Below are 121,292 nucleotides of genomic sequence, written 5' to 3' on the forward strand. Positions count from 1 at the left end.
CTGAAAAATATTCTGTGAAGTTACAGAATATTGATAGCATTGCATACTTTATATTATTAAAAAAAGAAAACTACAACTCTTTACATAAGATAACAATGGGGGGAAAAAAAGGCTCAATCTAAGCTCAATCTCTACTAGATGATGACTTCTCATTGAGAGGTACGAATTGATTCTAGTGTTAGATGACTTTGTGTTGACATTAAGTCTAAAAAGCGTCTTGGCTGTGTTGTAGGCTATACTCTCAAATAAAGGTCACAACAACCTGGGTGCTTTCATGTCACCATGTTTCATTAAGGTGTGTTGGGTGTGATGAAAATAGAGAGAGAGACAGAGAGTGTGTGTGTGTGTGTGTGTGTGTCAGTTGGTAGAGCATGACGCTTGGGGTTGTGGGTTCGATTCCCATAGGGGACCAGTACAAAGAAAGTATGAAAATGTATGCACTCACTACTGTAAGTCGCTCTCTATAAAAGCGTCTGCTAAATGACTAAAATGTTTAAAACATTGTGTGTGTGTGTGTGTGTGTGTGCCTGCATGCGTCCATGACTGTGTGTGTTCGCTACGTGAAAAAGAGAGAGGATGCTGGATGCTGTGATAAATTATAATCCATCAAGTGAGAGTTTTGTCAATATTTAAAGCCTAAATTCCATAAATCATAGTCGGACACCATGTTTCTTAAAGCTAGTTTTATATGCCAGTAAGCACAGTTCTTCTGTCTCTGGCTTTACATATGTCCTTTGGATGAATGGACTTGATTACTGTGCCTTCTTTCCATTTCAAGAGTCCCATTAGTGTCAGTAATCTTCAGGGTTTTAGCCATCTTTATAGTATAAAACATGCAGGGCCCATCTGAGTCTAAAAACTGTTTTGCACTCAGCTGGTTTTCTGACATGCAGAGGGGAAATATTAGTGGTGGAAAAAGTAGAAAAACTAAATCTTATGAAATATGAGATGAGAAATTTCAGACACATCCGTTTAAAGCCCAACTGAAGCATTCTCCAATGGCAAGACCCCCACCCTGTGGTTCTACTATGTCATTACACTTTGTAGGGTTATTCTCAGCCAGATGGCCTTTTCAAAAACACCCGAGGTCCATCAGGCCTACATCAAAAACATAAAAAACGAACCGTAAAATAGTACACTAAAATGTCATGTTCAATAGTAAAAAAACAGTATTATTATTCATCCATGTAGTCTATTGGGGGAAAAAAATTGAAAATTAGGAGAGGCACTTTTTAAAGGGTTCAGTATAACGTGGAAATGTATTGCTGTGTTAGTGCTCCCCACGAATTGGAAAGAGGCGCCCCGGGGTGCAATCCTCCATCCCCGCTGGAAGTGGGCGTCAGTGGCAACGACGGACTGTGAGATGTGATCAATGTCTGCTCTCGGTGGTGGCTGAAAGTTTGTGGAGTATCTGGACTGAAACAATTCTTTCTTAGAGGCCTACCGGATTAGTAGCCCACCTGGCTAACTTGTAGACAAACACCTGTTCAGGACGGATGTGCTTCTAAAGCCGCGTTAGTGTCATGTCAGAGCGATCGGAGGAATGACTTGTTTAGTTCGGAGGAACGACTTGGAGCGTTCACATGCTCGGGGCTCGGAAGGAACGCAAGAACCAGTCTCGCGATTGACAGCAGAAATCGCGGCCATGTTTGTTGCAATTTTTTGTGGTGCATGACGTCAGAGTTCAGCATGTGGGAAAGATCGCAGTCCAGACATCATACCATCATAAACCTGCATTTTTACCAGTTAGAATAATATTTTTACGAGTTCCCGACATGATTTGAACGCAGCATAACTAACCCATTGTCTTATGTCAGATGGCGTCACTCCAATGCAACGCTTGTCCCTCAACCGATAACATGCTGCATTCAAGACAACTCAGAACCCGGAAGTTCAGAGTTTCCGAGTTGTCTTGAAAGCACCATTTGTGCAGGTGAACTCAACACTTTATCTGATGTAAAACAATACTTCTAACCTTCTTGTCGCATTCAAGACAACTCGCCTCGGAACTCGGAAATAGGAAGTACTACACTGCGCACATTTTTACTAGTAGGTTACGAGTTTCCAAGTTGTCTTGAACTCTGCATCTGTTTCATTGCTCTAATATCTGCAGTGTTTTGTTCACATGTCATGATATGTAAAATCCTCCAAATTAGCTAAGCACCCTGACCTACTGCGTTAACAGGATTGGTGACAGATAAGCCCGTGCTTGGACATGTACAATTGCCATCGGCTCCTTAGTAAAGGATCGAAAGGTTTTAACTGTATTATAGAGTCCTGCCATGCCAAAGAGGTGCCATCCATTCATCTATTTTCCTAAGAAAAGTCCCACACAGCATTATACTGCCTCTAACCCCAATACCTAAATCAGGACCATGGACAGTGCCACAGCCTTCCGAAAGAGCCTGTGACCTAACAACAGCAGGTCATGCCAATCTAGCTCTGTTACCCCTCTCTCTGGGGCCAAGGCCTATACTAACTTACCTCCCATTATTGTATTAATGGGATTGCCTCTATACTGTCTACTGTGTCTCTAAACAACCAACAGTGACATTATTGGACTTTCTGTCTACAACAGAGCATATTTTTTAATGTTTTACATTTCAGTCATTTAGCAGACGCTCTTATCCAGAGCGACTTACAGTTAGTGAGTGCATACATTTTCTTTCATACTGGCCCCCCATGGGAATCGAACCCACAACCCTGGTGTTGCAAGCGCCATGCTCTACCAACTTAGCTACACGGGGCCATATCATATGGTTACATGGATGAAGTTTGTTTTCAATATTTTTCTTAATCTGTATAAACGAGAGGGGGAGAGTAAGGCTTTTTCATTTCTTCTTTTGGCATCCATCCAGCCTATGACTTGGCTGGGGGAGGCGGTAGACATTTTACGCTATCCAAGAGGATATTTTTTCATTTCCATTCCGTGACAGACAGGCTCAGAGAAAGATGGAGCGATAAACAGCGAGAAATAATCAATGAGTAATGATCAGATTTGATTTTGACAGAGGTGCACTGCACACACACACACACACACACACACACACACACACACACACTCGCTCTCTCTCTCTCTCTCTCTCTCTCTCTCTATTTTCATCACAACCAACACACCTTAATGCTTACAGAAACGTGGTGACATTTAAGCACCCAGAGTGTTGTGACCTTTATTTGAGACTGAGAGTATAGCTCCAGATGAAGGGGAGGACACAGGTTAAAGAAGGATTTTAAAACCTTGAGACAATTGAGACATGGATTGTGTTTGTGTGCCATTCAGAGGGTCAATGGGCAAGACAAAATAATGATGTGCCTTTGAACGGGGTATAGTAGTAGGTGCCAGGCACAACGGTTTGAGTGTTTCAAGAACTGCAACGCTGCTGGGTTTTTCACGCTCAACAGTTTCCTGTGTGTATCTAGAATGGTCCAACACCCAAAGGACATCCAGCTAACTTGACACAACTGTGGGAAGCATTGGAGTCAACATGAGCCAGCATCCCTGTGGAATGATTTCGACAGCTTGTAGAGTCCGTGCCCCGACGAATTGAGGCTGTGGGAGTGCAACTCAACAGTAGGAAGGTGTTCCTAATGTTTTGTATACTCAGTGTAGATTGCATGAGACACTATGCAGACAGATTCATGTTTGTATTACAAGCAGTCTCCGCACTCCGTCTCGTCTCCTGTAGATGGATGGGAGGGGAGCGTCCTCTCGTAAGGCCCTGTTTGCCCCATAACTCTACCTTTACAATGACACCTCAGAGGGAACAGATCAATACACCGCACTGACCTCCCCCTCTCTGTTCTCTCTGCAGCGCGACCAGCCGTATGCATGCTGATCACACTTTGTTTTGGCATTCATCATCATTCACTGTTGAAGATGAGGGGTGTGCTGTAACCACTGTTAGTTTTGCTTTCTAATTAAATTAGTGGAACCGGAAAAAACCTAGCCCAACAGAAACCTGAGAAAGACTTCTTGGGATGGAATACCCATGTGGCCTATGTTCAGTGGGTCAGTGGGGCATTACCACTTTAAGCCTGTTACTGAAGCGGTATACTGTTTTAGCTGTTTACTGTTTTTCTCACGCCCACACATGCTCTCAAACAGATTCACACACGACCCTCTGCTTCTATTTAATAGGCTTAGCTGGACAGGAACAGTGTGAGTGTAAAGCCTACATGTATGTGTGTGAGTGTGACAGGAGGTGTCCAGGGAGACTTTAACTCCAGCTGTCTCTGTGGTCATCAAATCAACAGAGGAGTAGTAGATCCTATATACTCACATGCTGTGCATCACATCCATTCTGATCCCCATTTTTCTCTCACACTCACAGTGCCTGCAGAGCCACTTGGCAATAGTGCTAAACATTGTTTTCTACTCCACAGCGACACACACACACACACACACACACACACACACAAAGGCTGCACTAAGACTTTCATCCATTTCAACTTGCTCTCTGAAAGCACTTTCCTCTAATAAGCTTTGCTGTGTCTGTCTTTGTTGTTGCCTTTTATCTTTGGTCTATTGTGTACTGCTATGAATTATACATGAAAAATCGTTTTTCTTTAGAAGTTGGCTTAAAAGAGTGACAGGAAGTCCCATTGAGTTGAAAAAAAAATAAAGATTATAAGACCCCAACTTGACCAGGGCAAATCCTGCCTTGAAATACCCTGTCAGTCGCGAACATGGACTAATTTACCTGGAGCTCTAATACAGTTGTCTGGACCATATGGGTTTACAGTTACCGTCTGCTGTTGTTTCTCACAGTTACAGTAAAAAGAGGGACTCTGATCCAGGAGAATATCTAGGTGCCCAAAAGAAAGGAGCCATGCCATGGTCATTAGGGCAGGCTGTTCCCTCAGTCCCTGGCTGGTTGGTTGTGAGCCATTTGAGATGTGTGTGTGTGTGTGTGTGTCTGTGTGTGTGTTTGTGTGTGTGTGTGTTTGACCATGTGTGTGTGTGTGTATGTGTGTGTGTGTGTTTGACCAATCCTCTTAGAGTGGCTGTCCCTAACAGTGGGTGATGACTGCGGTGCTGAATTCAGAGCTTAATGGCATCCTGCTGGGCTCATCCATTGGTTTAGCAGAGGGGAATCAGCTCCTGACTCAGACACAGACACGCTGACCACACGGATTACCCACCATGCCTTCTGCCATCGTCTAGTAATGACGTCATCTTGTTAGTTCTTGGGTGGGGGTTGGGGGGATATTGTTATGCTTGAGTGGGGGGGGGGGGGGGGGGGGGGGGGGGGGCATGTGCGTGTGAGAGAGAGAAAGAGACAGAGAGAGAGAGAGAGAGAGAGAGAGAGAGAGAGAGAGAGAGAGAGAGAGAGAGAACAAGTGTTAGACAGACAGACAGACATACATCTAGACAGAGAACAGATAGGATACTGTCTGTTGTGATGTCTAACACTGTGACTTTGATATGTTATTGACTCTATGATGGGGGCAGTGCCATCTGCAATTGCGTAATACAAAGCAGGCCAATCCAGATCTGACTGTACCTCCATGAACAATAACTGAAAGACTGCCTAAAGACTGGTTTACATTAAACTGCCTGCTCCTTTTATTGCCTCATGGATTTCCTATGTAAAATATATTGTCAGTCGCTGATGCAAAACCTTGTTGTCAGGGCAGAAAGGACCATGGTGACTTTGTCACATGAGTAAAAGCTGCTGAAGTGTGCTAAAGTAAACAAATAAGCAAATAGTGGTAGGGGCGATCGGGAATTCAACACCATTGTAGTTGACAGCGGCGGAATTGGATTTGTGAAATTCAGCAACCCCTAAGGTGCAGATACTCCTCACTGGGAGAAGGCCAGCATGGGTCCACTCAATGCCGTTCAAATAGGCGCGACAACGTTGCTGCACTGTCACATGTCACCACAGGGTGGCAGTGGCACACTTGGGATTTATTACAGTGAACCTTGTCTTATTTACCAGACTCATGGCCCTCCACAGCAGCTGTGTGATGAAGCTATAGTTCACCACCTCTTCAAAATGTAATACAATGAGACTACACATTAAGAATAATCGGATTGAGTTAGAACAGTCTGGTCTAAAATGACAGTGGTCTGGGAAAGGCAAGGAAAATAGAAACAAAGAAACAGGTTCCCATGGCAATGGATGGTTCAGAGAGGAAGAGGGAAAAATAACTGGCAACATCAGTTGTGTTTTTTATCTCTGTCTGTTCTCCTCTCCTCCCTCTCATCCCATTGTTTATGTGATTTTTACACTCCTCATGCCTTGGCATTGGAACAAGCCTCCTGTGTGTTTGAATGTGTTCTCTGAAGCCAAGAGCCATGTCTGTTTCCTCTTAATGATGATCCTCTGGGGAGTCTCTTTCCACGCAGGCAGTCTGTGTGTGTGTGTGTGTGTGTGTGTGTGTGCTTGACCCACTTCTTTACTAGGAGAGTGGGAGAGGGATACATTATGGTTAACATTATAATAATGAAAACAGATATTTAGACAAGCTAGAGCTTTTTTCTCACACACACACACACACACACACACACACACACACACACACACACACACACACACACACACATACACACTTAGAAGGGCTATGTCATCTTAGGTCAAAGGCATTTGATAGGGTGAAGATCATCTCAGTCGGTAATGCTTCTTTACACAGCGGTTTGTGTGGTATTGTCCTTGCATTTCATAAAATTGTATGCCATAAAACTGTCTGTTACGGTAATACCCTAGATTTTAGAGCACCAAGAAGAGAGCACTCTGGAGCACTGAATGACAGCTTTATGGTTGTCTTTGGTAATGGATGGTTTGTCTTCTGGCTGAGTGGGAAGGGGAAAGGACTTTGAACCGGAATGTATCTCTCATTTTCCATCTGTGCTCCCCTATCGGTGTGTGTGTGTGTGTGTGTGTGTGTGTGTGTGTGTGTGTGCGGGCGTGTGTGTATGTGTGCTTGTACAAGCGTGCGTGTGTATGACATGACAGGTGTCTTAGGATGTGCACTGCTTCTGTTTGTTACATCACACCAGGCTGAGGTTGCCTCTCCTCACCCCTGACCTAATCAACCACCAATCCATGTGTTTTGTAGTCAGTGCCCCTTGCTAGTGGGCATAGGGGCGTGAACATCCCTTGATAATCTACACAGTGTGTATGCTTTCCCAGAACTGTGCTTTAGTAAAAACCTCTGGTCTCCATCCAATCTCTCAATTAAACATTTATGCCATTTTGCCATCATACCACCACATTCAGATACACTTTTAAAAGGAGAAAAATGGGTATTTGGGTGAGCTGTGGAGTGTGAATAGTAGGTGCTGAGGATGAGCCGAGGAGAAGGAATGACAATGATCAGACCGTTTACTGTACCTGGACTACTTCCCCCTGAAAATAAACCCTCTCCTCTGCTGACCATGTGGGGTCTAGTTCAGCGCTAACCTTCGCACAGAAGAAGTAGAAAAATCCAAAGGAATACAAAACTTTTTTTTCCTACAGTGCATTCGGAAAGTATTCAGACTCCTTCACTTTTTCCACATTTTGTTACGTTACAGCCTTATTCTAAAATGTATTAAATAGTTTTTTCCCCTCATCAATCTACACACAATACCCTATAATGACAAAGCAAAAACAAGATTTCAGAAATGTACATATCGTAAAAAAAAATATATTTCCCTTTATTACTTTCCAACCCCACCCCCCCTTCCCTAATTGGAGTAAACTAGTGAACAACAATGCTTAGGCCTCTACTTCCAGCTTATACATACTATATATATTTTACGGACACAGTCAATTTTACAATAATTATATTTTGTTTGTTTTTACTCCTGAACTTCCTCTACCCTCAACCTCTCCGATCATTTTCATGATGTCCTTCCGGTTTGCTTCTATATGCCATATCTTTCTAACTTTCACAAAAGCTCTCAACCTATAACCTATATACTTATTATGGACACATTATGCTTTACATTATTAGTTATCTTGTTGTTATTAGTTGTTGTTAGTTGTTATTAGTCCCATCCTTCAACTTCATTCAACACCACCCATCTATCTCTTAACACCATCCATATTGGATTAATATTTGCCATATATTTTTTCAACTGTACTGTGATGTTTTACAAAAGTTCTGAACCTTTCTATTCTCATTGTTTCTACAGTTTGTGAATTCAAAATAAACATCTTTGCTAAAAGTATTATTATATTATTGACTATGACTTTTCAGATCACCCAGTAATGCTATCTGCAGGGTTAGCTCCAGGTAAATATTGCAATCCTTTAGTCATTCCTGGACCTGTGTCCAAAAACAAGCTACAAATGGACAGTACCAAAACAAAATATCTAATGATTCTGTCTCTTCGCAGCAAAATCTGCAGAGCTGGGAAGATTGTATCCCCCATATAAATAACATTATATTGGTAGAAATAATTTTATATAATAATTTAAATTGAAAAATTATAAGTTTTGAATCCGGCGTCGTTTTGCGCATTAGTTCATAAACACTATGCCATGGAATCGGTACGTCAACCAATTATGTTCTTTAATGCAAGGCCGACAAACAAGTTCCTTACTTTTTCCCCCTTCCACTTTCCTCCTTAGCCAAATGCATTTAAACTCAGTTTTTCACAATTCCTGACATTTAATCCTAGTAAAAGTTCCCTGTCTTAGGTCAGATAGGATCATCACTTTATTTTAAGAATGTGAAATGTCAGAATAATAGTAGAGAGAATGATATATTTCAGCTTTTATTTCTTTCATCACATTCCCAGTGGGTCAGAAGTTTACATACACTCAATTAGTATTTGGTAGCATTGCCTTTAAATTGTTTAACTTGGGTCAAACGTTTCGGGTAGCCTTCCACAAGCTTCCCACAATAAGTTGGGTGAATTTTGGCCCATTCCTCCTGACAGAGCTGGTGTAACGGAGTCAGGTTTGTAGGCCTCCTTGGCAAATGTTCTATAGGATTGAGGTCAGGGCTTTGTGATGGCCACTCCAATACCTTGACATTGTTGTCCTTAAGCCATTTTGCCACAACTTTGGAAGTATGCTTGGGGTCATTGTCCATTTGGAAGACCCATTTGCGACCCAGCTTTAACTTCCTGACTGATGTCTTGAGATGTTGCTTCAATATATCCACATAATTTTCCTTCCTCGTGATGCCATCTATTATGTGAAGTGCACCAGTCCCTCCTGCAGCAAAACACCCCACAGCATGATGCTGCCACCCCCGTGCTTCACAGTTGGGATGGTGTTCTTCGGCTTGCAAGCAGCCCCCTTTTTTCTCCAAACATAATGATGATCATTATGGCCAAATAGTTCTATTTTTGTTTCATCAGACCAGAGGACATTTCTCCAAAAAGTACGATCTTTGTCCCCATGTGCAGTTGCAAACCGTAGTCTGGCATTTTTATGGCGGTTTTGGAGAAGTGGCTTCTTCCTTGCTGAGTGGCCTTTCAGGTTATATCGGTATAGGACTTGTTTTACTGTGGATATAGATACTTTTGTACCTGAATCCTCCAGCATCTTCACAAGGTCCTTTGCTGTTGTACTGGGATTGATTTGCACTTTTCACACCAAAGTACGTTCATCTCTAGGAGACATAACGCGTCTCCTTCCTGAGCGGTATGATGGCTGCGTGGTCCCATGGTGTTTATACTTGCGTACTATTGTTTGTACAGAGGAACGTGGTACCTTCAGGCGTTTGGAAATTGCTCCCAAGGATGAACCAGACTTGTGGAGGTCTACAAAAACAATTCTGATTCATTTTGATTTTCCCATGATGCCAAGCAAAGAGGCACTGAGTTTGAAGGTAGGCCTTGAGATACATCCACAGGTACACCTCCAATATACTCAAATGATGATCAGAAGCTTCTAAAGCCATAACATCATTTTCTGGAATTTTCCAAGCTGTTTAAAGGCACAGTCAATTTGTAAACAATTGTTGGAAAAATTACAAAGTAGATATCCTAACCGACTTGCCAAAACTATAGTTTGTTAACAAGAAATTTGTGGAGTGGTTGAAAAACGAGTTTTAATGATTCCAACCTAAGTGTATGTAAACTTCCGACTTCAACTATATATATTGTCAAAGAAGTGTGGATCATCATAATTTGGTCCGTAAAGGTTAATGAGCCATATCTGTTTATGGTCCAATAACATATTAAAAATAATCCATCTACTTTGCGCTGTTTGGACAATTTGCAAATTCGGATCGAAATTACTGTAATTTATATCAGCACCCCTTTTGAGTTTCTTTGCCCATGGGAGAAGTATATTTCGCACCCCCCCCCCCCCCCCCCCCCCCATTTCCACACAACTTCATTCATCTAGAATTGTTGAATGAGTTTCCTGTAAACAATAGATATTATATTCCTTCTCTTTGAGCCATGTAAACATTGTTCTTCTTTTGTTATTATCTGCAAAGCCATTACAATTATAACTGGCTATATTTATTTCACCCCATACCATAATGAGATACAAGTTTCAAATCTATTTATCATTATATATGTTTGTAAATTTACCAATAAAAAATACAATAGTGATTGAGTGTCCATACAGTGAGGGAAAAAAGTATATGATCCCCTGCTGATTTTGTATGTTTGCCCACTGACAAAGACATGATCAGTCTATAATTTTAATGGTAGGTTTATTTGAACAGTGAGAGACAGAATAACAACAACAAAAATCCAGAAAAACGCATGTCAAAAATGTTATAAATTGATTTGCATTTTAATGAGGGAAATAAGTATTTGACCCTTATTCAAAACATTACTTAGTACTTGGTGGCAAAACCCTTGTTGGCAATCACAGAGGTCAGACGTTTCTTGTAGTTGGCCACCAGGTTTACACACATCTCAGGAGGGATTTTGTCCCACTCCTCTTTGCAGATCTTCTCCAAGTCATTAAGGTTTCGAGGCTGACGTTTGGCAAATCGAACCTTCAGCTCCCTCCACAGATTTTCTATGGGATTAAGGTCTGGAGTCTGGCTAGGCCACTCCAGGACCTTAATGTGCTTCTTCTTGAGCCACTCCTTTGTTGCCTTGGCCGTGTGTTTTGGGTCATTGTCATGCTGGAATACCCATCCACAACCCATTTTCAATGCCCTGGCTGAGGGAAGGATGTCTCACCCAAGATTTGACGGTAAATGGCCCCATCCATCGTCCCTTTGATGCGGTGAAGTTGTCCTGTCCCCTTAGCAGAAAAACACCCCCAAAGCATAATGTTTCCACCTCCATGTTTGACGGTGGGGATGGTGTTCTTGGGGTCATAGGCAGCATTCCTCCTCCTCCAAACACAGCGAGTTGAGTTGATGCCAAAGAGCTCCATTTTGGTCTCATCTGACCACAACACCTTCACCCAGTTCTCCTCTGAATCATTCAGATGTTCATTGGCAAACTTCAGACGGGCATGTATATGTGCTTTCTTGAGCAGGGGGACCTTGCGGGCGCTGCAGGATTTCAGTCCTTTACGGCGTAGTGTGTGTTTCTTCCATTTGCGAATAATTGCACCAACTGTTGTCACCTTCTCACCAAGCGGCTTGGCGATGGTCTTGTAGCCCATTCCAGCCTTGTGTAGGTCTACAATCTTGTCCCTGACATCCTTGGAGAGCTCTTTGGTCTTGGCCATGGTGGAGAGTTTGGAATCTGATTGAGTGATTGCTTCTGTGGACAGGTGTCTTTTATACAGGTAACAAGCTGAGATTAGGAGCACTCCCTTTAAGAGTGTGCTCCTAATCTCAGCTCGTTACCTGCATAAAAGACACCTGGGAGCCAGAAATCTTTCTGATTGAGAGGGGGTCAAATACTTATTTCCCTCATTAAAATGCAAATCAATTTATAACATTTTTGACATGCATATTTCTGGATTTTTTTGTTGTTATTCTGTCTCTGACTGTTCAAATAAACCTACCATTAAAATTATAGACTGATCATTTCTTTGTCAGTGGGCAAACGTACAAAATCAGCAGGGGATCAAATACTTTTTTCCCTCACTGTATAGCTGTACCATGATATTTGCATTGTATTCAGACCCTTTACTCAGTACTTTGTCGAAGCACCTTTGGCAGGGATTACATCCTTGAGTGTTCTTGGGTATGACGCTACAAGCTTGGCGCACCTGTATTTGGGGAGTTTCTCCCATTAATCTCTGCAGATCCTCTCAAGCTCTGTCAGGTTGGATGGGGAGCGTCGCTCCAGAGGTGTTCGATCGGGTTCAAGTCCGGGCTCTGGCTGGGCCACTCAAGGACATTCAGAGACTTGTCCCGAAGCCACTCCTGCGTTGTCTTGGCTGTGTGCTTAGGGTCGTTGTCCTGTTGAAAGGTGAACCTTCGGCCCAGTCTGAGGTCCTGAGCGCTCGGGAGCAGGTTTTCATCAAGGATCTCTCTGTACTTTGCTCCGTTCATCTTTCCCTCAACCCTGACTAGTCTCTCAGTCCCTATCGCTAAAAACATCCCCACAGCATGATCCTGCCACCACCATGCTTCACCATAGGGATGGTGCCAGGTTTCCTCCAGACGTGATGCTGGGCATTCAGGCCAAAGAGTTCAATCTTGGTTTCATCAGACCAGAGAATCTTGTTTCTCATGGTCTGAGAGTCTTTAGGTGCCTTTTGGCAAACTCCAAGCGGGCTTTCATGTGCCTTTTACTAAGGAGTGGCTTCCGTCTGGCCACTCGACCATAAAGGCCTGATTGGTGGAGTGCTGCAGAGATGGTTGTCCTTCTGGACGGTTCTCCCATCTCCACAGAAGGCAAATAAAATTGGTGGAGTGCTGCAGAGATGGTTGTCCTTCTGGACGGTTCTCCCATCTCCACAGAAGAACTCTGGAGCTCTATCAGAGTGACCATCGGGTTCTTCGTCACCTCCCTGACCAAGGCCCTTCTCTCCCAATTGCTCAGTTTGGCCGGGAGGCCAGCTCTAGGAAGAGTCTTGGTGGTTCCAAGCTTCTTCCATTTAAGAATGATGGAGGCCACTGTGTTCTTGGGGACCTTCAATACTGCAGAAATGTGTTGGTAACCTTCCCCAGATCTGTGCCTCGACACAATCCTGTCTCGGAGCTCTACAGATAATTCCTTCGACCTCATGGCTTGGTTTTTGATCTGACATGCATTGTCAAATGTGGGACCTTATATAGACAGGTGTGTGCCTTTCCAAATCGTGTCCAATCAATTTTATTTGCCACAGGTGGACTCCAATCAAGTTGTAGAAACATCTGTAGGATGATCAATGGAAACAGGATGCACCGGAGCTCAATTACGAGTCTCATAGCAAAGGGTCTGAAGACTTCTGTAAATAAGGTATTTCTGTTTTTTATTTTTAATACATTTGCAAAAATGTCTAAAAACCTGTTTTTGCTTTGTCATTATGGGGTATTGTGTGTAGATTGATGAGGTAAAACATAAATTTTAGAATAGGGCTGTAATGTAAGAAAATGTGGAAAAAGTCAAGGGGTCTGAATACTTTCTGAATGCACTGCATGCCCACCAGGCTTTAACCTGCCATGCAGGGCATCATGCAGGTTCTATCAGTCAGACGAGTTAAAGCAAGGAGCAAAAATCAATACAGTGCCTGCAGTATGTCTAAAGGCACCACAGCAGTAGAGATGACTGAGTGGAGTGGATGAGGTGTTAAAGGGTTTGGGTGAGGGAATCTAATGGCTGGCTGATTGGGTTGTGAGTGTTTGTCTCTGTGAGGTGGTTGTTGGCTACATAGAAATGGAACATAAAGAGGAGCCATCAGCATTAGGAAAGTGTGCCAGCCAGCCAGCCAGAAAGCCCTGATGGAGGCTATTTAATTAAATGAATCAAAGCCTGCTTACTGCAGCTTTTTCCATGATTTGTGCATTATGAGCACAATGTACTAATTCAAGTGGCATTACAATTCTATGTGGAGTAGTAATCTGTTGAATTCATTTCAATTGGTTACAGTATATTTGTTTGGACTGGATGGTCTAGCTGGACTGTGTGTGTGTGTGTTGTTGTGTGTGTACATGCTGCAGTGTTGCTCTGTGGGCTGACTGTGTCCTGGCTGAGGATGAGGTCATCATTGCATGCACTTGGACCGACCATATGTTACATAAAAACAGTGTGAAAGTCCTAATCCTCGACTGCAAAGCATTACGCAACCCCTCTCTTCCAAAGGGCAACCCATCTGTCCATCATCATCATCACAGGCAAACAAATATGATGAGAGGAACCCATTATAGTAGATCTGTAGATCTGTCGAATGGCCAACTGTCCAAGGGCAAACACCAGCCACTGTTTGTTCTCCTTCCTTTCACTCAGGTCATGCATTGTCTGACTGTCTGTTTCAGTTTGTTCACAAATGTTGAGGGCACCAAACCACGAGTAAAATATTCTCTATACTCAAGCCTTTTTCTGATGGAGAGAGACGTCAAAAGTTTCAGCTCCCTGCCCTCTAATCGTTCATGGTAATTTATTATGCAACAAGTGGATGACAACTGTTTGAGATCTAACCTGTTTGCTGCACATAGGCCTATTTCATCAAACTCCAGGACATAAAGATATTGGATATGGGCCAGGAATGATCGGTCATCCCTAGGGGGGTTAAATCCTGGATATGTCATGCATGATAAAGCTGATCCATGCTTGATCAACATCAGGTTAGTAGACTTACTGGATTCCATTTGCAAGGTCTCCTGATATGAGCTTTTGAGACCAACATACACTATGAAGAGATATTGCAAAAGGAAAAATATATATGTACAACATTTTGATTGTAGTGCTGGTTAAAAAAAAGAATGACAATGCAATGGCGCGAAGTAAAACTATCTAAAAGCCAAGGCACTCATTCGTAGGCTACGTGGCGCTGTCCATGGTCCTGAAGGACCAGTATGCACGTCCACACGCATGCGGTTCTCATCATTGCCCAACAATGTAGTAGTTCACCCATATTAGCCTAGTTATCTCATTATTCAGAACATGCGGTTCTCATCATTGCCCAACAATGTAGTAGTTCACCCATATTAGCCTAGTTATCCCCCCCCATTTGCCTGTGGCGAGAGAAGAGGGATGCTTAGTTCATCACACTGGCCCAGTTGCTGATTGCGCGTGGAGGAGGGGCGAGAGGGAATCCCGGGCGCGGAAGGGTTACAGATATCGCGTTATTGTCGTCGGTTATCAAAGGAAGTGAAGGTAGAAGAATGAATGGACTGCGGTATGCAGCCAGGGAGAAGAACATTCTCTCGAATTTTTAAAGGTTGAGCGTAAGGACGATGTGTTTTGTTATGTCATGGACTGTTATTGCCTTGGGAGTCCAAAGAAGTAGATAGATTCATGGGCGAATCAGCGGCAATGTCAACTGGACTGACTGAGCTCGAGGAAGCAGCTTTGCACGTCTCGAACCGTTGCTCAAGCAGCATCAACCGCGAAATGAAATTTCTGGTATATTGTGAACATTTAATGCTGTAGGTGTAACTTATTTTAGATACCGCCAAAGAATTGGTGCAGTAGACTATATTGCAAGTGAAGTCTCTAAAGAAATGTTGGTGGTCCACAAAGATGCTCTAAAAACAACCTGAAGAAGTGAAGGTGACAGTCGACTATCAACATGGGGCAATTATGAATCATTGACTTAAACATTTAATTAACCTATAGGCTACAGTGGAATAACTTTATTTTAAAGACGTAAAAGCCCGAAGACCCTGCTTGTTTCAGATGCTACGGGACATCTTAGCATTTGGTGGTTTTCAAGCGGTTCCTCAACGTGACACTGCACGCGCTTTGGCTCAAAGTGAGCAGCGCCGCCGTCTCGGCTGTGTTATTTGAGTGAGAACCGGACAGCCAGTGGATGCCGCAGAGTTGTTTGGGTTGAAACCGAAACAAGTGAAGGGTCAGGGGGCTGTTTTGGGGAAATCCCCATCCGACTGCGCCTTATTACGCCATGGATGACTCGGGGATAATTCGGCGTCGGAGGCTGCAGGTGAGGTTCGGGCGTAATGTGTTTGATAGTATCTCTCATTTGACAGTTAGTTATAGGTAGGCTACACTCATGTCAATAGAAATCGTACAGAATGTGCCATTGAGTTGAGATTATGTTCAATACAATCCTTTGGCTAATATGTTAATAACCAACTACCCATACACGACATCCTTTTTAGAGCATGTGTTATAACAACTGTGTTATGCATTTACGACTTAATATGCTCAGCTGCAGAAATCTTGATTTAATGTATCTCAGCAGAGGTCATATTCATAAGATACTTGGCGACTCTATGTCTATAATGCCACTCAAGGTAATAGCTCCATAATGAAAATGTACCGCCATGCATATTGATATGGCATGTTCATATTACTGAAGCCTACGTGTTCATCCATTATGAAGTAGCCTGGTTAAGTACGGGTCACCCCTCCCCCTTGGAGCGTGATTCAGTCAAGTGAACTGAGCTGAGTGGTCAGCCAGCCAGCCAGGCAGGCAAGCAGAGTGCCTTAGGGCCTCGTTAGGGCTGGGCAGTATAGTGATGAAGAGGAGGGAGGGATAGAGAGCTGGGGATGGAGAGACTGGGGTTGACCATTACACAGTTTCTTTACTGTGGTGGGACAATTCACTTCATGGCATTGTCAACACTCTCAATTCCAGTGTGTGTGAGTGTGTGTGGTCTGTGTCTGTGCACATATGCTTGACTTCACAGTATTTTATGTTTTATTTAACCTTTATTTAACCAGGAAATTCAATTAAGAACACATAATTAATTACAATGATGGCCTGGCAAGAGGCAAAAGGCAATGTAAGACAAAATGGACAACACAGACAGAAGACACTGGCAAACACAACAGCAAACAAATAGTGGATGTGTGTGTGTGTGTGTGTAGGCATGTGTGTGAAATAAAACATAAGGCAAAGCAAACTAGTGACATCGGGTGACATCTTGAAACATCTACATGTCTCAACAACAAGCATGAGTCATGAATGTGCATAAAGAAGATGTGTGTGTGTGCCAGTGTGCTTCTGTGTGTTTATGAGGATGGATAGTGTCTGGATGACCATCCAACAGCTCATCTCTCTGGAGTCTCATCATCCCAGCCAACACACACTCTCACAACCGTTAGTGTCTGTTTAAAATCCCCCTTCTGGTGCATCTCTCTGGAGTCTCATCATCCCAGCCAACACACACTCTCACAACTGTTAATGTCTGTTTAAAATCCCCCTTCTGGCGCATCTCTCTGCGCCATATGGTGACACACCCCACTCCCACAGAGAGCAGGTCAAGGGTCAGCCCCATGATGCACTGCTTCAACATGACTAACATGAAACAAACATCTTTGTATCCGCTCCAGACACTATCCCTCCAGCCTCCACCTACACATTTATAAACATGTACAGTATGTACAGTAGGATACAGGGGAAGGACCGATCTGAATAATGTGTGGGGTATTGAGGATGGTGTGCCTGCCAGTGGGGATGACATGACACTCCCATACTACAGCATCACCCTCTTCCCCAGCCCCTCTCCATCTGTCAGACATGGGACGGTAAGCCAATCACTGACACTGACTGAGGTGATGAGCAGGCCCCTGTCTAGGTCTGTCTAAGCCCCCAGACTCACTTTCTCACCATTGTCCTTTGTGTGTCCACGAAATGATGGGGCCAGCGGCGGTGTAGCTGTGGTGAGGGAGCCCATCCAGTACTAATTAGTTACAGCCAGGGCCATTTCTCCTCCGGCCCAGACATGAGGAGCTGAAGGGCATGACGTCAGACGACCATTTATAGTGCTGTTGTTTCTCATATCTCAGGGGAAACATGGCAGGGTCCGGCGGTAGCATTACTCTCTGCCTGCCTCTGTCTGATCCTCCTGGCTGGCTGGTGGGAGTCTTAGCAAGCCCATCTCATTATCAGAGAGCCTCACAGAGATTACTGCCAGGAAGTAGTCTGGAGGAAGATAATTAAAGTTGCACCATATTGCTGATATTGAGGTGTTGTGCAAAAGCTGAAGAACATACACACATCCAGGTGCTGGAGTTGTAGGTGAATTATTGAAAAATAAAAAGGAAAACGCTGCACACTGCTGCTCATGCTCCCAGGTGATATTTATTTATAACAACGTTTCGATCCTTAGGTCTTCATCAGGCATCCATATCCCAGGTGGGGTTGGAAGGTCCTATATATATGGGCAGTACTCAGTGACATCACTTCCTGAAACAGGAGGTAAAATATATACAATATCAACATTCAATGTATCAAAATATATGACCATACAAAAGGAATGTGATCAATATTTACGGTAATATAAATACTGTATACAGTTGAAGTGGGAAGTTTACGCACACCTTAGCCAAATACATTTCAACTCAGTTTTTCACAATTCCTGACATTTAATCCTAGTAAAAATTCCCTGTCTTAGGTCAGTGTCACGATCGCCAATAAAGTAGGACCAAAGCGCAGCGTTGGGAGTGAACATGACTTTAATGTTGAAATAACGACAAAACAAAACACGATCCGTAACGTCCTCAGTACACCGACTGAACATAGAACAAAAACCCACAAACACAAGGTGAAAACACACACTTTAAATATGGCTCCCAATCAGAGATAACGAGCCGACAGCTGACACTCGTTACCTCCGATTGGGAGTCACAAGACCAATTACCCCAAAAACACAAACAAATGAAACGCACCCATACCCAACACCACCAAATGAAATACACCCTGACTCTAACTACACAGTCCCAGAGCCAGAGTGTGACAGTACCCCCCCCCAAAGGCGCGGACTGCGACCGTGCCTAACTACAAGCAAACAGGGGAGGGCTGGGTGGGCATTCCTCCTCGGCGGCGGCTCCGGCTCCGGGCTTCCTCCCCACTTCCTCTCCAACCCCCCAAAGTACCCCTGGGCCTGTCTAGCCCCGCTGGCCGGAACCGGACTGACGTCACGCGCCCCTGGCTTGGTGCGAGGATCCTGGCTGGACGGCTCTGGCAGATCCCGGCTGGACGGCTCTGGCGGATCCCGGCTGGACGGCTCTGGTGGATCCCGGCTGGACGGCTCTGGCGGATCCCGGCTGGACGGCTCTGGCGGATCCTGGCTGGACGGCTCTGGCGGATCCCGGCTGGACGGCTCTGGCGGATCCCGGCTGGAAGGCTCTGGCGGATCCCGGCTGGACGGCTCTGGCGGATCCCGGCTGGACGGCTCTGGCGGATCCCGGCTGGACGGCTCTGGCGGATCCTGGCTGGACGGCTCTGGCGGATCCTGGCTGGACGGCTCTGGCGGATCCTGGCTGGACGGCTCATGGCTGGCTGACGGATCTGGCTGCTCATGGCTGGCTGACGGATCTGGCCGCTCATGGATGGCTGACGGATCTGGCTGCTCATGGCTGGCTGACGGATCTGGCTGCTCATGGCTGGCGGAAGGATCTGGCTGCTCATGGCTGGCGGAAGGATCTGGCTGCTCATGGCTGGCGGAAGGCTCTGGCTGATCCTGTCTGGCGGACGGCTCTGGCTGATCCTGTCTGGCGGACGGCTCTGGCTGGACAGGGCTGACGACGCACCCCGTAGGCTCGGTGCGTTGAGCAGGGACAGGCCGGGCTGGGCTGGCGAAACGCACCACAGACTTGGTGCGGGGCGCAGGAACAGGCCGAGCTGGGCTGGCGACGCACCCCGTAGGCTTGGTGCGTTGAGCAGGAACAGACAGAACCGCACTGGGGACACACACCCCTGGCCCTACACGGGGATCAGGAACGGGCCGGACCGGACTGGAAACACCCCCCAGTACCTCTCGCCGTGCCTCCACACTTTCCATCCCCTTCGTAACCAGTGGCCCCCTTAAACTGGCGGCCATCTCTGCCAACCTCTTGCACTCCTCCGGGCCGTACACCTTCTGCCCCGACGTCGTGAGCCCCCCCCTAAAAATTTTCTGGGGGTCTCTCCTCTCGGTGGACCAGGCCTCCATAGTCCTCTCCCAACCTTCGCTCTTCTGGCTCCACCACTCGTATTCCAACTGCTGCTTGGTCTCGTTGTGGTGGGTTTTTCTGTCACGATCGCCAATAAAGTAGGACCAAAGCGCAGCGTTGGGAGTGAACATGACTTTAATGTTGAAATAACGACAAAACAAAACACGATCCGTAACGTCCTCAGTACACCGACTGAACATAGAACAAAAACCCACAAACACAAGGTGAAAACACACACTTTAAATATGGCTCCCAATCAGAGATAACGAGCCGACAGCTGACACTCGTTACCTCCGATTGGGAGTCACAAGACCAATTACCCCAAAAACACAAACAAATGAAACGCACCCATACCCAACACCACCAAATGAAATACACCCTGACTCTAACTACACAGTCCCAGAGCCAGAGTGTGACAGTCAGTTAGGATCACCACTTTATTTTTAGAATGTGAAATGTCAGAATAATAGTAGAGAGAATGATTTATTTCAGATGTTATTTCTTTCATCACATTCCCAGTGGGTCAGAAGTTTACATACACTCAATTAGTATTTGGTAGCATTGCCTTTAAATTGTTTAACTTGGGTCAAACGTTTCGGGTAGCCTTCCACAAGCTTCCCACAATAAATTGGGTGAATTTTGGACCATTCCTCCTGACAGAGCTGGTGTAACGGAGTCAGGTTTGTAGGCCTCCTTGCTCGCACACGCTTTTTCAGTTCTGCCCACAAATGTTCTATAGGATTGAGGTCAGGGCTTTGTGATGGCCACTCCAATACCTTGACTTTGTTGTCCTTAAGCCATTTTGCCACAACTTTGGAAGTATGCTTGGGGTCATTGTACATTTGGAAGACCCATTTGCGACCCAGCTTTAACTTCCTGACTGATGTCTTGAGGTGTTGCTTCAATATATCCACATAATTTTCCTTCCTCGTGATGCCATCTATTATGTGAAGTGCACCAGTCCCTCCTGCAGCAAAACACCCCCACAGCATGATGCTGCCACCCCCGTGCTTCACGGTTGGGATGGTGTTCTTCGGCTTGCAAGCAGCCCCCTTTTTTCTCCAAACATAATGATGGTCATTATGGCCAAATAGTTCTATTTTTGTTTCATCAGACCAGAGGACATTTCTCCAAAAAGTACGATCTTTTTCCCCATGTGCAGTTGCAAACCGTAGTCTGGCATTTTTATGGCGGTTTTGGAGCAGTGGCTTCTTCCTTGCTGAGTGGCCTTTCAGGTTATATCGATATAGGACTTGTTTTACTGTGGATATAGATACTTTTGTACCTGTTTCCTCCAGCATCTTCACAAGGTCCTTTGCTGTTGTTCTGGGATTGATTTGCACATTTCGCACCAAAGTACGTTCATCTCTAGGAGACAGAACGCATCTCCTTCCTGAGTGGTATGACGGCTGCGTGGTCCCATGGTGTTTATACTTGTGTACTATTGTTTGTACAGATGAACGTGGTACCTTCAGGCGTTTGGAAATTGCTCCCAAGGATGAACCAGAATTGTGGAGGTCTACAAAAAAAATTTCTGAGGTCTTGGCTGATTTCTTTTGATTTTCCCATTATGTCAAGCAAAGAGGCACTGGGTTTGAAGGTAGGCCTTGAAATACATCCACAGGTACACCTCCAATATACTCAAATGATGTCAGTTAGCCTATCAGAAGCTTCTAAAACCATGACATCATTTTCTGGAATTTTCCAAGCTGTTTAAAGGCACCGCCATCTTAACGTATGTAAACTTCTGACCCACTGGAATTGTGATACAGTGAATTATAAGTGAAATAATCTGTCTGTAAACAATTGTTGGAAAAATTACTTGTGTCATGCACAAAGTAGATGTCCTAACCGACTTGCCAAAACGATAGATTGTTAACAAGAAATTTGTGGAGTGGTTGAAAAACTAGTTTTAATTACTCCAACCTAAGTGTATGTAAACTTCCGACTTCAACTGTATACAGTTGAAGTCGGAAGTTTACATACACCTTAGCCAAATACATTTAAACTCAGTTCTAAAACATTTGACCAGTAGTGTATATTCAGTTAGGATGAAAAAAAGCACACAATAATTCAGACATTTTGAAACTGTTTTAAGTCGAACTCCTTGTTAAGGCCTGATATTGAGGTGTTTCCATAATTCTAGAGCTGATACCTCTTTCTGCATTAGTGACATCTCATCATACATCACAATCACTTGTATTCTATTAATTAGGTATTCTTATTGAAAGGATAAAACCCCTTGAGACGCACCATCTCGTGTTGAAACGGTCATCAGCGCAGCACTTTCTGCTCTGGGCTGAATACACAAGCATGTTGTGGAGCATCCGGTGGAACACAGACTCGTAACTGGGAGATCAACCTCCCCCCTGGGCCACAGCAGAGTATACTGTACTGTACACAGCATTACAATCAGGCAATAGAAACATGAACCTGAACTGTATTTGTAATGCTGCCAACCACAGCAATCACAGGACAATAGAGTCTATTTGAATATTCATAGACATTTGACATACGTTTTGTCATTTTGTCATGAACATCCCAATGTGGATGCGACTCAGAGGGACCATTTAGACTCTATAGGAGCCCACTCCTCAACCCACAGTGTAGAACCTTCTGGAAGAGCAGTCATCCTCGTCAGAAAGATGGGGTAAATATAGAGTATAATTGTTTTGCTTTCAAATCTGTGATTAGTCAGTGGGAACATTAACGTTGTGACAGAGCTCCATCTGTCGTCATTCCGCTCCAGATCCATCAGATTCAGAGCACCAACCTCCACCGTCAGCCAGTCGCTGTGCTTTTAGTGTGTTTAACGCTCGGAGAGCGGAAACTCAATTACAATCCCTTTCATTAGTGTCAGCTTCCTGGATTGACTGAGTCAATGGCCGACAGAGGAACAAAATGACACAATGGCTGGCCATTGATTAAGTCTAGATTTCAGTGGGACATGAGATCTCCCAATCTGGCCCTGACAAAGTGAGAGAGCATTAGAATGTTGGTTCAACAATGAAAATCATGTTGTTCGTAGGGCAGATTGAGTTGATAGGATACATTGGCTCTTGAGCAGCTAATCTCCTCTCCTGATCTCATTTGGTATTTTTGAACCTACACACTTCCCTGAATCTCTTTACTATATATCTTCTATATCCCACTACTGAGTTGGCTCTTTGGAGTGACCTCCTCCTAAGTATCCCCGGTCCATGGTTCTGATTCCTTCCTCCAAGGTAGGACCAGAGACATTAGTGAAAGCGAGACACCCCACTCCCTCACTCTGGTCTACTTATTGCCCCCGCCTCGCAGATGGGGTGCCCAAGAAGCATCTCACTGGCAAATGTTTTGGGGGCGGGGCAGGTGGGGAGAGCAGGGAACTGACGATAAGTGGACCATAGCCATTGGTCTCACACAGAAAAGTATGCTCGTGCGAGAGAGGGAACACCAATTTACACAGACAGGAACCTTGACCATTGTTTCCAATGGTAAACTGCCTGTAAGACATATTAATTTATCTACCATCTGTCCATGGTCCAGATTCCTTCTGTTAAGGTAGAGCCCTGTCCATGGTGCTGATAACTTCCTCCAAGGTAGAGCCCTGTCCATGGTGCTGATAATTTCCTCCAAGGTAGAGCCCTGTCCATGGTGCTGAGTCCTTCCTCCAAGGTAGAGCCCTGTCCATGGTGCTGATTCCTTCCTCCAAGGTAGAGCCCTGTCCATGGTGCTGAGTCCTTCCTCCAAGATAGAGCCCTGTCAATGGTGCGGATTCCTTTCTCCAAGGTAGAACCCTGTGCATGGTTCTAATTCCTTCCTGCAGTGCAGGACATTTAAAACTTGTAGTGTATTTTAAGTTTAAAAAGGCTTCTGAAGTTTGTAATTTACACTTAGACATGTCAGTGTTGATTTTCCCTTGCGTAAAATGTATCAACCCCGACAAACATTTCCATTAATTATAATCAACATAATAAGTCACATTTCCTGTTGCTGCTGGATTATTTTCCTGAGGTAGCAAACTGGCTCAAATTAAGATCCTACACCTGTAGGGTCCTGTGCATGGTTCTGATTCCTTCCTCCCAGACAAAATAGAAGGACGCAATCTCTTTGATGCACCACATTGTTCTCTTTGTTGTCTAGACATGCTTCAGACATGCCACAGCAGTAAAGGGCCCCACTGAGGACATCAGACAATGAGCAGACTCATTTTGATTCAATGCCGTAGTCGGTGTAGTGCATTCTGCTTTGTTCCTTTGGTTTTAAACCTCTAAATTCTGAAGGTTTCTCTTCATTCGTTCTTACTCTTACTAGTCTGCACTTGTAGCATAAAAATATCTCCACTCCTTGTGTGTCAAAGCGAACTAGATATTCTCTTCATAATCATGTTGTGAGAGGTTACATTGACTTTGATTAGTCCTGGATGAAAAAGTATGCGCAATGCAGAGTATCTATTGAAAGTGCATTTCAGTGCAGGCATAGACTCAATATGGATCTATGCAACAGCCCTTAAAGTGGCAATTATAAAGTGAATTACTGGTATTTACAGTATGACGGGTATAAGCCAGATAGCTTTATGATGTGGTGTCTGAGATATGTTCATACACTCTCCCCCATCACTAGTCTCTCTGCACTGTCTTCCCTCCATCCACCCTTTCAAGTCATGTTGTACAGAGCTCTGATGGCTCAGGGTCAATTAGTCTGATCAATGGAGGACGAGTGAGGAGGAATCAATAGGTTGAATATTCGGTCGTCCTTGTAAAGAGGGATTTGTGTCTATTAACACGTAAACCCATGAGAGGAGCTTAATATACACCAACAACTATCGATAACCTTCGGTTTGTGCTGGGTGTAAAACACATGTGAGAATCTGACTTTACAATGGTGAGGTTACTTCTCTTTTGATCCAAAATGGTTTCTTTCATATTCACTCATCAATCAAGGCCCTACTGCCTTCTCTCCCAAGCATTCCTAGCTTTTACCAGCTCTCTCTGGGGTAAGACTAAATCTGTGGAGTGTTCCGTTTGACCCTTCAAGGTAACTGAATGTTGAAAGTATTCTGCTATGTGGGAGGTTTGTCCCTTGGATACAAAGACATTCCTCTAGACAAGCACTCACTGTGGAGAGGGTTTCTCTAGTTGTTCAAGAGGGAGAACCTTATGAAGAGGATCACACACACGCACACACATTATACAGTCTATAGCCTATAGTGATGGGGAAAAAAACGATACAGTTAGATATCGCAACATAATTTTTGGATGATATTAAGTATTGATTTGTAATAATAAATAATAAAAATTGTTTTAGAGCTAGTCTGCTGTACCTGCACCAAAACTCTGGTATTTTGCATCCTATAGCTTGTTCTCCATCTTCCTTTTAAATAGTGAGCCAACATGTTTTCAGAAGTTTTATTTCCATGACTGATCAAAACTCATTTTCTTATTCTCTCTCTAGTCTCTCTGCAGCAGACATATAGTGAGCAATATGTTTGGAACACCAAATCGCAATATATATAGAATCATGACAATCGCAGTACATATCGTATTGTCTCCTAAGTATTGTGATAATATCGTAGTACCTGGAAATTCACAGCCCTAATAGCTTATAGTATACATGTAAGCACACACACACACACTCACAAACAAACATACACTTTAGCTCAAGATTAACCTAATTGTATTGATTGTCACTGGTTGCCTGTCAGTCAATGCTAATGGCATCTTGACTGAGTCACCCCTCTTTGACAGGAGTGGATGTGGAGTGGCTAATGCATTAATTAGCGCTCTACACAACACACACCTGGGAAACGGGCTCAATGTTAGTCACCAAAATAATGCCTGTGAGCGTTTGGACTTTCTGGATCCGCGTTTCTCTCCATTATCTCTCTATTCACCTCTTCTTGGCCTTCTCTCTTGGCCCCTCTTTCCCCCAATTTATTTTGCATTACCTCTTGGTCAATTTGCAATTTCTCTGTCTCTTTCATGTTCTACATGTATGTCTGGAAAGAGTGGGAGTCTGTTGCAGTGAATGTGTGTGTGTTAGAAGTAAGCAGTCAGGGACACAGACAGAGGCAGAATCAGGCTCAGGTGGAGGCTGAAGCTCTAGCCACCACAGAGCTTAAAGGGATAGTTCACCCAAATTACAAAATGACACATTGGTTTCCTTACCCCAAAAGCAGTCTATAGACAAGGTATGACAGCAATCCATGCATTAGTTTTATTTTCCTGCCATTGTTTTCAAATGCTAATGTTTTAGCATTTGGGGCACAAATCCCATTCAAGTCATGGTACCAATATTAGCATTTGTCGCGCACCAAATCCTCCGAAAGTATCTAAAATTGATTGTGAATCTCAACAAAGTCACTGTCACGCCCTGGCTCTGGGGACAATGTTATGTTGAGCCAGGGTGTGTAATTCTATGTTTGATTTTTCTATGTTGGTCTGAGTGACTCCCAATCAGAGGCAACGAGTGTCAGCTGGGTGTCTCTGATTGGGAGCCATATTTAACTGTCTGTCTTTCACGTTGTGTTTGTGGTTTCTTGTTCGTGTTGGTGTGTGTTTACCATAGACGTCACGTTTTTCGTTGGTTGTTTTGATCGTGTGATCATTTAATAAATATATAATATGTTCACCCGCAACGCTGCGCCTTGGTCTCTCCATGACGATCGTGACAGAAGAAACCACCTAAACCAGACCAAGCAGCGTGTCCAGGAGCCATCGCTGGCAGATCTCCGTGGCAGCCTCGACTGGGTCAAGCCTAGTGAGGAGCAGAGAGGGTGGACTTGGGACCAGTTGAGGAGGAGCTTCGACTGGGTCAAGCCCATTGAGGAGCTGAATGGCGAGAGTTGGAGACAGAGGAGCGAGAGTTGGGCGAGAACGATGGAGGCCTGGCCCACGGGGAGGAGAGACCCCCAGAATTTTTTTAGGGGGGGGCTAACAACGTCGGGGCAGCAGGAGGCCGCGATAGAGCGGTCCAGCGGGTTGGCAGAGGAGGCCGCCAGGTTACGGGAGTCACTGGTCACCAGGGGGAAGGAGGTTGTAGAGGCACGGCGAGAGGTACTGGCGTGTGTTGCCAGTCCGGTCCGGCCTGTTCCTGATCCCCAAGTAGGGCCAGTGGTGTGTGTTCCCAGTACGGTCCGGCCTGTTCCTGCCACTCCCACCAAGTCAGTGGTGCGTTTCGTCAGCCCGGCGCGGCCCGTTCCTGCTCCCCGCCCCAAGTCAGTGGTGTGCGTCGTCAGCCCGGTCCGGCCCATTCCTGCTCCCCGCACCAAGTCAGTGGTGCGCGTCGTCAGCCCGGTCTGGCCCATTCTTGCTCCCCGCACCAAGTCAGTGGTGCGCGTCGTCAGCCCGGTCCAGCCCATTCCTGCTCCCTGCACCAAGTCAGTGGTGCGCGTCGTCAGCCCGGTCCGGCCCATTCCTGCTCCCCGCACCAAGTCAGTGGTGCGCGTCGTCAGCCCGGTCCGGCCCATTCCTGCTCCCCGCACCAAGTCAGTGGTGTGCGTCGTCAGCCCGGTCCGGCCCATTCCTGCTCCCCGCACCAAGTCAGGGGTGCGCTTCGTCAGCCCGGTCCGGCCCATTCCTGCTCCCCGCACCAAGGCAGTGGTGCGCTTCGTCAGCCCGGCTCGGCCCGTTCCTGCTCCCCGCACCAAGTCAGTGGTGTGCTTCGTCAGCCCAGTCCGGCCTGTCCCTGCTCCACGCACCAAGCCTACGGTGTGCGTCGTCAGCCTGGTAAGGCCCGTTCCTCCTCCACGCACAAAGCCAGGGGTGCGCGTCGTCAGTCCAGCACAACCCGTGCCTGGGTCATGTCCGGAGCCGGATCCGCCGCCTAGGCGGAGTGCCCACCCGGTCCCTCCCCTGTGGGATTTAGTTGGCGCGGTCGGAGTCCGCGCCTTTAGGGGGGGTACTGTCACGCCCTGGCTCTGGGGACAATGTTATGTTGAGCCAGGGTGTGTAATTATATGTTTGATTTTTCTATGTTGGTCTGAGTGACTCCCAATCAGAGGCAACGAGTGTCAGCTGGGTGTCTCTGATTGGGAGCCATATTTAACTGTCTGTCTTTCACGTTGTGTTTGTGGTTTCTTGTTCGTGTTGGTGTGTGTTTACCATAGACGTCACGTTTTTCGTTGGTTGTTTTGATCGTGTGATCATTTAATAAATATATAATATGTTCACCCGCAACGCTGCGCCTTGGTCTCTCCATGACGATCGTGACAGTCACTTATAGATGATTTGAACATGATGCGTGAAAAATGCTAATATCAGTACCATGACTTGAATGGGATTTGTGCCACAAATGCTAAAACGCTAGCATTTGAAAACTGCCAGGGAAACTAAACCAGTGCCTCAGTGAGAAGCATTTCAAAGAGCCAGGCTGGGCTGGCGTAGGATCTGGCACTTCTCAATCCGCTTTTCATTCAGGGTACACAGCGTTTGCTGCTGTTGCAGCCCAGTGTTCTGGGTCCATCTGGGACCCAGGGGAGAGATAGGAGGATGGACACACTGTTCTGCTCTGCTCAGGGAACACAGAGACAGACAGAGAGCGAGAGAAACAGAGAGAATTCAAGGGAATTCACAAACAAAGACACACAGAATACCATGTACTGTATATAATAAGAATGACAGTCTTCATAGCAGAGGCGAGGTCCAAGTGGACTAAGAGATTGAAGGGAGGTGTCATATCATAACATTCCATTGCTTAGCTTATGTACTAATGTGGTGAGGTGACGTACAGGGTATCTGTTTCTCTCCTTTTAACCACCTTGTAACCTGTGAATCCCTCTAATGTTACCAGTACCTGATCTCTGTTGTCCTCTCTTTTTCTGCCTTTCTTCCAGAAGGATCTGCCACTGCCCCGCAAGAACAGCAGGTTAGTACAGTCCCTCCCTCCTGGCCAACTGGGCACTCCATATGGAACACACCCCTAGCCAGGGGAAGTGGGTGTTTGGAAACAACAACTATTTTATCAGCCGAGGGCTCTACTGTCCTGGTTGGAAGATTTCATCTGTGTTGAATCCCTTTTGAGACATGATTAGCATTTCAACACCCTATTGAGGGGTTGAGGATACTCTAGAGGTACTGAGAAGGGAATTAGAATGAATGGAGGAGGCAATCCTGCAGTCTGTCTGGGTAGACAGCGCTCTGAGTCTGATCGCTGTCCATGGTGCTGAAACAGTTCCTCCTCTTTCTTTGTCTGTCTCTCTCTCTCACTCTGTCTCTCCCTCACAATGTCTCTCTCTCTCTCACTCTCTCTCCCTCACAATGTCTCTCTCTCTCTCTCTCTCTCTCCCTCACAATGTCTCTCTCTCTCTCACTCTCTCTCCCTCACAATGTCTCTCTCTCTCTCTCTCTCTCTCCCTCACAATGTCTCTCTCTCTCTCTCTCTCTCTCTCTCTCTCTCTCTCTCTCTCTCTCTCTCTCTCTCTCTCTCTCTCTCTCTCTCTCTCTCTCTCACACACCCTCCTTTTCTCATGCCCTAGCTTGTGTGTGGTAGGGAAACAGCTCCAAATCAAATCAAATCAAATCAAATTGTATTTGCCACATGTGCCGAATACAACAGGTGTAGACCTTACAGTGAAATGCTTACCTACAAGCCCTTAACCAACAATGCAGAGTCAATGTGCGGGGGCAACGGTTAGTCAAGGTAATTGAGGTAATATGTACATGTGGGTAGAGTTAAAGTGACTATGTATTGATAATAAACAGTGAGTAGCAGCAGCGGGGCAAACGACAATGCAAATAGTCCAGGTAGCCATGATTAGCTGTTCAGGAGTCTTATGGCTTGTGTTATGGTCTGTGTCAGCAGGACAAAGATATGGCTGACATGATTTATTGTGTTAATTAAATGTTATAATATGTTAATAATGTGGTAGATGGAGCTTTCATCATCCTATCATTGTGACTTTGTGTGTGTGTGTGTGCGCGCACACTTGTGTGTGTTTATAATCACAGCATACAGAACACAGACCCAAGCAGTCTCTCTGTGTAGTCTCTTCTCCCTACTTCCATCCAGTCCCTCTCTCTGCCTCTCTCTGTAACCCGTCTGTTCCCCCTGCCCATATCACCCACACCACACCCCTGGGAAATAAACCAGGAAATGAACCTGGGGACCGTGCTGACATCTGACCTCAGTGACCACTGGTCATCTCCTCTATTTTCCACTCACAGTTGTATTCAGCTTTCATTTTGTCCCCCATTTTGTCATCAACTCTATGCTCTCCTCCAGAGATGTACCATCTGGGTTCATTCTGTCTCAGTCTGGTTCCCATTTTAGGCCTCCCTCCCAATAGACCAGTATCATCCATATCATCCATTATAGATATGCTCACTGGAGTAGGCCTCACATTAATATACTGTCTTGATCTATTCATCTGGAAGGGCTGTCTCCTCTATTGTTCTCAGCAGGCTTGTATTTATCAGCACTGTTTTGGTTTTACACTTGCTTGGATGAATTATGAAATGGATATGTTCATATCTAATCTAAAATATCTGTTTTTTGTTATGTAGGACACATCCAATTGTATACACACATATTGTAGATAAACACACACACCTCTACCACCTCCTAGCATCAGCTTCAATTAACAAGCTCTGGACTATCTTCTCCTCCTCCCTGGAATAATGAATTCATCATCCCTTCCTCCCTCGCTCTCTTTTCTCTTATTCATATTTACAGTAGCCTCCAGTAAAAAGCTTTTCACACAGATTTACCTCTCAAGCGCACACACACGTGCACACACACACACAGACACGGAGAGTGAGCACTCTTATGACATTTCCCCCACCACCCCCCTAACCTCCTTTCTGGCTCAAATGAGTCATTTTTGAAGTTTTTCTTGGTAACCCCTTCCCTTGCCATGGCCCTTACCCTTGAGAAACGATCCACAATTCCCTGTCTGCTTTTTTGTTCCTATCTGAAATCAAAGACAGCCTCAGCCTCAGCCTCAGCCTCAGCCCCTCCCTAACTCCCTCCCTCCCTCCCTCCCTCTGTCCCTCTCTCGCTCTCTCTCTCTCTCTCCCTCACTCTCCTTTACTGTCGTTTGTCCACCGCCACATCACTCAGACACCGGTGCACATCTAAAGGTTGAGGAAGCGTTGCGATGACATTTTCAAGGGACCCTGCTGCTTCCTGACTCTCTCTCAGTTCTCAACTGCTCTCGTTGCTTAGCATTACGCAAAGCTACCCTCACTACGCAAGCAACATGTTCCGACGCACCAAAAGGTACAATATAAAACAAAGGGCACTGTTAAATAGGTCTGTGTGTCCTGAGGGGTGGGGGGATTCTGTCTTTGTAATACGTGATGTTGTTCCCTGTCTTACCTTCTCTTATCCCTCCCTCCCTCCATCACCTCATCTATCTGTGTTTCACTCCCTCTCTTTGTTTGTGTAGCAGCTAAGTGTACATTAGGAGGTGGTTAGCATTGACAGTGCGACTGATGTGTTTGTGCTTGTAAGGTCACCGAGTGTGTGTGTGTGTGTGAGTGGGTGCATGCGTGTGTGTGTCCATCTGGTTTTGTATTTCTGCCCAGTTCTGCTGAGTGAGGCTGTCGAGTGGCTCAGAGTAGTGTTTATGAAGATTGCCGTGTCAGTGTTTCTACGGACAGCCTCTATGTACCAGCTAAGACAAGACTGTAGCATTGGCATTGACAAACCCTCATACTCATGAATCATCAAATGAGGCTTATTTGAGGCTTACTATAGTCTTTACTAATCAGTGACTCAAATGAAAGGTGACTGTTTGATTACATCCATGACTCTGTTTGAATCAATTTGACTCAGTGATGCTGAGATAAACTCTTTGTTGAGCAATGACTGTAAGGGCATACGTAGCTCTCTTACACATAGAATATTATAAAATGGTTAGTTCTAGCCATGATCAAGATAATTTTGCTTTTTTCTCAGATAAGTTCTCCTACTGTGCCCCAGTCCCTCTGAATCCCAATGACTTCATTCTCTCCTGCTGATTGGCCAGGAATTAGGCTGCCTCCTCTGGCCTGTTATTACTGCAGTTTTAACGCACACACCAACACACACAAACACCCACCAGACAGAACATTCTCGTCTTAGTCAGCATGCTGATTTACAAGAAGACTGTTGCGCTGATGGTAGTAGTTTCATATGAATTTGTGTGTTCAATCATCTCATAGTGCCCCTAAATAATTACTTTCAAACAAATGTCTATCTTCTCATTACACTGCATTGCAATAGATCTATCAGCCTGTGTTGCCATTTTAAGTTATCTGGTGCTCTGCTGCAGTAGGTTCATCAACGTCATTCCCTGTTTGTTTTGAATGGACATGCCATTATCACACTGAGGACACTACATTATCTTCCAAGTCAAAGTGGCTTAGCAAGTGTAGGAGAGAGAGTGAGGGAGAAAGAGAGGGGTAGAGAACATGAGAGAGGGAGAGACAGGGAGTGATTGAGTAAGAGCACAGGGCCCAGGGGTAATATCTCTATCTCAGCCTCCATTAGGGACCATCACACTGGGGTTACGTGAGCAGTGAAGACAAGCACAGGCCTCTCTTACTCCCTCTCTCTTTCTCTCTCCCTCTTTCTTTCTGTCTGTATCCACCTCTTTACAGATTAAACATGAAAGAGAGGATGACAGAGAGAAAGAGAGCTAGTGAGCGAGAGAACGTCCTGGGATGAGTGTCCATTTAGCTGTAGTCAAGCACACGTATCTCTCCTCTTTTTATGTGGGGGGGTGTGTGTTTCCATGTGTGTGTGAGCTAAATACAGATGTAGTGGGTGGGTGTCTGTGTTCAGGATGGAAGGAGTGAGGTAAAGAAGATAAGGAGGGAAGGAGAGATAAATGAGAGATAATGAGTGTTGATAATCAGACGGTGTATGTCCCTCAGGTGCTGGGCTCAGGTGTACCTCATCACAAAAAAGATCAGAGCGAAAACAACACTGCTCCATCCCCAACCCCTCCCCAAAACACACACACACACACACACACACACACACACACACACACACACACATACACACACACACACACTCACACACACACCTACACACACCTCTCTCTCTCATGGCCACACCTTAACCCTTACAAACAAACAAGGCCATCAGACCACTATTACACAGTACTTAAAGGTAGACTCAGTGATATGACGTAGATGCAGAAAGTAAAGAGCGTAGTGGGTCAATTTCCACAACAAATAAGAGCATTGAAGCGCAAGGCTCAACTTCTCCACTGTTTTGGTGCCCTGGCTACCACGTTGTACACAGTGTGAAGTGAACCCGTGTACATACGCAGAAACTGTGTGTGACTGTGAGAGCGAAGTCTTGCATCTTGTTTATCTCAATGTATCTCCGGTGCTGCTCATGGCAATGTCATTTCGCTGAATCTTCCTTTAACCAATACCACACAAATCACACATCGGAGGAGGTAAGTGGGGTGTCAAGATACCTGGGCCAGACCAAATAATCTGTCCTTCATCTGAGTGCTCTCCTGTCTCTCAGGGATGTTAGGATTCAATAGCAGTACCTTTGGTGGTAGCATTACTCCTCTCTTAGAGTAAAAATCCATTATGTGGAGGAATGGGGCTTTTATTTTCTTTGATCCTCTCTAGTCCCGTCGGAGCCTGACTTCAGTTCCAGGAAAAGTCTACACCCTCAATACTGAATCTGAAGAATGCCACTCTTGACACTGTCTGCTTTTCCTCTGTCAGCCTCTATGTTTATGACAAAATAAGGGATCTTTGTTTGTCAAAGACAATAACAAGAAGCTAATGTTTTGTCTCTGAGACTGCAACATCAAAAGCTGTTCTAGCTCTGAAGTAAGCCTCTAGACCAGTGGTATTCAAAGTTGGGGTCGTAATAAAAAAAAAAAAATAAGAGTCAAGATTATTGTATGGGACAATATACAAACGTTTTTGAGAAAGATAATTAAAAATTGTTAATTTATTGAATACATTTATTTATTGGTTTCTTTTTTTATTGGAGATGAAAATGCAATGAATTGAAGGTTATTTGTTGATGAAAAAAATCTAAATTTACTGATTTTAAGGTTGTGTCGTTAGAAAAAATGGGGTACCCAGAAACTCTTGGTGAAAAAATGGGGTCTCTGCTGAAAAAGTTTGAATACCACTGCCCTAGACACTGATCTATGGTCAGTTGTGATTTCCCTTAACTGGTGATAGCCCCCACAATATTAGGGCATTGGTTAAAGCTCAATGTTACATTCAAATCTCCCTACCATCATATCTAAGCCAATATGACACCAATGTCAATGAAAATTCACAAATCAACTTGATTGGAGGTACACAACACACTCCCCACCTCTCGTCATGAGCTGTCCGGGTTGTTATAATTAGGAAAACAATCAAATGTCTTGCCCCGACTTAGCTCAATATCTAGGTGTCGGATAAGAACAAGACTACAGCGTCCATAAAGTGACCATTAGACTTGCCACCTTTCGGACTGAATTCGTTTGTAGGGGCAACAGTTTTGATTAAATGTATAATCTGTCAATCTCACATGCTCATTTCTGTCCATTAAGAACCAACGATGTGCTACCTTTTTGTTGCATTTCTCACAACGCTAACATCTTTTCAGCCGAATCTCAAGAGTTCTAAAACCAGACCAAAGCACTTGGGTTGTGTTAGTAGTTAGCTGACACAAGTTGGATGAGAGGCAAGCTACAAGCAAAGGAAGCTAGCTATATTTTGCTATGGAAGGTTTTTCACATGGCTGAAGTCATCTGTGTAAACTGTTGACCTTGACACTTGCGTGTAATCAGAGCACAAACAAATAAGCGCAAATAAGATAGCGAACGTCCTTGGCTGCTATTGCCAGTTAGCTAGCCAACTAATGTTAGCCAGTAATGTTAGCTAGCTAGCTATCTACAAGCCAACAAGGCTTTAACATTAGCTGTATGGACAGATCGTGCACCGGCACAACTCAATGTTGACAATATCTCCCATATTCTTCAACAAAGCACAGCTAGCTAGCTAAGTAAAGTTCATAGTCAACACCAAACCTTAGAAAACTGCCACGCTGCTAATGTATAATACATGCAATGGGAGTTGCTCATCTAACGTTAACATTAGCTAACGTTACTCCATACACTAGTCAACCTGGCTTGCTTAGCAATATAGCTAGCTAACGTTACAGCCCTTACCTTATGCATTGATTCAGTACGCTCCCTCCCCTGTCAATGATTTTCTTTTATTTATTATAATACACATTTGCGCTGACTGATTAACACAAGTCAAGTTACTTTTCAATGTATTCCCGAAAATCTAAAGTCGCCATCCAAGTAAAGAGTAGGCAGGGGTGTGCGGGTGCACCCAGGTTAAACTACACCAAAATCATTATTTGCTTGCGCAACCTTTGCACAGTCAGAAGAAAAAGCCATGCTTGCTAACTTGGTTACCTATGTGACTGTTTTCAACACATCAACCGTTTTAGACAAAAAAAAATTACCAAGCAAGAGAAATGAACGTTCAATCAGTACTGAGTGAATGAACAACAGCAATACCTTCCTGTCATCATTTGGTGGCTCTGCGTTTTGCTACTACGGAGGAGACTGGAGAGACCAACTCTAAACTCTCAAGGAATACGTTGTTGCCCTCATCCATCAAATGCACTCCACCCCTACGGTACATCCCAGGGACACACTGCTTAACAGCAGGGTGGCGGATTGTGTTCCCTGAAATGCATACACCAGATGATTGACGGAGTGCCAGGCCCTCTCTATGCACTTGTTTATCCTCTGGCCCCCCTCCGCTGCACGATATCAGAGACGACCACCGTTGTCCCAGGAAAAATGTGGCTTACCACCTCTAAATCCATGCATCTGCTGCACCAGTGCCATCCCCTTGGTATATCCCAAGTTGTTTCCACCGAAGGTGAAAGACTAGGATGCCAGGGGGAGAAGTAGGATGTCGGGGGGAGCTGACGCAGAACACAGAGCAGTTTGTGCCACTTCATGCCTTGCTCTCCGAGCCACCTAATGTGACAGTCAAGAATGTATGTGAATAGTTAATTGGTAGGCTACATGTTGATTATTTGTGTATTTTCCAGTAGCTTGCTTGATTGTCTTGTTAAATGAGATCAGGGATATTTTTCCAGTTTACTCCATATTGGCTTAAATGGGTTTCTGGTTTTTCACTTCCCTCTCAGCTGTTAATATTAAATAAATACTAATAACTACATTATTTCTGTTGCCATTTGTCATTGTGTATTTTTACTTTACTTGTATTGCTGTGTTATGGTGTAAAAACTATAATGTCTATATACACTGAGTGTACAAAACATTAAGGACACCTTCCTAATATTGAGTTACTGTGGCTGTTTGATAAGGTTTAAATTCTAAGCAACCTGCATACACATTGTTTGAAGTACAATAGACCAACATATCTACTGTAGTAGGTCAAAGCTGTGTGCTGGAAAACCTTTGTAGAGCATGGGTGGAGTAGGAATTGTGGAGCTCATGAATTTCCTTTCTTTTTCGGCTTCAGACCAATGCCTATGTCATGGAAATTCGTACACAGGGACACTCAAAGTCAATCTTTAATGAATCATTGTTTATTGTCAGCGCGCTGGAGAGGTTCCAACAAACGTAATGCACCATAGTGAACGTCTGTCAGAAGCTCTGCTGGGGCAGTCCCATCAGTTGTCTTATATACGGCTATACACAGACAAGTTATATTTGCATGATTTAGCATAATTAATTAATCATTACCGTTTTGTTCCATTCATGTGACCGACCAATACTGGTTCATAACATGTGTCAGACCAATACCTCACGAGGCTTCTTCTCTTTAAGCTTAGATCTTGAAACCGAGATATATTTTGTTGTCAAAACAAGGTCTGGGCGTACTGCCAATTTTATTTTTTATTTTTATTTTATTTAACCTTTATTTAAGTAGGCAAGTCAGTTAAGAACAAATTCTTATTTACAATGACGGCCTACCCCGGCCAATTGTGCGCCGCCCTATGGGACTCTCAATCACGGCCGATACTGCAGATTGTAATGAATACTCGGACAGAGTGGTAAGATCCAATCGCAGAATTGCGATGCTTTATTAGAGTACAGACAAGGGAATAGCTTAATCGTAGTCGGGCGGGCTGTGGTCAAAACCGGGCCAGGCAGAGACAGGCAGAGGTACCAAGGGAGCGGGCGTAGTCGTAGTCGAGGGCACAGGCACAGGGTCAGAGTACGGTAATCACTGGGATAAACAAGCAGAGGATTAAGCAATTCGGGAAGTCAAACAACAAGGCACAGGTCGGATACACGGGTAATCAAAAACAACAAACTCTCTCTCTCGGAACAAAACGCTTAGCAAGTCACAATGGAACAATACCTCGCACCGACTGAGCTTCTGAGCACACCTTATATCCTACACTAATTACTGACAGGTGTGCTCAGAACTCAGGTGAACCAGATCGAGTCTGATGACTCCCCCTCTCTGTAGATCGGGGAAGTGTCAGACTCTGTCTAGACCCAGCCAACCCCCGATCCCTTACAGTATCCCCCTCCCCAGGGCCGGCTCCTGACAGCCTTCTACCTCTACCGGGTGGTCTTCCTCTGGGTCGGGGTCCTGGATGATCTGGGTGTTCAGCGTGGAAGGTGGCCTTGAGAGCGGGGTCCAGTATGTCCTTAGCAGGGATCCAGGACCGTTCCTCAGGTCCATGTCCCTCCCAGTCCACGAGATATTCGATGCCCCCTCGTCTCCGTCTTGACTCCAGTATCTCGTGGACTGTATAGGTGGTGTCCTGTTCATCATCCAAAGGTGGTGTAGTAGGTTGTTGAGCAATTGGGGGGTACATCGGGCTATAGTGGACAGGTTTCAATAGGGAGACGTGGAACGTAGGGTTTATCCTGTAGTGTCGAGGGAGTAACAGACGGTAGGTGACAGGGTTAATACGTCTCTGTACCTTGAAAGGACCGATGTACCTGGGTTGGAGCTTCTTGCAGCTCCGTCGGAACCGCAGGTCTCGGGTAGACAGCCACACTCGTTGCCCGGGTTGATAAGTGGGAGTAGGTCTCCGGCGTCGGTCGGCGTAGGTCTTTTGCTGTTGTGAGGCTTGACTGAGATGTTGATGGGCCGTCTCCCAGACCTGCGCACTCCGACGGAACCACTCGTCCACAGCCGGTACCATCCCTGATGCGGTATCCCACGGGAACAGGGGTGGTTGATACCCTAGAACACACTGGAAGGGCGTTAGGCGTAGGGAGGTGTGAATGAGTGAGTTCTGAGCATACTCTACCCAAGGAAGGAATCGGCTCCACTCTTGCGGCTGCCGCGAACATTGTTGCCGTAGATATTTCCCAATTTCCTGGTTAAGTCGTTCTGTCTGCCCATTGGCCTGGGGATGATATCCGGAGGTTAGGCTAACCGAGATGCCCAAGCGTTCGCAGAAGGCCTTCCATACCCGGTATACAAACTGGGGTCCCCGGTCGGAAACAATATCCTCCGGGACACCAAACTGCCGGAACACCTGGGTAAACATAGTCTCAGCCATCTGAGTGGCGTTAGGCAAACGGGTCATGGGTACTAACCGGCACATCTTGGAGAAACGATCGATGACCACGAGAATTACAGTATGGCCCTCTGATTCTGGTAGGTCGGTAACAAAGTCCATAGCAATGTGCGACCAGGGTTGTTGAGGAGTTGGCAATGGCATCAGCTTACCCTCCGGTAGTGCACGAGGTACCTTGGACTGAGCACATACTGGACAGGATAACACATAGTCTCTGACGTCATCTGTGAGGGAATCCCACCAGTATTTTCGGCTGATGAGTCGTGTAGTTCGAGTGATTCCGGGATGACCAGATCCCAGCGACGTGTGGCACCATTCCATCAGTTGAGGTCGAAGCGGAGCTGGTACAAACACCTTAGACACCGGGGTTTCTGGAGGGGTTGGTTCCGCTTGTAAGCTCTCCTGAATAGTGTCATCAATAGCCCACCTCACAGGACCAGCACGGCAACTCATGGGGAGAATAGGTTCTGGCTCCACGGGTCTTTCCGCGCGCTCGAACCGTCGGGAAAGCGCGTCCGCCTTACCATTCTTGGACCCGGGGATATAGGAGACAGTGAATCGGAAACGGTTGAAGAATAAAGACCACCTTGCCTGTCGGGAGTTCAGTCGTTTGGCACTGTGAAGATACTCCAGGTTGCGGTGGTCCGTGAGCACTTGGAACGGATGCTCTGCTCCCTCCAACCAATGTCTCCACTCCTCCAGTGCTAACTTCACCGCCAGTAATTCCCGATTACCCACGTCATAGTTCTGCTCGGCAGAATTCAGTTTCCTTGAAAAGAAAGCACAGGGTCGTGATTTAGGCGGCTCACCTTGGCGTTGGGATAACACGGCTCCAACTCCAACCTCCGAAGCGTCCACTTCCACGATAAACGGTAAGGTAGGGTCCGGCTGACATTGAATAGGAGCGGTGGTAAAGCGTTGCTTCAACGTCTCAAACGCACGCACTGCCCCCTCCGTCCAGTTCAGACCGCGACCCTTGTAGCTGGTCATCGCCGACAGGGGCGCTGCGGTTGTGCTGAAATTACGCACGAACCGTCTATAGTAATTGGCAAACCCTAAGAATCTCTGGAGCTCTTTCACCGTCTGGGGTTGAGGCCAGTCTTGTACCGCTTGCACCTTGGATTCATCCAGTTTAACCCCGTCGGGAGTGAGTATGGCCCCAAGGAAGGAAATCGTAGTGACATGGAATTCACTCTTTTCTGCCTTCACGAACAGAGAATGTTGTAGGAGCCGATCCAGAACCTGTCGTACATGGGACACATGTTCACTCAGAGAGTTAGAATATATTAGGATGTCATCAATGTACACTATAACAAAGCGATCAATCATGTCCCTGAAAATGTCATTCATGAACGCCTGGAATACTGAGGGCGCGTTGGTAAGTCCATAGGGCATGACACAATATTCGTAGTGTCCTCGATGTGTGATGAAGGCGGTCTTCCATTCATCCCCTTCTCTAATACGCACCAGATTGTACGCACTCCTGAGGTCCAGTTTACTGTACATGGAGGCCTGTCCCACCTGTTCGAGGGCTGCTGGAATCAAAGGAAGAGGGTAACGATTTTTGATGGTAATATCGTTCAACCCTCGATAGTCTATACAAGGACGCAGGAGGTGTAGCCCCGGATAGCATTTCAATCGCGCAGTCCCAGGCCCGATGAGGATGGTAACACGGTAGCCCTCTCCTTGGAGAACACCTGCGCGTAATCCTGGTATTCTGTAGGGACAACAGTAGACACCGCACCCTGCGCATCCTCCACAGTAGACATTTTGCACGGTAAATTGAGGCACTCTGCCCTACATACCTCACTCCAAGCCGTGATATCGCCAGATTTCCAGGAGATGACCGGATCATGGGTGACGAGCCAGGGGTGGCCGAGAACTAGCGGCTCCCGTGGAGCGGAGATGACGAAAAAAATGATGTTCTCATGGTGTATGGAGCCCACTTGTAACTTGATTACCTCTGTACGGTGCGTAATGAACCCAGTGCCCATGGGCTCACCGTCTAGCGCGTTGACTCGCAGGGGAGGCTGAATTGGGATAAGTTGAACTCCCAACTCCTCAGCAAGACCCATATCCAGAAAACTGGCAGCCGCTCCGGAATCAATAAGTCCTTCCAACCTGCGCACTTTCTCTCCGACAGATAAGGTAACTGGCACATACATTTGTTTAGAGGTAATGTTCAAAACTTGAGTCTCACTCACCGGTTTGGCAGTTCCGAGGCGATATCCTGGGGTACGGTTTGGTCGTACCGGACATTGACGAACGAAATGACCCGACTGACCACAATACAGGCATAGTCCGTCTTGCCGACGTTGTTGTCTCACCGAACCTTGTAGAGGTGACCGTCCCAGTTGCATAGGTTCCTCCTCAGATTCTCTCCTCCGCTCTGTCGATTGCTTAGGACCAGTGATCGAGGGCTCCCGGACTGTGGATACCTTGTGTTGCACTATCAGATTATCAATAGAGATGGCTATTTTGATAAACTCATGTAGCGCAGTGATATCTCCTCGACAAGCCAACTCAGTCTGTACGTCTTTGCGCAGCCCTCTTCGGAAAACGGTGAGCAAAGCAGTCTCGCTCCATCCGCTACCGGCTGCTATAGTACGGAACTCTAAAGCGTAGTCGGCTACTGTGCGACGGCCCTGCTGAAGTTCGCATAGTTGGTCTCCCACACTACGCCCATATACTGGGTGGTCGAACACCTCTTGGAACAGTCTTTTGAACTGAACTTCCGCATTCAACTCGGGGACCTCAGCTGCCCAAAGCGCAGTAGCCCAATCCAGTGCTCTTCCCGTTAGCAGAGAAATCATGAAATCCACCCTGCTACGGTCATCGGGAAACATAGTACGATTATACGACATATACAGGGACGTCTGGAGTAGAAACCCCTGACATTTGCCAGGTTCCCCGTCGTACCTTGTCGGTAGAGAAATCGGAGGTGCATGACGAGGACTGACCGTGCTCGGGGTGGTGCCTTCAGCCGCATCAGCGTTGAGTAGTTGCAGGAATTCATCCATCCGTTTCTCCTGTATCTCCCATCGCCTCTGTAATTCCGCTGGATCCATGGTATTGGCGAGGTATTCTGTAATGAATACTCGGACAGAGTGGTAAGATCCAATCGCAGAATTGCGATGCTTTATTAGAGTACAGACAAGGGAATAGCTTAATCGTAGTCGGGCGGGCTGTGGTCAAAACCGGGCCAGGCAGAGACAGGCAGAGGTACCAAGGGAGCGGGCGTAGTCGTAGTCGAGGGCACAGGCACAGGGTCAGAGTACGGTAATCACTGGGATAAACAAGCAGAGGATTAAGCAATTCGGGAAGTCATACAACAAGGCACAGGTCGGATACACGGGTAATCAAAAACAACAATCTCTCTCTCTCTCTCTCTCTCTCTCTCTCTCTCTCTCTCTCTCTCTCTCTCTCTCTCTCTCTCTCTCTCTCTCTCTCTCTCTCTCTCTCTCTCTCTCTCTCTCTCTCTCTCTCTCTCTCTCTCTCTCTCTCTCTCTCTCTCTCTCTCTCTCTCTCTCTCTCTCTCTCTCTCTCTCTCTCTCTCTCTCTCTCTCTCTCTCTCTCTCTCTCTCTCTCTCTCTCTCTCTCTCTCTCTCTCTCTCTCTCTCTCTCTCGGAACAAAACGCTTAGCAAGTCACAATGGAACAATACCTCGCACCGACTGAGCTTCTGAGCACACCTTATATCCTACACTAATTACTGACAGGTGTGCTCAGAACTCAGGTGAACCAGATCGAGTCTGATGACTCCCCCTCTCTGTAGATCGGGGAAGTGTCAGACTCTGTCTAGACCCAGCCAACCCCCGATCCCTTACACAGATACTGATAGTGAGGATTTGTTCAGTCAGTCACTTGCATGAACACAGAAATTGCTTTATAGAAAAGCACAAACATAGAACATAGAAATTGGTAAATAGAAATGCACCAACATTCAAATTTCCATCACACCTACTTCTCACTTAAAACGTTTGTTTTTGTTTTTAACAGTTATAAGGATCTGGGGAAGGCGAGCTGATCCTAGATCTGTGCCTCAGGGCATCTTGTACCAGGATCTGGAGCTTGTGTCTCAGACAGCTGTAAGAGGGTCAGTAGAAGGTGACTAGGCTCTGTTTGACTTCTCTGGCGGCGGTAATTAAATTTGGCCACACAATTTGACATTCAACACACAGCATCCTTATGTGGTCCAGTGCAGATGTGACAAAGTTGTGTTAGCCAGAGCTCTGCTTGAGGGCTGCCAAGTCAATTTCAACATCTGTCAGTGTTTAAACTCTCAGGGACAATCAAGCCACATCCATCATCTGTATATAAAGTGTAGACATACAGTAGGCTGGGACAAAGGTTCCCTCATATATAAAATATACTGTACATTTTAGGATCTTTATCTCTATGTGTGGTTCTAGGAACTCTCAGCTCCATATATCAATTTCAGTAGCAGTATTTCAGCAGTAGTGTAGACAGTTTGCCAGGCTGGGGTGGCATCGCCTCTCCTCGGGTGTCTGTCCAGATTGGGTTGCTGTGATGTGCTGACGCTGGCGACTTTGTCCCAGCCTTGGAGGTCAGGAGGAGGAGAGGATGCTGGGAGATGGAAGGAATGTGTGACTTTGGATTGACTGAGAAGATTCTTGATGGCTCTAGAGGGGTTTAGGTGTTGAGTGTCAGGATAGAGGACAAGGCAAGGCACTCTCTTTTTCACTGTAATGTTTTTCCCTCTACCCTGGTTTGCTTTGCTTGGTATATCATCGATTGTGGTCACATAGTGTAGCCTATACAGTACTATCACAGATAGAACAATGAGCTAGATGTTTCACCGGATGTATAAATCTGAAGCATCTGGTTGGAATTTCCACTCACACCAAATATGGTGATGAGAGGAAGCCCAGTGGCCGGCAGTGGGAGAAGATGGAGCTAGATGGATTTTGGCCGACATTCTGCACATTTTCTCATAGATGAAAACTCAATACAGTTTTCTGTTCCCAAAACTAGAATCTGTTACGAACAGAGTGGACTACGTTTTGTAGACTTTACCCTTTGCCAAAGTTGAGAAACATTTGAATTGTTTAGGGAGTGGTCGAAATTTACACAATTGTTACCTGGAGGCAAATTGGGGAGGGTCATGCTTTTACAATTTCAGTCAGGGGGAGGGTTTAGTTGTTGTTTTTTTGTCCAGGGGAGGGTCATGTAATTTGTACTCAATTAACAAACCTATTGCAATGGTAAATCTAAGTGCTGGCGGTAGACCTTTAGATTCGGGGGTGTGCCAGAAATATGTTTGCTATTTTCACAGCCAAAAATGATCGGCACAGTGCTGGCGGTAGCACACAAGTGGCTGGGTTTTGATGAATAAACCAGTTGTGTGTGTGTGTGTGTCGAGGCTTGGCCCCTCACTGGCCAATCAGAACAGGGTTTCCCAAAATCAGGTGCACGTTTTGTTTTTTTCCCTAGCACTACACAGCTGATTCAAATAACCAACTCATCATCAAGCTTTGATTATTTGAATCAGCTGTGTAGTGCTAGGGCAAAAACCAAACCGTGCACAAGGGGGCAGGACCGAGTGTGGGAAACCCTGAAACAGAACGTGCTCCATGGCTAAATTCAAGAAATAAGATGTAGGCCTACCTGTTTGACAGACTAAATTATATTCTACTATCCATAGATTTTGTCAGCAGTTTTGAGCCCCACCTGTTTAGCAAAAAAAAAAAGATATATATTCTGTTACTTTGCCATTAATACGTGTCACATATCAGTTTGCAAACAATGTAAAAAAAAGAACCTAAAAAAAACATTGAGTTAATAAAGCCGCATGCAAACATGGTCTCTTTTTTTGCATTCTTGGGTAAGGCAGCTCCAAAATGCAGGTGTTTCAGCCTAGCTCGGGGCTTTCTGTGGTGGGGCAGCCAGCAGAAAATACGGAGTGTAGGGGTTGGTAATGTTTTCTAGTTGCGCCGTGATTGGCTCAGTGTTCTGTCACTCATGGGGACACTACGTCACCTTAAAATCTATGGGTAGAGCTCGAAAATTCAAGCCCCTTGTGTGCTGCCATATAGTTACATTAGAAGTGCCCAACCAAGAAGGCTCAAGGTCATTGGCCACAGATAAAATGGCATCAAATCACATTATATCTACCGTAGCTTTGATTGAACTGATCATGTCAACATCATACTTTCAAAATCTTAGCTAGCAAGCTAGCAGTCATCATCAGGAATCAAGTCGACAGTCTACTGGCAAATACTTTTCAATCCTTGTCACATGAAGAGAAATTATGAAGAGAAATTATAGATAAAACATACGTTTTACGTATCGGTGTTCATTGGCCATTGGACATAAACATTATACAACCAGTTGGATATCAAATATTCAACAATGAGTGGTTTGGAAGGAATCAGTGGCTAACTGCAAGCATTGCAAAGCAATCACTAGCCTGCTATTCAGTGGAGTGGGTGTGTGGTCTGGGTTTAAGCGTATATTTTCCAAGCTTAAAAGGATAAACATTTAACACGATGGGCCAGAAAAGGTTGAATACATTGGCCATGCTGTCAATCCAGCATGACTTCTGCCGTGTTCAAAACAACTGGAAACTCTGAACTGGGAAATCTCAGACTTCAGTGCATTCAAGACAACTGGGAACCCGGGGAAAAAATCAAGCTCCGACTGGGAAAATACGTTTTGAACGGTCATCCAACTCAGAATTCTAGAGCTCCGACATGAAGATCACTGATGTCATGATTCGACTTTGTTTTTTCTCTCGAGTTTTCAGTTGTCTTGAAAGCACCATAAATCCAGAGAATGCCATAAATCCTGCGCCACCTTCCTGTTCAAGTGAGCACAGCACAACAAGGTGAGTCCAAAAATGTATTGTATGCTGCTGCATAAATTATGTAATATGCCAGGGAGATATGTATACTGTAGCTAAGAAAGTAATACTAAGTGTATGTTGTGTAGTAAGCTGTTATTAGCCCATGTGCCTCACCCTAATAATTTGGTCCCTTTTCCCCTCATAATTTAGCCATTTGTTCTGACTTAGTGGTGCACATGTAGCCTATAGCCTGTTTTAGAGAAATGTCATCATCGAATATTGTAAGAGCTTTCATTGTCTGCTTATATGCCCCCTTTATTTATCCTACGGTTCTGACTTGGTGTACAGGGAGAATACTGTAAGAACGGCCCATGTTCTGAATTCTGTCGCTGTACATTTCAAAAGTGCTGAACAAATAGTTATGTTGACTACGTCCGTCCTAGCTCGCTCATTAATGTCTTAATCGAAATTACGGATGGCCTCTTATCCACTTGTCGTCCCCTTATGCCATAGTTTGTACATCTCAATTGTCAGTAGAAACCACATTTGTTTAAGCAAGTCAGCCATATCAGCTATGTTTTTTAGGCTGAATTAACTGTTTCGCAGCCAGACAAGGCTCCGCTGATAGCCAGGTGTAGCAGTGGTAAGGATTCACTCCATGGTGCTGAAAAGAAAGCTCTGCTGTTTATGTAGGCCCTAACAGTTTGTAGGCACTGTTTGTCACAGTTATGGTTCAATTAATGTATTGTTTAGTGATGTGTTGTGACTTTGTTGGCATGCATACAAAATTTAAAAAATGTGTTTGGCCCACCAAGATGCCACTGGGCCTACATTAGGTTTAGATAAATGTTTAAATGATTATATAAAGTGATCTATGTCTACGCCTTAGTCCACAGTGCTTTATGCTAGAAGCAAGTTATAAAATGCAGGGGAAAGACGTGACTCCGATGTTAAAGGGATATCTTTGATTTGATTCAGAGGCTGCGCTACATCATTCTATAGCCGAGGAGACAAAATATGGACTTTGCTTGGGAAGTAATGTGTGATTCTGTCACTAATTGACGTTCAACATTTCAACAGGCTACTAAACAACATACCAGTGGTGAAAAAGGTACCAAATAGTCATACTTGAGTCAAAGTAAAATAACTTAATAGAAAATGACTCAAATAAAAGTGAAAGTCACACAGCAAAATACTATTTGAGTAAAAGTCTAAAAGTATTTGGTTTTAAATATACTTAGGTATCAAAAGTAAATGTAATTGCTAAAATATACTTAAGTATCAAAAGTAAGAGTATAAATCATTTCAAATTCCTTATATTAAGCAAACCAGACAGCACCACTTTATAGTTTTTTATTTTATTTTACGGATAGCCAGGGGCACACACCAACACTTAGACATAATTTACAAACAAAGCATGTGTGTTTAGTGAGTCCGCCAGATCCGAGGCACTAGGGATGACCAGGGATGTTCTCTTAATAAGTGCATGAATTGACCTTTTTCTTGTCCTGCTAAGCATAAAAAAATGTATGAGTACTTTTGGGTGTCAGGGAAAATGTATGGAGTAAAAAGTATATTATTTTCTTTAGGAATGTAGTGAAGTAAAAGTAAAAGTAGTCAAAAATATAAATAGTAAAGTACAGATACCCAAAAAACTACTTAAGTAGTACTTTAAAGTATTTTTACTTAAGTACTTTACACCACTGTAACAAACTAACTCTAAATCAGTCAGGAGCAAGCCAGGTAGTATAAGAAGGAATGAAAATGAATTATTTAGGCTATATTATTATTATTTCAAGGCTATAGCCTGCCATTTAAGAAATATACTGAACAAAAATATAAATGCAACATGCAACATTTTCAAAGATTTTACTGAGTTACAGTTCATAGAAGGAAATCAGTCAATTGAAATAAATAAATTAGGCCCTAATTTATGCATTTCACATGACTGGGCAGGGCCGCAGCCATGGGTGGGCCACCCATTTAGGAGCCAGGCCGACCCACTGGGGAGCCATGCCCAGCCAATCAGAATTAGTTTTTCCCCACAAAAGGGCTTTATTACAGGCAGAAATACTCCTCGGCAGTTAAATATATTTTACTGAAGGGAGGGCCATCCATTTTCATTTCAGAGGGGGCCGATTTTCTTCAGGTATCCCTCACTATAAATAATGTACAGTCCCTTAGAAGGAGTGCAAGGGCACACGCGTTATTGCACACGCGTTCTTCACAGAGTAGGCGTTCCCTAACGGAAAAATGCAAATACATGCTAGAACGCGCCAATAGGATCTCGCTAGCTCGTGCTTGGGTCTGCCCACCTCTTTGCTTGTTCTGCCCACTATGCTTAATTTGCTCACAATGGAAACGACAGGCTGTGGTCTATCTTAGGTTAGTTACAAACATCTTTGGTACTATTGTAGCAATTGTTTACACCATTTTTTAAAATTATTTTTGCACCCACATCATACATTCACCGTATTTTGTTCTTTCTCTCTTTCACATTATCGCTTTTCCTTTGTCATTTTCTTTTCATCTCACACGGTCTGTGAACTGTCCCCAGTCACCCGTTCTCAAATCTTATCTGTGTCTCCCCTGCTGCACATTGCGTAGCAACAAGCCACCATGTGATCTGAGCCCACCGCTCAGTGCTCTCTCCTCTCAACTAACTCTCTCCTCTCCCTCCTTCCCACCTCTCCTGTACCCAGTAGTCTCCTCTTCTACCTATATCTCTCTCCCCTCCTTTCCTCTACTAATATCTCTCCTTCTCCACCCATTGGTCCCGATACCCTCTATTCATCTTTCCCCTCCTCTCCTCTACCAATCTCAGCTCTTCTCCACCCATCACTTTCCTCCCGCCCTCTATCCAGCTCTCCTGTGCCAGATGTAAACACCTGCTGTACCCCAACTCAACCTCAGCTTCTCTCTTTCTTGCTCTGTCTCTCTCTCTTTTCCTTCCTCCCTCCACTGCAGCTCTGTGTGTCTCTCTTTCTTGCACTCTTTCACTTCCTTGCAATCTCTTTGCCTTCAGAATATAATCAGTTTCAAATTTGTCATCACATCCATCTAAATGTAACGTTGCACCTGCCTGTTTGTTAGCATGGCGGGAGACATAGTTTGGTTTGATCAGTATTAATGAGGTCTGTTCCCTCTGCTGTGAATGGAGGAATAGAGAGGGGGAATAGATGAAAAGACAGAGGAGGAGGATAAGCATAAATAAGGTGATGAGGGCTCCTATTTGTCTGGTATTTTGTTCGAGCAGGAGGGCCTGTGTTTTTTTGTGAATGTGTGTGTGTTCGCTATGTTTCCATGTGTTTACACTATAGTGTGTGTGTGTGTGTGTGTTTGTGTGTGTGTGTGTGTGTGTGTACAGCACTGTGAAAGAACTGGGGCATGTTTACCTTACGCCTGTGTAACAGTGTTGCTTCCGTCCTTCTCCTCGCCTCAACCTGGGATTGAACCAGGGACCCTCTGAACACATTGACAACAAGGGAAACAACTACTTAAAGGTCTCAGAGCGAGTGACGTCACCAATTGAAACGCTACTAGCACGCACCGCTAACTAGCTTGCCATTTCACACCGGTTACACCTGCAAGGATGATGAGCACCACTGGGAGAACATCCCCCCTTTCCCTCCCTCATTTGTTGTTGTCTCTCTCTCTTTCCTCCCCCATTAATTTGTCTTTGTCTCTCTCGCTCTTTCCTCCCTTGTTTTTTCTCTTCCACTTGATTTCGTTTTTTATTTCCATCCCTTTCTTCCCTTGCCCTTGTTCTTTTCTATGTATTCTCCCCACCTTTCTTTCTCCATCTCTCCCTTCCTTTCCTTCCCTCCTAATTTATTCCCTCCTCTCAATCTCTCTCCTTCTCCACCTGCCTCCCTCCCTCCCTCCCTCCCCTTCAGTGAAAGGACCCAGGCAGTGAGCAGCCTGTCAGCTGGGAGGTTGTGTGGAGTCAGCCGGTTCAGTCCAGCCTTAGTCACTGTGGTTGAAACAAACAGCCACATCTACCCAATGTCCTGTCTGCCCTGTGACCCTAAATGAGCAACCAGAGAATGGGCCTGGGCCCAGGGACCGTGGGGGACTGGTCCTAAATTATAAAGCCATTACACCAACACTAATTTCCCTTTAAAATAATGGATAAGGGAGTGTACTGACTGGCTGTTGCGAGCAGAGTACACACACTGTGCATGGGTATTAATGTACCAAAAGTATGTGGACACCTGCTCGTAGAGCATATCATTCCAAAATCATGGGCATCAATATGGAGTTGGTCCCCCATTTGCTGCTATAACAGCCTCTACTCTTCTGGGAAGGCTTTCCACTAGATGTTGGAACATTGCTGCAGGGACTTCCATTCAGCCACAAGAGCATTAGTGAGGTCGAGCACTGATGTTGGGCGATTAGACCTGGCTTGCAGTCGGCGTTCCAATTCATCCCAAAGGTGTTTGATGGGGTTGAGGTCAGGGCTCTGTGCAGGCCAATCAAGTTCTTCCACACCAGTGGCGGTCAGTGCCATTTCTTTCATGAACATGGCCTTATGAAAAATGTATGTGCTCACTAACTGTAAGTCGCTCTGGATAAAATCTAAATCTTATTTCTATAACAGGATATTGGATGACTGTCATTCATATTCCATTCACCCAGTTAAATGTAACAGCGATAGGTTTAGGCTACTACATGATACTACAAATTTCCCTATACCCATCATGAGGTTGCTACAACCTAGCCTATGAATGAAAGTTTACAACGTAGGTGCACACAGGTCAAGAGACACATTTTATGTGACAGACAGTGACACATGGACAGACAGTGACATTCAATACTGCCTTGCACACTCTTGACTGCATCTAGCTGATAGTGGGTGTAATCATTAGTCCAACAGTTGCAAACGAGAGTTTCTATTGGACGAATTCAGATATTTTTATCCCTGTTTTGTTCCGTTTGCTTCTGTTTAAGAAACATTTCACAGATCACGCGTAAACACAGTTCACAGTTTCATAGCAGCCACGTTGTATTCCTTCTCGCATCTACGTTATGCGCTCTCCTCCTTTCACCTCTTCCCTTCGCTTGTGGACTTCAATGCACAACACATCAGCTGTATGTGACCAGACGAAAAAAACTTTCCAAGCCAAACCGCTACACACAGCCTACATCGTTGTCACCATATTAGCTAAAGTAACGTCATAGTCAGCATAGCTAATAGAACTAATGTGTTAGTAAACCCGCTACAATCATGCAGTAACGTTTCAGTAAGCAGTTACACCGGCAGGCCCTGGTGGCAATAAATTAGTATAACCAAAAGCTTACCTTGACTTGGAAGAGTTCCAGTGTTGTGTTGGATAGTCATAGCCAGCTAGCTAACATAGCATCCCTCTGTTTGAGCAGGGTGTTTAAGTAGGCTAAATTAGCTAGCTGCATTTGCTAGCTAAGTAAGTGAAACTGAAAGTGAAAAAAAATGTACAGTGGCTTGCAAAAGTATTCACCCCCCTTGGCATTTTTCCTATTTTGTTGCCTTACAACCTGGAATTAAAAATGGATTTTTTTTGGCGTTTATATCATTTGATTTACACAACATGCCTACCACTTTGAAGATGCAACATTTTTTTATTGTGAAACAAACAAGAAATAAGACAGAAAAACAGAAAACTTGAGCGTGCATAACTATTCACCCCCCCCAAAGTCAATACTTTGTAGAGCCACCTTTTGCAGCAATTACAGCTGCAAGTCTCTTGGGGTATGTCTCTATAAGCTTGGCACATCTAGCCACTGAGATTTTTGCCCATTCTTCAAGGCAAAACTGCTCCAGTTCCTTCAACTTGGATGGGTTCAGCTGGTGTACAGCAATCTTTAAGTCATACCACAGATTCTCAATTGGATTGAGGTCTGGTCTTTGACTAGGCCATTCCAAGACATTTAAATGTTTCCCCTTAAACCACTCAAGTGTTGCTTTAGCAGTATGCTTAGGGTCATTGTCCTGCTGGAAGGTGAACCACCATCCCAGTCTCAAATCTCTGGAAGACTGAAACAGGATTCCCTCAAGGATTTCCCTGTATTTAGCGCCATCCATCATTCCTTCAATTCTGACCAGTTTCCCAGTCCCTGCCGATGAAAAACATCCCACAGCATGATGCTGCCACCACCATGCTTCACTGTGGGGATAGTGTTCTCGGTGTGATGAGAGGTGTTGGGTTTGCGCCAGACATAGCGTTTTCCTTGATGGCCAAAAGCTACATTTTAGTCTCATCTGACCAGAGTACCTTCTTCCATATGTTTGGGGAGTCTCCCACATGCCTTTTGGCGAACACCAAACGTGTTTGCTTATTCTTTTCTTTAAGCAATGGCTTTTTTTCTGGCCACTCTTCCGTAAAGCCCTGCTCTGTGGAGTGTACGGCTTAAAGGGGTCCTATGGACAGATACTCCAATCTCCGGTGTGGAGCTTTGCAGCTCCTTCAGGGTTATCTTTGGTCTCTTTGTTGCCTCTCTGATTAATGCCCTCTCTGATTAATGCCTGGTCCGTGAGTTTTGGTGGGCGGCCCTCTCTTGGCAGGTTTGTTGTGGTGCCATATTCTTGAAATTTTTTAATAATGGATTTTAATGGTGCTCCGTGGGATGTTCAAAGTTTCTGATATTTTTTTATAACCCAACCCTGATCTGTACTTCTCCACAACTTTGTCCCTGACCTGTTTGGAGAGGTCCTTGGTCTTCATGGTGTCACTTGCTTGGTGGTGCCCCTTGCTTAGTGGTGTTGCAGACTCTGGGGCCTTTCAGAACAGGTGTATGTATACTGAGATCATGTGACAGATCATGTGACACTTAGATTGCACACAGGTGGACTTTATTTAACTAATTATGTGACTTCTGAAGGTAATTGGTTGCACCAGATCTTATTTAGGGGCTTCATAGCAAAGGGGGTGAAAACATATGCACACACCATTTTTCCGTTATTTATTTTGTATAATGTTTTGAAACAAGTTATTTTTTAATTTCACTTCACCAATTTGGACTATTTTGTGTATGTCCATTACATGAATTCCAAATAAAAATCAATTTAAATTACATGTTGTAATGCAACAAAATAGGAAAAACGCCAAGTGGGATGAATACTTTTGCAAGGCACTGTAAATCTCTCGCTCTATTTCTGTGACGTATACTGAGTATACGAAGAGGCAGGACGCAGACGCAGGAATTAACAAGGTAAAGGTTTACTTAACAATAAGAAAGAGAATAACAAAGAGCGAGTAAACGACACGACGCTAACAATTACACCGAACAATGAACGAACAGTCCAGGGCTATATAATGGTGGTGATGAGATGATGAGGTGCAGGTGCGTAAGAGGTGTTTAGGGTGCGTTGGGTTTCCATTCCTGTGTTTGCAGAGGTGGTGCGCTCAGACCGGTGGCTCAGTAGACTGGCGAATCAGAGCGCTGGAGGGGAGCAACGGGCGGAGTCGTGACAATTTCTCTCTTCCTTCTCCTTCATTTAGGAATAAATTAATTTGTTGAAAACTGTTCAACTATTGTCTTTCTCGCTCTTTGAGTCAACTACTCACCACATTTTATGCACTGCAGTGCTAGCTAGCTGTAGCTTCTGCTTTCAGTACTAGATTATTTCTCTGATCCTTTGATTGGGTGGATAACATGTCAGTTCATGCTGCAAGAGCTCTGATAGGTTGGAGGACATCCTCCTGAAGTTGTCATAATTACTGTGTAAGTCTATGGAAGGGGGTGAGAACCACGAGCCTCCTAGGTTTTGTATTGAAGTCAATGTACTCAGAGGAGGATAGACGCTAGCTGTACTCCGGCTAGATAACTGACTTGTTGGAAAGGTGGCATCCTATGACGGTGCGACGTTGAAAGTCACTGTGCTCTTCAGAATGGGCCATTCTACTGCCAATGTTTGTCTATTTTATTTTATTTCACCTTTATTTAACCAGGTAAGCCAGTTGAGAACAAGTTCTCATTTACAACTGCGACCTGGCCAAGATAAAGCAAAGCAGTGCGATAAAAACAACAACACAGAGTTACATATGGGGTAAACAAAACATAAAGTCAAAAATACAAATAGAAAATATATATACAGTGTGTGCGAATGTAGTAAGTTATGGAGGTAAGGCAATAAATAGGCCATAGCGCAAAATAGTTACAATTTTGTATTAACACTGGAATGATTGATGTGCAAAAGATGATGTGCAAATAGAGATACTGGGGTGCAAATTAGCTAAATAAATAACAATATGGGGATGAGGTAGTTGGGTGGGCTAATTTCAGAATGGCTGTGTACAGGTGCAGTGATCGGTAAGCTGCTCTGACAACTGACGCTTAAATTTAGTGATGGAGATAAGAGTCTCCAGCTTCAGAGATTTTTGCAGTTCGTTCCAGTCATTGGCAGCAGAGAACTGGAAGGAATGGCGGCCAAAGGAGGTGTTGGCTTTGGGGATGACCAGTGAGATATACCTGCTGGAGCGCAGACTACGGGTGAGTGTTGCTATGGTGACCAGTGAGCTAAGGTAAGACGGGAATTTGCCTAGCAGTGATTTATAGATGACCTGGAGCCAGTGGGTTTGGCGACGAATATGTAGTGAGGGCCAGCCAACAAGAGCGTACAGGTCACAATGGTGGGTAGTATATGGGGCTTTGGTGACAAAACGGATGGCACTGTGATAGACTACATCCAATTTGCTGAGTAGAGTGTTGGAGGCTATTTTGTAAATTACATCGCCGAAGTCAAGGATAGTCAGTTTTACGAGGGCATGTTTGGCAGCATGAGTGAAGGAGGCTTTGTTGCGAAATAGGAAGCCAATTCTAGATCTAACTTTTGATTGGAGATGCTTAATGTGAGTCTGGAAGGAGAGTTTACAGTCTAACCAGACATCTAGGTATTTGTAGTTGTCCACATACTCTAGGTCAGACCCGCCGAGAGTAGTGATTCTAGTCGGGTGGGCGGGTGCAAGCAGCGTTGGGTTGAAGAGCATGCATTTAGTTTTACTAGTGTTTAAGAGCAGATGGAGGCTACGGAAGGAGTGTTGTATGGCGTTGAAGCTCGTTTGGAGGTTTGTTAACACAGTGTCCAATGAAGGGCCAGATATATACAAAATGGTGTCGTCTGCATAGAGGTGGATCCGAGCTTCACCAGCAGCAAGAGCAACATCATTGATATACACAGAGAATAGAGTCGGCCCGAGAATTGAACCCTGTGGCACCACCATAGAGATGGCCAGAGGTCCAGACAACAGGCCCTCCGATTTGACACATTGAACTCTATCTGAAAAGTAGTTGGTGAACCAGGCGAGGCAGTCATTAGAGAAAGCAAGGCTATTTAGTCTGCCAATAAGAATGCAGTGGTTGACAGAGTCGAAAGCCTTGGCCAGGTCGATGAAGACGGCTGCGCAGTACTGTCTTTTATCGATCGCGGTTATAATATCGTTTAGGACCTTGAGCGTGGCTGAGGTGCACCCATGACCAGCTCGGAAACCGGATTGCATAGCGGAGAAGGTACGGTGGGATTCGAAATGGTCGGTGATCTTTCAAATACTTTCGAAAGGCAGGGCAGGATGGATATAGGTCTGTAACAGTTTGGATCTAGAGTGTCAACCCCTTTTGAAGAGGGGGATGACCGCGGCAGCTTTCCAATCTCTGGGGATCTCAGACGTTACGAAAGAGAGGTTGAACAGGCTAGAAATAGGGGTTGCGACAATTTCGGCTGCTAATTTTAGAAAGAAAGGGTCCAGATTTTCTAGCCCAGCTGATTTGTAGGGGTCCAGATTTTGCAGCTCTTTCAGAACATCAGCTGTCTGAATTTGTGTGAAGGAGAAGTGGGGGGGGCATGGGCAAGTTGCAGCAGAGGGTGCAGAGCTGGTGGCCGGGGTAGTGGTAGCCAGGTGGAAAGCATGGCCAGCCGTAGCAAAATGCTTGTTGAAATTCTTGATTATTGTAGATTTATCGGTGGTGACAGTGTTTCCTAGCCTCAGTGCAGTGGGCAGTTGGGAGGAAGTGCTCTTATTTTCCATGGACTTTACAGTGTCCCAAAACTTTTTGGAGTTAGTGCTACAGGATGCACATTTCTGTTTGAACAAAGCTAGCCTTTGCTTTCCTAACTGATTGTGTATATTGGTTCCTGACTTCCCTGAAAAGTTGCATATCGCGGGGGCTGTTCGATGCTAATGCAGTACGCCACAGGATGTTTTTGTGCTGGTCAAGGGCAGTCAAGTCAGAGGAGAACCAGGGGCTGTATCTGTTTTAGTTCTGAATTTTTTGAATGGGGCATGCTATTTAAGATTGAGAGGAAAGCACTTTTAAAGAACAACCAGGCATCCTCTACTGACGGAATGAGGTAAATATCCATCCAGGATACCCGGGCCAGGTCAATTAGAAAGGCCTGCTCGCTAAAGTGTTTTAGGGTGCGTTTGACAGTGATGAGGGGTGGTCGTTTGACCGCGGACCCATTACGGACGCAGGCAATAAGGCAGTGATCGCTGAGATCCTGGTTGAAGACAGCGGAGGTTTATTTAGAGGGTATATTTGTCAGGATGATATCTATGAGGGTGCCCATGTTTACAGATTTAGGGTTGTACCTGGTAGGTTCATTGATTATTTGTGTGAGATTGAGGGCATCTAGTTTAGATTGTAGGTTGGCCGGGGTGTTAAGCATATCCCAATTTAGGGCACCAAGCAGTACGAACTCTGAGGATAGATGGGGTGTCAAGAATGCTGTAGGTGGGTGTAGTGGTGGAATCAAGCGCAGGACACCGAAGTATAGTCCAAAAGACTTTAGTTCAAATTCCAACAAGGAAAATACGAACAAAACTTGCCCGAAGGTGAAACTACGCACGAAGGCGACACAAACAAAAGGCGCACTAAACATGTGCGTAAACGCTCCAACACAGTGGAGTGAAGCTCAACCGAGCGAAAATACAAGCACAACACACGACAGAAAATAATCACACACAAACACAGACACACCCAACGAGACTTAAATAGAACACTAATGAGGACTAACTAGACACAGGTGTACAACATCAAGACCAAACCAAACGAACATGAAACATAGATCGGTGGCAGCTAGTACTCCGGGGACGACGACCGCCGATGCCTGCCCGAACCAGGAGGAGGAGCAGCCTCGGCCGAAACCGTGACAGTACCCCCCCCTTGACGCGCGGCTCCAGCCGTGCGCCGACCCCGGCCTCGGGGACGACCAGGAGGACGCGGAGCAGGGCGCGCGGGATGGTCCCGGTGGAACTCCGACAGGAGAGATGGGTCTAGGATGTCCCTCCGCGGCACCCAGCACCGCTCCTCCGGGCCGTACCCCTCCCACTCCACGAGATACTGGAGACCCCCCATCCGGCGTCTGGAGTCCAAGATGGACCGAACGGTGTACGCCGGAGCCCCCTCGATGTCCAATGGGGGCGGAGGAGTCTCTCCTATCTCATTGTCCTGGAGTGGACCAGCTACCACCGGCCTGAGAAGAGACACATGGAACGAGGGGTTAATATTCTTATATTCAACAGGTAGATGTAACCTATAACACACCTCGTTCAATCTTCTCAGGACTTTAAAGGGCCCCACAAACCGCCGACCCAGCTTCCGGCAGGGCAGGCGGAGGGGCAGGTTTCTGGTAGAGAGCCAGACTCGATCTCCGGGTGCGTACACCGGCCCCTCACTGCGGTGGAGATCGGCGCTCGCCTTGTGACGAAGGACGGCCCGCTGCAGGTGGACGTGGGCAGCGTTCCACGTCTCTTCCGAGCGCCTCATCCAATCATCCACCACAGGGGCCTCGATCTGGCTTTGCTGCCATGGTGCCAGAACCGGCTGGTAACCCAATACACATTGGAAAGGGGTTAGGTTAGTAGAGGAGTGGCGGAGAGAGTTCTGGGCCATCTCGGCCCAGGGAATGTAACGCGCCCACTCCTCAGGCCGGTCCTGGCAATACGACCTCAGAAACCTACCCACATCCTGGTTAACACGTTCTACCTGCCCGTTACTCTCCGGGTGGTACCCCGAGGTAAGGCTAACCGAGACCCCCAGACGCTCCATAAACGCTCTCCACACACGGGAGGTAAACTGAGGGCCTCGATCAGACACTATATCCTCGGGGACCCCGTAATGCCGGAAGACGTGGGTAAATAGGGCCTCCGCGGTCTGTAGGGCAGTAGGAAGACCCGACATAGGGAGAAGACGACAGGCCTTAGAGAACCGGTCCACAACGACCAGGATGGTGGAATTCCCCTGAGAGAGGGGAAGGTCTGTTACAAAATCCACCGAGAGGTGGGACCATGGTCGTTGTGGAACGGGTAGGGGCTGTAACTTACCCCTGGGCAGATGTCGGGGCGCCTTACACTGGGCGCACACCGAGCAGGAGGAGACGTAAACCCTCACATCCCTAGCCAAAGTAGGCCACCAGTATTTAGTGCTAAGGCAATGCACTGTCCGGCCAATACCCGGATGTCCAGAGGAGGGTGACGTGTGAGCCCAGTAGATGAGTCGATCCCGAATCTCGAGCGGAACGTACCTCCGACCCTCAGGACATTGTGGAGGGCTGGGGTCTGTACGCAACGCTCGCTCGATCTCGGCATCGACCTCCCACACCACCGGTGCCACAAGGCAAGACTCCGGTAGTATGGGAGTAGGCTCAACGGACCTCTCCTCCGTGTCATACCGCCGGGACAGTGCATCTGCCTTACCATTCTGGGACCCAGGGATGTACGTGATTTTAAATACGAACCTGGTGAGAAACATACTCCATCGAGCCTGGCGAGGGTTCAGTCTCCTCGCTGCCCGGATGTACTCCAGGTTCCGATGGTCAGTCAAAATGAGGAAAGGGTGTTGAGCCCCCTCAAGCCAATGCCTCCACACCTTAAGGGCTTGAACTACAGCTAACAGCTCCCTGTCCCCAACGTCATAGTTACGCTCCGCCGGGCTGAGCTTTTTGGAGTAAAAAGCACAGGGGCGGAGTTTAGGTGGCGAGCCGGACCGTTGAGAGAGAACGGCCCCTATACCAGCCTCAGACGCGTCCACCTCAACCTGAAATGGAATTGTGGGATCCGGATGCGCCAGCACCGGAGCCGACGTAAACAGGTCCTTCAGTCTCCCAAAAGCCCTGTCCGCATCAGCTGACCACTGCAGGCGCACCGGACCCCCCTTCAGAAGGGACGTGATGGGAGCTGCCACCTGTCCAAAACCCCGGATAAACCTCCGGTAGTAATTCGCAAAGCCCAAGAACTGCTGCACCTCTTTTACAGTGGTTGGAGTTTGCCAATTACGCACAGCGGACACACGATCCACCTCCATTCTCACCCCTGACGCGGACAACCGATAACCCAAAAAGGAGACCGACTCCTGGAAAAACAGACATTTCTCTGCCTTGACATATAGGTCGTGCTCCAACAGCCTCCTCAATACACGTCGCACCAGGGTTATATGCTCGGCTCGGGTAGACGAGTACACCAGAATATCATCAATGTACACGACCACCCCTTGTCCCTGCATATCCCGGAAAATGTCATCTACGAAGGATTGGAAGACTGATGGAGCATTCATCAACCCATATGGCATGACAAGATACTCGAAATGACCTGACGTGGTACTAAACGCCGTTTTCCATTCATCGCCCTCCCTAATGCGCACCAAGTTATACGCGCTCCTGAGATCCAATTTTGTGAAAAACCGCGCCCCATGCAATGACTCCGTCATGGTCGCAATCAGAGGGAGTGGATAACTGTATTTCACAGTAATCTGATTGAGACCACGGTAATCAATGCACGGGCGCAACCCTCCATCTTTCTTTTTCACAAAAAAGAAACTCGAAGAGGCGGGGGAAATGGAAGGCCGAATGTATCCCTGTCTCAAAGATTCGGCTATGTAAGTCTCCATAGCTTTCCTCTCCTCTTGAGACAAAGGATACACATGGCTCCGTGGGAGTGCTGCTCCTGCCTGGAGATCAATCGCACAATCCCCCTGTCTATGGGGAGGCAACTGCGTCGCCCTAGTTTTGCTAAACACAAGAGCTAAATCCCCATATTCAGGCGGAATGTGCAGTGCGGGCACTTGGTTTGGACTTTCCACCGAAGTCGCCCCCACGGAAACACCCAGACATCGCCCCTCACACTGAGCAGACCACCCATCGAGAGCCCTCTGTTGCCACGAAATAGCAGGGTTATGGGTGCTTAACCACGGAATCCCCAGCACCACTGGGTACGCAGGAGAGTCGATCAGATACAGCTGTATAGTCTCTTCATGACCCCCCTGCGCACACATCCTAAGCGGCACTGTGACCTCCCTGATCAACCCCGACCCCAACGGGCGGCTATCTAAGGCATGTACGGGAAAAGGTTTGTCAACAGGCAGGAGAGGGATCCCTAACTCTAAACAAAACTTTCGATCAACAAAATTCCCAGCTGCGCCTGAATCTACTAGCGCCTTATGCTGGGAATGAGGTGCAACCTGTGGAAAACCAACAGGTATACAAAAGTGCGCAACAGAAAGCTCTGGGTAAGCAGGGCGTCTACTCACCTGGGAGGCCCCCCCAGTGCGTGGCCTGTTGTCCTCTCCCTCGGAGAACCCTCCCCAGCACCTGGCCGCAGTGTGCCCTCCACGACCGCACTTGGTGCAGGAGACAGGCCCCCTCGGGCTCTTCCTCCTCCGCTCTCTAGCGCCAGCGCCCCCGAGCTCCATGGGGCACGGCTCAGAGGCGCTGGAGGGTGAAATGGACGGACCCCCCTCGGAACGACCGCGGGTAGCTAGCAGGTTATCCAGCCTGATGGACATGTCGACCAACTGGTCGAACGAGAGGCTGGTGTCCCTACAGGCCAGCTCCCGACGGACGTCCTCGCGAAGACCACATCTGTAGTGATCGACGAGAGCCCGCTCATTCCACCCTGCATCTGCCGCTAGAGTACGGAATTCTAGGGCGAACTCCTGGGCACTCCTCCTCCCCTGCCGGAGGAAGACCAGACGCTCCCCCGCCGCTTTCCCCTCCGGGGGATGGTCAAACACCGCCCTGAAGCGGCGGGAGAACTCGTCGTAGGTGATGGTATCCGCGTCGATCCTCCTCCACTCCGCGTTGGCCCATTCCAACGCCTTCCCGGAAAGGCAGGAGATCAGGGCGGACACGCTCTCATGTCCCGAGGGCGCCGGGTGCACGGTGGCCAGGTACAGCTCCACCTGGAGAAGGAATCCCTGACACCCGGCCGCGGTCCCATCGTAGGCCCTCGGGAGCGAGAGTCGAACTCCTCGGGGTTCCGGAACGGGAATGGGCTGACTGGCCGATGGTGCTGGCAGGGAGGATGGCGGTGGAGGAGTCCCCCAGCCTCGGATGGTGGTGATCACCTCCTGCAGTGCGGACCCCATCTGCAGGATCTGGTCACTTTGTTCCCGGACCTTGTCCTCCAGCGTCGCCTGGGCTGCTGCGGCTCCTGCTGATTCCATTCTTTAAGGTGTGTGATTCTGTCAAGAATGCTGTAGGTGGGTGTAGTGGTGGAATCAAGCGCAGGACACCGAAGTATAGTCCAAAAGACTTTAGTTCAAATTCCAACAAGGAAAATACGAACAAAACTTGCCCGAAGGCGAAACTACGCACGAAGGCGACACAAACAAAAGGCGCACTAAACATGTGCGTAAACGCTCCAACACAGTGGAGTGAAGCTCAACCGAGCGAAAATACAAGCACAACACACGACAGAAAATAATCACACACAAACACAGACACACCCAACGAGACTTAAATAGAACACTAATGAGGACTAACTAGACACAGGTGTACAACATCAAGACCAAACCAAACGAACATGAAACATCGATCGGTGGCAGCTAGTACTCCGGGGACGACGACCGCCGATGCCTGCCCGAACCAGGAGGAGGAGCAGCCTCGGCCGAAACCGTGACATGGGGGGTAATCAGTTCACATATGGTGTCCAGGGCACAGCTCGGGGCTGAGGGTGGTCTGTAGCAAGTGGCAACAGTGAGAGACTTATTTCTGGAAAGGTGGATTTTTAGAAGTAGAAGCTCAAACTGTTTGGGCACAGACCTGGATAGTACGATAGAGCTCTGCAGGCTATCTCTACAGTAGATTGCAACCCCACCCCCTTTGGCAGTTCTATCGAGACGGAAAATGTTGTGGATGAAATAGCCGAATCTACTCCTTTGAAGGGGTGTCAACATCCTTTTGGCCATGTAGTGCATTTTAAATTGTGTACGTTTGCGTGCGTGCCTTTGTGTATGTATGGACATATTTGTGTGAACACTTAGCCCTATTGATTTCCCACAGCATTGAGAGTGCATTTACCCTGCTAGTCTGAGAGCCACAGAAGTATAATCTCAGCCAGTGAGGCTCTTTGTACTCTGGATTTCTCACTGACGCCTCAGTGCACCCTGCACTCCTTCAATAGCCCCAGTCGCTGAAGAAACAATTAACCACGAATGTGATGAAAGCCAAGTGAAACAGTGTTGTGTTTAATGTGCTCGCCGTCGCTTTCTGCTCCCACCATCATCTGCAGTGAAATGAAGCGTTAGTTAATACGTCTCCAAAGCCTCTCCCTGGAATTAGGATTGAATCTGGAGAGGCCCAGTGCTGGATATGAGGGCAACAAATTAGGATTACAGAGGCATCCATCAGTACCAAAGGCTAAAGAGTCGAGACCGGAAAAAGAGAGAGTTTGTTGGTATTGAGCTTTCGAGCAAGAGCCATTGACCTAATTGATCTAGCTGGGAAAAGTTGAAAAGCCACAACAGATCAGATTGGATTTGCACATATCTCTAGTATTAGCATAAATGACCATAACTATAAGCTTGACGACAGATCGTATTTTATAGGATATCATGCATGAAATGTAGGTAATAGAAAACAAAAATGAATGTACTCCTCACTCTGGTTAGTGGTTGGGGATATTTGGGTTTAGGCTAACAGCTGTTTTTATGATCAACTCTTTATCATTGACGCTCCAAGATGGCATAGCAGTGCGGTCGTGTTCTCTGTAGTGGCCTCATGTAAATAGCCAGTTTTTTATTTGTTTAGTCTTTTTCGTATATATTTCTCAATCTCACTTTCCATCCTTTAACTAAATATACTTTCCTGCAACCTGCCTCACCCAATGTGGAACGGATTCTGTTGTTTCTTCATACATTTCTATCCAGAACCTCTGGCTGAAACTAGCCAGCTAACTAGCTACTTGCTATTAGCCACCGTTAGCGGTCTTCACCAGTGGCCGTGGCCTGCACTACCTACCAGCCAGCTCTAGCCTGGACAATTGTCGGCCAGTCTACACAGTCTGCACATCGCGCTATCGAGCCAGAGCATATCGGATTTTCTGCCGGAATCACTGAATCACTGGACCTTAACACCGGATCATCGCAACTAGCTAGCTACAAACCGAATGGCTGTTGTCGTTGTTGGTTAATCACCACTGTCCTGAGCTAACCCCAGTTAGCCTTGAGCTAGCCTCGAGCCAGGCCCATCTCCCGGCTATCTACCTCTCTGTCAACCGGACGGGACCTCCTGGTGTTGACACGGAGCCCCGCCGATCCATCACGACTGGTCTGCCGACGTAATCGTCTGATGTGGTTTCAACAGGCTTCCCGTTGCGACAACCACGGAGATCCATCTGCTAGCCCCGGCCCGCTAGCACACGCAATCAACAGCCATGCCTCCAGCTCGCCTGTAGCGTAGCAGCCACTGAACTGCTCCCGGACTTACTTATTGCTGTTCACTGGACCTTATGATCACTCAGCTACACAGCTGATGCCTGCTGGACTGTTGCTTTATACGGTACCCCATACTGTTTAGCCATAATGCCCAGAATCTATTCTACAACGCCCGGAAATCTGGCCCTTTTTTTCTCTGTACCCAACGCACTAGAAGACCAGTTCTTAAAGCCTTTAGCCGTATCCTTACTCTACTCCTCCTCTGTTCCTCTGGTGATGTAGAGGTTAACCCAGGCCCTGTAGCCCCCAGTATCACTCCTGCTCCCCAGGAGCTATCATTTGTTGACTTCTGTAACTGCAAAAGCCTTGGTTTCTTGCATGTTAAAATCAGAAGCCTCATCCCTAAGTTTGAGTTATTCACTGCGTTAGCACACTCCGCCAACCCTGATGTTCTAGCAGTGTCTGAATCCTGGCTTAGGAAGGCCACCAAAGATTCTGAAATTTCCATTCCCAACTACAACATTTTCCATCTTGATAGAACTGCCAAAGGGGGCGGAGTTGCAGTCTACTGTTGAGATAGCCTGCAGAGCTCTATCATACTATCCAGGTCTGTGCCCAAAGAGTTTGAGCTTCTACTAAAAATCCACCTTTCCAGAAATAAGCCTCTCACTGTTGCCGCTTGCTACAGACCCCCTCAGCCCCCAGCTGTACCCTGAACACCATATGTGAATTGATTGCCCCCCATCTATCCTCAGAGTTCGTATTGCTTGGTGACCTAAACTGGGATATGCTTAACACCCCGGCCATCCTACAATCTAAACTAGATGCCCTCAATCTCACACAAATTATCAATGAACCTACCAGGTACAACCCTAAATCCATTAACATGGGCACCCTCATAGATATCATCCTGACTAATTTACCCTCTAAATACACCTCCGCTGTCTTCAACCAGGATCTCAGCGATCACTGCCTCATTGCCTGCGTCCGTAATGGGTCCGCGGTCAAACGACCACCCCTCATCACTGTCAAACGCTCCCTAAAACACTTCAGCGAGCAGGCCTTTCTAATTGACATGGCCCGGGTATCCTGGATGGATATTGACCTCATTCCGTCAGTTGAGGATGCCTGGTTGTTCTTTAAAAGTGCTTTCCTCTCTATCTTAAATAAGCATGCCCCATTCAAAAAATTCAGAACTAAGAACAGATATAGCCCCTGGTTCACCCCAGACTTGACTGCCCTTGACCAGCACAAAAACATCCTGTGGCGTACTGCATTAGCATCGAACAGCCCCTGCGATATGCAACTTTTCAGGGAAGTCAGGAACCAATATATACAATCAGTTAGGAAAGCAAAGGCTAACTTTTTCAAACAGAAATGTGCACTAACTCCAAAAAGTTTTGGGACACTGTAAAGTCCATGGAGAATAAGAGCACTTCCTCCCAGATACCCACTGCACTGAGGCTAGGAAACACTGTCACTACCAACAAATCTACGATAATCGAAAATTTCAACAAGCATTTTGCTATGGCTGGCCATGCTTTCCACCTGGCTATCACTACCCCGGCCACCAGCTCTGCACCCTCCGCTGCAACTTGCCCATGCCCCCCCCCACTTCTCCTTCACACAAATTCAGACAGCTGATGTTCTGAAAGAGCTGCAAAATCTGGACCCCTACAAATCAGCTGGGCTAGACAATCTGGACCCTTTCTTTCTAAAATTAGCCGCCAAAATTGCCGCAATCCCTATTACTAGCCTGTTCAACCTCTCTTTCGTATCGTCTGAGATCCCCAGAGATTGGAAAGCTGCCGCGGTCATCCCCCTCTTCAAAGGGGTTGACACTCTAGATCCAAACTGTTACAGACCTATATCCATCCTGCCCTGCCTTTCGAAAGTATTTGAAAGCCAAGTTAACAAACAGATCACCGACCATTTCGAATCCCACCGCACCTTCTCCGCTATGCAATCTGGTTTCCGAGCTGGTCATGGGTGTACCTCAGCCACGCTCAAGGTCCTAAACGATATAATAACCGCGATCGATAAAAGACAGTACTGTGCAGCCGTCTTCATTGACCTGGCCAAGGCCTTTGACTCTGTCAATCACCGCATTCTTATTGGCAGACTAAATAGCCTTGGTTTCTCAAAAACTACTTCTCAGATAGAGTTCAATGTGTCAAATCAGAGGGCATGTTGTCTGGACCTCTGGCAGACTCTGTGGGGTGCCACAGGGTTCAGTTCTCGGGCCAACTCTATTCTCTGTGTATATCAATGATGTCGCTCTTGCTGCTGGTGACTCTCAGATCCAACTCTACGCAGACGACACCATTTTGTATACATCTGGCCCTTCATTGTGTTAACAAACCTCCAAACGAGCTTCAATGCCATACAACACTCCTTCCGTGGCCTCCAACTTCTCTTAAACGCTAGTAAAACTAAATGCATGCTCCTCAATCGAACGCTGCTTGCACCCGCCCGCCCGACTAGAATCACAACTTTCGGCGGGTCTGACTTAGAATATGTGGACAACTACAAATACCTAGGTGTCTGGTTAGACCGTAAACTCTCCTTTCAGACTCACATTAAGCATCTCCAATCCAAAGTTAAATCTAGAATCGGCTTCCTATTTCGCAACAAAGCTGTCACGATCGTCTTGAAGCGAAGTAGACCAATGCGCAGCGTGTTGAGCGAACATGATACTTTATTATATTAAAGCACAAAACCAAAACAATAAACGACTCGTGAAGTCCACGGTGACAAAGACCGACAAGGAACAAAAACCCACAAACACAAAGGGAAAACAGACAGTTTAAATATGGCTCCCAATCAGAGACAACCAGCCAACAGCTGACACTCGTTGCCTCTGATTGGGAGTCACTCAGGCCAACATAGAAATAAACAACCTAGAACACCCAACATAGAAACAGAACACATAGAATGAACACACCCTGGCTCAACAAATAGAGTCCCAGAGCCAGGGTGTGACAGTACCCCCCCCTAAAGGCGCGGACTGCGACCGCGCCTCAAAAAAACGCAAAACGGGGGAGGGCTGGGTGGGCATACCTCCTCGGCGGCGGTTCTGGCTCCGGGCTTGCCCACCACCCTCCAATAAACCCCCCATAGCGCCCCTGGTCCGGTCTGGTCCCGCTGGCTGGAGCTGACCTGGACGTAGCAGGAGCGGCTAGCTTCAGCTCCGTTGTGGAGCCGTTGACCCGTACCTGGTTAGGCACCGGTGACCCAGGCACGGGTTGTGCCGGACAGACGACGCGCACCCCTGGCTTGGTGCGTGAGGCAGGAAAGGACCGGACCTGGCTGACGAAGCGCACCCCTGGCCTGGTGCGTGGAGCAGCAACGGGCCGGACCGGGCTGACGACTCGCACCCCTGGCTTGGTGCGTGGAGCAGCAACGGGCCGGACCGGGCTGACGATGCGCACCCCTGGCTTGGTGCATGGAGCCGGAACGGGCCTCACCGGACTGACGACTCGCACCCCTGGCTTGGTGCGAGTGGCAGGAACGGGCTGGACCAGGCTGATGACTCGCACCCCTGGCTTGGTGCGAGTAGCAGGAACGGGCCTCACCGGACTGACGACTCGCACCCCTGGCTTGGTGCGAGTGGCAGGAACGGGCTGGACCAGACTGACGACTCGCACCCCTGGCTTGGTGCGAGTAGCAGGAACGGGCTGGACCAGGCTGACGACTCGCACCCCTGGCTTGGTGCGAGTGGCAGGAACGGGCTGGACCAGGCTGATGACTCGCACCCCTGGCTTGGTGCGAGTGGCAGGAACAGGCCGGGCCGGGCTGGCGACGCGCACCGTAGGCTTGGTGCGTGGAGCAGGGACAGGCCGGGCTGGGCTGGCGACGCACACCGTAGGCTTGGTGCGTGGAGCAGGGACAGGCCGGGCTGGGCTGGCGACGCACACCGTAGACTTGGTGCGTGGAGCAGGGACAGGCCGGACAGGGCTGGCGACGCACACCGTAGGCTTGGTGCGTGGAGCAGGAACAGGCCGGGCAGGGCTGGCGACGCACACCGTAGGCTTGGTGCGTGGAGCAGGGACAGGCCGGGCTGGGCTGGCGACGCACACCGTAGGCTTGGTGCGTGGAGCAGGGACAGGCCGGACAGGGCTGGCGACGCACACCGTAGGCTTGGTGCGTGGAGCAGGAACAGGCCGGGCTGGGCTGGCGACGCACACCGTAGGCTTGGTGCGTGGAGCAGGGACAGGCCGGGCTGGGCTGGCGACGCACACCGTAGGCTTGGTGCGAGGAGCAGGAACGGGTTGGACCAGGCTGACGACTCGCACCGTAGGCTTGGTGCGAGGGGCAGGAACATGCCGGGCTGGGCTGGTGGCGTGCACCTTACACTTAGTGCGGGAAACAGGAACGGGCCGGACCGGACTGGTGACGCACACCACTTGCTTGGTGTGAGGAGCGGGACTGGGTTTCGTCATAACCCCCCGCTCCCTCAGCTGCCTACCGAGTTCCTCTCGCCGTGCCTCCTTTCTCACCCTTTCCCTTATCGCCTCCAAATGCTCCATCCTCTGCAACACTACCTCCTGCTCCCTCGTCGCCCCTGCCATGTGCCCCCCCCTAAAAATTGTTTGGGGTTGCCTCTCGCCTGTCCGACGTTGACCCTGCTGACGCCGCTGCTCCTCTCTCCGTCGCCTCTCCACCGTCTCAATCCATGGCCGGCGATCCATCCCGGCCAGGATCTCCTCCCAGGTCCAGGACCCTTTCCCGTCTAATATCTCCTCCCATGACCAGGCTGCCTGCTCCTGGACACGCTGCTTGGTCCTGGTATGGTGGGTTTTTCTGTCACGATCGTCAGGGAGAGACCAATGCGCAGCGTGTTGAGCGAACATGATACTTTATTATATTAAAGCACAAAACCAAAACAATAAACGACTCGTGAAGTCCACGGTGACAAAGACCGACAAGGAACAAAAACCCACAAACACAAAGGGAAAACAGACAGTTTAAATATGGCTCCCAATCAGAGACAGCCAGCCAACAGCTGACACTCGTTGCCTCTGATTGGGAGTCACTCAGGCCAACATAGAAATAAACAACCTAGAACACCCAACATAGAAACAGAACACATAGAATGAACACACCCTGGCTCAACAAATAGAGTCCCAGAGCCAGGGTGTGACAAAAGCCTCCTTCACTCATGATGCTAAACATGCCCTCGTAAAACGGACTATCCTACCGATCCTTGACTTCGGCGATGTCATTTACAAAATAGCTTCCAACACTCTACTCAGCAAATTGGATGTAGTCTATCACAGTGCCATCCGTTTTGTCACCAAAGCCCCATATACTACCCACCATTGTAACCTGTACGCTCTCGTTGGCTGGCCCTCACTACATATTCGTCGCCAAACCCACTGGCTCCAGGTCATCTATAAATCACTTCTAGGCAAATCCCCACCTTATCTTAGCTCATTGGTCACCATAGCAACGCCCACCCGTAGTATGCGTTCCAGCAGGTATATCTCACTGGTCATCCCCTCCTTTGGTCGCCATTCCTTCCAGTTCTCTGCTGCAAATGACTGGAACGAACTACAAAAATCTCTGAAGCTGGAGACACTTATCTCCCACACTATCTTTCAGCATCAGTTGTCAGAGCAGCTTACCGATCACTGCACCTGTACACAGCCCATCTGTAATTAGCCCACCCAACTACCTCATCCCCATATTGTTATTTACATTGTTATTTATTTTGCTCATTTGCACCCCAGTATCACTATTTGCACATCATCTTCTGCATATCTATCACTCCAGTGTTAATACTAAATTATAATTGTAATTATTTTGCGCTATGGCCTATTTATTGCCTTACCTCCACAACTTACTACATTTGCACACACTGTATATAGATTTTCTATTGCGTTATTGACTGTACGTTTTGTTTATTCCATATGTAACTCTGTGTTGTTGTTTTTACCGCACTGCTTTGCTTTTCTTGGCCAGGTCGCAGTTGTAAATGAGAACTTGTTCTCAACTGGCTTACCTGGTTAAATAAAGGTGAAATAAAAATTAATAAATAAATAAATAAAAATCTACATTTTCAGTAATAACCACAAGCACAGGAGTACAACCTTCACAACTGAAACAAACAGATAGAACAAACACAGGGGTTGATTGAACAGATTTGTTGCAGAGTCATGCTAATCATTAGCATTACCTACGGGCCAAAGATGCAGCCTGACTAGACTGTCTGTGATTGGTTGCTAGCAGCACTGTGTCCCAGTGGTATAGAGGGGGTTGTCTCTGTGTCTGCCTCTGTGTCTGTCCAACTGGGTGATCCTACAGTCAGCTCACGTCAAGACTCAGCAATCAGCTTATTAGTCCCAGTGACTCTGCATTTATTCAGACAGAACAACACTCCTCGCAAACAACGTCAAAGAAAGTGTGTGTGTGTGTGGCAGTGGGGTGTGGTGGCAGGGGAGAAGGGGGTGGGGGGGGCTGTTTATGTGTGTGCTGGGAGAGGCAGTACGGACACGCCTGGTGCTTTAAATTGATGACGTATGCCGCGCAGCGATAGTTTCTCGGGTCCACACAACCTGAATACCCGAGACCCGACCCGAGACATAGCTGTGTTCTGTGGGTGTCACTGAGTAGGCTGATACCCCATTTCATGGGTGCACACTCTATAGGTAAGGCTGTACAGTCCAATATGAATGTCCAATACACATAGTAGGTTGACTGGGGTGGTGATTTCCCACAGTCAGAGTCCTGCAATAAGAGCTAAGACTCTAATATTTGTGTAAACTCTTTGTAATTGTCATTTGTGAGTGTCACTGAGTAGGCTGATACCCCATTTCATGGGTGCACACTCTATAGGTAAGGCTGTACATGTGCATATACAGTGGGGAGAACAAGTATTTGATACACTGCCGATTTTGCAGGTTTTCCTACTTACAAAAATCCAGAAAATCACATTGTATGATTTTTAAGTAATTAATTTGCATTTTATTGCATGACATAAGTATTTGATCACCTACCAACCAGTATGAATTCCAGCTCTCACAGACCTGTTAGTTTTTCTTTAAGAAGCACTCCTGTTCTCCACTCATTACCTGTATTAACTGCACCTGTTTGAACTCGTTACCTGTATAAAAGACACCTGTCCACACACTCAATCAAACAGACTCCAACCTCTCCACAATGGCCAAGACCAGAGAGCTGTGTAAGGACATCAGGGATAAAATTGTAGACCTGCACAAGGCTGGGATGGGCTACAGGACAATAGGCAAGCAGCTTGGTGAGAAGGCAACAACTGTTGGCGCAATTATTAGAAAATGGAAGAAGTTCAAGATGACGGTCAATCACCCTCGGTCTGGGGCTCCATGCAAGATCTCACCTCGTGGGGCATCAATGATCATGAGGAAGGTGAGGGATCAGCCCAGAACTACACGGCAGGACCTGGTCAATGACCTGAAGAGAGCTGGGACCACAGTCTCAAAGAAAACCATTAGTAACATACTACGCCGTCATGGATTAAAATCCTGCAGCGCACGCAAGGTCCCCCTGCTCAAGCCAGCGCATGTCCAGGCCCATCTGAAGTTTGCCAATGACCATCTGGATGATCCAGAGGAGGAATGGGAGAAGGTCATGTGGTCTGATGAGACAAAAATAGAGCTTTTTGGTCTAAACTCCACTCGCCGTGTTTGGAGGAAGAAGAAGGATGAGTACAACCCCAAGAACACCATCCCAACCGTGAAGCATGGAGGTGGAAACATCATTCTTTGGGGATGCTTTTCTGCAAAGGGGACAGGATGACTGCACCGTATTGAGGGGAGGATGGATGGGGCCATGTATCGCGAGATCTTGTTCAACAACCTCCTTCCCTCAGTAAGAGCATTGAAGATGGGTCGTGGCTGGGTATTTCAGCATGACAACGACCCGAAACACACAGTCAGGGCAACTAAGGAGTGGCTCCGTAAGAAGCATCTCAAGGTCCTGGAGTGGCCTAGCCACTCTCCAGACCTGAACCCAATAGAACATCTTTGGAGGGAGCTGAATGTCCGTATTGCCCAGCGACAGCCCCGAAACCTGAAGGATCTGGAGAAGGTCTGTATGGAGGAGTGGGCCAAAATCCCTACTGCAGTGTGTGCAAACCTGGTCAAGACCTACAGGAAACGTATGATCTCTGTAATTGCAAACAAAGGTTTCTGTACCAAATATTAAGTTCTGCTTTTCTGATGTATCAAATACTTATGTCATGCAATAAAATGCAAATTAATTACTTAAAAATCATACAATGTGATTTTCTGGATTTTTGTTTTAGATTCCGTCTCTCACAGTTGAAGTGTACCTATGATATAAATGACAGACCTCTACATGCTTTGTAAGTAGGAAAACCTGCAAAAGCGGCAGTGAATCAAATACTTGTTCTCCCCACTGTGTGTATTCCCCCAAATAACTTTTTTTTTCTGTTTATTGTCAAATTAATTAATTATTGTATTTATTTTTAAGTTATATAACAACATTCCAACCTTGAGCATTAATATCTAGTCCAAATATGGCATTATTCCACTATTTGTATCTGTTTTGGTCAGTTTTAATTGGGGACTTTAATTCTGAAGGCAAAGCGCAAATTCCACTATTGTAGCTAACCCTTATTGTGGCTAGCTCACACAGGTGTGGGAAACAAATCAAATCAAATTGTATTTGTCACATGTGCCGAATACCGTGAAATGCTTACTTACAAGCCCTTAACCAACAATGCAGTTCAAGAAATAGAGTTAAGAAAATATTTATTAAATAAACTAAAGTAAATAATAAAATAAAAAGTAACACAATAAAATAACAATAACGAGGCTATATACAGGGGATACCAGTACAGAGGTAATTTGTACATGTACAGTGAGGGAAAAAAGTATTTGATCCCCTGCTGATTTTGTACGTTTGCCCACTGACAAATAAATGATCAGTCTATAATTTTTATGGTAGGTTTATTTGAACAGTGAGAGACAGAATAACAACAACAAAATCCAGAAAAATGCATGTCAAAAATGTTATAAATTGATTTGCATTTTAATGAGGGAAATAAGTATTTGACCCCCTCTCAATCAGAAAGATTTCTGGCTCCCAGGTGTCTTTTATACAGGTAACGAGCTGAGATTAGGAGCACACTCTTAAAGGGAGTGCTCCTAATCTCAGTTTGTTACCTGTATAAAAGACACCTGTCCACAGAAGCAATCAATCAATCCGATTCCAAACTCTCCACCATGGCCAAGACCAAAGAGCTCTCCAAGGATGTCAGGGACAAGATTGTAGACCTACACAAGGCTGGAATGGGCTACAAGACCATCGCCAAGCAGCTTGGTGAGAAGGTGACAACAGTTGGTGCAATTATTTGCAAATGGAAGAAACACAAAATAACTGTCAATCTCCCTCGGCCTGGGGCTCCATGCAAGATCTCACCTTGTGGAGTTGCAATGATCATGAGAATGGTGAGGAATCAGCCCAGAACTACACGGGAGGATCTTGTCAATGATCTCAAGGCATCTGGGACCATGGTCACCAAGAAAACAATTGGTAACACACTACACCGTGAAGGACTGAAATCCTGCAGCGCCCGCAAGGTCCCCCTGCTCAAGAAAGCACATGTACAGGCCCGTCTGAAGTTTGCCAATGAACATCTGAATGATTCAGAGGAGAACTGGGTGAAAGTGTTGTGGTCAGATGAGACCAAAATTGAGCTCTTTGGCATCAACTCAACTCGCCGTGTTTGGAGTAGGAGGAATGCTGCCTATGACCCCAAGAACACCATCCCCACCGTCAAACATGAGGTGAAAACATTATGCTTTGGGGGTGTTTTTCTGCTAAGGGGACAGGACAACTTCACCGCATCAAAGGGATGATGGACGGGGCCATGTACCGTCAAATCTTGGGTGAGAACCTCCTTCCCTCAGCCAGGGCATTGAAAATGGGTCGTGGATGGGTATTCCAGCGTGACAATGACCCAAAACACATGGCCAAGGCAACAAAGGAGTGGCTCAAGAAGAAGCACATTAAGGTCCTGGAGTGGCCTAGCCAGTCTCCAGACCTTAATCCCATAGAAATCTGCGGAGGGAGCTGAAGGTTCGAGTTGCCAAATGTCAGCCTCGAAACCTTAATGACTTGGAGAAGTTCTGCAAAGAGGAGTGGGACAAAATCCCTCCTGAGATGTGTGCAAACCTGTTGGCCAACTACAAGAAACGTCTGACCTCTGTGATTGCCAAAAAGGGTTTTTCCACCAAGTACGAAGTCATGTTTTGCAGAGGGGTCAAATACTTATTTCCCTCATGAAAATGCAAATCATTTTATAACATTTTTGACACGTGTTATCAAGTGTTACTCAAATGTTATACTGCTTGGCTTGCTACCAGAGGAGGGTGGTGGGATGAGCTATAGGAGGACGGGCTCATTGTAATGGCTGGAATGGAATAAATGGAACGATATCAAACACGTCAAACATATGGAAACCCCAGTGGGTTCAGAACAACAATGACAAAAACAATACCCAAAAGGGCACTTGAGGAGTGGGAGGGCAAAGGGGAAGGTGTTCTGGCACTGGTGTAACGCAGCTTCTCTAGACCTCCGCGAGGTAGGAGTTCGCCCTCCCCTTCCTAAAATAACAATTAATAGAATGCATTAACCAGACAGCCACTCACAAAGTATAGACTACTGATCACTGTCCATGGTGCTGAAATCGCGACATCTAATCGATGATAGGCTTTCTGTGGTGCCAAGGCATGTAGAGTTTTAGCTAATGGATAAATGTTTAGTGGTAGGCCTATTTGGTCATCATTTCCTAATGTTAATCCTAACATTTCATGAAGTTATACATGGTGTCGCAATGCTGCCATTTATTTAGACTGCTGGCTGGCGGCAATAATGTAATTAATTCAAACATTGCCGATTGTAAAATATTTTTTTTATGCAACAGCATACTAATCAGCTACCAATATACAGTTGAAGTCGGAAGTTTACATACACGTTAGCCAAATACATTTAAACTCAGTTTTTCACAATTCCTGACATTTAATCCTAGTAAAAATGCCCTGTCTTAGGTCAGTTAGGATCACCACTTTATTTTAAGAATGTGAAATGTCAGAATAATAGTAGAGAGAATGATTTATTTCAGCTTTTATTTCTGTCATCACATTCCCAGTGGGTCAGAAGTTTACATACACTCAATTAGTATTTGGTAGCATTGCCTTTAAATTGTTTAACTTGGGTCAAACGTTTCAGGTAGCCTTCCACAAGCTTCCCACAATAAGTTGGGTGAATTTTGGCCCATTCCTCCTGACAGAGCTGGTGTAACTGAATCAGGTTTGTAGGCCTCCTTGCTCGCACACACTTTTTCAGTTCTGCCCACAAATTGTCTATTGGATTGAGGTCAGGACTTTGTGATGGCCACTCCAATACCTTGACTTTGTTGTCCTTAAGCCATTTTGCTACAAATTTGGAAGTATGCTTGGGGTCATTGTCCATTTGGAAGACCTATTTGTGACCAAGCTTTAACTTCCTGACTGATGTCTTGAGATATTGCTTCAATATATCCACATCATTTTCCTTCCTCATGATGCCATCTATTTTGTGAAGTGCACCAGTCCCTCCTGCAGTAAAGCACCCCCACAGCATGATGCTGCCAACCCCGTGCTTCACGGTTGGGATGGTGTTCTTCGGCTTGCAAGCAACCACCTTTTTCCTCCAAACATAACGATGGTCATTATGGCCAAATAGTTATATTTTTGTTTCATCAGACCAGAGGACATTTCTCAAAAAAGTATGATCTTTGTCCCCACGTGCAGTTGCAAACCGTAGTCTTTCTTTTTTATGGCGGTTTTGGAGCAGTGGCTTCTTCCTTGCTGAGTGGCCTTTCAGGTTATGTCAATATAGGACTTGTTTTACTGTGGATATAGATACTTTTGTACCTGCTTCCTCCAGCATCTTCACAAGGTCCTTTGCTGTTGATCTGGGATTGATTTGCACTTTTCGCACCAAAGTACGTTCATCTCTAGGAGACAGAACGCATCTCCTTCCTGAGCGATATGATGGCTGCGTGGTCCCATGGTGTTTATACTTGCGTACTATTGTTTGTACAGATGGAGGTGGTACCTTCAGGCATTTTGAAATTTCACCCAAGGATGAACAGACTTGTGGAGGTCTACACCTCTTTTTCTGAGGTCTTGGCTGATTTCTTTTGATTTTCCCATGATGTCAAGCAAAGAGGCACTGAGTTTGAAGGTAGGCCTTGAAATACATCCACAGGTATACCTCCATTTGACTCAAATGATGTCAATTAGCCTATCAGAAGCTTCTAAAGCCATGACATCATTTTCTGGAATTTTCCAAGCTGTTTAAAGGCACAGTCAACTTAGTGCAGTGCTTCTCAATTATTTTCTGTTACGCCCCCCCTAGGAAGAAGTAAACATTTCGCGCCCCCCAACTCTCCGCCGCGACTGTAAATAGTATAATTTGTCTATAAAAATTGTATATGTACACCTCTGCATAACATTGTATCCTTATTAACATTAAAGAAAATAAAAAAGAAAGAAATATAGATAAACTTACAACAAAGAATAACTTTATTAACATTGTAACAGAAAATACTTAAAGTGCATCAATTTGCCTGAAATTTAAAAAAAATGCAACCCTTATTTAAACTGTAAACATTTTTTGACCATTTGATACTGAAAAATAAAATTAAATATAATCAATAAATAATAATACATTCAAATTGATCAGCAACATTAACTCAGGAACACAATATATGAAACACTTTGACCTATAAAACAAAAATGAATAAAACAATTTGTGCTGATTTTTATTTTATTTTTTATCAAAATGAGGAAGTCAGGATTAATGGCTACAATGAGCACGTTTTGCAGTGCACAGCTTTTCGAAGCGGGGTTTGAAGCATGATACTGCAACTCTCAGCTCCTGCTCAATGTTTAGCTGGGACCTGTACTTGGTCTTCAGTGCAGCAACAGCAGAGAAGCCAGTCTCACAAAGAGAGGCAGTATCCACTCTTAGCCCTCTGCCCTAAGAGTGGATACTGCCTCTCTACACTCAGCCAGAATTCACTCAGTGTCTATGATGTGAACCTCAGTCTCAATGTGGAGTCAGACGTGATATCAATGAACTGGTCCTCCTCTGCAGAGCTGAAACCAGTTGGAGCTGGTGCATTGAAATGATCTCTCACCCAGTCATATTGGGAACTGTTTTCAGGGAAGTACTTTTTAAAGAATCCCATCAGTGATGAAATATGCTCCTTAATATATGGAATCACTGAGGTGGCATCATAGTCAGTAGTGTCAACAAATTCATGCAGGTTCTCGAATGAATCAGTATTTCCTTCATCAAGTCGCCTGCCCCACATTGCAAGCCTTCGAGTGAAAGAGCTGATCTTTTCTGTGACCTGAGGTGTTTATCTTTCCCTTGAAGCTGTAGATTTAGTTCATTTAGCTTTCCAAATATGTCACTCAGGTAGGCCAGCTTTGCCAGGAAGTTCTCATCACTACATTTTTCTGCGAGGTCATACTTGTGCTCCTGCTCCGAAAACATTCTAATCTGCTCTCTGAGCTCAAAAACTCGGGACAAGACTTTTCCTCATGACAGCCACCTTGCTTCACTGTGAAACAGCACAGCTTGATGTTCAGCTCCCATCTCCTCACAGATAGCAGAGAAGACTCTTGTTTTTAGTGGTCTGGTCTTTATGAAATTGACTACACCTACAATGTCAGTCATAACCTCACTTAATTCAGAGGAAAGGTGCCTTGATGCCAGTGCTTCTCTGTGTATAACACAGTGTGTCCACTCAGCATTAGGTGAGGCCTTCTTGATGAGTGCCCAAAGTCCTTTTCTCATCCCTGCCATGGTCTGTGCACCATCACTGCAAACACCAATGCAGTTCTCCCACTTTAGCCCATTCTCAGTCAGGAAGTAGTCCAGCATTTTGAATAGCTCTTCAGCTGTGGCTCTGTCTCTGACATATTTACAAAAAAGTAGATCCTCACACAGGGAGTTTGTCATGTCAAAACGTACATAAACGATAAACAGTCTTTGTTGCTGTCAGTTGCTTCATCGAACTGTAAGGCAAAAAGTTTGTCTTTGAGTTTACCAGCTGTTCTTTAAGATCGTTATCAATGTCATCTATACGTCTGGCGACAGTGTCATTGGCGACAGTGTCATTGGACAGAGGGATAGTTTTTATTTTTGCAGCACTTGCGTCATCCAGCATGACAGAGACCATGTCTAATGCTACAGGCAGTATCAGCTCCTCTGCTATGGAGTGGGGTTTTCTGCACTGAGCAATTTGGTACGCCACCTTATATGATGCTAACAGTGCTCGCTGGTTTACTGAAGTAGCATTCACAAAGCGGGACGATTGTTGGCAATATTCGGCACGTTTTCGCTGAAGAAACTCAAGAGGCTTATCAGCGTGATTGGGGTGTAATGTCTTTAAGTGACGCCTTAATTTATTTGGCTTCATGCTGTCCGCTGCCAACATTTTTAGACACAGTAAACATACCGGTCTTTCCTCGTCTCCCACCGTAGTCACAGTGAAGCCAAGCGCTACATACGCTTCGTCATATTTCCTCGTCTTAGCTTTCGGGAGACTTTGTCTCATTATCTCCGTCTCTCTCCGCCTTTCTTTTCATCCCTGTTAGATATGTTTCCATGGTGTCTCTTAAGGGTTTGTTATCTGCACTTCATATCTCCTGCTCTGTGCTGTGTGCTCTTGTTCGGTGTAAAAAAAACCTACTGCCTGCGGCAAAAAAAAGCATGTTCCCCGGGGTCACACGCGCCCCCCCTGGCATCGCTCCGAGCCCCCCCAGGGGGGCGCGCCCCACTATTTGAGAAGGACTGACTTAGTGTATGTAAACTTCTGACTCACTGGAATTGTGATACAGTGAATTATAAGTGAAATAATCTGTCTGTAAAAAAATGTTGGAAAAATTACTTGTGTCATGCACAAAGTAGATGTCCTAACCGACTTACCAAAACTATAGTTTGTTAACAAGAAATGTGTGGAGTGGTTGAAAAACGAGTTTTAATGACTCCAACCTAAGTGTATGTAAACTTCAGACTTCAACTGTATGTTTTTGAATATACAACTGTCCTGTATCACCTACCTGAAACTGCATGACATTCTCCTAGCTTGGATAGAAAGTTGTTGTGCATAAAACCAGTCTATTAATGCCAAAAAATACAGTCAGTCCACCCTCAAAACACTAGCTTACTAGGGATTGTTTCATTATGCAGTATAGCCTTCTATCTAAAGCTATATAGCTTACCTATTGAGCTGCTATTTAAAAATGTTTTATAAAAATTACACATCAAACAATGAGGAAAAATGTAGTTGGAAATATGAGCGCCCAATCGTTGCAAATTTGCTTTTTTTAAAGATAAAGCAATGGTTAAAAGCCTAGGGAAAAGACTTGCTGGCACGAAAATAGGCATGAATGATCAGTTCCCGAGGGAGATTGCAGAAAGGCGCAAAGTTCTGTATCCAATCTTCAAGGAAAACAGATTAAAAGGGAAACGTGTTGCACTCGTGGTGGATAAACTATATATTGACAACCAAATGTTCAGAGACACAAAGATTACTCCATGGCTATTCTAAAAGTTGTAATAGAGAAGTTGAATAATGGAACACCCAATGCTAGCAATGATAGGGATTGTAATATTAAATAACATTTATAGTAAGTATAGTAATTTATAAAAGGATAAAACGATATAACAAGAAAAGATAACAAGCAGAATAATACATCTTTAAATACAAATAATTAGAACATGGCTTTTTTGGCAGGAGGTTGTTGTTTTGGCGGATGGTTGTTGTGGTTGGTCCTGTGTTCTCTCTGGCGTCCTTTCCCCCTTGCGGCAGATGTGTATGCGGGTGCGTTTGCACGCTCTGCCCATTTCTTCCGCAGTCAACCATGTGGTGTGCATTTTTGTGTTTGAAAAGGTGCGGCGTTAAGTGAGTGAGAGGGGAAATGGTTGCATATCCCAGAGCCGACGGGGGTCTATGAGCAGGGGTAGTGAGAGAGAGATTTCAATTTTGTGTAGATGAGGGATATACATTTTTAAATATAGTATACATCTAATCTAATTTTTTATTGTTCTATCATGATGGAAAGATCCCTAACCCTATAACCTGGACACCCACCTGAGCGACCCATACACCAAAGAGAAGTTCCCATCTCTTTTATGAACCTGCTGTGAGTATGCAGCCTAAACAGATAAATAAATGCGGTCAGAGACCTACTTGAGCAGCACCGCCCCCTCAAGATTCTGAGCCTGCCTGGCAGGGTTGGTCCTACAAAGCCAGAGCCCCCTGATGGGAGAGCATAATATACAAGGAAATTCTCAAAGCTGCTAATGAGAACCTTGACGACCTTTTACCTAGCCGGTGGGGATTCCGGTGGGGTACGCCCACCCAGGTAGTGGCAGTGCTGGCAACACTGGCTGCAGTAACCCATGGGGAGGGGGTCACACTCGGACAATCAGAAAGGGGGTTTATCATTGTGGCCCAGGTGGCACAAAATAATCAAAGGTCTGACCGCACGGAGATGCTTGGGAAAATGGTTACAACAGGGGATCAGAGTGTTTCAGTGATCAGGAGTCTCAGGTGAAGAGGGTGGATCTGATCTCCATCACCTAGGACTTGACATAGATTAAGTAGATTAATCAAATCTCACATTGTTGTCAATTTCTGCTCAATCTGCATGCTTTCTCAATCAGCTTTAACTGTATGTGCACTCGTAAATCAGGTTCTTTCTTGAGTTGGGCTCTGGGATATAACAGCCGTTGAATATCTGATTTTATGGTGGATTGTGGAGGAGGGGGGTTGAGTGTGTTGGAGTATGTGCGTGTGTGTTTGTCCGGCATCTGTTGTGGGGGGGTGGGGATGTTGGGGGGGGAGGGGGGGTGGGGTATGGGATGGACCATGGGAATTATTTGCTAGGATAATAATTGCTTGTCAATAAATTAAATGTAATACAATGGCAATCCGGGTTATATGTTAAAATCCTACGCATGAACTGCCTACATTATTACGCATATTAATTGATAATGATGGAAAATAGGATATGCATAATTTTTTTTAAATAGTTATATATATATACAGTGGGGAGAACAAGTATTTGATACACTGCCGACTTTGCAGGTTTTCCTACTTACAAAGCATGTAGAGGTCTGTAATTGTTATCATAGGTACACTTCAACTGTGAGAGACGGAATCTAAAACAAAAATCCAGAAAATCACATTGTATGATTTTTAAGTAATTAATTTACATTTTATTGCATGACATAAGTATTTGATACATCAGAAAAGCAGAACTTGATATTTGGTACAGAAACCTTTGTTTGCATTTACAGAGATCATACGTTTCCTGTAGGTCTTGACCAGGTTTGCACACACTGCAGCAGGGATTTTGTCCCACTCCTCCATACAGACCTTCTCCAGATCCTTTAGGTTTCGGGGCTGTCGCTGGGCAATACGGACTTTCAGCTCCCTCCAAAGATTTTCTATTGGGTTCAGGTCTGGAGACTGGCTAGGCCACTCCAGGACCTTGAGATGCTTCTTACGGAGACACTCCTTAGTTGCCCTGGCTGTGTGTTTCGGGTCGTTGTCATGCTGGAAGACCCAGCCACGACCCATCTTAAATGCTCTTACTAAGGGAAGGAGGTTGTTGGCCAAGATCTCGCGATACATGGCCCCATCCATCCTCCCCTCAATACGGTGCAGTCGTCCTGTCCCCTTTGCAGAAAAGCATCCCCAAAGAATGATGTTTCCACCTCCATGCTTCACAGTTGGGATGGTGTTCTTGGGGTTGTACTCATCCTTCTTCTTCCTCTAAACACGGCGAGGGGAGTTTAGACTGTAGTGTCGAGTTAACGTTGCTAATTATGCTGCGATGACAAGGAGGACCCGCTGACGCTGTATTTTCATCATAAGGTTTATTCATAACAAAGGGTTACAGCGTCGATTTACAGATACCTGCAGATACCCGGAGAATAATCGCCCCATCTCTAATATGATTATTCTGACCTCTTTTGTCCCAACTGTGGTATATATGCTATGTAATCTGATATGGGTGTTCCCCTACAGACCAATCACCTGTCTCCACACAACAGACTTCCTCTGTTCTATGGTGTTCCTCTAAAACGGCTCCCTCTAAAACAGAATAAACATCCTCTCAGGTTCCACTTGAAAACATTAGCAAAGTCATAATTCTTCATACACTACAAGACCAAAAAGCTCTAGTTTTGTCTCATCAGACCACATGACCTTCTCCCATTCCTCCTCTGGATCATCCAGATGGTCATTGGCAAACTTCAGACGGGCCTGGACATGCGCTGGCTTGAGCAGGGGGACCTTGCGTGCGCTGCAGGATTTTAATCCATGACGGCGTAGTGTGTTACTAATGGTTTTCTTTGAGACTGTGGTCCCAGCTCTCTTCAGGTCATTGACCAGGTCCTGCCGTGTAGTTCTGGGCTGATCCCTCACCTTCCTCATGATCATTGATGCCCCACGAGGTGAGATCTTGCATGGAGCCCCAGACCGAGGGTGATTGACCGTCATCTTGAACTTCTTCAATTTTCTAATAATTGCGCCAACAGTTGTTGCCTTCTCACCAAGCTGCTTGCCTATTGTCCTGTAGCCCATCCCAGCCTTGTGCAGGTCTACAATTTTATCCCTGATGTCCCTACACAGCTCTCTTGTCTTGGCCATTGTGGAGAGGTTGGAGTCTGTTTGATTGAGTGTGTGGACAGGTGTCTTTTATACAGGTAACGAGTTCAAACAGGTGCAGTTAATACAGGTAATGAGTGGAGAACAGGAGGGCGTCTTAAAGAAAAACTAACAGGGCTGTGAGAGCCAGAATTCTTACTGGTTGGTAGGTGATCAAATACTTATGTCATGCAATAAAAGGCTAATTAATTATTTTAAAATCATACAATGTGACTTTCTGGATTTTTGTCTTAGATTCCGTCTCTCACAGTTGAAGTGTACCTATGATAAAAATTACAGACTTCTACGTGCTTTGTAAGTAGGAAAACCTGCAAAATTGGCAGTGTATCAAATACTTGTTCTCCCCACTGTATATATATATATAGAGGTGACAGCATTGGAAATGCTTTTGGCGGTTAATCTGCTTCTGTTTTGTGGGTGGCACTGTGTGCTCTTTTTGATGGATGGGTCCTGGCCTCTCGGGGCCTTAGGGATCCGGAGGGACGTGGGTGGGATGCTGATCACTGGGATGACAGCTCAACTTGGGATGGGGAGGGGCTTTAGCGGGGGAATTAGTGGAGAACAATTGAAGGGTTACTCCGTAGCAATGCAAATATCACGGTACAGCTATATGGACACTCAATCATTACGGTATTTTTTATTGGTAAATTTACAAATATATATAATGATGAATAGACTTGAAACTTGTATCTCATTATGGTGTATGGTGAAATAAGTATAGCCAGTTATAATTGTAATGGCTTAGCTGATAATAACAAAAGAATAACAATATTTACATGGCTCAAAGAGAAGGAATATAATATCTATTGTATACAGGAAACTCATTCAACAATTCGAGATGAAGTTGTGTGGAAAAGGGAATGGGGGGGGGGAAATATACTTCTCCCATGGGCAAAGAAATTCAAAAGGGGTGATGATATTAATTAATAGTAATTTCGATCCAAATGTGCAAATTGTCAAAATAGATACGCAAGGTAGATGGATTATTTTAAATATGTTATTGGACCATAAACAGATATGGCTCATTAACCTTTACGGACCAAATAATGATGATCCACAATTCTTTGACAATATATATAATAAATTATCAACCCTGCAAGCAATTCAAGACAATATTATTATGGTGGGGGATTATAATACTGTTTTAAATAGCTCAATGGACCGTAAAGGAAATCACACCACAAACAATCACCCACATGCTCTTAAGGAAATTGTGAATGTCATGGATACATTAGAACTAGTAGATATATGGAGGCTTAAATATACTGATCTAGTGAGATATACATGGCGGAGACTGAATCAAGCTAGTCGTCTTGACTTCTTTCTTATCTCATTCTCGTTGGCTACGAAAGTAAAAAAAAAAGTGTTGATAGGGGACAGAATGCGGTCGGACCATCATATAATTGGCATATACATTACTCTTACTGAATTTCCATGTGGGCGAGGATATTGGACATTTAATCAAAGCCTATTGGATGATAATTTATTTATAATTAGAACAAAGGAATTTATAACTGACTTTTTCCGACATAACATAGGTACAGCAAATCCCCTTATTGTATGGGACACCTTTAAATGTGCCTTTAGAGGCCATGCAATTCAGTACTCATCTCAAAAACAAAAGCAATTTAGGTCAAAATAGTTTATACTAACAAAGGAAATAGAAAGTCTAACAGAACAGATAGATGGCAATAAAAACTGTAACATAGAGGCACATAATAAATTAGAGGAAAAACAAAAAGAAATGGAGAAACTTATTCAAGAAAGATCAAGTGTAATATATTATAAAAATAAAGCAAACTGGATGGAATATGGGGAAAAATGCACAAAATTATTTTTTAATCTTCAACATAGGAATGCTACCAAAAAGAACTTAATGAAACTGGTTACAATTGACGGAGTCACCCATGATTCACCAAATGATATTTTGAAGGAGGAAACAAAGTACTTTAAGCATACAGTGGGGGAAAAAAGTATTTAGTCAGCCACCAATTGTGCAAGTTCTCCCACTTAAACAGATGAGAGAGGCCTGTAATTTTCATCATAGGTACACGTCAACTATGACAGACAAATTGAGAAAAACAAATCCAAAAAATCACATTGTAGGATTTTTAATGAATTTATTTGCAAATTATGGTGGAAAATAAGTATTTGGTCACCTACAAACAAGCAAGATTTCTGGCTCTCACAGACCTGTAACTTCTTCTTTAATAGGCTCCTCTGTCCTCCACCCGTTACCTGTATTAATGGCACCTGTTTGAATCTGCAATAGGTAAGCAGCTTGGTTTGAAGAAATCAACTGTGGGAGCAATTATTAGGAAATGGAAGACATACAAGACCACTGATAATCTCCCTCGATCTGGGGCTCCATGCAAGATCTCACCCTGTGGGGTCAAAATGATCACAAGAACGGTGAGCAAAAATCCCAGAACCACACGGGGGGACCTAGTGAATGACCTGCAGAGAGCTGGGACCAAAGTAACAAAGCCTACCATCAGTAACACACCACGCCGCCAGGGACTCAAATCCTGCAGTGCCAGACGTGTCCCCCTGCTTAAGCCAGTACATGTCCAGGCCCGTCTGAAGTTTGCTAGAGTGCATTTGGATGATCCAGAAGAGGATTGGGAGAATGTCATATGGTCAGAGCTTTTTAGAACTTTTTGGTAAAAACCCAACTCGTCGTGTTTGGAGGACAAAGAATGCTGAGTTGCATCCAAAGAACACCATACCTACTGTGAAGCATGGGGGTGGAAACATCATGCTTTGGGGCTGTTTTTCTGCAAAGGGACCAGGACGACTGATCCGTGTAAAGGAAAGAATGAATGGGGCCATGTATCGTGAGATTTTGAGTGAAAACCTCCTTCCATCAGCAAGGGCATTGAAGATGAAACGTGGCTGGGTCTTTCAGCATGACAATGATCCCAAACACACCGCCCGGGCAACGAAGGAGTGGCTTCGTAAGAAGCATTTCAAGGTCCTGGAGTGGCCTAGCCAGTCTCCAGATCTCAACCCCATAGAAAATCTTTGGAGGGAGTTGAAAGTCTGTGTTGCCCAGCGACAGCCCCAAAACATCACTGCTCTAGAGGAGATCTGCATGGAGGAATGGGCCAAAATACCAGCAACAGTGTGTGAAAACCTTGTGAAGACTTACAGAAAACGTTTGACCTGTGTCATTGCCAACAAAGGGTATATAACAAAGTATTGAGAAACTTTTGTTATTGACCAAATACTTATTTTCCACCATAATTTGCAAATAAATTCATAAAAAATCCTACAATGTGATTTTCTGGAATTTTTTTCCTCATTTTGTCTGTCATAGTTGACGTGTACCTATGATGAAAATTGCAGGCCTCTCTCATCTTTTTAAGTGGGAGAACTTGCACAATTGGTGGCTGACTAAATACTTTTTTTTCCCACTGTATGTTTTCTTTTCAGTCGCCTCCATCTCCTGTAACTGAAGCTAATTGTAGTGATTTTTTTTCTATTGATAATGTAAAATTAACAGCCATACAGAAAGACTCATGTGAAGGTGAAATTACAGAGGAGGAACTTCTGTATGCAATTAAAGACTTTAAGTCTGGGAAAACTCCAGGGTTGGATGGCATACCAGTCGAGGTATACCAAACCTTTTTTGATATACTAAGAGGACCGTTATTAGCATGTTTTAACCACTCCTATGTAAATGGTAGATTATCTGACACTCAAGAAGAAGGTCTGATCTCATTATTACTGAAACAGGATACAAGTGGAAAATATAAAGATCCAGTCCATTTAAAAAATTGGAGGCCCCTTACACTTCAGTGTTGTGATGCAAAAATTCTAGCAAAATGTATAGCGCATAGAATTAAAAAGGTATTGTCGGATATTATTCATTCTAATTAGACAGGTTTTTTACATGGAAGATACATTGGAGATAATATAAGCAAGTATTGGAAACAATAGAAAACTATGGAACATATGGGAAACCAGGCCTGCTATTAATAGCAGACTTCGAAAAGGCATTTGATAAAGTACGACTGGGGTTTATATATAAATGACTGGAGCATTTCAATTTAGGAGAATCTCTTATAAAATGGGTCAAAATCATGTATAGTAACCCTAGGTGTAAAATAGTAAATAATGGCTATTTCTCAGAAAGTTTTTAACTGTCAAGAGGAGTGAAACAAGGTTGTCCACTATCGGCATATCTATTTATTGTGGCCATCGAGATGTTAGCTATTAAAATCAGATCCAATAATAATATCAGAGGATTAGAAATCCAGGGCTTAAAAACAAAGGTGTCATTGTACGCTGATGATTCATGTTTTATTTTAAATCCACAACTAGAATCCCTCCACAGCCTCATAGAGGATCTAGATACATTTTCTAACCTCTTTGGATTACAACCAAATTATGACAAATGTACTATATTACGTATTGGAGCACTAAAAAATAAAACATTTACATTACCATGTAGTTTACCAATAAAATGGTCTGATGGTGATGTGGATATCCTCGGAATACATATCCCAAAGGAAATAAATGATCTCACTTCAATACATTTTAATAGAAAGTTAGCAAAAATAGATAAGATCTTACTACCATGGAAAGGAAAATACCTGTCAATTTGTGGAAAAATCACCCTGATTAACTCTTTAGTATTATCCCAGTTTACCTATTTGCTTATGGTCTTGCCTACGCCTAGCAAACAGTTTTTTAAATTATATGAGAAAAAACATTTTCAATTTTATTTGGAATGGCAAGCCAGACAAAATTAAAAGGGCCTATTTATATAATGAATATGAATTCGGAGGACAGAAATTATTAAATATTAAAGCATTAGACCTATCACTAAAAGCTTCAGTCATACAAAAGTTATACTTAAATCCGAACTGGTTCTCAAGCAAATTAGTAAGATTGTCTCACCCAATGTTCAAGAAAGGCCTTTTTCCCTTTATTCAGATTACAACAACTCATTTTCAGTTATTTGAAAAGGAAATAATCTCCCAAATATCACTATTTCTAAAACAAGCCATAGAAAGTTGGTTGCAATTTCAATTTAATCCTCCAGAAACGACAGAACAAATAATGCAACAAATATTGTGGTTAAATTCAAATATACTAATTGACAAAAAACCTTTATTTTTTGACAGAATGTTTAAAAAAGGTATAATCTTCGTAAATGATATCATCGGTAGGACTGGTGGAGTTATGTCGCACATGCAGCTAACAAAAACATATGGAAATGTCTGCTCTACCCAAAATTACAACCAAATAATTGCAGCCTTACCGCAAAAGTGGAAGAGGAAAGTGGAAGGGGGAGAAAGTAAGGAACTTGTCTGTCGGCCTTGCATTAAAGAACATAATTGGTTAAGGAAAACTGTGATAAATAAAAAAGTATATCAGTTTCACTTAAGGACCAAAGGATTGACAGCCGTCCCATATAGATTGCAAAATAGTTGGGAAGAGATTTTTGACGTACCGATCCCATGGCATAGCGTTTATGAACTGACACGCAAAACGACACCGGATTAAAAAATTAGAATCTTTCAATTTAAATTATCTTGCTACCAATAGAATGTTATTTATATGGGGGATACAATCTTCCCAGCTCTGCAGATTTTGCTGTGAAGAGACAGAATCATTAGATCATTTGTTTTGGTTCTGTCCATTTGTAGCTTGTTTTTGGACACAGGTCCAGGAATGGCTAAAGGATTGCAATATTTACCTGGAGCTAACCTTGCAGATAGCATTACTGGGTGATGAGAAAACTGGGTACTATTTCCGACTAGCATATGAACGCAGCGTCTCTCCTCCTTTCCTGGACAGTAAAGCCAAGCCACAGTGACTGACTAGCAGTGCATACAGTACTAAAGAGGACTGGTGATGGAGCTATCTGAGTGTGTTTCAAATGGATCTGAGCTGTGGGCTATTAGAGTGTCATTTAAGAGGCATCGTGCCATTACTGAGAACACCTGTGTGTGACTCAGAGTCAGCATGTGTAGCAGGACATGGCGGAGAGTGTGTGGAGTGGAGGTTCCAATTAGGATTGAGGTTCTCCCATGGATTTGAGAGGATCCTGTTGACTACCCATTCACCCTCTCTCTCTCTCTCTCTCTCTCTCTCTCTCCCCCTCCTCCCTACTCTTCAACCTTATCTTGCATGAGAGGAGACGGCTGGGGATTGATGGCAAAGGAAATTGAATTTTCTTTATCGCCTTGGTCCTCCTGCAGTGAGCCCTGCATAAGCACGTGTCAACACACACACACACATACACACTAAACCACAGACAAACACACAAATACTTGCAGTAACACACTTGGAAAATAGGGGTAGGGTTGTAGAGAATCGAAGGAACATGAATGTAATAAGAAATCTTAGGTGCTGGCTTAAGGCCGGTAGCAACCACTACAGAATGTCCGTCAGAACAAGGATGAGGCGGATGTCCAGGTTAAGGGGAGTTTAATGGAAGAAGATGTCCACATTCACACACACATCACACACACATCTGACCGCTCATGGTTCAGATAACTGAGAATCATGTCCAGTGAGAACTGACATTAACTACATGGTCCTGAAAGGAAAGAGGAGAAAGAAAACTCAGGCTATAGCACTGCTATAATATGAATGACATGGCTGTATAAGCTAGCACAGGTAAGTATATAACAGCAAGGGCTATACACTACAGCAGGCATAAAGCCTAGTCACATGGCAATAGACTAAACAGCCTATTGGACTTGTACACATGAAACTCAGGCAAATGTGCTCAAGTAAACATTACAGTAATGTTGAAATGTATAGATAATATAATTACAATGAGCATGAGTGATATATATATATATATATAATAGTAAATAGCCTAGCACCATAAATGAGCAATGCTCATAAATGGCTAATCGCGAACAGTCATGCTAAAATGCTCATGCATTCCAATGCAAACTGCTAACGGTAGTGCTAACGCTAGCGGGAGCATGAGCTAGCTAACAAGCTCAACACACGGTAATTATACACAATAGACCACAAAACTTAGCTCCACATAATATGACACAGATCTCAAGGCACTTACATTTAGTTGCATGCACAATTAAATATCAGACATACAGGGATTCAGTCCACAGGAGGAAAAGTTCAGCAGGAGGGTAAACTGTGGAAGTACTCATCAGGATGGGGAAAGCACGTTTCTGACCACACAGTGTGCTGGGGTCATAGACTAAGTGAAACTGAAGTCCCGGGAATCAAGGCCACTGATAGGCTGAAGGAGATGTGGTGAGACTAAGCTGCCCAACTAGAACTAACCAGAAGGGATGGCTAGAATCAGCTGACTGAAGCTGGCCGTTTTAACAACACTCTCTCTTTTATGTACCACACTAAACCTTCACATAAGGTCTCCTACTAATACATAATTGTTTATAAAACTCCCTCTATTTCTCTTTCTCTGTGTTTCCAGTTGTCGTACCAGTAACAGGAAGAGTCTGATCCTGACCACCACCTCCCCCACTCTGCCCCACCGCCCACACTCTCCTCTGCCCCTCCCTGGACACCTCGGTACGTACTACAGCCAAGTCTCTCAGACTACAAACATATTACTGTAAACACGTCATTATACAGTACCTCTCCTTCCCTCTCACGCTCTGTCTGTTTCTCTATTCCCATTCCTTTATGTTTCCAGGAAGTAGCCCTCTGGACAGCCCACGCAACTTTTCTTCCAGCACCCCGGCACACTTCTCATTCGCCTCCTCCAGAAGGTAACAGCTCCCTGACACTGTGTGTGTATGCATGCGTGTTTATGCATGTGTGTGTGTGAGAGAGAGGGAGGGAGAGGTGAATACCTGTTAGATGCAGGTCTAGCACCTCCCAGTGAGAATGATCACATCTCTCAGAGTCAGTGGTGAGAGGAAGCCAAAGAGCCTGGGCAGGAGGTCTGTGTATGTGTGTATGTATACACAACAACATACACATGTGAGGTCCAATCCAGTCATCCCTTCTCTTCCCAGTCAGTCAGTCAGTCAGTCAGTCAGAGTTAGAAGAGCAGAGGCAGGAGCAGCAATAGCTTCCTGTGCTCACTGCTCTCATTTATCAAATCCCTCTCCCTGTCTGTCACTGCGGCATGCTGCAGCTCCATAGAAACACAATGGCCAGGCCACTCTCTCTTCGGATGGCTCCTATGACTAATACAATACGGTGGATCAGTTGTGTTATACAGAATGTGGATGTTGGGCATAAGTCTGATGCTCTCAGATTTAATACTGTACATTGTTTTTCTCCTCTGAAGGGCGGATGGTCGACGATGGTCCCTGGCATCTCTGCCCTCCTCTGGATATGGCACCAACACGCCCAGCTCCACGGTATCACAGATTTGACCCTGCTTCTACTACCCTGCTTTATCGCATCTCGTGCATCAATGGCATTATCCTAAAAAGCTCTTAGTCTTTTCTTCAAAACGTGCTTTCTTCCACTTTATCTTTCTCCTTTGTCTGACTTACCTCACTTTCTCTGTCTCCCTTTCTCTTTCTCACACTATGGCACACTCTTACGGTCTCTGTCATTGCCTCAGGGTCTTCTTCAGTTTCTCTCTCTCATTCACACACTCATAGACACACACACATACCAGCACACACCTCATCTCTACCCATATTTTCTCTCTTTGATTCTCCTCCCTCAGGTCTCGCTCTCTCTCTCTGTTTTTCTCATTTATGTAACAGAACATCAGAGGCCTGGGGACTGCTCTCGTCTGGCCAGGGAGAGAGGGAGGAACAGAGGAGGGTAGCTAGATAAGTACCAGACCGGTGGGATGAGAGAGGAGAGTAGAATAGAGGAGAAAATAGATAGTGCAAGTACACGCTGTTCAATGCTCAATTCACCACAGGCTCTATTTAGCTAAATACCCCCATTGGAAATAATATGTCAACAAACGACACATATGTATCTGAATGAGCCCAGACATGGAACTTAGTATGGAGCAGGCAGAGCTGCTTAGTACCAGTCCCACTACAGAGTTCCCTCCTCTCCCCTGGACTGAGTCTGATCATGGATATCTCTATGGTGGAGACAGATCCATTTGGGAGTGAAAACAATGCTTTTTCAATACCCTGGCAGACATATACAGAAAGCAGCATCGATAAATAACAGAACATTTATAACCATGAAATGCTGTGACAGAGATAATCTTCCCCCTCCTTCCATCCACCCTTGTCCTGATTGTTTTAAGCAGGGATGCCAATTGGGATTGATTTGGGATTGATCCTGTGGTTAGCGGTGAATGTCAAGTCCCATTGCTTTGACTCAGCAGGTAAATGAGTCTGTGTCTGAAAGAGACAAATTAATGTAGCAGCCCCTTGTACTGGGCTCACTTCATTAGTGTCTCTCTCTGTCTCTCAGAGGTGAGACAGATGGACGAGGTTAACTGTCCCCACTCCCCGGTATAGCCACTACCAGAGCCGCCAGAGCACATAACTAGCTATGGTTCTGGCCAATACAATAACTGGATTTAATGTATGAGAGAACATCACTTTTTTTTGCTGGTTTTTGATGTTCTAACTTTCATTCTCTTTTGTCTTCTGTCTAACTCCTCCACTCTTCCTCCCTTCTCTTTCTCCTCCCTCTCTTCCTCCCCCTCCAGTCCTCCAGCTCGTCTCAGGAGCGGCTGCACCAGCTGCCCTTCCAGCCCACCATGGACGAGCTGCACTTCCTGTCCAAGCACTTCGGCAGCACCGAGAGCATCGCCGACGACGACGGGGGCCGCTGCTCACCCCATATGCGCCCGCGCTCCCGCAGCCTCAGTCCTGGACGCTCCCCCTCCTGCTATGACAATGAGATCGTCATGATGAACCATGTGTACAAGGAGCGCTTCCCCAAGGTAAGACATGACACATGCACAGACGCACATGCACACACACACACGCGCACACACACCACACACACACAAAACATAATTTTCTCTCACACTTTCAAGTGCAAGTAAGGATAAGGATTGATTAGAGCAGACTGGTATCAAAAGGAAGCAGGTTATAATGTTTGCTCAGTGTGGTACGTAATGTCAGAGATTAAAAAAAAAAGAAGTTTGAAGTTTGATGTTTCAGAGGGGAAATTAGGCAAAGGCTGTCACCCTCTGATTTGTATGTCAGAAGTTCTGTCTACTTTTAAATGGGTGTAAGTGAGAATGATGGAAATACCACGGGGCAATGGAGCAGAACTTAACTATTTCAGTTTTGATTGTAAAATATGAAATAGGTAAAAGGTGAACTCTCCTAACTCTGTTTCCTGTCTCTCCCTCTCTCCTCCCCCCTCTCCCAGGCCACGGCTCAGATGGAGGAGCATCTAGCAGAGTTCATCAATGCCTTCTCCCCTGAGAGCGTGCTGCCGCTGGCCGACGGGGTCATCAGCTTCATCCACCATCAGATAGCAGAGCTGTCCAGAGACTGCCTGTCCAAGGCTCGCGAGGGCCTCATCACCACCGTCTACTTCTTTGAGCTGCAGGAGAACCTGGAGAAGCTGCTCAATGATGTGAGTCACAGAAACGCTGCAAGTATAGGCTAAGATGTCATGATAGGTGCCAATGCAGGCCAGTTCTGGGGTTACTGAGCTGCCCAGAAGCCAGTCTTATGTTGCAGTGTATAACATCAGCATAGCCCTGAGTGGAATTGTTGCATGTGAGCTACATTGTCTTCATATCAGGCTCTCCTCAGGTCTGGGTGGCCTAGCTGCAGGCTGCTGAGAGGCACATTTAGTTCCTATCATCTCATTTCAAATCGCAGCACTACGCCTTTCATTAGGATAAGAACGAGGAAAGGAGTAAAATAAGGCTATTGTGTAATAGTGCGTGTGATTTGTCTGAGCAGATAGAAGATATCAAGGAACTTCATCTGCACTCCCGGTTTGACGAGTTGATTAAATCGGTCTGATTATTCTGGATTGCCAGTATTCTGTTTGATTGGATTAGTTTTGCCTGGAATATGACTGTTCTCACATCCCACGTTGCTCCAAAGCTTGGATTTATTTAGTTTTTTTCTGTCTTTCTCTCCCTCTACATTTCCCTCTCTCGCTCTCTTCGTCCATCTATTTCTCTCTCTCTCAGGCGTATGAGCGATCAGAGAGCTCAGAGGTGGCCTTCGTCACAGAGCTGGTGAAGAAGCTCCTCATCATCATCTCTCGCCCAGCAAGGCTGCTGGAGTGCCTGGTGAGAATAGAACACATAACTCTCTTAACACAGTCACGGTCATGGTAATGGTCACCGGCGTGTTCACAGTCACATTCACGGTCCATGGCCCCACTAAGTATTTAACAGAGCATATCCCTGGCCTGGACCAAATACAAATTAATTTCCTTAAATAAATATGAGCACAAACACTCATTTGCGGTTCCATTATAAACATTTAAACAGGAGGGTTTATTACACAGTAGGGGCAAAAATACTGAGCTCCAACTAAGCACCTCGATAAAAGGCCCAATCTGCCTGGCTAGTGACTACATTTGCATTTAGATTAAAATTAAATTTGCCTCGCTACAATATTACAAATACCAGCGGCCCCCTGAAGTGCTGTCTGAGTCTCACAGACCATGACTGTGTCATTTAAAGTTTGAGCCTGTGTGTGTAGCCCAGACTGACTCAGGGTCTCTGGCAGAGCAGTAATCCTGTCCTCTGGGTGAACGCAGCCGGCAGGCCTCATAAACCAGGTTTCCATTCAACCTTTATATGCGAGTAAAGTACATTTTGGATAGAAAAATGTAATGACAGGACTGATGGAAACAGAATTTTTTTTGTTAAACTTTCCAAATGTCGTCAAAACAACATATGCTTGACAAGGTGGGATCTTTTTGTGTCTGTAAAATTAATTATGCGAGAAATGACGGTGGAAAGGCTTTTATGCTCAAATATTGAAATAATAACCCATCATATCGACGTAAACTTGGAGTTACGTGATGACATGTTGTGTAGTCCTCCCACTACTACTCTTCGGGGAAGCATGCAGTTTATTAGGCTACAAATTAAATAATTGATGATGAACTTCACAGGGAGGTGAAAGTGCAAGGTGATGAGCTTGATGCTTATTCTGGTGACATGATCATCGATGCTTGACTGTCGTTTGACAAATAAAAATAATCTCGCTCTTTTGTCCATAATAATCTCATCAACTCAACTCTGGACCTCGAAGCCAGTTCCACTGCGTTTTTTCATTGTTCCCCTCTAATCAGAGACTGATTTAGACCTGGGACACCATGTGGGTGCATTTAATCAGTTAAAATAGAAAACCAGCAGGCTCCAGACCTCGTAGGTTAACAGTTGAATACCCATGATGTAGACCTATACGTGTGTTCTAGCCAACAGCGCAGATACAGTACTGTGCCAATACCAGAGTGGGCACACTGCTATATAACGATTTTTTTGTGACAAAACCATCAGTAAAGTTAAAAATGTGATGGAAACCCATTAAATGTAAAACATGTATTCGGTGCATGCATAGCTGCGGGAAGTAGGGGTGCTGAGGGTGCTGGGGCACCTCCTGAAAAAACAGAATACAAAAATAATATTGTTGTTTTATTTATTTGAAAAATATATATTCACAAAAGTAGTGCACTGGGCCTTTACTAGTCCTGTATTAGCCGACCAATATAGCTGTCTGAAGCGCGGGCAAAACAATTATACTGAACAAAAATATAAATGCAACATGCAACAATTTCATTTTTACTGAGTTACAGTTTATATAAGGAAACCAGTCAATTTAAATAAATAAATTAGGCCCTAATCTATGGATTTCACATGACTTGGCAGGGGTGCAGCCATGGGTGGGCCTGGGAGGGCATAGGCCCACCCACTGGGCAGTTAGGCCCAGCCACTGGGGAGCCAGGCCCAGCCAATCAGAATTAGTTTTTCCCCACAAAAGGGCTTTATTACAGACAGAAATACTCCTCAATTTCATCAGCTGTCCGGGTGGCTGGTCTGAGATGATCCCGCAGGTGAAGAAGCCAGATGTGGAGGTCCTGGGCTGGCATGGTTACACGTGGTCTGTGGTTGTGAGGCCGGTTGGACGTACTGCTTAATCTTTTCATATCATATCTGAGCCACAATGGTTTCTTTGTCTAGCTTCTTTCCTGTCTATCCCCATGTCTGCTTGGTCTCCTTTTCATGTCATATCGGAACCCCCTCTTTATCCAAACAGCCACCCTCCCTTGACCTGGAGCCACTATGGTTTCTTCTTGTGGCTATGTGTATCGGGTCATAGCACACAAACAAGTGAAAACATTAGTTCCATTACTACCCATATCTCCACACAGCTGCGCCCTTGGAAGATAGTAAAAGACCGGATTAACTGAAAAACTGTGGTCACTCTGAGGCTCTTTGTCCTGACCGTGTGACCAGGTTACTCAGAAGCAACAAGAAATGGAAACAATACAGGTCTATCTGTTCCTGAAGTTTATCTCCATCCCATGTCCTTGACTACACGCCAGACCAGCTGCAGGGAGCTAGAGGGAACCATCCTGTCACGTTCGTTTAAGGACGGGTCTGACCAAGGCGCAGCGTGAAATGCGTACATGTTTATTTCACCGATAAACATAAACCAAAACAACAAACGAAACGTGAAGTCCTAAGGCTACACACAAAACAAGCCTACACACGGAACAAGATCCCACAACTAACGAGTGCCAATAGGCTGCCTAAGTATGATCCCCAATCAGAGACAACGAGCGACAGCTGTCTCTGATTGGGAATCACACCCGGCCAAACATAGACATACAATCCTAGAATGACAACATAGAAAACACAACATAGAACACCACACCCTGACTCAACATACCAGAGTCCCATAAGTCAGGGCGTGACACATCCTTTTTCAGAAGCACAGCATTTGCACTAAAGAAATGTCTCTACTATTGTTAAGCATATTATAATATATGTAATGGAAAAATACCTATAGAGCCATTTCATCATAGCTCTGTTTTAACTCTTTAATTTGTTCTTAATCCATAGGCATATAGGGCATATAGGAATTTAATTCTACAACATGCATAATTCATATAATTGGTTTCTTATGTTGTCTGCCCTTAAGTGAGACAGAGTAGTTAACTAAAAATCTCCAATACACCCTTGTCAGGTGGATGGATTATATTGGTAAAGAGAAATGCTCACTAACAGGAATGTAAACAAATTTCTGCACACAATTTGAGAGAAATAAGCTTTTTGTGCATATGGAAAATGTCTGGGATATTTTATTTCAGCTCATGAAACATGGGACCAGCACTTTACATGTCGCGTTTATATTTTGGTTCAGGATAGTTCTATCTTGATAAAAGTAGTGTTATATCTGTGTCAAACTGAATGTGGTCCCCCTCTTCCTGTCCCCCAGGAGTTTAATCCAGAGGAGTTCTACCACCTGATGGAGGCAGCAGAGGACCACGCCAAGGAGGGACACCTGATGAAGACGGACATCCCTCGCTACATTATCAGCCAGCTGGGACTGACCAGAGACCCTATAGAGGGTGAGTGAGAGAATGAGTCTGAGAGAAAAAGAGAAAGAGGAAACCTTGACTTGTGTTGACTACTGTTGCTCTGTCACTCTGTGTATTGCTGAAATGGAGCTCATATTTACTCCCTCTGTCTGTCCTCAGAAATGGTTAATCTGGACAGCTACGACAGTGAGGGACCTCTCACCCCGGAAACAGACGACTCAACAGAGGTGAGAACCTTGTCCCTACTCCACCTCTCCCCAGCCCACCCACCATCAACCCCCCTCTCTCTCTGTCCCTTTGGGTTAAGTCAAACTGTAGTCCAAGGCCCTACTGGCTGTAATAAATATGACTGCTTCCTCTACTAATTACTTGGCACAGTGGACATTAATCTACGCAATTGAGTCAATTTGCTTTAATTAGAGTCTGAAGTCAAAAGCAGGATATCCTCTAGTGCTTTGTATGCCTGCAATCAGCCATCTTCAACCATTAGGACAGGTGCCAAAATTCAGCTAAGTGGATAAGAAGTCAGGAAGACAAGGGTAGCACTGGGGGAACATAGAGAAGACGTCACTCCTGTGGGCCTGGTGTTGGAGGTCTGGCCAGTCTTGTCTTACCCTGCTGTCATGTTCTCTCCCTCAGGGCAAGATGAGAGCCATGAAGCCACCCGTAGAGGCTGACTTCCAGACCATTAAGCTGATCAGCAATGGAGCCTACGGGTGAGTGTGGGTGTGGGTGTGTTCATGCATATGAATGTTACATTAGTACATGTATATGAGCCATCTTGTTGATGTCCATTGAATGGTTTTAACAGAAAACACTGGATTTACTCAGTAAAATGTGTAAAAAATCTGATTATTAACTGTGTGTATGCATGTGTGTGTCTCCAGGGCTGTTTACCTGGTCCGTCACCTGGAGACCCGTCAGCGTTTCGCCATGAAGAAGATCAACAAGCAGAACCTGATATTGAGGAACCAGATCCAGCAGGCCTTTGTAGAGAGAGACATCCTGACCTTCGCTGAGAACCCCTTCGTTGTCTCCATGTTCTGCTCCTTCGAGACCCGCAGACACCTCTGTATGGTCATGGAGTATGTAGAGGGTAAGTTAACACAATAATATACTGGACACCATTACTTGTCTGTTTAGGACAAGAGCAGCATTTAGGACATTGCTGGTGATGGGAATGCTAGCAGTCAGTCTGATCACGTATTATCTGTTGCCAGGGGGAGACTGTGCCACCCTGCTGAAAAACATTGGGGCATTGCCTGTGGAGATGGCGCGCATGTACTTTGCAGAGACCGTCCTGGCGCTGGAGTACATCCACAACTATGGCATTGTGCACCGCGACCTCAAACCAGACAAGTAAGACCTCACTTGTGTTGGCATTGAACAATTATCAGATGGGACTCATTGGGGTGAACTCAAAGTTTGATTATATTACAAACATGAAGAGTGTTTCAGGTAACCTTTGATCTGTCTGTCCCCAGTCTTCTGATCACTTCCATGGGGCACATCAAACTGACTGACTTCGGCCTGTCTAAGATGGGTCTGATGAGCCTCACCACCAACCTGTATGAGGGACACATCGAGAAGGACACCAGGGAGTTCCTAGACAAACAGGTGTGCACTGTATATAGAGCAGAGAAACCTATAACCACCACAGTATACACAACGACTTTGCAGTAATATACACTGCACAAAAAAATAAAGGGAACACTAAAATAACACATCCTAGATCTGAATGAATGAAATAATCTTATTAAATACTTTTTTCTTTACATAGTTGAATGTGCTGACAACAAAATCACACAAAAATGATCAATGGAAATCAAATTTATCAACCCATGGAGGTCTGGATTTGGAGTCACCCTCAAAATTAAAGTGGAAAACCACACTACAGGCTGATCCAACTTTGATGTAATGTCCTTAAAACAAGTCAAAATGAGGCTCAGTAGTGTGTGTGGCCTCCACGTGCCTGTATGACTTCCCTACAATGCCTGGGCATGCTCCTGATGAGGTGGCGGATGGTCTCCTGAGGGATCTCCTCCCAGACCTGGACTAAAGCACCCGCCAACTCCTGGACAGTCTGTGGTGCAACGTGGCGTTGGTGGATGGAGCGAGACATGATGTCCCAGATGTGCTCAATTGGATTCAGGTCTGGGGAACGGGCGGGCCAGTCCATAGCATCAATGCCTTCCTCTTGCAGGAACTGCTGACACACTCCAGCCACATGAGGTCTAGCACTGTCTTGCATTAGGAGGAACCCAGGGCCAACCGCACCAGCATATGGTCTCACAAGGGGTCTGAGGATCTCATCTCGGTACCTAATGGCAGTCTGGCTACCTCTGGCGAGCACATGGAGGGCTGTGCGGCCCCCCAAAGAAATGCCACCCCACACCATGACTGACCCACCACCAAACCGGTCATGCTGGAGGATGTTGCAGGCAGCAGAACGTTCTCCACGGCGTCTCCAGACTCTGTCACGTCTGTCACATGTGCTCAGTGTGAACCTGCTTTCATCTGTGAAGAGCACAGAGCACCAGTGGCGAATTTGCCAATCTTGGTGTTCTCTGGCAAATGCCAAACGTCCTGCACAGTGTTGGGCTGTAAGCACAACCCCCATCTGTGGACGTCGGGCCCTCATACCACCCTCATGGAGTCTGTTTCTGACCGTTTGAGCAGACACATGCACATTTGTGGCCTGCTGGAGGTCATTTTGCAGGGCTCTGGCAGTGCTCCTCCTGCTCCTCCTTGCACAAAGGCGGAGGTAGCAGTCCTGCTGCTGGGTTGTTGCCCTCCTACGGCCTCCTCCACGTCTCCTGATGTACTGGCCTGTCTCCTGGTAGCGCCTCCATGCTCTGGACTCTACGCTGACAGACACAGCAAACCTTCTTGCCACAGCTCGCATTGATGTGCCATCCTGGATGAGCTGCACTACCTGAGCCACTTGTGTGGGTTGTAGACTCCGTCTCATGCTACCACTAGAGTGAAAGCACCACCAGCATTCAAAAGTGACCAAAACATCAGCCAGGAAGCATAGGAACTGAGAAGTGGTCTGTGGTCACCACCTGCAAAACCAGTCCTTTATTGGGGGTGTCTTGCTAATTGCCTATAATTTCCACCTGTTGTCTATTCCATTTGCACAACAGCATGTTAAATGTATTGTCAATCAGTGTTGCTTCCTAAGTGGACAGTTTGATTTCACAGAAGTGTGATTGACTTGGAGTTACATTGTGTTGTTTAAGTGTTCCCTTTATTTTTTTGAGCTGTGTATTTTAATTTCTACATTTTCCATAACCATTCAGACAGAAAGAAACTATACCGAATCACTTTTTGATTTATTTATTTCTAGACAAATTAATTAATAAATGCTGAATTTATAAATATGTGCATATAGTTGTCAAAGCATAAAGAAATGAAATGATCAACATCTAACAAAATGATAACCAAATATTCCTCAGTTATTATAATCAGCTGTCTTTTCAGATTTTTTGTTTTTTCCCACCCTTTGAATGGTACTGCTTCAATTAAATCCCCAATTATTTATTGGCTCGGCTTTCTCACAGATCTGTTAGAATTTGATGAATACCCATCTGCACATGAAAACACAACGTCCAGAGCTTTCATGTTTCATCCTGGCATTCTCGCATTGATCCCCTCAGTTTGGCAGAAACGTGTATTGGCCACACGTGTCTCCCACTCACATTCTGAGTGAGACTGGCCTTAGCATCTCACCAATAGTGTTTTATCCATAGATATGAATATAGAACCTCTCATAGGAGCTCTGTGGTTCTGTCCTCCATCAGGTGTGTGGCACGCCAGAGTACATTGCCCCGGAGGTGATCCTGAGACAGGGCTATGGGAAGCCAGTGGACTGGTGGGCTATGGGCATCATCCTCTATGAGTTTCTGGTGGGCTGTGTGCCTTTCTTTGGAGACACACCTGAGGAGCTCTTTGGACAGGTCATCACAGGTGAGAGGTTGGGGGTTAGTGGGTTCTTTGAGCAGCATCTTGCAGCCATTTTGAAGCCATATTTCTCACTTCTACATTGTCCAATGCAACTTATCTCTGTCTGTCTCTTGTAGATGACATAGTGTGGCCAGAAGGTGATGAGGCTCTTCCTACTGATGCTCAGCATCTGATCTCTACTCTACTTCAGACCAACCCACTGGTCCGACTGGGCACAGGTCTGCATACACTTCCATGTTGACAACATGCTTAACATCAAACGTATGCTGTAACAGAGATGGACCAAACTACCTATTCATAGTGAAAATATAGATTCACTCAACAACACACATCTTATCTCTCTCTCCCTCTCTCTCTCTCCCCCTCCCCCTTTCATTCTCTCTCTCTCTCGCTGCCCCAGGCGGTGCATTTGAGGTGAAGCAGCACTCGTTCTTCACTGAACTGGACTGGAACAGTCTGCTGAGACAGAAGGCTGAGTTCATCCCCCACCTAGAGTCAGAGGAGGATACCAGCTACTTTGACAGTGAGTCTCTCTCTAACTGCACTGCCCCCTGGCTACATGGAGGGGAACTGTGCTGACTCGTTGCATTCTTAATGTATAGAATCACCATAAGGCAGTGGTATTTAAAATAATTCAGCGGGGACACCATTCTCTTCTCCAGAATTTCTGGGGACCCCATTTTTTTGCAACCATTTTTCGTGACCCCAGCCCACTCCACCCCTAATCTAATGACAAAACCTTAATCGGTAAATGTTGATTTTTAAATTAACAAATAACCTTCAATAACATTTGAATCTCTTATCTAAGAAACCAATACATATACTCAATAAAATTATATTACTCAAAAAGGTTTGTTTATGTCCCATACAACAATATTTACTCTTAATTTTTTGTTCCTAAAAAAATTACTGCTGTTCGGTCGCAACCCCGACATTGAATACCACTGGCATAAGGGATAGAGATAAGAACTAGCTGTGTTTGGAGCTTTGATGCACTTGTCCATGCTATTTGTCTGTTTGCATTTGTATGTGTGTAACACCCTGTCCTACTCCGTCCCCAGCCCGCTCGGACCGCTACCACCACGTCCACTCTTATGATGAGGACGACACCAATGATGATGAACCTGTCGAGATCCGCCGTTTCTCCTCCTGCTCCCCTCGCTTCAGCAAGGTCAAACTCTACACTTACTCATCCTTAAACGTACCTTAAAACTTCAATTAAACGCTGTCTCAAATAGCCGCCTGTCCCTTTTAATAGCCGGCCATCGGCACACATTTCAGCAAATAAACGGCTGTTTCAAATCAACGCTGGGTCTAAATGAGTTGTTTACAACATTACCATGAATTGTTTACGAGGTTTAATGTTTGATATGTTACATTAAATAATTCAGTAATGACTCGAAAAAAGGATGGCAATCATCAGTTTTTATCGGCAGTAAGAAACTGCTAGCCATTGGCTACTAACAGATGAGAACTGCTAGCTAGCTAACTGACAAGCACAAAAACAGTCAACAACTTCGGGAGTACAGACCCCCCCCAGAAATCAGCTGATCGCTCTAGTGGCGAACGTAAGAACTGCCGAACAAATGCACAGTCAAAATGGAGAATAATTATTCTGTCAATGGTTTTAATTTTTTGTTTTTTATTAGAGGCATACTAAGACAAAAGAAACGTGGCACAGTGTGTGCAGGAACACATTAACACATTAGTGCAGGAAATGAATAAATTGATTAAAATGCTGGAAGTGAATGCTGGAATTAAAGAATTAACTATATACAGTGAGGGAAAAAAGTTGTTGATCCCCTGCTGATTTTGTGCATTTGCCCACTGACAAAGAAATGATCAGTCTATAATTTTAATGGTAGGTTTATTTGAACAGTGAGAGACAGAATAACAACAACAAAATCCAGAAAAACGCATGTCAAATGTTATAAATTGATTTGCATTTTAATGAGGGAAATAAGTATTTGACCCCCTCTCAATCAGAAATATTTCTGGCTCCCAGGTGTCTTTTATACAGGTAACGAGCTGAGATTAGGAGCACACTCTTAAAAGGAGTGCTCCTAATCTCAGCTTGTTACCTGTATAAAAGACACCTGTCCACAGAAGCAATCAATCAATCAGATTCCAAACTCTCCACCATGGCCAAGACCAAAGAGCTCTCCAAGGATATCAGGGACAATATTGTAGACTTACACAAGGCTGGAATGGGCTACAAGACCATCGGCAAGCAGCTTGGTGAGAAGGTGACAACAGTTGGTGTGATTATTTGCAAATGGAAGAAACACAAAATAACTGTCAATCTCTCAAGGCAGCTGGGACCATAGTCACCAAGAAAACAATTGGTAACACACTACGCCGTGAAGGACTGAAATCCTGCAGCGCCAGCAAGGTCCCCCTGCTCAAGAAAGCACATATACAGGGCCGTCTGAAGTTTGCCAATGAACATCTGAATGATTCAGAGGAGAACTGGGTAAAAGTGTTGTGGTCAGATGAGACCAAAATGGAGCTCTTTGGCATCAACTCAACTCGCCATGTTTGGAGGAGGAGGAATGCTGTCTATGACCCAAAGAACACCATCCCCACCGTCAAACATGAGGTGAAAACATTATGCTTTGGGGGTGTTTTTCTGCTAAGGGGACAGGACAACTTCACCGCATCAAAGGGACGATGGACGGGGCCATGTACCGTCAAATCTTGGGTGAGAACCTTCCCTCAGCCAGGGCATTGAAAATGGGTCGTGGATGGGTATTCCAGCATGACAATGACCCAAAACACACGGCCAAGGCAACAAAGGAGTGGCTCAAGAAGAAGCACATTAAGGTCCTGGAGTGGCCTAGCCAGTCTCCAGACCTTAATCCCATAGAAAATCTGAGGAGGGAGCTGAAGGTTCGAGTTGCCAAACGTCAGCCTCGAAACCTTAATGACTTGGAGAAGATCTGCAAAGAGGAGTGGAACAAAATCCCTCCTGAGATGTGTGCAAACCTGGTGGTCAACTACAAGAAACATCTGACCTCTGTGATTGCCAAAAAGGGTTTTTCCACCAAGTACTAAGTCATGTTTTGCATAGGGGTCAAATACTTATTTCCCTCATTAAAATGCAAATCAATTTATAACATTTTTGACATGCGTTTTTCTGGATTTTTTTGTTGTAATCTGTCTCTCACTGTTCAAATAAACCTACCATTAAAATTATAGACTGATCATGTCTTTGTCAGTGGGCAAAAGTACAAAATAAGCAGGGGATCAAATGCTTTTTTCCCTCACTGTAAATAAGCAAAAGCTGTCTGCATTAAGGAAATAGACACCTGACTCAAATAGAAGCCTGTCTCTAATAAGCACCTGTTGTGTTCAGTGATTCAAGCAAATAAATGCCCGGGCTATTAATTGAAGTTTACGGTAAAACCTATACTTCGGCCTAATCAGTTCTTCTGTCTCACCTCCCTTCTCCAACACTCCTTGCTGAACTAGATGAACTTGATGCTCCTCATTGTACCAGTCTAGGCCAAGTAAACGTGTCTTCTCTAAAGCCTGTCAATAAATCTCATAATCCTTTACACACACTGTGTTAACTGAGTCAACTGACTTTATGTGACTATCACACATGGTAGACTAAGTCATGAAAGAACCTATTTCGTAACCTTGGATTTTATTGACACACATGCCTCAGACATATGTCTCTTTCTGCTCAGATCTCCCCTTCTTGACTAAACTCTGAAAGCTAATTGTGCCAATGAACCCATTTTAAAACAAAGAATCATGGGAAAATTAGTATTTTTTTCCTCTGTGGGTGCTGAAAGCTTATGCACCCTCTCTCTGTTGGGAACTACAGGTGTACAGCAGCATGGAGCACCTGTCCCAGCTGGAGCACAAGCCCCCGACAGTGACCCGGCGGGAGCACAAGGGACCCAGGGAGGACTGGGTGGCAAAGAGAGAGAGCCTGGGCAGCCTGACCTTGAGAGATAAGAGCTGGAGGACAGGATCTCCTGAGATGTGAGTATGACCATTACTGTGCTCTGACTAGTACTAGTGCCTTACCTTGCTTAACAAGTAGGAAACGTGACATTGTTGGTCCTCATTATCAAGGCTCTCATTATCATTAGTCATAGTTTTTTTCATAAATACAATAAATAAATTCTGTGCTGTGTTGTTGTGTGTAGGAAGCGACTGTCGTGCTCAGAGTCCTCCTTCACTGAGAGTGACTCCAGTCCTCCATCTGGGGCCCGGCGACGCTTTTCTGCCCTCATGGACACTCACCGCTTCGCCTCCCCACTAGAGGCCGACCCTGACCTGCCCGTGCCCACCCGACAGCCCCCGGTCAAGGCCAGGGGCACCTCTCTGGAGGGGGCCATGGGCACCACATCCATGGGCACCACATCCAGCCAGGGGGATTTTAGGAAGGAAAGGGAGGGTAACGTGTTGACTGCTGGAGGTGAGGGCATTTGCCATTGGATAATGGATGAATCCTGGCTTGACCTACATTATATTATTCCTCCATCTTTCTGCTCTGCTCCAGACAAACTGCTGAGGCCAGCAGATGTACCAGTGGGAGCCATCCCCAGCCCCAGCAGTACTGTGACTGCTGGGGCCACAGAGCCCCAGGGGTCCCGGGCCACCAACGAACTGGTCCTGAGGAGGGTCCGCCACAGCCAGCTCTCAGCTGAGGGAGAGAAATGCAACTCGCGACCCGTGACCAAGGTCATCAAGTCTGCCTCCACCACAGCCCTGTCTGTCATCATACCTACAGGTGAGGAGCTGGAAGGCAAGAGAGTGTGAGGAGAGTGGGGCAGTCTGTTGCTAATGACAATATTAATGTTAAACAGTAAAACAGACTTGTTTGGAAAATAGTATATTTCTTATAGACTGTATATTGCTTTGACCTTCAATTGACTTATTCAGATGTTTTTTCTCACACTTTATTCCTGTGATTCTCTCCCCCCTCCTCAGTGGAGCAGCATGGTACGTCCCCTCTGGCCAGCCCCATGTCTCCTCGATCCATCTCCTCCGACCTGTCGTCTCGAGACTCCTCCCCCAGCCGAGACTACTCACCCACGGTCAACGTGCTGCGTTCGCCCATCACCATCCACCGCTCTGGGAAGAAATACGGTTTCACCCTCCTAGCCATTCGAGTCTACATGGGAGACAGTGATGTCTACAGCGTACACCACATGGTCTGGGTGAGACAACGAAAGAGATGCTATGTTCTCTGTTCGTTTATATGGAGAAAGCAGTGTTAAGTAAACATTACTCTATTGAAGAAGTTCTGTATCATAACAAAGCAGTGCTATAATTGCAGTGGAAAAACAGAGACTTGTCCAATAGCATGATGACTTGTTTGATTGATGTTGATCTGTATCAATCACAGCATGTGGAGGACGGAGGCCCTGCCCAGGAGGTGGGACTCTGTGCTGGTGACCTCATCACTCACGTGAACGGGGAGTCTGTCCACGGGCTGGTGCACACTGAGGTGGTGGAGCTCATTCTGAAGGTGAGAGGAGAGGAAAGAAACCAGGTGTGTTTTTCTCCTAGAGTATAGAATACAGGTGAAGCCTAACATACACTGTACGTTTTTTGTTTCCGTTGTTTCTCCAGAGTGGAAACAAAGTGACAGTGACCACCACGCCCTTTGAAAACACCTCCATCAAGATTGGTCCTGCCCGCAAGTCCAGCTACAAGTCTAAGATGGCACGGCGCAACAAGAAGACAGGGGCCAAGGAGGGACAAGAAAGGTATAAGTGGGTTTCTCTGCACAGCAGCTGTGTCGGCTACACTAGGATTTCAGATGAGCGCTGTACAAATCAATGTCAGTGACTCTGTTTTTCGAACTCTCTCTCTCTCCTCTCATCCTCCCACCTCTCTCTGTTCCCTTCCCTTCTCACTCTAAGTAAGAAGCGCAGCTCGTTGTTCAGGAAGATCACCAAGCAGTCGAACCTGCTCCACACCAGCCGCAGCCTGTCCTCTCTGAACCGCTCTCTCTCATCAGGGGACAGCCTCCCAGGCTCCCCCACCCACAGCCTCTCTTCCCGCTCCCCCACACAGAGCTACCGCTCCACCCCCGACTCCACCTACCTGGGTCAGTATGAAGGGCATTACTCTACCTACATTACTGTACAACACTCCTCTTAGCATCTGCACACTCACATAACAAAATAATACAGTTTGAATGATTGCTGTATGTCTCCTCTTCACTCCTCAGGCAACTCTTCTCAGAGCAGCTCTCCAGTCTCCAGCACCCCTAACTCCCCGGCTGCTTCCCAACACATGAGACCCAGCTCCCTGCACGGCCTCTCCCCCAAGCTGCACCGCCAGTACCGCTCAGCCCGCTGCAAGTCAGCTGGCAACATCCCCCTGTCCCCCCTGGCCCACACACCCTCCCCCACCACCTCCTCCCCCCCACCCCCGTCTGGCCACATGGTGGGTAGTTCCAACACCACCCAGGCCTTCCCAGTCAAGCTCCACTCCTCTCCCCCTGTGGCCCGTCCCAGGCCCAAAAGCGCAGAGCCCCCCCGCTCACCCTTGCTACAGCGGGTTCAGTCGTCAGAGAAACTGGGCGCGCCCATCCTGCCCTCCTCTTCATCTTCATCGTCATCTTCCTCGCCCCTTGCAGGGGGGGTGTCGATGCGTAAGCACAGCCTGGAGGTGTCACATGGGGACTACAGGAGGGAGTCTTTCAACTGCGAGCACAGCCTGCAGAGTCTGCTAGAGATGGAGGGAGAGAACGGGCCCGTTCCCCCCTCTCCCTCATCTTCCTCCTCCCCCTCTCCCCCCACGGTTGGAGAGACAGGGTGCCTGAAGCCTGCAAGGAGGCCGGGGAGGCAGGAGTCGCCCCTGAGCCGGGACACACTGCTGACAGGGAGGGAGAGAGCTGCCCAGACTACAGCATCTGACCCTCACACTGACAGCACACCTGTTAAAGTGGAGCCCAAGACCAGCGCTGGTGAGACAGCTAAGACATTAACCCCTTTTGAGACTCTGAAGAGAAAAGCCTCCCCAGTACCAGGTGAGGCCCAGCCTAGCCCAGCGTCAACCCCCTCCACTCCAGGGGCCAAGTCCAGCCCAGCAGACAAACCTCTAAGCTCCAGTGCTCCAAGCTCTGAGACAGCCAGTGGAGGCCCTAAACCCACTGAGAAGGCCCCAGACCAGGCCACAACCCAGAGTCCGCTCTCCCAGGAGCGTAAACACCAGGCTGTCCAGACAGACACCACCCCAGTAAGCAAAAGCCAGGAGAAGAGTGAGGAGAAAGGGAGTGTGGGCCCAGACAAAGCCACTACACAGAGGGCGGGAGCTACAGAGGTGGCCAAGCCAAGTAAAGACACACAGATGAAAGAGGCCACTTTGAAAGGAAGGATGGGGGGCATTGACAAAGCCACTGAGACCAGGGTTAAAGGACCTGCTCCTCCAGTCCCAACCCAAGCACCAGCCCCAACCCCAGCCCCATCCCCTCTTGCCATAGGCCCAGGTCCAGCTTCAACAAAATCCAGAGCAGACAAGGTTTCAGTTCCGTCGAGTAGCTACCGAGAGGCCAGGGAGGAGAGGAGTCACCTGGAGGTGGTGGAGGAGAACCCCATGTCCCCCTCCTCCACCGCTGCCTCCCCCTGCTCCAGCAAGTCACGCCCTGTCTCCCCTGGTGACAAGGCAAGCTTTGTGACTCAGCTGACCAGTGTGGCCAAAAACGTGCTGGGGCCTATGAAGATGGGATCCCAGGAAGGGCCCAAGGGCGTTGAGGAGAAACGGGGAAGTTCAGCAGGAAAGTCTGAGGCTCCGTCTGGAGGTAGTCGACGGGGGACCCAGGGGACATCTCCAAGTCCTGTCGGCTCAGCTCAGCCTGAAAAGGCAAACACAAGGAATTCAGGTAAGCACCACTTCTGATCTGCGAGCGAGGGACAAACCTGGGATCTCCCAGAAAATACTTTATGATCGGAATATCATGCCACCATATCAGGCACAGAATGGGGCACCCTCAAAAAAGGGACAAAAACATGTACGCCTAAAAAACACACACCAAATATATAGAAAATACAGACCTGTAGATAAAACAAGAATATGTGGAGGAATGTGCTTTAATGCTGTTCTCAAATGTGTGTTGTATGTACAGTTGAAGTCGGAAGTTTATATACACCTTAGCTAAATACATTTAAACTCAGTTTTTCACAATTCCTGACATTTAATCCTAGTAAATCCTAGTCCTTAAGCTATTTTGCCACAACTTTGGAAGTATGCTTGGGGTCATTGTCCAATTGTAAGACCCATTTGCGACCAACCTTTAACTTCCTGACTGATGTCTTGAGATGTTGCTTCAATATATCCACATCATTTTCCTTCCTCATGATGCCATCTATTTTGTGAAGTGCACAAGACCCTCCTGCAGCAAAGCACCAGCACAGCATGATGCTGCCACCCCCATGCTTCACGGTTGGGATGGGGTTCTTCGGCTTGCAAGCAACCAACTTTTTCCTCCAAACATAACGATGGTCATTATGGCCAAACAGTTCTATTTTTGTTTCATCAGACCAGAGGACATTTCTCCAAAAAGTACGATCTTTGTCCCCATGTGCAGTTGCAAACCGTAGTCTGGCTTTTTCATGGCGGTTTTGGAGCAGTGGCTTCTTCCTTGCTGAGCGGCCTTTCTGGTTATGTCGATATAGGACTAGTTTTACTGTGGATATAGATACTTTTGTACCTGTTTCCTCCAGCATCTTCACAAGGTCCTTTGCTGTTGTTCTGGGATTGGTTTGCACTTTTCGCACCAAAGTACGTTCATCTCTAGGAGACAGAACGCGTCTCCTTCCTGAGCGGTATGACGGCTGCGTGGTCCCATGGTGTTTATACTTGCGTACTATTGTTTGTACAGATGAACGTGGTACCTTCAGGCGTTTGGAAATTGCTCCCAAGGATGAACCAGACTTGTGGAGGTCTACCATTTTTTTCTGAGGTCTTGGCTGATTTCTTTTGATTTTCCCATGATGTCAAGCAAAGAGGCACTGAGTTTGAAGGTAGGCCTTGAAATACATCCACAGGTACACCTCCAATTGAGTCAAATGATGTCAATTAGCCAATCAGAAGCTTCTAATGCCATGACATCATTTTCTGGAATTTTCCAGGCTGTTTAAAGGCACAGTCAACCTAGTGTATTTAAACTTCTGATCCACTGGAATTGTGATACAGTGAATTATAAGTGAAATAATCTGTCTGTAAACAATTGTTGGAAGAATTACTTGTGTCGTGCCAAAACTATAGTTTGTTAACAAGAAATTTGTGGAGTGGTTGAAAAACCTAAGTGTATGTAAACATCCGACTTCAACTGTATGTACTGTATGTGTAATGTATATAGTAAAAGCGTGTCTTCTTGCATGTTCCAAATTGTACATGAGAGATGAAAGAGAATATTTAAAGAGATGAGGAAAAAAATCCAACAGACCTGATGGTAGTGAACACTGTGAACATCATGTCAACAGCCCCCACACATTCCCAATGTAAACAGCATGCCTATAGGCAGGCTTCTGTCACAGTCTGTCACCACGAGGAGGATTACCCATGTCCGTCAACTCCAGTGCCATCTTTTCACTCAGTTAAAATACAAAAATAGCACCTTGTTCTTTTTCTCACACAGTACCTGGAAAAAATATTGAGAGAAGAATTGTTGCATTGGTGTAACATGCATTGGTGTAACAAATTGAGATGTGTTGCTAACTGAACTAAGATGATGACCTGCTTGCTAAATGTGGAACTTGGAATTGTATTGTTTAAAGGAGAGCTGAATGAATTTGTTTGAGTGTTTTAAGGGCTGAGTCCTGGTTGGATTTAGGTAGACTATCTGAACTTGCACAGGGACACTATGCAATGGGCTTTTTAGGTATTTTCCTGTGTGTCCCCTACTTAATAAGTTTACAATGTACCCATGAACGGATGTTAGGGAGGTAAAGGTTTGCAATAAGCCAAGCAAGCAGATATATTGTTTTACGAATTGTCTCCATTGACTCCATCCACTGGGCACACACTGGTTGAATCAATGCTGTTTCCACGTAATTTCAATGAAATTACATTGAACCAACATGGAATAGACGTTGAATTGACGTCTGTGCCCAGTGGGCATTGTGAATTGTGCAATTATTTAGGTTCTGAAATGAATACAGTGCTAATGAATTGAACTAAAGAAGAGGAACCCATATGTCTCTGTGTGTGAATTAAGTGTGGTCAGGTGATGAAATAGATACTATAAAATGGGAGTATTGTTTGAGACTTACTCGTACTCTGGCAACATAGGCTAGAACTCTCCCTTTTCAATGTATGCAAAATTAGCGTTGTATAATGTAATGTGTGAAGAAAAGTGCTTGTTTACAGTGATGTGTAATTATATGCAAGTTCTATGTAGAATTCCTAGTCAGATCTGAGAGCCCGCGTAGACCTAGGCAGCACTCTCATCAGTGACATAACTGAATATGTTCATGCCCATACCTGTATCAGACTGCCATCTTGTGGTCATCACAAGACTGTCCTGAACATAGTATTTGAGGTCAAAATGTCATTCACACATAATCAGTTCACAATTTGATGACACAAGATTAGATTTTATCCCACATATTACCTTCATATCTTCATGATTTTCTATTTTAACCACTATTCCATTCATATAGCTACTAGAAACTTGTTTGTTTGTCTAAATACAGTTTGAAAAAACGTTTTGTGTGTATTATGACCGATAAAGAGAGACGTATGATACTGATACAGTGCTCTTAGGAGATGACAAACAGCTCATATTTAGATGAATGCTAGTTAAAAGCTTGTGTTGTGTATGAGCGGATGTGCGTGGAAATTGCACTTTATTTTGTGTCAAATGTATTTATCTATTTATTTGTATTTATTATATTTGATTATTTGTCAATTGCTCTCAAATGGTTTACTTGTGCATTGTTCTTTGAATTGTTATTTATATCTCTAAATTGTAAATCTACAAATGAATTTACCAAATCTGTGTGGTTGTCCTATTTTGTGCAGTTCTACTTCTGTCATTCCATAAGAGTTGCAATACACCATGGCCTCTGTCCATGTTGACTTATGTGTGAGTTTAGACTTTTTTATGACACTTCTCTCAGTTCATTGTTGTCCATGTCATTTTATTCCCTAGGCACTGTTATGAAACCAATGCAAAAAAGCCTAAAGTGTAATAAAATCCTGAAAGAGAATCCTTCAATTATCATGTGCCTGTTTGTGTTCTTGTTGTGAGCCATAACTTTGACCGAAAACTTCTAAATGGATTTCAGAAGGGTCTATAGCGCGGCCACGTTCAGCCAAACTTTGTCCAACCTTGCAGATAGACATTTCATGAATAGAGCCTACATGATTCCTTATTCGATATGTCAGAGAGGCATGTTTGTTCTACGTAGCATATATCTGAAGGTTCCAAAACGTTGCGTCATGCTGAACGAGCCGCAATGATGGAGTAAATCAATGGAGTAAATGAAACTTTGGTCCTTTATTGACCAATCACGAATCACGATGCCGATTGCCAAGTAGACAAACAGGAAGTCAGGCCGCTAGCTAATCACTTCAGTAAATCTGGGATTACTTGTTCTTGAAAGTCAGCTCCAATTCAGACAAGTTTTTTGTTGACAGTAGTTTGTTTGTAAGTGAAACAAACAAGATGACATGTGTAAATAAAGGTAAAGGACAAATTATCGACCAGCTATAAAGAGCTCTGGAGAGAAGAACAGCTAACGTTAGCTTGTTTACAGAATACAAGAAGACATGGACGTCGTTGGCTAGCTAGATAACGTTAGCTCGCTGTCAATTAGCTATTAGTTCACTAGCTATGTAAGTTAGCTAGCAAATAGCTAGCGTGCATTGAGTTAGTTTAAGATTTGAAAGCAATATACAATATTTTTGTTAGCAATAGTTTTCCAATGTAACGTTAGAACACATTCAGCCAGCAAGAAGTTCGTCATTGGCAAATGAATGCCAACGTGCTTGCCATTGGCATTATGTTGGAAAAAATGTTGACGATTCATCTGTAATGTTAAGAGACATGTAACTAGCTACCTCAATCCTAGGCGTGTCACCTGTAATGTTAGCTGGTTGTCAACACAAATATTATTACTTACGTTAAACAATTCAGGTGCTGATTTATCACACAGTTTATCACAGATTGTTAGCTCGCTACTGATATAGGCTAACCAGCTATAAAATCTTTCAATGTATATTAAACAGTTGGATGCTAGTTACATACGAAGGCAGATATAGTTATATTGTGTGAGTAACTGCATTTTCAGTGTCTGCTTAAAAGAAAGTGCTGCTCCACCATTATTTGCCAGAAGATACTGACCCTACCGTTACGCTTGTTTAAACTGAGCTACACTGGGGTCAGAACATAATCATAGTTACATTAAGACACTGTGGAGCCAGCGCGAGAAATGGCTTGAAAAACGTACTACTATGTTCCGTGCAATCAATATCTCTCAGCTTACATCAGAGCTTTGCCCCTGAGGTAATCAAGGTTTCTTCTTGGCTGAATAGTCATTGCTGTGTCCACTCTCAGGTTGCTATGGCAATAAGGAAATGACCTCCAGACTCCAGACAGTTGGTCAAGCCCAGTAGTCATGAATCCCAGTTCTCCCTGTGAGGGCCAGAGCCCTGAGGGTGACCCTCCAGAAGATTGGTTCCACCTCTCCACCGTGTCTCTGGGAACTCAGGGCTCTTATGGAAGCCAGGATGACCCAGAGGAACCTGAGGAGAGAGGCAGACTCAAGTCCAAGTTGGTGTCAGCATGGAACAATGTCAAATATGGTATGTGTGCCTAGAACCTTTTTGACCTAACAGTGACCAGTCACTTACTGTTTGTCATTTTATAGTTTGTTTTCCTTTCCTCATCCAGGCTGGTCATTCAAGTCAAAGGCCCGCTTCAGCAAAACCTCTCCTCTGACCATGCTTGGACAGTCTTATTTGCTCAGTCATGGAGGTGAGAGATGTCCTGTTGGTTGGGTAACTCCACCCTTTTAAAAAGACTCACACCTAATTGTAAACTGGTATGTAACTGTATTTGAGACAATTCTATATTCAAGGCCAGTGTCTGTCCTGTGTTTTGTCAGTGGAGAGGGAGTCCTTTCGCCGGGCCTTTGCCACTCTGCTGTGGCTGACGTACAGGCGGGGCTTCCCACAGCTGGATGGTTCTTCTCTGACCACAGACAGTGGCTGGGGCTGCATGCTGCGCAGTGGACAGATGCTGCTGGCACAGGGGCTGCTGCTACACCTGCTGCCGCCAGGTAAAATAAAAAACACACTTGTGCATGTGGGACACACACACACACACATACATACAGATACATGTTTCCAGCAGCATCTCAAAGTATCTCCTGAGTAACACACTACTACAGTTTATCACTACTTAGCCTTGTCCCTCTCTATTGTTGCCAGGCTGGACCTGGCTCTCTGCCCACCATGTGTCCAAAGATGACATGGAGGTACAGGAGTCTCGCTCCTTGGGTCCAGAGGTGACTAAGAAGGGAAGGAGGAAGAGCATAGCGTCCTTCCTGGAGAGCCGGACTGAGGTCACTCACAGACGGGTGGTGTCCTGGTTTGGGGACCATCCCATCGCCCCGTTCGGGCTGCACCAGCTGGTGGAACAGGGAACAAGCTCAGGGAAGAAGGCGGGGGACTGGTACGGCCCCTCCATTGTAGCACACATACTTCGGTGAGAACTTAGAAGAAGCTAAACCTGCCCCCCCCCCCCCCAGGCATCTGCATTCAGGACAATACATCTTCCCTTAGTGATGTGGGGTATCTGTTTGTTTTAGTAAGGCTGTTGAAGCAGCATCAGCAGAGGTGTCCAATCTGACAGTGTATGTAGCACAGGACTGCACTGGTGAGTGTTCCCTTGTTATCTCATTCTCACTATTTGGCAGGGTGCCCATCAGACTATAGTAATAGATGGTATCATTATGTGGTTCCTGTCCCTGTGTAGTGTACATAGATGACGTGGTGAGAATGTGTGAGCGACCTCTATCTGAGGGCTCCAAAGGACCCAGTCCAGCCTGGAAGTCTGTCATCATCCTGGTCCCTGTGCGCCTGGGAGGAGAAGTCCTCAACCCCACCTACATCAAATGTGTCAAAGTATGTGTCAAGTCAGAGTAACATGCTAGAGACATGCACACAGACACTGACAACCACAAAACACAGTGAGAGATTGGTAAATCATGCTTGTGTTTTTATCTATCCATAGAACCTCCTGAGGTTAGAATGCTGCATTGGAATCATCGGCGGCAAGCCCAAGCACTCTCTGTTCTTCGTTGGGCATCAAGGTAGGTGTATGGTCTTCCTGTTGTCATTCTGTATTTTTACAGTCCTTGTACCCTCACTCTGACCATGCTCATGTTTCCTGTGCTAGACGAACAGCTGTTGTATTTGGACCCCCACTACAGCCAGTCCACAGTGGATATCACACAGGATAACTTCCCCTTAGAGGTAATGGAAGGTGCTCTCTTCCTGTTTTGGCTGTCTGTGTTTGCAAACCCTATACATTATTCTATATCCATGACACTAGCCCAGCTTCTAGACCAAGATTGTATCTCGGTCTAGCAGTATAACACTAAGCCACTTATTTACCAATCTGTCTGTGCTTGTTTGGCAACACTTTCGTGTTACAATCAAGATAAAATCTCGGTCGAGAAACTGGGCTACACTGACGCCACAATCTCTCGCCTTAATGGGGCCTTGTTCTCCCCTGCAGTCGTTTCACTGTAAGTGTCCCAGGAAGATGGCCATCAGTCGCATGGACCCCAGCTGCACTATAGGCTTGTATGCCAAGAGCCAGAAGGACTTTGAGTTACTGTGCTCAGCTGTTAGCACGGTATGTGGGGCACACACACACAGGCACTATTGCTGCTACTATTTATTATTATTTATCTGAGCTATACTGTATATTATTTTTGTGTATATATTTTCAAACATTAAAATTGTTCATTTGTTACTACTTTGTATTACTTATTGTGTATTATTATTTGTATAAATGGGTATTGCACTGTTGAGGAAAGCTTGCAAGTAATGCGTGCATGTGACCAATAAACTTTGATTTTATTTGTGGTGTCCTGGTCAGGGGAATAGGCTGGCTATGGATTTGAACCCTGGACAAGATGCTGTTGTTTACTCTTGAGTGATCAAATATGCATATATGAAGAGTACGCTGTATAACTGGTGCAGGACATGTTTTAGTTGCAAGGAGCCATGTACATTATTGCTTTTACAGTATGTCGTAATACAGTCATGCCCATTGGTTAATGGTTACATTGAGATGAGGGGAAATATAAGAGCTCTCCTAGAGATGGTTCTCTCATCTCTTTCTCTTCCCCAGGCTCTCTCGTCATCAACAGAAAAGTACCCCATCTTCACCATTGCAGAGGGTCAGGGACAGGATGGGGGGCAGGAGGATGAGAGCGATGCACCCCCAAACTCTATCACCCACATCCTGACAAAGGACAAGGAGAGGCTGAGAAGGACCAATACCAGCAACAGCATGGATGAGTTTGTGTTATTGTGAACTAACGTAGCAGGCGTAAAAGTTCTAAGCTAGGTTGAATTAGCTGTATCCCTGAAAACCAGAACATCCGGTTGTTGGCAACTCCGCTAAGGGTGCTGTGAACAGACTGACTTAATGTGCCCTGAGTGGTCAGCAGGGAACATAATTAATATACCGACTCATACACATAGTTACTGAACTGAGCTTTATCAGTGGCAACTACTGACAAGGGGGGACATGCTCCAGATTTAACCTTTATCCCCAACCTCCACAGGCAATAACTAGGCTTGGTGAGGTGTTGCTGAATAGAACAGGCCAATGACACTATTCTCGTGTATTTATTCGTTTTAGATAATTATTTATTGTTTTAAGGTGACGTTGTGATGAATGTAACAGAAGGTTTTTAAATGAAGGTTTTTGTATAATTGTTTTTAATTTTAAGGTTCTGATATTAGTATGGTTTTGAGGTTCTTATGTTAAATATCCTGCCTTCAACTTCATTGTTTACTATTCTACATGAGGGATCCTACATGAAGTCATGTCATGGGTGACTCTATGCCCAGCTGAAAGACACTGACTGACCCTATTTCATCATTGTGTAGATAGGCTGCTCATCCCATAGTCCTCTCCACTACAACCTTTTGTTGAAATACTTTGTCCTGCATTAGACTCGACAATCTGGGCTCTGAGCTGCTGTTTGACGTCATGTGACAGGATGTCTGCTCTGTGAATGGATTAGGAAATTGGATTCCTTAGACCTTGGGACGTGCACATGGAACTGGTGAATGGAATCAATTTGTTTTAGAAATGTGTGTATTGGTTTTATATGTGGTTGAGTGGGGAGAGTATAAAATATTAATCTTAAAATATGCATCAGTCAATTTAAGAGGCACATTCTGGGCAATATGGGGTTGCTTTTGCCCTGTTTTTTTTTCCCGGAATGAATGTTTTTTTTACATGGAAAGTGAGTGGCACAATGCATTCAATAAAAGCTATCAATAAAATAAAAAAAATCACCCTACTTCATCAGATGGATTTAGTTTAGGCCATACAAATTTGAATTACATGTTTAACAGATACCCTGCTGTGCTTCTACATCTGCATTGCTTGCTGTTTGGGGTTTTAGGCTGGGTTTCTGTATAAGCACTTTGTGACCTGCTAATGTAAAAAGGGCTTTATAAATACATTTGTTTGATACCCCTCTTGTTTTCTGCCCACCCAAAAAATCTGAAAAATTGTACTGAAAAATGTAAAGATTATAGCTAAAATAATGGCCTCAAGCTTCTAGTAAAGAGATACGCCACTTCCTTTCGGATTATGGCTGAACTATTCCTCTTTTAGCCTCCCCAAGGCTATCTATTGATTAGGTCACTAAGAGTTGAATTAAGGTCGCTATAGTATTTTAACAAGAAGGTCCACATAAAAAAAATCTGTTAAACATTTGGAAAGATACTCTATGGAAAGAGACCCTCTAACAATGTTTGTATTTTTTGTTTATTGGAAAAATACATCAAAAGCAGAGGAATTCTGAGCAGTGTAGAATCTAAAATGGAAAGTGCTGCACATTAGTCTGTAGGTATGGACCTCATGTCATGGCCATACTGCTGGAAATAGAGGTGAGAGTGGTACTGTAGCTCAGGCAGCACTAGTCGCACACAAAGCCCCTCTTCCTGCAGAGTCAGGTTCCCTCGTACCTCGTATCCCAGGATGGTGACTGTGTCGGTCTGCCAGGGCCTGACCAGGTCCTCCAGCTCACCAGGGGGCACCCCTCCCCTGGCCACACACTTCTGTCTGAGCCTCTGTGTGGAGGCCCTCAGCAGGGCCACCTCCCTGTTCAGTCTCCCCAGGCCATACTGCTCAGCTTTCTCCCAGAACACCTGCAGAAATAAGTTGTAGAGCAGCACGTCCAGACTGTTCCAGGCCCGGAGCCTGGCCTTGGTGTCCTCCTCCAGCGGGGTGACGTCCGAGGGAGCGCGGACGTTCAGGTGCACATAGGCCAGCTCCTCAGGCTCCAGCTGCAGCAGAGCCCCCAGGAGAACCAGAGACTCATCAAAGTGCTCAGCGATCATCACCAGCTGGAAGGCCTCCTCCAGCTGAGCCAGCTCCATGGGCCAGGACGCGTTCCACTCCTGGCTGCTGAGGCCCAGGTCAAAGCTCATAGGGTTCCTGGCTAGGCCATTCCCCGGTTCTGTAGGGTCCCAGTAGGACTCTGGGGCCTCCAGGAAGACCGAGAGGGCTGACTTCCTGTTAGCCGTGTCAGCTGCCTTTTTGGATAGAGTGAAGGCGGGTACAGTGGAAGTATAGTAGCTGAAAACAGACTCAAAGGTCCGTAGAGGATCACGCAGAAGGGTGATGTAGATGGTGTTCCTGGGCATCACCTGTCTCAGCTGTCCCAGGTCCAGCCGCATGTGGCTGCAGAGCATGTCGAACTGAGAGGAACCCGGTGGCAGCTCATCCACAAAGTCTGCTCGGAACCTGGAGCCATAAGGAAGGTAAAACCCATGTTAAAGTAGTGAAAGTTATCTGTAGTTAATATCCACCAAACGGAGGGGCTCCAAATGTACCACAGACCTGACAGTAAATTTGATTGATAATCTGAACATTGCAATAGAACAGATCTACTCATCAGATGAATAAAGGTAACCGTATCTTACAGGAGACAGTAGTCGTGTGCCCATACCTATCTGGGTAGCTGAACTGGTATGCGTAATAGGGGAAGGCGAAAGTGAGGCTCTCCTTCTCCCCAAGGCGGAACATCAGATTCTGGACAGTGCTGCTTCCAGTCTTGTGTGTTTTGAGGAAAGCTACAGGCGGAGGGCTCCTCCTTGTCCTCATAAAGGTGTACCCATTGGGGTCTCTTTGATGCTGCAGATCGGGGGTCTGAACCTCCTTCCTCCTGTTAGGGGCAGTGTGGGATGGGATGGGTGTGTTAGGAGGAGCATCGTCAGAAAGTGCTCCCCTCTCCTCCACCTTATGGCCCTTGTGCCCAGAATAGTGGCTTTCGAAAAAGGAAAGAGAGAGGATTTCAACTGACATCTAGGTAAACATAGTCTCTACAGAACTTTTGCAGCTTAGCTGTATGCCATGACAAAATACTCCTCATTAATCAATTCTGTATTTAAAAGGTTTTTTAATCCGTAAATGCATTTACATAAATATATGTTGTGTTTCTCTGGTACATTGTTACAATAACCACTGAGCTAAATCTATTAGTTTTACCACCAGCTACAGCTACAGACAGTACATAATGGTGGGGAGAGAGAGAGAGACAGACAGAAAGTCCCTTACCTTGGATGCTGCAATGACTGAGTAGCCAGGAGCATGAGTAACAAGGTGACACACAAAGCCATCAGGAGACCCATCACACGGTGTCTCCAAAGTTGGGTGGACAACCAGCGGAGGGTCATCTCCTTTCCGTGGCCCACCCGAAACACTTTCCTCTGGAACCTTCTTCCCTCCCAGCATGGTAAATAGGCTCTGGGACTTTGAAGGTGAGACTGGGTTCCGGAGCTTAAAGAAACTGAGAGATACCTGACCTCACCCTCTAAGCTGGCTCAGCGAGATGTCACGCAGCCAGCCAGCAACTCTCCAGCCAAGAACTCATGATGATTGAGTTTTTGACTAACAAGATTTGAGACTGTCTATTCTATAGCTTTGCTGCTGTAAACAGTCGCGTACGATGCAACTGCAATATGACAAGGCTAATGTCCTATTCACATGTTAAGAGAAGCAATCACTGTTTCTGTATATTAGGGATGCCAAATACTAAAAGCTAAACTGGACAAAAAAACAAGAGACAAGGACATTAAGGAAAATAAATAAATACAATAAATTAGATAAAATTAAAATAAATAAGAACAGAAAATTCCCCAACACAAAGAATAGTAAAACCACCTAGACCTAAAACAACAATGAAAATGTATTATAAGATTGTGTGATATGAATGTGTGTGATATGACTGTGGCAAACACATTGACAGTGCTATTCATTTAAATGGACTGGGTCTGATGTTGGAGGGGACGTTGCTTTCCTCATCGACCCTTAACGCGCATTATCATTCAATTGGTTAAAATGCTACATGTCAAGATACTATTGGCTCATACTAAAACGATAAACGCCTAACCCTTACCCAACTGTGAGCAGGCCATGTTCATTACGAAAACGTTGCGGAAATGCCATGACTAGAGCAGACATGAGTCCTTATTCGATACACTAAAGAGGTAGCAATGTTTGTTCTACATAATACATTTATATCTGAACGTTGGCCAACGTTTTGTCCTGCTGAACGCAGCCCAGTTCCAGTGGCGCACGACTCCAGGATTTTTTGACTCGACTCCGACTCCTGTGATTGTAGTCGAAAGGAGTCGACTCTTGCTCGACTCCCAAAACACGCATAAACGGATGCGCACACACACATACACATACACACCACCTCATTATTGCAGAGTCCTACTAGGAAGACTACATTTTAGAGGACTGACATGAGCATGATGCTTACCATTTGCATATATAAGGACTATTTTGTTTGAATATAGAAGGTGATGTGTAAGAACTATAATATTTCAGTGATATTTCTGCTGTGTGCAGCCTTGACGGAGCCCATGGGATGAGGCGGCGCACTCTATGCTGATAAGCCTATTATTTGACATGTTATAGCCCTATTCGGACGGGTATTACTAGAGACGTTGGTTTTGTAATTATTATCCAAGTATGTGCGTTATTCCAGAGGAATATACATATATTTTTTAAATTATTGAATGGACTCTTATGACGGAAACCTGGAGGTTGTTATTGTAGGCAGGTAGCTCTTAACCACTAGGCAGGTAGCTTAGTGGTTTAGAGCGTTGTGCCAGTAACCGAAAGGTCGCTGGTTCTAATCCCCGAGCCGACTAGGTGAAAAATCTGTCGATGTGCCCTTGAGCAAGGCACTTAACCCTAATTGCTCCTGTAAGTCGCTCTGGATAAGAGCGTCTGCTAAATGACCAATTATTTTTTAATTATAAGATATTTCAATGTCATGTCTAGACGATAATAGGCTACACTGATAACTCGTGCTTGGCTGATAAATCTGTATAGGTCTCCCCATAATATTTAAATTGATGAAGTGTGATCATAATCATTATTTTTGCGATCCATCCATGGTAGACATCCTTCCTAATAACAATGCCCCACATCCTGCTGATTTGAGCTGCTGAACCGTTTTTGCACTTGACTGTGTTTATGGATGAGAAAGTGAACTTGCCATTTCCAAAAAGTTAGGCGGGGATCCTGCTTTGCGATCTATTGCCTAGGACAGGGCTCTTCAACCCTGTTCGCGGAGAGCTACCATCCTGTAGGTTTTCACTCCAAAAACCTACAGGAAGGTAGCTCTCCAGGAACAGGGTTGGAGAGCCCTGACCTAGGACATCAACAGCCAGCCAGGGTTGAATTAAATAAGCTTTAAGCAAGCATTTTTATTGCACATTTAGGCCTAATTGAACTGATGCATTTGGCGATGTTCAACTTCAATTCACTGGCACTATGAAGAACAGTTTAGCCATACTCACTGTCTGCCTAATATATACTTTAATATACTTTTGGTGAATTGACGAGGCATAGCTAGATACAGATTACCAAAATATAGCCTATGCGCAGGGTTCTAACAGTCTTTCTCCTTGCCCCTATCTTCTCTCTACCTCGACTGCTCCTCTTTCTCTTCGCTATGAAAAACGCTAGTGTGTGTTTGGTCTTCGGTCTGTTGCATGTAGAGTAGAGTAGCTCAGCCTACTCATTGATAGCCCGTACTTTAGCGAATTTGCGCGAGACATTGCAAGCCAAGAAATTGCGAAATACAGCATTGCAATAGCCTACATATTTTGATTACCGATGCACAGTTCTGCCTGGTGGCC

At 45.4% G+C, this 121,292-nt stretch overlaps 3 protein-coding genes across 5 annotated transcripts; 2 read left to right on the forward strand and 1 right to left on the reverse strand.

Annotated features, from left to right (window-relative positions):
* Window positions 1-15,860: 15,860 nt before the first annotated feature.
* LOC311139287 (microtubule-associated serine/threonine-protein kinase 1-like) lies at window positions 15,861-107,768 on the forward strand (the record flags this gene model as incomplete). The annotated part of the gene is made up of 26 exons (XM_084174173.1): window positions 15,861-15,899; window positions 28,674-28,705; window positions 88,936-89,033; window positions 89,158-89,233; window positions 89,761-89,833; window positions 91,108-91,344; window positions 91,782-91,991; window positions 92,563-92,664; window positions 95,831-95,963; window positions 96,093-96,160; window positions 96,573-96,649; window positions 96,821-97,029; window positions 97,154-97,292; window positions 97,418-97,550; window positions 99,737-99,902; window positions 100,016-100,117; window positions 100,300-100,422; window positions 100,961-101,070; window positions 103,732-103,892; window positions 104,060-104,331; window positions 104,416-104,646; window positions 104,847-105,076; window positions 105,265-105,387; window positions 105,492-105,628; window positions 105,785-105,972; window positions 106,096-107,768. The coding sequence occupies 26 exons, from the start codon at window positions 15,861-15,863 to the stop codon at window positions 107,766-107,768; spliced, it is 5,142 nt and encodes a 1,713-aa protein (XP_084030299.1).
* A 3,632-nt stretch (window positions 107,769-111,400) lies between these two features.
* On the forward strand, window positions 111,401-116,600 carry LOC311149988 (cysteine protease atg4da-like). 3 transcript variants are annotated; one of them, XM_084187217.1, is made up of 11 exons: window positions 111,401-111,710; window positions 112,410-112,679; window positions 112,768-112,851; window positions 112,982-113,155; window positions 113,307-113,583; window positions 113,687-113,754; window positions 113,854-114,002; window positions 114,112-114,190; window positions 114,277-114,353; window positions 114,619-114,738; window positions 115,240-116,599. In XM_084187217.1, exons 2-11 carry the CDS (start codon window positions 112,493-112,495, stop codon window positions 115,423-115,425), a joined length of 1,401 nt encoding a protein of 466 aa, XP_084043343.1. In that variant the 5' UTR covers window positions 111,401-111,710; window positions 112,410-112,492; the 3' UTR covers window positions 115,426-116,599. The 3 variants fall into 3 exon arrangements, with proteins under 3 accessions (XP_084043343.1, XP_084043344.1, XP_084043345.1); XM_084187218.1 differs by having other exon boundaries at window positions 111,412-111,559; window positions 112,432-112,679; window positions 115,240-116,600; XM_084187219.1 differs by having other exon boundaries at window positions 111,425-111,710; window positions 112,432-112,679.
* A 369-nt stretch (window positions 116,601-116,969) lies between these two features.
* LOC311150028 (galactose-3-O-sulfotransferase 2-like) lies at window positions 116,970-118,811 on the reverse strand (the record flags this gene model as incomplete). The annotated part of the gene is made up of 3 exons (XM_084187272.1): window positions 116,970-117,879; window positions 118,085-118,402; window positions 118,693-118,811. 3 exons carry the CDS (start codon window positions 118,809-118,811, stop codon window positions 116,970-116,972), a joined length of 1,347 nt encoding a protein of 448 aa, XP_084043398.1.
* Between the last annotated feature and the right edge of the window lie 2,481 nt (window positions 118,812-121,292).

Source organism: Coregonus lavaretus, assembly GCF_964263955.1.
Source record: "Coregonus lavaretus genome assembly, chromosome: 2".
NCBI lineage: Eukaryota > Metazoa > Chordata > Actinopteri > Salmoniformes > Salmonidae > Coregonus > Coregonus lavaretus.

What these genes read in the sequence shown, in the direction of transcription:
- LOC311149988 (XM_084187217.1), top strand. Translation starts at nt 112,493, where the DNA reads ATGAATCCCAGTTCTCCCTGTGAGGGCCAGAGCCCTGAGGGTGACCCT. An exon ending in AGGATAACTTCCCCTTAGAG is followed by an intron (nt 114,354 to 114,618) that starts GTAATGGAAGGT and finishes TCTCCCCTGCAG; the next exon opens with TCGTTTCACTGTAAGTGTCC. An exon ending in TGTGCTCAGCTGTTAGCACG is followed by an intron (nt 114,739 to 115,239) that starts GTATGTGGGGCA and finishes TCTCTTCCCCAG; the next exon opens with GCTCTCTCGTCATCAACAGA.